Genomic DNA, 144,179 nt, shown 5'->3' with positions numbered 1-144,179 from the left:
TGTTCTCCAAGGATTTTTTTCTTCCATTTGTATTTTCCTCTTCAACAGAAAGAGGTATCACCTAACGCCTGACATGACGTTTTGGGGGACCAGCAGCAGGAAAGAGAAGAGGTCGTGTCTGGATGTGACCTGCAGCAGTGGCTGAGATATAGACCAGATCTGCCATTGTGTAGTTAGAGAGGGGTGCAGTGTCCTTCTGTCAGCCCCGCGTGACTTCTGGGTAGAGAGAAGCAGTTTTGTCTTTTTTTCCAAGAGGGTAATGAAATCTGTCCTCGTGTCAACTCAGATATTAAAGTTCCTCTTCAAACATTTAAGAGTGGCGTCAGACTTGTCTTGATCTCCTCGTCACAGTGGTCAGAAAAAATAAACACACAGAGTTGTCCCTAAAGGACACTGGAAAACACCAGAGGACCGGGTGCCCCTGTGGCCTCGAGATTAGGACAATGAACCGTGACATCCCTGCTTTACATTGAGCTGGGAAACTTGTTTTATGTCATTCCCCATCTTTCTCTCCCGCATTTCCTCTCTTGACTGTCATAATAAAGGCATAAAATGCCCAGAAAATATTCATAAATATAAACAGTGGAAGCGAATAACCGGTTATGATGGGGACAGCTTTTGCTCACAGTATTGAATCAGCTCATTTGACTGCGTAGGCTATATAGATGTAGGGGAATAGTATTTTAACTATTATGAACTGGGGTTCCTGAGATTGATTTTGAAATGAGATTTCAATTTTGAAAGTAGGTCTATACGATTCCCACCCCTCCTTTCAGGCCTCCTTTCAGAGCCGCTCCTCCAAAACCCAAGAAAGCACACTGTGAACTACACCGACTGCCCCGTAGCTCAGCAGGGAGATGTGTGTTAGCTGTTAGTGCTATGCTGCAAGTCTACTAAATGCATGAATAAACAACTCTGTTAAATGAGACATACGAACATACCTCAGTCCAAAAAGGCTATGCGGCCCAGCAGTAACTCCTTACTGCTGAAGGTGTGTGCTGTTGGCTAACTGGGTTAGCCGCTGAACAAGGCTGCTGCTGCCGCTGCTGCTCACTCACTCTAGGGCTCAGGGATGCTGTGCTTAGTGCATCTGAGTTAGCTAGCTGCTGTACTACAGGCTCAGAGGCTGAAATCATTGTCATCACTTACTGTCTCCAACTAGCATTACCTGATGTCTCACACAGAAGAAAACACCTCCTGTTAATAATCAATGTAAACAACGAACATGGCTATTGTTAGTCAAACCGCTAACAAGCTAACACACTTGTATTGGGAAATTTGGGCAGCACTTTCTCTGCCATTACCGTGCCACTAACTTGCTAATAGCTTTAGCAATATATCTGCCGTGCTTTGTTGAAGGCCACAGACCTGTTACAGCCATAGATACTGGATATTTTTCGTTTATTTGTCAAAGCATTTGATTTACTGATTGCTGTTGGAATGTTAAGAGATCTTCTAGCCTTAAAAATATGCAGTGTTGTTGCCACTAACTAACTAAACAGACTGGAAATCTCCCGACATCTTGTTAAAAATATTCAGTGGTTTCACACTTACTAATGTTGAAACGCAGCCTCTCGGTGCTTGGCAGCCATCTCGCCCGGCTGTCACAAACCACCGCTATCCCCTCTCCTCAAATATGTGTTATCTGAACTTGACATGACACGCGTTGTAAAACTGTTGATTTGACTCATATGATACATATTTAATGTACAATGCCAACATTTAGGCAAATGCTGACACGGGTAAAATCCCCCAAAACCATTGATCTACAAAATGGTCAGATGAAACACTGAGAGTTAGCACAAATATTAGCAGCTCTGGAATATTATCGGATGTTTTGAAAGCATGTGACCCTACAACCTTTTTTCCATTATCAGAAATAACGACAGAAACATGTCACATTCAGTATTTCTCTTTGACAGAAATGCGATGGGGTAATTATTCCCGGAGGAGCTCCCTGGGCGGCTGCGTTCCTGTTGCCTCTGTCCACACAGAGCTGCAGGCTACACTCCGAGTCAGGGAGCTTTAAATCACCAGGGATTTTCTAAGCTGAGCTGTGCTGTGTCCTCCTTCAGAGCAGACCGTGTACATTTGGACGAGGATGAATCAGACTATTATTAATTATCCAGCACACAGGTCAGCGGCGCCATAAATAACCATGGACTGACAGACAGATTTTAACCAGAAAAACAGGCAGGGTTTTCTGGGGTTGGAATGTACGTGGTGAACTTTAAGAAATTTGGATTATAAGCATATTACTACAGTGAAAGGCTGTCTTTTTGATGATTCCTGCTTAGACTCTAATCAGTGAAAGATGTCAAGAAAGAGAAGAGACACATGACAAAATAAATGTTTTACCCTGGATATGAACCGTTTAATTCTTTTCACTCTAGTCGGTTGACTAAATTGCATGTTTTCTGCCAGGATGAAGAAATCTTACAGCACAGAATGAAGACATTGTTTTCAAAAGATGTTTCCTCCTGGCTGTGTTAAAATATAAGTCTGTAAAGGGTCATCAGGGTACAGCTCTCTTAGAATATAGTTCAAACATCAACATCAAACCACAGCATTTATAGGTTATTATATATTAATGAAGGACTTGCTTGTTTTGAATATTTAGCTGGAATGTGTGGCAGCCAGTGTGATCATGATTTTAAAGGTATGCATTAGAAAATAACTGCTGAAATGCGGCCATGAAATTTGAACACTAACAACGTCTCAGTGTTGTTGCTCCAAACCACCCCTGGGCCTGCTCTGGTTTTGTTTTTCCCACCCACCAAGGCAAACAGAAGGCGTGTGGGACATCAAAGAGCCAACATGCCCTCAGGGCACCCAGGGGCCAACGCATATCTGAGTTCAGGCAACATTTCACCTATACAAATCACCTCCTGATAACATCCATCTCAGCTCTCTCCATCCGAGCTGTCACTCGTTTTCTAAAAGAAGTAGTGAGGACTGTGAGGTCAATATGTCCGTAAAACAGTACAGGTATCAGCTCTGAGTGTCTGCACAGTAAGACGCGAATACACCCAGATATGCGTTTGTTGACTTAGTTAAAGCCATGATTTGTATGCCTGCTTCTGGTCAGCACAAGTCAAATATGAGGTCAGTATATTTTGAATCCTTAACCTCCATCTCAATAGCCCCTGAGCTATGACAGGGCTTTCCGCTGCACATTCAGCGCAGAGTCAAATAAACAAATAATTCCATCCTTTTTGCCTCAAGGTGCTCATCGCTTCACATATTTAGTGACAGACTATTACAATTTTAATAAGCATGAGAGGAGAAAGCCTGTTGGCCTCCCCGTGTCAAAACATTTATACAGCATGCAAAAAGGCCTGTGGTTTCCCCGGCGGTCGGGGGAGAAAGAGTTGACTTTTATTTTAGTCTTCAGCCACACTGCCTCAGTCCTTCCAGAGCAGGACAGTGGGAGCATTTAGCGGAAGAGCCGCACAGCTCGGCCGTCCGTCTGGTTGTATGTGTGTGTGTGGCGGGATGATTCATACTCAGGAGGAGAGAGGCTGAAACACCTGCACAATGTCATCCTTGTGCCATCTTGCCGACTGATCGTTGAATTCACCGTGCAGGTCAAAGTTTGCAAAACAGGTCTGAGTTCAGGCGGCGCACACCAGCGTAGTGGCTTCACTAGTTCCTCCAGAGTCTTTCAGTAAAATAGTTAGAAAACACGAGTTGTAAGACAGGATAAGTCATCAGAAGTGGAGTTGGACTCTTATGTCTACTGTTGGTGTCTTACAGCACACAAAAAACAGTCAAGAACAATTAAAGCATAATATTATAAAAAATGAATACATGTTGCAAATTATCCTTGGTGTCGCTATGGTGTTCAGCACACATTTTAATCCAATCTGAAAAATAAGCATTTGATGAGGCTTAGAATACACATATAAAGATTAATCACTATAATGATTAATATGGCTGTGAGGGTCGAACTTTAAAGGTCCCATTAAGTTTTCACACGAGTTTTTTCAAAACAATTGATGGCATCTTGTGACAAACTGGTTAGAAAACAGGTGCAGTCCCAGATGAACATTACCATTCATTTGGAGTTGTGTTTTTTGGCCACCTGGTGATGTGAGCTCTATTTTAGCTCTATTTTTGGTCTCTACCACCTCCTGAGGGAAATATCTGGCTCCTTAGCTGCTCCAGTAGATGCACAGGCTAGTCTCTACTTGGGTCTGTCTACTGTTTGGCGCTGAGCGGGTAGTGTACAGTGGGTTTTTAGAGCTTTTTGATAATAGTTTCCTGCTGCGAACATAAACAATGCTATGAGAGCTAACTCACACAGTAATGTTAGGGATTGGATAGCTAAACAATGAGCTGAAACTCACTGTAATGCTCTGTAAAGCAGAGAGGAGCTGCAGATTCATAGCATAAAATATTCTGAGCAGTTTTTGCGGTCATGTCAAATTGTATTGTGAGGAGATGGTCAATGATGTTCACTTCACCTGTCAGTGGTTTTAATGTTGTGGCTGATCGGTGTAAGTAAAATGATTTAACTATTATAAGCAAAATGAAGCACTCATTAGGAAAATAGCCCTTTTCAGAGTTTTATATCATTGTATAATCTGTTGTTGGATTATTGCTATTGCAATACATTAATATGTAAGCAGCAATCTATTTATTTATTTTATTTTATTTGCACACACACTCCCTTACAGAAAAAAAACCTATTAAAATGAATATAACCTAATTTGGGAATATATATATATATATGTATATATATATATGTAGAGAGAGAGGTAGTAATTATTACAGCTTGATACTTGTACTTTGATCTGTCTGTTCGATCTTTTTCTTTTTCTTTTTTTGATCCATTGTTGTTTAATTTCTGTGAAATTCTGTTCTGGGAACAAGTTTGTTATCCTTCTGGCTGATTTTGAATGGATGGTGTGTTTTGCAGTGCAGTTTACAGCCACGTTAAACACAGTAAAAACAGACGCCTGCTTGAAAGAGAGAGCGACAGTTTTCTCGATGATTTTCTGATTACTCCCTCCGTTTGTTCCCACAACTAGAGGTGAGAATAATTAGCGTGTGATAGGAAATGTTAGATTGTTTGAGGCAGCCTGAACCACAAATGAGCTCAAATGATGTCCACATTTCTGTGAAGTCAAACAATCAGAACTTGGATGACTATTTTTCTGTTTATTTGCAGTGTGAGATGAGCTGAAAATGTTTAGAACAGACTACCTCAAATGCCTTTTGTTGCACAATTGATTGGCAGCTGTTTAAAGCATGCAAACTGCAACCAAATGAGATTATTGGGTTTCATCTGAGTGTGAAGTCTACTTCACAGCAATCCCTTTTGTAGAATGGATTGCTCTAATTATGGAATCTTGTTTAAACACTTATCAATCACTGTGCTGACAGCTTGTCCATGTGATCGGGACCAGTTCGAGTCGAGCTGGCAACGTAACGGCTTAAATGAGTACAAGATTCTGGAGTTGTTTTCATTCTGTGTGGCAGAGCTATAAATTTTATTCATGGATCGCCATTCCTCAAAATCTAATAAAACATTCTCAGAAGATGCCTTTTTTAATAGCCGTAACAGGGTGTACCAAGGCAACGCACAAACTTTGAAGTCTCAGAACCCACTGTGAAAACAAAGCTGTGCATTTTTGGCTTAATGATACAATAACTGTGTGTCACTCTGAATAATTTACAGCCTGTTTTGTTTCCACAGTTTTTCTCTATTATTCATATTTTCTTTTGCATGAAGTTTGGTTTTATCCATTCTGGATGTCAGCAGATTGGCTGGTCAGACAAAAATTTGTGAGGAAACGATGATGAGCAGACAAGAAACACAGTAGCTCAGCTCTGGTGGCTATCACCCCCACTGACAGGCTGTGTTTACCCAGTTAGTCAGAGGAAAGCCTCAGCATTATCTGAAAATTAGACCACTTACAACAGCATATGGAAGAAGAGAAGGAAAATGGAAAGCAGACAAAAAACAGGAACAACTGTTAAGAATCTGTTGTCGTCTTTTGGTTTAAGCTGTTGGTCATTTGTACGCCAGGACACATTAGAGCTGGCACCAGCTGTAAGGAGCATGTAAGATGATTAGCCTGAGCAGGTGAACCAGAACGGATAAAACCCAAGACGTCGTCTTTGTTGCACGGGAATGGGTCGAACATTGACAACAAATGGGATTTTTGGAACTGTTAAATGTCTACAAAGGCAAAAAATGTTTAAAAGATGTCTGAAACGTGATGCCCATCAAAGAGCAGGCACCACAGTTTCACTCAGCCGTGATTTTGACTTCTAAGGATGGTGGTTTATTGTCACTCGTCGTGTCTTTTGTTCATTCTGTAAATTATTCACAGATTCTGTTTTTAGTCTTTTTCAGCCCAGAAGAAGATGTCACACGCAAAGAATTTGTGTGAGAACAGCAGGGTTATCAAAATCAAAGCCACAGAAAAGCTGCATGTTCACCATGTGCCGGCGGCCATTTTGGGTGAAACTCAGGCGGGGGCAGGCTTGGATAACAATTCAGTCCGGGAATCTAACGTCAGTTCAGGCCAATCACATTTATAGCAAACCACTTATACCATAAGTGCTTATTAGTGATGTTTACTGTTTATGCCAGTGACATATCTTTCCCTAGTTAAAAACAGCCGAGTGTCTTCAGTTTCAAGGGTTCCATAATTAAGACAACAAGAATAAATATTCTGTGTTTATTTTGTATCTGGCATTTTCTCAGAACCCTGATTGGATTTATGTTTATCACCATGATGGGAAGATGCGGTCTACCGTTCTGGGGGACTTTAGCTGCCCTGTGTCATTTTCAATATCACGCTCCTGCAGAAGAGGCGGCAGCAATTTCAGGACCGTGGGACCGTTTTGGGACCGTAGTCTTTCACAATTGGACCCAGGACAGTATTTGATCCAAATGCAACTTTCTGTCCAAGTACTTAAACTTTTAAAGGTTAACAATACAATGTAGAAATGATGGGAGACCCCGGTTACAAGTTACAGTTAATTTGGGGTAAACAGTCAACATTGTGAACTAAAAAATAATGAGTATGAAACAAGCATTTACACGGAGGACAGTAGGCTACTGTTGATTTAATGTAGCTGAGAGACACAAATCAAACACATACATGCTTTTATCATCTTTTGAAGTTTAATCATTTCATTCAAATCTCGCTGAATGCTATGTTGGTCATCCATTCAGGTAGGTGGTGCAGCTGCAAAAAAACATCAAGGTTCCCACAACTGCAGTCCTGAAACTGTAGCCTGCAGGCACATGCTGCTACTTGTTCTCACTTTGATTTAAGCATTTCATTTACAATTTAAAAACTGGTAATTCTCCCAGCTCTCCTGATGACCAGTCCAGACCTGAACTAAAGAGTGGTGAAGGGGTGAAATATTTTTGTAGATCAGCCTGGAAGTTAGCATCGCCCTGGTTCCCTCAGCAAAAACCTTATGGGATTTTTAAATTGGATTTTGGATTATTGTCGAAAATAATCTCTGTGGCAAGTTTATGATGCTTCAGCAGGATAATCTTCACAGATGAACACCACTCTTGTGATTTACAAAGCAGAAATTAAATTGCTAAAAGTAAAAAGCTAATGTTAGGCTATAAACAGACTATATTGTGGTCACATGACTTAAATGTCACCACCACTAAGCGTCTATACACGTTTTCTGTAAATTTATCAATCTACAAATTTAAGTAAAGTTAGACTTACAGCTGCAACAAAAGTTGGCCTGTACAGACGGATCAGTGAGTAGATGAGTCTTCACGCTCGACAACCTTTGTATTCTCATTTAACCACTGCTGTTTTTCAGACATGTAAACGCTTTATGATTCATGTGTGGGACATATGGTGATGTATTTTAGGTTAATATCTTCAGCCTGTGGTAACCAGAGACCTTATTTCAGGCATTTAACTGAAAACCCATTCAAAATCCAACTGACTTTGAGACAAGGGAACCTGGAGAGCAAAAATGCTGATTTCTGGGTTTTAGGACTCATTACTACATCAATCTATTGAGTTTCATTTGTACACTTTTTATTAACACTGTATGTGCTAATGTTTGAAGTATACTTTTAATAAGAAGTTAAAATACTTCACTGCTTGGTATGAACAAGAACTAATGAAAGAGGAGTTCCCATCAACAGTCAAACCACAACTTGGAAATGCTAACAGTTTTAAATTTTGAAAAATAAAAGATTCAGCAGAATGAAAAATATGTCTTTCTTCTCTGAGATGGTCCTGGAGCTTCTTTCCATTGTCCACAATATGAATAAATGTTTTCCAGCTGCAAGTAGCCTCTCCATTGTTGTTTTGCATTGCGTTATGAAACAAAAATAAGTGATTTCAGTTTGCTTACTGGCATCCTTGAGGGGACTTATTTTGCTTTTGTTGCCGTTACTTTTTATTCAGTTTTAAACGTCACTATTTCATGCTTTATTTCATCATTTTACGACATTTTTTACTGTCTTGCTCTGTTGAAGCATTTTGTAAGTCTTTAAAAACAGCTTTGCAGTCTTTGCAATAAAATCACACAACTCAGATGGATGGCAGCAGTCTTGTTAGCATACTCTTTTGTGTGCGTGAGTCACAGTGTATCTGTTTTCCAACAATGTGTGTTACAGATTTGTGTCTCCGAATAAGTCATCTTCAAAGCACGCAATGAGAAGCAGTCGAGTTCTTTGCTTTGCCCACTTTCACAGAACATCAAATCAAAGGGCTCAATTACTGCAGATAATCTGTTTCCTGTAAAGTCCTGCTCAAGAACGGGGATGAATAACACTTGAGGGGGGCATGTCTTGTTGAGAGCTTACAAACAACTCTTGAATGGGACGAGATCATCCCATGCAGCTCTCACACTTTGCTCCAATGGGATCTATTGTGAAAATACTTCTTTATGCTCTGCCTACCGACAGCAGGGGACGTTTGGCTGCAGCAGGAGCACTGAGGCAGACAGGGGTGGCTACAAATGTACTCCACAGTAGCTGAGAGCCCAGATTGAGTCTAAGCTGATAAGACCGTCTTGGGGCTAACGACAGGCCACAGCAGGTACCTGACCCATCCATTTCCCTGCAATAAAGTCTTACTCACAGCCCGGTCCCCCGAGGCTTCAAAGAAAGAGTCAGCTTAAGCCAGGGCAACCCTGCTGAGGGTCACAGCCACAGAAGAGAAGCAAAGCTACAAACCATGGAAGATGTCTGCCTGCCCGGCTCTGGTCATCTATCTATCTTTCTGTAAATGACACCTGTGACACATGCAGCTCTGTGAGTCTCGTGGCTCTGATGGCCAAGGTACAGAGGAGACTTGAGGTTCTCCAGGGGTCAAGGAGGGAGGTCAGGAGGCTGTATTGATGTAGCTGCCCCCTGACCTCATGTCTCTGGAGGAGGGCGGGGTGCCATTCAGCTCCTGGCAGCATGTGTCCACAGCCTGACCTGAAACCAAAGTCCTGCAGTGGCCAAAGGTCTTCATCAAGGAGCCCACATTCACGTTCCTCTCACCGCGACTCACTCAGGACATGACATACAGCTCTCGTTTAGCACCTTTCTCCTCTGGAACAAAGTAGAGACTTTTTACAGAGAAAAGAGGGCAGCTGAAAGACAACAAAAATGTCAGGCTATTGACTTTGACGAACAAAAGAGGAAATACCAGAGTTGGATGAAGAAGCTCCATTCTTTTAGGATATTAGCTGATTGCCACAGCAGTCCGGATAAGTCAGCCTTGAATTTTCTCTAAAACTTTGCATGGTGAATCATTTTGCTCTGTGTAAAGTCAACAGTCAGGACTGACATGAGAAAAAACAGACACCGTTTTTTACTCTGTAACATTCACTGTCCCCTTGGACAAAAGATATCAGATTGCAAAAGATATATGAATAATAATTTCCTTAAAAACAGACAGATTAGTAGGAAAATGTTTTCCAAGAAACGTTTTTGTGTCTTGAAACATTTAGATGTGTCTGACAGTACACATTAAAGGAGCTTTATGTAACAATCTGTAGCATCTACACGTGATGATCACTTTTTTATTGGCCATATGTGAGAAGACTGTAACGTGACGTGAAAAATGTAAAGAACAACACAAACCTAACTAAAATACCTTAGATTTCAATTAAATCTGGTGGAGACTTCAGCTAGCTTTAACTTAAGCACCACTGTGCCTTTACACAGCTTCACAGAGCTGCTAGCGTGCATGTTCGATGATTTCTTAACATTGCAAGCCGGAGGGCACTTCTCGATTTCCCCTGAGCCTCTGCAGATACTTGCAGATGTATCCCATAATTGGGACGGTGTATATTTTGATGACGGTCCAGACAGATTCTATTATTACAGTAACTCCTGAGGAAGTACATCCGTGACAGAGGTATGCCATACTCCAGTCTCTAGTTTCAGCTCGGAATGCAGCCAGCTTTTCAATCTACACAAAAAACTATTTCTCCATCAACGCTGCGGCAACATGGCAATAACATGATGAAATTATAATGCAGTATTGCTCTGAAACATAAACACACGCCACTATAGCACACGGTGTTCACAGGCAGATGATGCCAGTCAGACTGGAGTCCTCTCACAGATGCTCTGACGCACGCACAGACCAGCCTTCTACCTGAATGTGATTTATGACGCATCATTTGCAGCGTACAATTAGGACCCGTAAATTTGCTTCTAAACACTGAGTGCTTGTGTTTCTGTGCTGTTTAGCAGAGCACCGAGCCTCGGGCAGCGGATCTCAACGCAGCTCCCCCACAGAGACACTGGATAGCACACAACATTTTCACCACAACAGCACGGCGACCTCCTGCCTCACCTATCAGGAGGATCAAGTCACAACAGCTCCGAGGCAGAGTCACACTTGAAGACTGAGAGAAAGTCCACCATGGTGGGCAGGGTCAGCCAAGCAGGCAAGCAAGCGGAACTCGCACATTTTGGATTTTGCAATCATGTGAAACCACTTACTCATACGTAACCAAGTTTGGTTTTATGATTTGAGTTTATATGTTGATGTTCTTCATATTCCTGCACAAGGGACCCGTAAAGATCTTTGTAAAAACTCCCACAGTTTATATAAGCTGAATTCTAGTGGTCTCTCCTGACCAACAATGCCTCCTCCTCAGTTTTCCCAGACTCTCAGTACACCTTATACAACGTTAGAGAGAGAGACAGAGGGAGAAATGAAATGGGAGGAAGAAGACAAAGAGAAAGGGATAGATGCAATCCAGTACAGATAGCTTAGCTGAGCCGTAAGCTTAGAAACACAGACACACAGGCCAAGCTGGATCGGGTAGATTTTGACTTGCCAGTTTGGCGAGCTCACAGCTTTGGACTGTGTTCAGCAGAAAAAAAAATACACACACACACACACATATATAGGCACACAATAAAAGAGCAAAAGAAGATTAGAGAGCATTGAAATGTTTTAGCTTGCTGTCTGATGCAGTTTAACACCTGCTGGATTCAGTCCTGTGGCAGATGCTTACAGTTTCAGAGCATCCTGTGAAGGATCGCCGGCGTGTGACCCTTCCTTATGATCAGAGCCAAACAAATCATCCGTGAATGTCAGTCCTGGGTGTTCTGGCTTACGAGGATCAACAGTTCTGTGTTAATAAGTCGTATAACAGATGGAAAGGCTTTAACGCAAACGTGAAAGCAAATTAGCAAGTTTCAAAGCCGCACGCGCGGATGATTTCACCGTACAAACATCGTATCTGTCTTAGAAGAAGAAACTATCATCAGGTGAGACGCCGCAGACTGGCCGATAGAAACTATGAACTCTCCGCACGTTGAAAGTTTTCTGCAGGTGGTGCTCTTTTCAGGTGTGGTTATTACTGCTCGTGCTAACTACACATTTCCTCTCATATTCATTACAAAGAAACCACTGTTGCAGCTGTTACTGGAAAAGTAAAAATCACTTCCTCTGAACCACAGGACTTTTCCCAGGGAAGGCATGTTTCACAGCAAATGCAGAAGGTTTCGTGTACAGGATATAGGCTGAACCACTTATTTTCAGCTGGAAAAACTAAAAATACAATAAAGTAGAGCATCAGTTTGCATCATGTGTTACAGAGGAATGTCTCAAGGGGCAGGGGCCATCAGTATCTGCCAGTAGGGCAGATGGTCCTTCACCCCGTAATCCCACCACAACAGGGAGCGGCGTGGACAGCTCAGGCAGCTCAGAAACTCCCTGCAGGGATGGACTCCAATCAAGTCTCTTTGTTCCCCCGGTGAGCGCTACATCTCAGGTCCTTATCTATACTCCGGTTCTGGGGTTTGAGGAGAAACTAAATACCTTGTGGCTGCTTTCTCCTCACGGCCATTGTTATTGGACGACTGGAGTGGGAGCATGCAGATTTATTAGGCTGCACACAGAGCTCTGATTTTATTAAAGAAGAGCTGAGTCATAAGGCAGCAAACATATTTCAATAGTCACAGGCACAGGAAGACAAACACTGAGGACATTTCACATTTATCTTTATTTATTTATTGTCTTTATCATCATACTTATCATGATTGTTATTTTGGTTCTTATCCATGTTGCTGTGGCTGTGTCCGCCGCATGAATCTAATTTATTGAGCGCTCTTTAAAGGTCATGTTGGTAGCATTATTATCTCCACAAATCATTTCTTGAAAATAATCTGCAGAGCTTGTGGAAAGGTGCAGAATAAAAGTATCTTTTCTCCTTAAAAACATTATTATGATTGTGTATTAATAATTTTACAATGTTTGTCGGGTCCAAAATAACTGTTTTGTTTATCTCTGTGTAAGAATGCTGACAGTTGGTTCCAGCCTCTGTCCGAATTACATGGTATCTGTGTTTCATCGACGATCAGCAGTCCTGGTAGTTGGTAGTTTGTGGGAAAGAAACAAAAAAATGGCCAAGCTCTATAGTATGCGCCCAGCATACTGTACTCTGAGGAACAGTTCACACAAGTATTCAGTCATAATCTAGTCACCCACATGCTGATGGAAAGTTGGCAGCAAAACAATGTTGCAGCATACTCCTAAACAACTGGAGTAGATGAGGGACTTTTAAAATGTACAAAACAACCAAAGACAGACCAGAGAATAGCTCCATGCAGCTTTTCCAGCGTCATCCAAGTCTCCCCAAACCCTGAGATTCCAATTTGATTTTAAAAGACCATATTTACATTCTTGTTTAAGTAGAAATCATCAGTGTAGCTGCTAAACTGAAAGTGTTGGCGTGGACTCTGTCTCAAGTGTGTGCACGAGCTCGAACAGGGGAAATCAGTTCGGGACTCGAGGCCTCCGGAGACTTGGATTACAAGCTGTATGGAGCCACTTTATGTTTTTTGGGTGGTTTTTCACATTTTAAAAACAAATCCCCAGTAGATCACGACTGAATTTTCATTCTTCCATTCTTTCCTCAGGTTGTAAGACTCAGTTCCTCAGCATCCTCAGCAGCTATCCGACACAGATAAGTTGAAATCTGACCCGAAAACAGGCATTAACAATAAATATAATATTTATACAGAAATAGCCGATCTCCTCGCCGATGGTCTTGTCTGCTTATGTAAGTCGCAGAGAGGCATCAGTATTAAATTGAGACTGTTTCATAACCAGTTTAAAGTTCCTTGCGGTTTAAGATTGTTGAATAAAAGATCACATTTTGTAAAACACACTCAGCATTCAAGCGAGGGATGGATAATAGACAATAAATCTGTGGAAATAGAAGTGTAATTCATCGTAGGTTCACCTCAATCAGAGGTCACACAGAGAGAGAATAATATTTGCTGGATGTAAAACTTATCGTGCGACTGAAATCTGACAAAAGTTATTAAACAAGTCTCTGCCGGGTTTTATCTATCTGTCCCACACAACCACGCTGTTATTTCACCTTCCTCAGGTGTTGCACTGCAATTTGCAATGAAAATATTTAAATCATTACACTACGGGGAAGTGTGTGATTACAGAGAAACATGACCTCTGAGTCTGAGAGGTGATAATAAAGTGTTGGTGTGTTTGTTTCTGTCGCTATGGGGATAAAAGACGAGTCTTATCAGCTGCATATGTGGCACACAACAAGCCTCAGCTTCTAATTACCACTTCTGCCTTTTGGAAGCAGTGAGAGGAATTTGATTTGACAGCATGAATCATGATAATATTTGTTCTTGTGCTGATTACTGCGTGCTATCCTGTAATGATCGTCAGAATGTCAAACCTCTAAATCAGCTGTGAAAGAAACTTTGTAAAAACATCCTCATCAATATCATTTCCATGGACACTTGTTTTAGAAAGACGTCTCTCCGTGCCCTATTATGACAGACCGGACCAAACGCGGGGAAAATAACCTTACACACTGCCATATCCCATTTGTTAATGATTCCTCAGATGAATCTGTTTACATCTATTGGATACCTCAGCATGTGAGAGAGGAGAGGCCACCAAGAGAACAATGGAGAGAGTAAATATTTGATCCGTCTTTCTTCTGCGCTGTCTAGCTGTCATTACAAATAGAGGGTGAGATGCAAAAGATTGCAGGGTTCGAGAGTGTAATGACTCAAAAACAGCGTGTGTGAGGAATAAAATATGGTTTTAATGGAAGTATAAATGTTTAGGGTGGTATAGGAAACATCAAAGCCCCGACCGAAACTCTGTGTATCGCTGCCGCCGCTATCAGAGACGGCTAATAATGTTTATCCCAGCCGATGAGCAAATTTTCATTGTTGCATTTTTCAAGCAAACAAACACATCTTTTTCAATGCTCGTCTGTCAGCAAGGAGAGTCTCAACATCCACTTCTCATTATTCACGCCAGTTTCCATTCAAGGGAGCACGATTAAAGAGTCCGACATGGCAGCTGACCCCAGAGAAACACGTTAACTGAAAGCTCCAATCAGCAGCAACAGTTTGAGGCCCTGACTCACCAAAGGTCAGCACCAGAACTGAGAGAACCAGAACCAGAGAGAGGCATGGCTGCAAATCACAGATCAAAAACAAAAGCCTCTCTGTGCTACTTGTGCATCTAGGTAAATCCAGATCTTCGGATCTTGTGATTTTATTGTTCAATAATCACTTCAATTAAGCTGGTTGCTCATGTGCCTCTGAGTTGGAAACATTTGCTGGATTTGGTTATAAAACCTTTTCAGAATCATTTTGTCTCCCTCCATTCAAAACTGTGTTAAGTAATAGTTACTATACTGTGATGTTTGAGCTCCAGGGAGCAGAGTGACGGCTGAGCACAGTCTGACAGTAGAAAACAGTTTTCACATTCGTTGCCTGAAGGAGGGAAAGTTTCTCTGTCCACACCTGAAACACGCCTGTAAAATACCAGCAGGATTTTGTGACATCACAACTAGTGTGGGAGCTAATCGTGGTCCAATGTGCCTGCCTGACACTGCATGTACCAATACTGGGGAGTAATACAAATCTGTATACACAGTAAAAAGCCGATGTTTCCACCCGTGCCTGTTTGTTTATTCGTTGGTTGGTTTGTCAGCAGGATTACACAAAATCTACTAAACAGATTTGCCCGACACTTGGATGGAGGATGGCTCCTGGCCCAGAATTAACTTTTGGTGTGGATCTGGATAAGAGGATGGATCCAGGATTTTTTTCTCTCTTTCGTTAATATTGTGATTTAAGGTCTTTTACAACATTGTGGTACATTTCTCAGGGAATAACACACGGATCTAGGTATAAAAAATCAGGTGTACTAAGGTGGCTGGTATATATGAGTGAGTATAACTTGATGCAGATCCAAACTTTTAATGTTTTTATCTGATATTGGATTAGGCTTGATTGAATTAAAGGGGACTGTTGGGCCTTGGTGGAAGTATGCACTCTACTGAGAGCTATTTTAGTTTAGTTAAGTAAATTTGGTTGGCTCATACTTGTGACAAATATACGTACACGATGAAGGCAGGATACTTTACCGTTAAAAATAAACTTTATTGTCCAAAATTACATCAGTGCTCCGAACCAGTAAACTTCTCTGGGAATGAAATCATTTTAAGTTACCTCGAGCGTCTTTCTCTGCAATATGTTTTATGCTAATATCAACATATCTGTGATAGGCCGATATCAGCCGATAACATGACCTGTCCGGCTCTACTTTTAACCTCCAGTTAGTATTCACAGTATTGTGAGGTGTAGATTTATTTACTTTATGGTTACATACAGGAAACAACTTCAGAAAAAGAGCCACGCAGCTACACAACATTCTGGGTCAACTGACATGAGCTTCATCTGAATCTGATTCAGCTCAGATGACAATGATCATGATCAGTGCAGCAAGCACTCGGCTGAACTTACTCTGATAATCAATAGCTGGACAGGTTTTACCCAAAATGGGCTACACTGAGCCGAAATTAGTTTAAAGTTGGAATTGAGCAGTTGGAATCAGCTGACCAGCATCAGTACAGCAGGTCCTCTCACATTAATGACTCTGATCAGAGAGTTACTCTGAAGACAGCACCGAGCCAAAGCTCTTAACAACATACGAATGACTGTGAATCATCTATCACACAGACCGAACACAGCAGCTGGCTGTAAAACTGCAGCTGAAATAAACCTTTCAGTGTTTCATCTCATCTTAAATAGAACACTGTGTTGGTCTGATCTGAGGCCTAATTGCTCTTGTACTGTAACGTTTATCTCCTCTATTTTATTCTATTCTTATTTTTATTTTACACACTTTTAATTATTTATTTTCTTTATGTTTCTCTCGTCATGTGAAAAAATAATAGATCTATGAATCAATCGTAAAAAATAAGTACTAGCAGATGCCCCACAAAAAAACAAAAAGCAAACAGACAGTTGAAATAGCATCTTGGGCTCATTTGTTTGTTGGTGGCATTGACGTAAGGATAGCAAAGTGACAATAAAAAGTGAGTATATACAGAGTAGATCTGGAGCCAGTCCCTCCATGTATCTATATATTCTGTTCAAGCAACAAATACAATATTGTCTGATATTGGTGATCATCAAACCGCTATATGTTCCCAGTTTATACGAAGATAACTGTCTAATTTGCATAAATAGTTGATTCAGAATTGCTGCTATCAAGGCTTTACACCGCAACCAAGGAAGACCAGATCGGCATTTTTTCCTACAATCTCAAACCAGATTAGAGAACGCTCCACTTATAAAAAAAAGCGGCTTTAGAGTTATGTGGAGTATTTCCATGTCTGAAGCAGGCCTGTAATTGGTGATGAAAGGGGGCTGTTTTTCTTCCACAGTACTTTCTGTTTGTGCTCCACAACTCCACGGTTGATTTAGTTATAAAGTAAGATTAAATTGTGCTGCAGCGAGGAGCAGTCGGGCATCACGACAACACACTGTATTTATGATGTGCAAATACGCTGTCAGGTGGTCAAAGGGGATGTACAGACAGACAGATGTGTGATGTCTAGATTATTCAAATAAATGCAGCTGATAGAAGTGGCTTACCGTTCTACACTCTGTCCTAGGCTGACACCCTCTCCCTCCACACTACAGCCAGATGTGCTTCAAGCATGCTCTTTGCATGTGCATGTGTTGCTCTGTAGCTTCTGGCATCTACTGAGGTTTCATGTTCCCAGAAGTGTGGATTATTTCCATGAATATGTAGAGAGCCAAGTGACCACAAGGGTGCTCAGATTGCTGTCAGCAATAACAACTCAATTTGTTTCTTGTTTTAATATTACAGGGTAAAAGTGGCACGAAAGAAATAAGCTGTATTATAAATTACGGCTGTTGTCTGAATATATGTACTCGCTGACAGATCATTTCTGCCACATGAGTTTTTAATGAGCAGATTCCAGCTCGTAATCAAGAGCTTAACATACGGCATCATGCGGCACAGTTCAAAGTGCTAAATTCTGTATAGGATTTTTTAAAATGTATTTTTTCTCATATTTTTACTGCCCCCGGCATATAAAATGTAATTTATTGTAAGCAGCCATTATTTCAAACAAAGATCTTACCTCCAGGGCCGCATCAGGTTCACACTGATGACCCCTGGCTTCACATTTTTTGGCAGACCAGCAGCAGGTAAGCTGATACCTGTTGAGCTGCTTGAGAGAAGCATGAGCCATTTTACAAAGCCTAGATATTGGTTATGCAAAGCCAACTCTGCTTCTCTCATCCCTCTGCTCCGAGGCTTCAGCCTGGACAGCATCTCTGCTAGCTGAGCAAGCTAATTACGTTGTCTATGGGTTAAAATGCTAATTAAATTGAACACGAGTTAAACTGAAATTAAAGTTCAGGTAAAGCGCATGTTGTATCTTAAACAGGAAGGTGCAATATGTACATATTAATCACTTTGTATTGCCAATGTGTGAATGAATTTTAATGTTCAAAAACATTAGCTTAGAAATGTTAGCTTAGCATCCGCTAACATCAATCTCATATTGTGATGGGTGGTGGTTGTTTGTTGATGTTAGTGGACTCTAAGCTAACATTTCTAAGCTAATGTTTTTGAACATTAAAATTCATTTTCATTTTTTTAGCCAACGATAAATGATGTAACGGTACAAAACAAAGGTGTATAACTAATGACTGCTATTTACTAGCTAAAGGTGAAGCCTAGCAGGAGCACCAACTAGCTATCTGTAACCTGAGCAGAGCTACAGTTAGCAAGATAGCTGTAACTTTGCTCTGCAGCATGGATCTTGTGTTGGCTGCTTTGTAACGTTAGCTGTTAAAGTAATTTACAAACAACAGGCTGGTTAGTATCGTGGAGCCAATGGTCCAAATAAAATATAGGACGATTACAATTATTAACGCTATTCTAATTAGTATTTTAATCTTAAAAATAACACTTGTAACTGCATAAAATGTTATAGGCTAAAGTGATAGAACATATTATATTAGGAGTCTTAAAGTCAGTGTTCCATTATATTTGATCCATTATCATGAGATTTTCAAGTCACTCTCTTTGAGGCATTTAGTAACCACCTGTTTTATGTCTGCTTACTAATGTCTCACAGTCAAGACACTGACACTAATTTTGTTATTATTTATACTGTTGTCCTTTTAAAGAACATCTGAATGGAGCTCGTTCATTCTGTTCACTTAATTCATTTCATTTAATTTTAGAGGGCACTGACCAAAAACACCTGTCATTGTGCAAGGCTTTCATCTAATTCAAGAGCAGAGGACAAAAAAAGATGTTCATGGGGAAATCATTTAGATTTTTTTAAAAGTAATGTGTCCCACTGTTGGCAGGCAGCAGACAGCCAGGCAGAGTGCAGCCAAGGGGATTAGAGCCTCTGTCAGCAAGAGAAAGGGCAGAGGGGCGCACAGGAAATGATCATGGCCCCATGGAGGCAAGTCAGAGGCCAGCGCTGCCAGTCCAGCTGCTGGAACCCAGTACTGAGGGAGACAAGGAAAATGCAAGGTCAGTAGAGCATTTAGACAGAGAGAGGGGCTGAGCACGAACAGGCCACAAGAGAAACACTCTTGAGAGGCCACGTGGAGAGGAGAGAAGTTCAGAAAGTCCTGAACCACACAATGACCTCGAGACTAATGTTAAGATTGTATACTTAAAGCTCTTAAGTAACCTTCCCTCTTGGCTGTACAGGGTTAGGGGAGGGGAGATGGACAATAGGTGCTCATAAATCAAATGCGCTGCTCAGACACATTGCTCAGGCATGTGGAGAAGGAGGAAGTACGCTAGTTTGATTCTCTGGCACGTCTCTCCATGTAGAACCAAGGTGTTTTCTGACTCACTGAGCTTTTATTAGCAGCAGCCGCAGCTCTGAAGGAGGTAATTGATTCTGGCAGGAGAGCTATGGCTCGCAGTTAGACCAGCGTCTGAATGTAAACAAGCGGTGCCCGGCTAATGTGGAATTTCTTTATTACCTGATACGTAGGACGCCATTAGAAGGATCAGTACCACTGCAATAACAGAATCATCCGTCGTTTTGCCCATTTATCTTTCCACGTCAGATGTGAAGAGAGGCAGAACTGAAAAACAGCCGCCAGCAAACTGACTATCATCTATCAAAACAAAAGCAGCAAGCAAACAAACAAAGATGCAGTCTGAGACTCCAGAAGAGCAGACATGAAATAGATCCTGCCAGCCGGGGCGAGCTGTGACTGAAGCGGAGAGCTAGACGGGGTCTTTCATGTGGGGACCATCTCCTGTGCCCCTCTCAGCTTCAAGGCCAAAACATCTCATTCCTCCGACTGGTGGCGACACAGATAGATGATTCCTTCCGCTACACCCTCTAACCAACAAGGCTCGGGACCGAAAGTGTCATCAAAAATAATTAGTTTCTCTTGTCCTGGCGCTCCCACAAAATACCTCAGTAACTCTGGTCTTGTTTGGCAGAGAAAAGAGCGAATCTGAGAGCAATTGAAGCCTTGACATTTTCAAGAATTACAGCCCAGAGAAGATTTCTGACCTCCTTCTCGGAATCTATTTACCTTCAGCAGAAATCACTGACTTGAGGATAATGAAGGATGATTCCCTCAGAAGCGCAGATGTTTGATTCTAATTTTGAAAAATAGTAACAAATGCAGTGTGACAGGGCTGAAGGGAGGAGAGTTCAGACAGATTTTACCGAGACTTTACTGACTCCGTGTTGAGATTGTGAAAGACGACATGGTGGAGAGCTGAGAGTATGCATGAATGGAGAGCAGGATTCCTAGCCCCTCTCATGCAGGCCAAATGATCTCCAGTCCTCCGTTCGTCCTCTGTTAATCAGCCTCTATTAAAGCTGTGTGAGGGGCATCTGCGCTCTGACCTCCACCCCAATAGAAACCAGCCGAATCAAAGTGTGTACATGTGTGTGTGTGCGTGACAGAGTGAACGCAGAGTGCTCACACAAAATACAAACTTTTAACAATTCCCGTTCTTTAAAACACCTCATATGCTAACATACTCCCAGGATGCTGCCAGGGTTAAGACTACGTCACGGGGTCTGGCTAAGTCGTTCTGATAGACCAAAGCGGATTGGTGAAATACTGCGAGGATGACTGATTCAAATATTCATTCCATGGTCCTCATCAAAGCCTCCTCAAGTACCCCAGCCAAAATAGAGCCGGACACACAGCTGGACCTTGTTGAGGGGCTGGGTTGATTTTATCTGTGCTAAACATGATCTAATTTAAAGCTAATATGGCCCTTGTGTGGTCGACGTGCAGCACAACTTCAGACAATCAAACTGATAAGAAGAAGTGACCTCAGTTGAAAAAGAAAACATTGTGGGGGCCCCTAAAAGGCTCCTGAGGGCAAGAATTCCCCTTTCGATTATCTCTGATAGCCTGGCACTACCTGGCCCCTGCTCTCCAGATCTGTATGTATCTGTTTGCTTCTTTGAGTCCGGACTCTCTAACAAGGATAACCAAATTCAGTAAAGATTGTATGCAAATATAGACGGTCTCCCAGTGAGCACTCAGCTCAAAGTGGCAACTCCAAGCCAGAGACAGATGATTGGTGGGACGCCCCTGGCCTTGTGTCCACCTGTCACAGCCAGTGATTGTTGAGCAGCAGTAATTGTTCCACGTTGGCATGAAAGCCCACAGGAAATCCCTCCAACAAAACGCCCGTCAGGCTGGAATGTTGGCACCGCGCTGGTACTCGGATCTCTCGGCCCGGGGCAGCATCGGCCCAGCTCGAGGGGCACGTGACGCAGCGAGGAATGCTGGAGGCTGGAGTCGGAGGGGGGTAGATGGAGGGCCGGTGGGTGGAGGACAGTGGTGGGGAACCGCCGAGGTTAGTGAAGGATTTGGGAGCGAGGGAGGTGTGGTGGAGGGGGTTGGGGGCCAGCAGCCGAGGCTGTAGTGCTAATCCCCAGTTGGCAGGCTGAGGAGAAGTGTGAGGGCCTCTGAGCTGAAGAGGCCGTCCGTCACTGTGAAGTGCTCTGTCAGAGGTACTAAGAGTGAGGGCTGTTCTGCCTTCACTCTGGGTAGAAGTACACCACAATTGAGAGGTTAGAATAAATCTCATTTCACTTCAGATTAGTGCAACAGAAAGGAAAAGTACAAAGGATCTACTCTAAATCCAAAGGAAGAAAATGCTCAGTATGTTTTTATGTGATGTGAAAAGCTTTGAAGAAACAGTTTTCTTTTTTCATACCCAAAAATGAAAATTCAGTCATTGTCTATTCAGCCTCATGCAGTCAGGTGAAGTTTCACAGTCCATAAAACGTTTCTGGAGCCTCACAGGAAAACATGGTTGCAGCTTCCTCCTAAACAACTGGAACAGATGGGGACTGTTAAAAAACAAAACAAAAAAACATAAAAATGACTCCATGCAGCCCATCTGGGATGATCCAAGTCTCCAGAAGCTCTGAGATCCCAAATAGATTTGAAAATATGTCATTTACACCCACGTGCCCCCACTACATGTTAACGCTGTTAGCTTAGCAGCTACAGAGAGGGGTTTGACTTAAAAAAGTTTGTAAATAAATAGAATAATATTTACTTAAGTTGTTTAGGAGAATGCTGCAACGCTGATTTGCTGTGAAGCTCCAGAAATGTTTTGTGGACCAGAAAACCTCAAGCAACTTTCCGTCAGCATGAGGGAGAGTGAAGGAGGACTGAATTTTCATTTTAAGGTGAACTCCTCCTTTAAGCGTAGAGTGTTAGACTAGTCTGTTTTTAATGGTTTGAATGTGTGCGCTCCAGTTGTCAGAAGCTGCCAGATTTCATACTTCTATGACAGGCAACTGGTGAACTTTCGCTTTAAAGGGGAGAATTAGCAGTGTGTTTTAGTGTGATATGACACGCTTAAAGCTCGTATCGTTTCAAAAAGCTTTAAACTTTATTTTTCACGCTAACTACTGAATTCATTGCACTTCTCCCTCTCTGTGGCACTCTCCATGAGAAGAGCTTTCTGCCGTGTCAACTGTCTGCATCTTCCTACTCATGGAGAGTTATTTACGTATATTCTTATGACATTTCAGAAGTGTACTTAGCTGATACTGTTAAATAAAAAAAGACAGTTATATTGCTCCATAGTTGCAGAAATAATTTATATTTTCTTTTCCAATGTTTTTTCTCACGACATTAAGCTGTCATCAAAGATGTTTTGTGTCTGCCATTGGCATCTCTGATCGCTGCTCCTGCACAAGTGCAGCTGTGAATTGCGGTGCTCTGTGTGGAACGATGATTGTGATGCAATTTCTTCGGGGAACAGATTCGTGTAGGAATGCACTACAGCCTCCCAGGCAATAGTCTGGTTCCACTGTGGAGGAGTGACTCAGAGAGGGAGAGAGAATGGAGGGGAGGAGAATGGAAAACCAGAGGAAACGATCTGTCATACATCGTGATCCCAATTTGCCAAACTGTAATAATAAACACAGCACACAACAAAACTGTACGTCGTTTATGACATACACACACCCCGACTGAGAGACTGCGACGGCCCTGATCAGACATCTCTGGACCAGCAGATGGTTATTGTACCGTCTTTGTTTGTTCCTGAGACTTTGGCGCCGACGGAGAGAAAAGGCTTCCTTAATCATTTACCCGCCGAAGGATAAACATTAAATTTGACTCCAATGCTGCGCGGCTCTGATTGGCCGGTTGCGGAAACTCAATTCTACTCGATGTTATTGTCATTCTGCTGTGAACGGTGCGGGGGTCACTCTGGTCTCTGAGCAACAGCAGCGAGACACACGAAAGAAAGACAGAACAATTAGAGACACGACAATGGAGTGTTTTACAGTAACACGCAGCTTTGGTGATTATACTATAAAACAAACATAGCTAAGATTACATCTTACCCACATGCGTGTTTGTTGACGTGTATTCAGTACAGCGCGGTGTACTTTGCACCAAAACTATACAAAGTGTAGTCTGAAAATAAGCTGCATGAGTTCTTTTGTTGCTTAACAGGAAAGCTCGGGTCACTCACACACACTCATGAATGCACACACACACGCACGCACACACACTAAGCTTCATAATACAAATGTGAACCCGACAAACAAGGCCGCTCCTGTCAGTCTACAGCTGCGCCCCGCCACAAAGTCACACAAGGCCCTGAAAGGACAAATGTTTGTTTCCCCGCGCAGAATTAATGAGGGCATCAGTTCCTGCCACCTCCGCTCTCCTGCGCCGACAGACTGCGCCCAGCTCCCGCTCTGCCTGGGCTTGAAAGCGAGAAGTAAATATTAGGACTTGACTATTTAGAAAGACTTGGAAATGTGCAGCCCGCAGCAGGGCCACGAGAGGGGCAGCAGGAGAAATGAGGAGCGAGCGGCTCCACTGGCAGAACATCTGAAATGTGCTCCCCAGCAGGATGTGACAGAGATGTGCGCTAATTGCTTTAACCCTTCACACCTACTTGCTCCTTGTAATGGCCCTCCAGCTATTCCTCTTCAAATAAAGATCCATCTCCCCTCACCAGGTACATACATACTGCATTTGTTTCGTTTTAATGAGGGTGGCAACTCTGAGAACAGAACAGTAATGAGGATTGGGCAGCAGCCAGCTCACACGTTTAGTCTTAAAATAATCTGCACTGTGTTTTTTTTTATTACCTCCTACGAGGAGGTTATGTTTCCCATGTCCATTTGTTGGTTGGTTGGTTTGTCAGCAGGATTACACAAAAACTACTTAACAGATTTCCACGAAACTTGGATGGAGGATGAATCGTGGCCCACAATAGACCCCGTTAACTTTTGGTGCTGATCCAGGAATTTTTTCTTACTTTCTTTAACATTGCAAGAGAAAAGGACGTTTTTATAACATTATTGGTAATTTCTCAGAGAATAATGAATGGTTCCTGATGAAAAAAAGCAAACATATTTAGGAGCTGGTATCTATGAAAGAATATAAAAAGGTACTTTTGGGCCTTGGCGGAGGTATGCGCTCTATTAAGAGCATAGTTATGTCTATTTAGTCCTGTTAGACTCCAACAGTTGCGTATGTGAAGGATAGCCTGCATGTAAACTTACTGTCTGATCTGAGCGAACTGAACAGGCACGCAGCAATATCTTCTCATGGTGTTACAGGGGCCGGCCGTGTTTGCTAGCTGCTTGTCTGCAGATAACAGCATTCACATGTCTGAGCCAACTTCAACGCGTGACTCAAAATCCTGCGTGTACCTCTGATCCATTCACCTCCCCAGTTCATAAACCAAGAAAATGTGTATAATAAACAATAAACTGAAATCCATGTCATTTTCCTACGTGACGCCTTGTTGTAATTTAGCAGCATCTTGGACTTTCCTTTCATGTAAAGGCTTGTTGCCCCTTTGCGTGCACACACTGTTGTGCATTGATCTGGACTTTAGTTCCGCTTTTAATTATGGCATTTGGCAGCATGTTCCGACTCACACAGATGACATATGTGTGTCTAATGTGGCCAGGAAGCAGTTGTCCGTGACGAACGACAAATGTGGTTTGTGTGACTGGATTCCCAGCGCATCTCAAAAGTGTTCACACCTGTATGTTAAGCTGTGCGGTTGTCATTGGAGCGCCATAGACAGATTTTCATGCCAGATCTGAACGGGCCCACCCAAACAGTTGTTTACGTACACATTTTAAGAAGAGCGTTCCAAAGAGTATTTTCCAAAACAAGATTAAAGACCTTTCTTTTTTTATCAAAAAGAGACAACAACTTGAATTGCATTGTGAAACCCGTGTTGAGAAGCAGGGTGTATCTGGGAAAGGAGGAGTCAAGACTAAGTGTAATAACACTGACTGTTCCCCTCTTGGCTACATCAGCGTGTGGATTTCACAGCCAAGCCGAGGCCTGAGTCATTCCAGCTCTAATGGAGGCTAGTAAATCAGGCTGGCGTCAGGCTGCAGGTATAACACAGTCAACCTGTGGCCTGTGGCTGAGGTGTGTGGTTCAGAGACAGCACAGTGGACGGGTGTCTGCACCATCGTCACACCTCAGAGCTTCACCTGAAGCCAAAGGAGAAGTCCAATGTTTCAATTTCTGTGAAAAAGAAGTGCACAGAAAGTAGTTATTGCTAGAGTTATGAAAAAAAGAAAATAGAAATAGATTTGATTTTCTTCACATCATTTTTCAATGAAGTTTTTGTTTGCAACGTTGGTGATTGATAATTCTTGTTCATTATATATTACATTTTTGGCATAATTTCTGATCTCATTATCAACATTTCATTATATTCTTGTTCATGTTTTTGCCCCACTGGACTTAACCTGGTGATACAACATAACAACAGATTCACAAGATACATTAACTTGCTGTTTATATGCTGTTACAACTTTACCAAATTAAGTCAACACAAAAACATTTTAAGAGGTGTTGTAAAAAGTACCCAAGAGTCATACCTAAGTAAAAAGTAAAGATATTATTTTATTACTTAGCACAAAAAATTATGTTACTTTTTCAAAAGCCAAAATCACCTATACAAATAGTACTTTCTGTAAAAGTCTTTAAGTACATGATATTTAATGTACTTAAATATCCAAAGTAATTTTCTGGCAATAAATATACTTAAGTATCAAAGCACAAGTAAAAGTAAATCATACATATATTTACATGTCTGTATATAATGCGTACTATGGGTTGACCAATTATTATCCTAGTCAGCTTTGTTCCAATTAGTTGAATCTTTTTTTTAATCCAATAGCTGATAAAGTAAATTAATTTAAAACTGTGCTATTTTTGCTCCGATGCAGCGTGTAATCTGCTAGTAACTAAGTTATTGAATAAATGTAGCGAGTAAAGTGGAGTGGAAGTGTAAAGTAGGCGAAAATGGAAATACTCAAGTAAAGTACAAATACCTCAAAATTGGACTCAGGTATAGTACTTAAATAAATGTTAGTTGCATTTCATCACTTATTTGAAGTAAACTATGCAAGTGTAAAATACAAATGCACAACAACTATTAGTTACATTTATCAGTTTCCTAGATTTTTTAATAGTAAGATGAACGTGTCAGATTTAAAAATAAATTCTTTACAAAGACCCAAGTTATAATAAACTGGATTTATAATTTAAAGGCTCTATGCGCACTATAGTGCACTATGTAGTTTTGGGGAAGAAGAGAAAAATCTTCACTTGTTAATTTTTACGACTAAATTAACTGAATAAACAAACACAATTCCCTACTATTTTACTTTAAACTACATAGTGCACCATTAATTTAAAATACAATAATATCACCTTGTCATTTGTAGGCATCTCTGATTTTAAACAGTTTATCGCTGTTTTTCTTCCTTTCGAGGATTTTTTTTCTAGGGTGGGAAACAATGAATTCTTTTTCTACAACATCATTTTTAACAACAAAGTAGAGGCTGCGCAACATCAGCACAAAAGATCAGCCAACATCTGTCTTTGTTGATATTGCCTTTCAAAGCTGGTGGAGACCGAAATATTTCAGCACCTGTTTCACTTTCAGTAGCAGGTTATTGATGATTGATGGTGGCACATAGTTTCCAGTTGGGTATTCTTAAGTTGAAAAAAAATATTACTCTTTTCCTGCAGGGTGTGTCACCAATCAGACAATTCACAAATCAAATCTGTGCTGCAATAAGCTCTAATCACACATAATGGCTTTGCTGGCTGCCCGTCCCACTGCCAAATAAATGGTATTACCTCATTCAGGCTTAGAAATGTGGAAGCAATTAAAGAGAGGGGGGGTAATCTGGCTACCATTCAGAATGACCCTGATGTTACAAATGGAGGAGAGATTGAAACAAATATGCGTGTGTGTAAAAGTTGGTTCCCGCCACACATCTATCGCTTTTCCACCCTGTAAAAAATGATTCTTTTGAAAGAAAGCGCAAGTTGAAAGATTTGCGAGGGCAAAGACTGATTTACTGGGATGCGCTCGAGTTGCAGCAAGAGAAGAAATGTCTGAATTTTATGCCTCATTCATTCATTTGGACAACTTGAGAGAGCGGCGGCATTTATCCAGATCAGCGGGGAATTGAGCCGTGCACTGAGCTCATGTGGTCTATCTGCTTCAAGCCAAGGCTGCATGTGTGTTTGAGCCACTCAACAACTGTGGAGTGGAGGAGCAATTTTAGCCCTGAACTTGTCCTCGTACTTGTGTTCAACCTGAGTTGTCTGTAGCCTTCTGTATTAAGTGACGCGAAATGAAAACCTCAAGGAAGAACGAGAGTGGAATATTTTTTTTTAGACATAAACAGCACCCACATCTGTTCTCAATATATCAATATATTATGATAAACAAAGTCCTTTTCCAACAGTATCCGTTTGTGCATTTATTTTATAAAACTGGACCCTGAAACAAAGGACAGTACACACTGTGCTTTAAATAAAGATCCACAAATCAATACGGAGTTATTTCGAAATGTTTCCAGATTTTAAACTTTAAAAGAAATCAGTTTCTCAGGTCATAAAAATAATGAAACTACTATAAATGAATTAACAGTAAACATGTGTGACACATAAAAAAAAGATACTATAAATCTTGCAGACACATAAAACAAACAAAAAATGTAACTGACCTCACTGTTTCCTTTGCATCAATTGACATGTGGAAAAGTAATAATACTCATACTAATAATACCAGGTCTTGCATAACCTCTTTGTTCTCATATTTTCTATAATATCCCGCCTTTTTCATATCTGCCATTAACCAGCTTCCTTTGATATGTTTGCATGACATCAGTCATCTTGGCAGCACATGACAGCTGACTGTTAGATTAAAATATTACAGAGGAAGAAACACTTCGTGCAGGGTGATGAAATGCAAAGGCAATTGGCCTGACGCCTCGACTGATCTGTGGCCGGTATGGGGGGCCGGGCCGCTCCGTTTATCAGATCATCATTGCTGATAGTAACGTTGCTGGCGGGGTGAATGTTTTTCCTCTCACTCTGGCCTTAAACAGCGGCAGGTTTCATGTCAGAAAACAATCAATGCGGCATATTCTCCACATACGGCTGACTTCACAGGAGACACATTCACTGAAAACCCTCTAAAACTGAAGTCATCTTTACATTTGTGACCCTGAGCTCTCTCCTTGAATTATACACTGAGGTTTACATAGTTTAACTCAGCCAGACACTGGGTAAACACGGCGGCGTTTCACTGATCTTCATGTGAATAAAGCTGTGCTGCTACCCTCTTTAACCCCTCTCACTAATGTTAGTTAGCGAGCTGTTTTTCTCTCTGGGTTTGTTGACTCCTCGACTGAGGGCGCAGCCTGCTATGTCGGCCCCCTGGCCAGATTTACTGTGATTACACGGACCAGTGTTTACTTTTCCCAGCGTACTTAGCTCGCTGTTTCTTTTATTCTTATTAATTCAGTCTCGCTCTTTCTCTCTCCACGGCTCTTTTCATCTTTCCTTTCTCTGATAGTTCAGACTGAGGGTCTGCCATCCAGATAGGCACTGATCCACTGTGTGTTGAGATTATGGAAGTATAAATTTAACTGTTTAAAGTGAAGTTTAGTCTGAAGATGAACACATTTGTTTTTATTACAAACAACGTGGCATGTGTTTTTATGGAGGGTGTGCAAATCAAAACTGAAAATAAGTTATTTTGATTTAGATATTTTCAAACACCTCAGAAATAATATGATAGAGATGTTTTTAAATGTAAATAGGTCCACTGAAAGGATCGTTCAAAAGCTTAACTTTAAAACATGATTTTCAGCAATGTGCCTATATATGGCAAAGCTTTTCAGCCGTTCACTGACCTTCATTATGCACAAACTATCTTGAGAAACTCACTGCGACTCATAACAGAAAGAAATTAACTATGAACTGCATCTCAGCTCTGCTGGGTGTAAAAATGAAAAAGTGTTGCTGTTTAAACTGTAATATTGCAATCCCGTTGACATAGCATTCATGTTTATTATTCTTTTTTATCTCTGCTTTCGGATGGCTTAGTGTAACTCAAATTAAAAAAAAGCTTACAGTAGATAGAAGTGTTTTGCCAGTTGTTTGTAGTTATACAGGATTTGTTTTTAGTATTGTGTTCCTCCTTATATCATGTTGAAGAGTGGTAGAATGATTTAAAATGGAGGTAAGGTTTGGTTTGGTTTTTTTATGTTCAATTCTTTGTAAAGAACTTACACGTCACACATGCGTCCAAATGTTCAAAAAACAAAAACAATAAGAAAACCAAAACAAAAGACACATGTACCACATGCAGAGACCAAAAAGTAAAAAAAAAAAAGATAAAAAAAACAAAGCTGTAAATAACATAAAACACATACAAGATGTTATGCATAAAATTGAAGAATGGCACAGGAAAAAAAGCATTAAAAGTTCATAAAAAGTGTCTCCACAGTGAAATGTTAAAGGCACAATGTGTAATTTCTGCCACTATGGGGTGTCTCGATCTAAACAAAACAAAAGTTATGTTTTGATGACATCACGGAGCAGCGTGGGATCATGGGAGTTGTTGTCTTCATTGTTAAACAACCACCATTGCTCATAAAAATAAAAATAAATCTATCTACATGACACAGGCAGTTATATTCATGGACAACACATTCTCATTTCCAGCTCATCATCATGCTCTACCTACCTCTCCAGAGTCAGTTTTAGACGTGAAGGGCTCTGCGGGCAAGTTAGCAGTACTACCTAACTACCTGGTTAGGTTTAGGCACCAAATCTACTTGGTCAGGTTTATGAAAAGGGTTGGGTTAGAATAACTACGTTCAGGTAAGTCATGTAACTCACATTACAACGAAAGTGAAGTAAGTACATCACTTATGTAACATAAGTTATGTAATTGACGTACTGTATGTTGATTTACTTACGTAACATAACTTAACTAAGGGAAAGTGTATGACCCATCTAACCAGCCCCCAAGAGACCTCTCTGGCTCCTTGTACTACTGCACTAGAGGCACTTTGAGAAGTGACACTAGAGGGGTAACAACACCGTCAAACTTAGAAGTGTACGGCCACTGACCAGGCTGCTGTATTTGACACGTTTTGAGTGAGAATGGACTGTCATGGACAAGGTAATATATTATAGTCAGGTTATGTTTAGTCATGTATGCTGACTTCCTTTGTCACTCTGACGTATCATCTGATGTTTCCATGAATCATGTTTTCATGATGAAACGAAGGAGGGAACTTACGGTTTTCTCTGGGTTTGAACATTGTTGGAAACATTTGGGATAATTTATGTACACAACTCAACAAATAATACAACAAATGTCAAGTCATTTTAGGCATTTTAATGTGGAAATGTTACATAATATAGCTTTAAATCTTTATTGTAAATTGATGGCCAACTTCAGACAAATGAGTTTCCGACTAAACACCATAAACTCCTGGTTCAGTCACTGCCTGCTCCTCAGCCATCCATGGTTTGTCTTTACCTTGAAAGGTGCATGCTTTGAATGATCTGCTATCTCCCGGCAACATGCCTGAGGACACACACACACACACATACACACACACACACACACACACACACACACACCAAAACAAAAAAATGGCCTTTAACAGCACATAATGCGGGGATCCTATTTAAAGGCTGGAGGGTCGGGGTGGGGGTGGGGTCCACAAAAGTCCATTTACAGTACGGGTCAGTACATCTGAAAGCCTTTACCACTCCAGCCAGATTCTTTGTCTCTCTCATTCACAGCTAGTTATCTGGACCGCAGGCAGCACAAAGGCAATTGGTATTATATTGTCCGGGCTGACATTAACCCCTGATATTTTCACTGCTCTCCATTAAAGTCCTCTTTTCCTTCTCTATTACCAGGCAATTCCCACAGAGCGAGGGGTCACGCCAACCGTGCAGAGATACTCAGATACTTTAGGACAAAGACAGGGAGAAAGAAAAGAAACAGAAACCGCAGCGGCGATTAGTTCCGTTTTTTTGTCGTCTTTACTTTTGTTTTGTTTTCCTTTCCAACACAAAGGTCTTTAACGGCCCGGATGAGGGCTGCTCTTAAGCCGTTTGTACCTGATCCCCGCCAAAATGGCAGCCCATTCAAGTCCCATTTTCCACACAGTCACTCTTCCGCAACACTACAGCTTCGTGTTGACAGATAGAAAAATGGAAGAATGTGGAGCAAATTAATGTTAACAACAGGTTCGTATTATTAGCACGCTGGGGTCGTCCATGAAATGTTGTTTTATTGTGTGGACTATGGCCAAGACAGAGATTTCAGGAGGGTGAGATAGAGGTCAGCTGAATAGTTGCACGTCTTTATGATAACAATGGTTGCTCAGAGGGTCAGCATTTCCAGACTGACTTCAGGCTCTATCTAATCTTCAGAGGCCTGATGAAATTACTCCGTGCTTTTGGAGTTTGACAATGAATTTATCAACCGGATTTCAACATTTACACAAGCACAATTTCGTGAATTTAGCGAATTCCTAGACAGACGTACATTGACAGAAGATGAAAAAGGTAGATAAGTAATTTTGTGAGACGGATCACGGGTCCGAGCACGTTCTTTAAAGGGTCAGGAGTTCAGCTGGTGTCTTCATTGTCTGCACTCTTTCAAAAGTATTGACATTTAAAATACACTATTCCAAAAAACTTGTTTTGTGGTATATTTATCAAATGTGTTGAGAGTAACATCTGAGCATCCTGCATACAAACTTTTTTACGCTAACATTTGCACTGTTTCATCGTCTGATCGTCCTGACTCTGGCTGAGCTACCTGTATCAGGACAGTGTGGAAGCCCTCAATCTGCAGATGAGGCTTCACATTTCAGTAGCAGTGAACCCAATGACAGACAGCAGTGGGTGTACTCTCACACACACACACACACGCACACACACACACACACACACAACCTATTCTCTCCAACTACCAGGCTGAGGAATGCCAGTGACTGAAGAGTCCTTGAGGCTGTCGACGGACAGGCCTGTGTGCAGACAGAGCAGACCCCCGCTCACCTGCACTCAGCAGATCCTCCCTGCCCCCAAACCAAAAACCACAGTGCACTGTGTCAGTCCTGTGTCTGCTTTAAGACTTCTTATAGTTCATTGTTCAGTCACTCCCTTCAGTCTTACTGTTGTACTTAATCAACTCTTCTTTACCTATATTTGTATCCAAAGATGAAATGAAATGGACTGTGAAACAAGTCCAGCATCACTAAATTGGCCTCTAAAATCTAAACGACTGGTGATAATAATCCGCTCAGCCTTGTTTTGCACAGTACGTGGAGTTGTTTTGGCACTTTGTGTGTGCATCCACAGGCTGGGGTCAAGAAGTGTTACGGCTCCAGTGAGTGTGCAGCCTGCACAGGCTGGTGCTGCGATGGATCATGTGAGCTCACAGCATGGGTCCTACATCCTCCACAGCTATTTCTGTCAGTGTAAAATCATGAGAACCACTTTAACCAACACTAGGCTGGCCAGAGGGTAATATCTCGGCTCGACACAGAGCCAAGTATGTTCCCTCCGACAGCCCAACAGTCTGGCTACAAGTTCAAAATAAATTAAATTTCTTCTTTTTGTTATTTGATGTTTGTACGGCGGGGGTCTGGCTCGCACACAAATGACTGTTTGAGTGTTAAAGCCGTGATAGGAGTGACAAAAATCCCTTTGTGATGGCCTTTGTGAGGGGGTGGAATGTCTAAACAAACACTTTCCCAGGGTTTGGGTGATTCAGAGAGTGATCCCAACAGGCTGTCAGGTTGAACCCTGCAACTCATTACTGAGTGTGCTGAGCTGATTTACAATCACACATTGCTATAAGTTGTGGTTAACTGTTATTTTATAACACTTGGATTTGCAGTGAATTACAGTAAATGTTGCTTTGCTTAAAAATAATTAGGCTGGGAGGTTATGGGCTAGTCTATGCCAACACGCTGTAAGAGCTACACAGTATATTATTAAAGGTGCAGGTCACAGAAAAAGAGAAAAATGTCCATGTGAAGATCATTTAATTATTTTATAAATACTTCTTTCTTTATTTCAGTATACAAAATAACAGTATGTACATCCACACAAAAGTGGTTTACAAAATCCATGAGTTCAGCTCATACGCTCATGAAAAATAGAATATATTTTGAACTGCATGTCAGACATAAAGGAGATAATGCACCATTTTACAAAGTCCTCAATGCTCTTCTTCTCTCAATCCACAGGGATGCGGGCCATGTGAAGATCCACGCAGGACACATGAGCGAGAGTCCAAAATGTCAACCATAAAAAAAGTTCCATGATTGAAAAGTACTTGAAATTCCCTTTGTGTTCCCTTTTTCCTCCATTGTCCATCGCTGCAGAGGAAAAAAGTTTAATAGTACCGAAAAAAGTACAGCATGGATCCATCAGAACCCTTCGATTTCGGTGGAATGAAGCCAAACATAAGTCTCAGTCTAGTGAGGGGGAAAACAATCCCTCTCCTCCAGCATTAAATCCAATATTATTTCTTTTTACTAGAGATATAATAAAATAGACTTTCAACATCCCTGTGAGAGGAATTTATAATCATTAACAAGAAAAAGGAAATACCCAGGAGGACGGCGGTCTTCACGTAAACCGGCGCTGTCGCCACACTCTCCACATCCAGGTTTGTGAAGCGAAAAAAGCTCAGAAGCCCAACTGTCAGCTCGGAGATTCGATACAAAAATGATACTGACACAAGAATAGACCATTTCTCCTTGAGATACACATGCTAAAGCTTAAGACAAAAGTAAGCCTTCTTGGTATGGTAGTGCTTTGGTTAATCTGTAGCCTCCGGGACTGCTGGCGAGGCCGGCGTCGACTCATTTGCAGACGTATTTCTCCACGATCCGCTCACACTTCTTGCAGGTTACGTAGCAGCACCAGTGGTACTTGCAGTGGCAGCGCTCCACCAGCTTCTCCATGTAAGGGTTGTAGCCACGGCCGCAGCACATCAGGTCACAGTTGTCGCTGCCCAGGGAGGTTTTATTGCACTGCCTGAAAGTAGACAAAAAAAGACATTAAGTTAGATATTTTGTTTTGTGTTGCTTTGTTGTGCTTCAACAAGACAGAGCAAACTGGGGCAAATTTTGGACTGAACAACCAACACTGAACGCAGTTTGGTTTCCTGTCTAAAGATTTACAGCTTCATTCTAAAACATTTTTGCCTGTGAAGAGCCCGTAATAGTCCTTTAAAAGCGCCTGACCGGCCGTTGTGCCTTAACCTTTTGTGCGATCCTCCTTCCAAACATTTTTTTCTTTCATTTTCTTTTTGTTTCCTCGTCTTTGGCCAGCGGACGCTCAGCCTCTCATTTCAGAAGCCCGAGGCATCCTGAATGAGCAGAGAATAGCCCTGCCATAAATCACACTGAATACACAGGGCTGCCCTCCCTCTCTTTAGCTTGCCCTTTCCACATAATTGCATTGTTTTATGATGGCAGAGTGTTAATGACCAGCATGGCGTGGGGAGACGCTGAGCTGATGGCTGCCGCGGGAGTGAAGGAGGAGGAGGGACAAGAGTCATTGAGAATGTAAGACAGGTTTATTAGATCGGTGGGAGCTGGGAAACAGCAGAAAACCCCCCACACAATTACGTTTTGTCAGGACCAAGATCTCATTATATCATTGCTGTGCTGGAAGTGGAGCGGGAGGACAGCTCTATACATTCTGTAGTTCCCATCTAGGAACAGTAATGTAATTTAAGACTAAAGCACGAGCTTCATTAGCATGCCTTGACACTTTTTTTTGCGTCAGTGATCACACTTAATCCATTAGGAACAGCTGCTCAAATGTACTTTCTCTGTCCCAGATTATCTCGTTAGCCACAAAACCTGACTCTAGAAAGAGTATCCACTGCTCTCAGCTCTTGTGAATGGGTCACAGCTAACAATGTAGGCAGGAGCGAGGTCAGTTCAAGTGTAAAACTTAAAAAAAAAAAAAAAACTCTCCTCGAGTGGACACCGGTGAGAGAGAACTCAGAGCAAAGCAGATAATACTGAGACCATGTGATCCAGGTTTGAAATTTCCTCTGCACATTTGGAAATAATCGATACCCACGCATGTGCTCTCACAGATACTCACACACAAACATCAGCGTCACACATTCATGTCATGATGGTAGCAAAGCGGCCGCCTCATGATTTGGTTAAAAGGCACTAATGATGCAGACTGTGTGCGGCTGCAGCTGCATTATCAGCCTGCAGACGTGGGACACGCTGGGCACAGTGAGTGTCCTTGACATGAAGCATGTCTCCTGGTTATCTGCAGAGTGGCCTGCTGCTAAGGAACACATGATATGACAGTCATATGATGGATGATATTTATAACATATAACTAGATCACGCGCCATTTAGTTAAACTTTTTATTCTCATTGGCTTACACAACTGAAGCATGCTAAAGTACACGTGGATGCATAAATCATTGCATTTATTCTTATAAAGTGAGGTACGTCTGGTTAAACAAGCTGAACACGGTCAGTCAGTGGGGTAATGTTGGGGAAATGATATGAGATCAAGTTTTTATACGTATGAACAGAGAAACTTTCACCATGCTATTCATTTTTGCTTTGGACAGTAGTCAGGCTGCTCGCTGTAGCCATGTTGCAAACACGACACCAACAATAATACCACAGGGAAACGCTAGGTCAATGGATCTTTCTTTTCTGATTAAATTTCTTCCCCATAACTACATAGTGATCCTTTAAGCAACCACACTAGTCAAAATTTGCCTCCAGTGCCACAAAATTCAAAACTAAAGCCTGAGATATGATCTGTTTTTCTCTGCAAACATATTTTTGGGAAATTCAATAAGCTTGTAAGATTTCTCTGATATTCTCTGATATTAGCTTATTAATGTTCACAGTGGAATTTTTTTCTGTTTTTAACATTTAAAGGGATGTTAAACAACCTTTTTTGATGTTTTGCATTTTAAATCAACTAAATCAACTGTCCTGACAGTGTTCACAGCAAATTAAGTGTTGCCACCTCTAACAGAAAAAACTCTTCAGGGGGAGATTCTTTAAGAGCCGAGACACACCAAACCGACATCAGGGAACTGCTGACGACGAAGGCCGACTGTTGCTTCAACTCATGTCGCCTGTTTCCCGCCCAAAAAGCTGCACTTGAACACACCTCAAAGACTACAGCCGACGGACAAACAGCTTGCACGTTCTGCGTCTGTGTGAAAGGAAGTAACTCTACACACCGCCAGGTATGTTGACTGTATTGGTCATTCAAAAAGGGAAACAGGACGACTTTGTTATGATAAAGCAGGTTTTTAGACACTGCGCTCGCTAGAAAGTCACAAATGACACTGACAAAGGGGCAGCGGCGAAAAATAAGGAAATCACGGATATGACAGCGACAGGCGATCTTTTTCTTTTTCTCTTCTCTACAGTGAACAGCCAATCAGAGTAATTTCAAAACCACAAAACACACACATGCAAAATAAGCCAAAAAGCTGCTGAACAGGGCCGACTAGTGCCAACAGACACACTGCAACAACTACACCAAACATACACTCAGCGACAGGCCTAACACTGGCCGACTGTCGGCCTGGTGTTTCAGGGCCCTAACATACAAAATATAATCGTTAGTCATTAATGGGTTCATTGGCCAGATCTCAGCCTGAGTTAGACCCCCTTAGACTAATGGGCTCCTAGCTTCCCGCGAACCAGCAGCACTTCACACTGTCCCAACTCAAACACTGGAGCTGAACAGTGTAAATAAACCTTTATCTTTGGGGGACCAGTAACTATTTCCCCATTTGTGTGGCCCTTTCCAATCGATATCAGCTCGAGTGCACTCAGTCCTAAGAATAACTGCATTAGTCATTGTTTCAGATAGCAGGACAACGACTCCAGTCACTGCAGCCTTTTCAGTGACACATGCTCAGACAGGCCGTAGACGGAGCACTCTCAGGGGCCGCTGGTTATCAGCCTGCCTGCAAACTCAACGGTGCCACTGAGGCAGGAAGGCACTTCACTAGAGTCAACATCCTGAATGAGCAGACATTCAGAATTGGTTGTTTCCTATGTGTCAGCTGCTTGGCTGTCACTGACATGAGTCATGCTAATAAATCTAACCACCGAGAGCTGTCATTACCACCAAGTACCCCCCCCCCTTTCTCATGCACACTCACAGTCGAACACTCAATGTGACATGGCAGTCTCACCTGTCCTGTGTGCCAACGGAGCCCTGTTTGTCGATCCTGGAGCAGAAGTCCGGGGAGCTCTGCAGGTAGACCAGCTCGTTCTCCCTCACCGGCCTGATGTCGATGTCTTTGGGTACCAGCTGCTTGCGTGTCCCCACGAGCCGGTGAACAACTTTGGTGGCAGACAGGTACTTGGTCTTCAGGTCCATGGCGATCTCTCTCAGGTCCTGCAGGCCTCTCCAGCAGGTCCTTATGGAGCAGGAGCCGGACACACCGTGACATTTACACTTCATCACCAGCGCATCTCTCAATGCCTGGCCATAGGGACAGAGGACATGGAGGTCAGATAGTGCTCACTCTGTGTGGGACTGAGAGAAATTTACAGTTGAAACTGTAGTGTGCAGTTTATAAAAGTAAAGGGTAAAAACAGTCCATATTGCTTACTTGTCTCCCGACTTCAGCGTTGTGTAGGTGCATCAGTTTGTTAGCATGAGAGCCTGCGCGCTTCATCTTCATGGGAGCGTCAGAGAACTTAGAGCCCATGATCAAGCCGTAGTGCAGGTTGTCAGCGCAGCCGCCCCAGCGATAGCCAGGCTCTAGGATCTGAGCGGGAATAGGACCGCATGAGCACAGTCGCAAATCTCCAGTAGTGCACGCCCGTGCTATGGTGTGGCTGATGGTCGCTGCCGACAGGGCGTAGACAAATGCAGCCTCTCTTGTTCCTGTTAAAAAAAGATAAGAAACCCAAATGATGTAGGTAAAAAAGGAAGACGTCAGAGTCATTCAATAATCATTTTCTCTCCAGTTCAGTGCTGACACTCAAAAGCACAGTTTGTCATTTCTGGCACTAGGGGTCTCTCGCTTAAAACATAACAAAAAAATGTAGCGTGGGATCATGGGAGTTGTTGTCCTTATTGTTGAACAACCACCATTGCTGATGATGAAATCTACCTATGTAAATCAGGCAGAAATGTTTATGGACGAGTTTTATTCAGTTTACGTTTAATCACGTTCACCAACTTCCTTCCTCACTTTCTGACGTATCATCAGAAGTTATAGCGACAGACGATCACCTCTCTGGGTTTGAACATTGTCTTAAACATTTAGGATAATGTAAGTACATAACTCAACAAAAAACATAACTAAGGTCTCGTCATTTTTACACATTTTAATGCAGAAATGTTACATATTATATCTTTAGGCATATATTCTATACAGTCATGATGTTTCTTCATTAACTGAGTGATCTTTTGGTCGATTTCTCACTTTGTCTGACCGGCAGTCTAAAACTTGAGTTTGCACGAAGAAGGAACAATTATCCGATTATTAAACTAGTTGGATTATTTTTCTGTTTATTGATCTATTAACTGCTATTACGCTCTAGCAGCTATCAGTAGCAAAACAACTGTAGATTTAGAAACTTAAAATAAACTATATTTACTTGATATAGGGAGCTGCCAGTACAGTTTGTGGATATTTTCTTTGATTTTGTTTCCTTATCTACCCACCCCCATGCCGAGGGAAGTCAGGTGAAGTTTCGTGTAAAAGCACACTCTGTCTGCTGCGGTGTAGAAGCTCGACCGCATGTCGAGGGTGTAAATAATGTCATTTTGAATCAATTTGGGATCTCGGGGCTTCTGGAGATTTGGATGACGCTGGGCGAGCTGTATGGCGCCATGTCACGCATTTTTTAAGTTCTTTCTTTAAGTTGCAAAAAAAACTTCCAATCTACTTCAGTTGTTTAGGAGGATGCTGTAACACTGTTTCGCCTGGAAGCTCCAGAAATGTTTTGTGGACTACGAAACTTCACCTGACTTTCCATCAACACGGGGTTGAGTAGATAATGACTGAAATTTCGTTTTTGGGTGAACTGTTCTTTTAGGTTTTATGATATTAGTCTGTTTTTGATGGGTTGAATGTGTGCACACAGAAGCTGGAAGATTTCATACTTTTAAGACAGGCAACTGAGCCACCACCATTTGTCATATTAAAGTGTTAGTGAGAAGTGTGTAGTGGTCAGCTTGAATTGGTGTTGGTCAGAATGGGTTCCAAGACTTTTTACAACAAATCAAAACATGTACAGAAAGTAGAAACACTTCTCTGTGATCTGTTTCTCTATCTCCCTCTCAGCTTTCTTCTGGTTAGTGGAAAAAAACAACTTAAGTAATGGAGGGCACAAAATGAACCAATCAAACACAGCCTGTCACTGCTCATGACGCAATGCAGAGTGAGCTCTGATGTGATTGGTGCTGATGTGCATAACCGGAAAGCACATATGTTGAAGGGCTGAGGAGCAATTTGAAGTAAGAGAAGAAATCATGTATGACTGTGTGCTGCCTAGATCAAAGCCATCCCTGGACAGAGATGAGCCATTTCCTGTTCGGTGCAGACTGTTCATTTGGTAAATGGCAGCCATGTCCTTTCTGAGGAGTGCTGCACCGCTCCCCCACCCACAACCCCGCAACTGTCTCTGGCTCGCTCGAGGTCCTTCTGGCAATGCAAACAGCAGAGTCAGACTGCAGCGCAAACAGGCGTGCCGTCAGATAATGCTGTGGATTTTGGAAATAACAAGCCAATTATTTTATCCTACAGAAAGTACACATGTGGTGGTGTGTGTGTATTCTCAAGTAACAGCTTCAGCAGTGTGTAACCTCCTCAGCAATGACTAATGGAATCATTTTGCTGGCAGCATAACAGGGGAAAGATGAGGCAGCCCGTCATCTTAAAACTAGGAATCACTTATGGAAAGGATGTAATTCTGTATTAAAGTTCTCAAGATGGCTGTCATGTTAATACATACAGTACAGAATAATCGATTGTGGTGTCTGAGCACAACCACTATTAGAGGTCTGAGGATCATTTCACCAGTTATTGTAAACTAAACTGCAATCCATGCAGCTCTTAATGACCTTGGTTTTAGATATTCAGTGAATGTCAAGCACGACTATAAATGTCAGATTCTGGCGGCTAAAAAAAAACGTTGTCCTCGCTGTCATTCCAAACTGTGTGTAATCATACCTCGGTCGAGGTCTGGTCGATACTTCGGGGAATCAGCAGGGATTTCGATTGAGGAGCAGTTCCAACGCATATCAGCAAAGGTCTTCTGGCACGTTTTCTTGACTTCGCGGGCAGCTTGGATGATGGTCTGCATGAGCTCCAGGTTGCTGCGACACAGCTGAGCTTGCGAGGACACCATGCCAGGCAGCAGCTTACAGTGTTGGGTCTGGTTGATGTGTAAAGACGCAGGAGTGTGTGACAGTGCTCTGCAGGGACGGAGGTTGTGATAAACACAGACAAGAGGTATTTGTCAGGATGCATTCAACCATACATTTTCTCTTAATTTGCGGTGGTGATGACAACAATGGGGCGATTGCCTAAGCACGTTTTTGTTTTATGTGTTGTGAAATTATCACGTTCATGAGAATAACAAAGCATGCTGGGAGTTTTAGTTGCAGTGGTGTGTTAGCAATTTGAGGTCCACATCAGCTTTGAACAAACAATTGAAAATCCAAACAGATAATGCTTCAATCAGGGAAATATTTTGGCACGCTGCGCAGAATAGAACAACTTATCACACGAAATTCCCAAAGAAGACTCAGCTGCGGATCCATAAAATATAAGTGACACGTTCTTGGCACTTGATTTCCTTTTGTTAAGCAGAGAGGAGGCATCAACATCAGCCAAAAAATATAAAAACTCCAATAAATTCTGATCCACAGTCAAATAAAAAATCTAAATAGATCCCTTGCCATTTTCCACCACAGGAAGCGTCGTCCTCTGTGGCCTCCGTTTGACATCAATCGCCTGTTTACAGACTATAAAAGGATGCACACATTTGATTTAAACAATTTAAACTTGTTGTGGATTAACTTAATAGAGAAACCACAGGCGAAGCAGGTCAGCTCTGATCTCTGCTCTTTGCGTCTTGCACTCTGCTGCGAGTTCGTGAGAAACCAGGCAGCACCGTGGCCTGTTTTACATTAGGAGGCCGAGGGGCCGCCACTCTGTGCCCAATGATAAGCTGTGACTCCGCTGGGCTCGTGGTAACCCGGCACTCACAGGTGTTTACAGCCGCATCTGTTTTGCATTGCACCGCTGTGCATTATCAAGACTGTAGGAACCCTCGCTTTAGATTTAGCACATGCCATCCAAGCTCTCATTGGCACATCTGCTTAAGTCTTCCTGCTGTGAGCATTACAGCCACTTGTTCTGATAAGAAGCATGGATAGTCTTGTTTAAGTCAATGCAGAAAGCTGTGTTTTCAGCGATCAGACATAATGATCAGGGGTAAAGACTAAGAAAAGAAGGGTTCATTTGCATAAACAGATATCTCTGTTTGGATTTATTTCCCTGAACTGTGTTTTTAGTGAACTATATCAATCAAACTGGTGTTGGTTCATTCATTTTAGGAACGGCTTGTATCTGTTTTTACAAATAAACTCTTCAAATATACAACAGCACACGCAAATTGTGGAAAAAACCTCAAAGCCTTTAAACAAAAGCGTCCAAAAGTTTCAATTGAAACCTAAATAAATTCAAAAAATAGCAAGTTGGGAATTTTACGGACTTTCCAACATTATTGCGAAAATTATTGTTTACTTTTACTTAAAAACAGTCTTGTGCTCAGTCTGAGCAATCAACATTCGTGTCAACATTTATGGCATCGGTTTCCTTCGACGGCACACTATTTTTACCCTGATTGAGGCCTAACTACACACACAGAAAGCAGTGACATCAGCGGCACTGTCTGCGCTGCCACGGCGCCTCGTCACATCTGCCTTATTTTCTATTCCTATCTTCTTATTACACGTCAGGGGTGCGTTTGATCTGAGACCTCTGAACTGAAACACACACATGGCATCTCCCTCTACTGAAGCTACATTGAAGTTAATCAAACAAAGAGGTTTCCGTTCATAACCTGAAGACCTGCCAGCTAATCTACTGTCCCCTTCATCAGACACACATGTACACAACACACAGCCACTTGAGGAATGTTGGGGCCCTTCTCAAAGCTGTCATGGGTCCTACACTCCATAAAACACTGCAACATGCAGCAAAAGAGCCACACAACACTGTGTGGCTTGTTGACGTCACCTGTTTTGACATTGTTTGAATGTAAAGCAGTGCAGTTGACGGTGACAGGACTGAGGAATGGGACGGCGGCTCTCCTGAGAATACTTACAGCCATTTGATGCCAGAGCAGACCTGAGACAGCAGCAGAGCCGTGAGCACACCAAGAGGCAGGGCATGAGAGCTGCTCCTCATGGTTGGACAGTTCACACGGGACACGAATACAAAGAGCAGTCGGGTATCTGGGCTCTGACTCAACAGTCAACTCTCATAGCACGGCTTCCTCCTCTAAACCCTGTAATAAATCATACAAATATTATCAATGACATTTACAGAGTCTTGTGTAAGTAGACGAGTACAGTGAAAGTCTTTGTGTGAGCTCTGCAACACCATTTAAATCTATGAAACAGATCAAATCAAATGACAGAAATATGGGATTTATTATTTTAGAAGATCTCAAAAATTCTGCATATGTTGAATAAAGACTAACTACATGATAAAAACAATGGAAATGAGCAGAATTGTGCTGTATATGTATACAGCGCACTAACACTGTAGGCGTTAAAACACACTGTAAAGAACATCCATGGTAGTACAGTTACAAATAAACACAAGAAACAAGACACAGAACTGCAGTGAAACTTTTAAGACACAGGTGCCCAAACTTTTTCCCTTAGAGAGCCTAAACATGAACTTAATGGTGGGCTATGGGTCAAAAGCACACACCTATTACATTGTACTGTTAACATGCAAAATGGTGCCAGGATCCAAGTTCCCTAAACTTCCTGCTCAGATTATGAAAAAGAATGAATGATTAAGGACCCTGGTTAAAAGAGCAGTCGCCGTCACAAAACATAAAAAAACATAAACAGTGTTGGAATTTTAAAAAATTGTTTTTCCTTTTTTTCCCCGACTAGATACATCTAGCAGACCAGAATTTAACCGCGGGCCCCATTTTGAGCGTCCCCGCTTTAAGACAAAGAACTATCCTACATTTTCATACAGCTGTGTTTGTGGTACAGATTGTGTCTCAACAGGCAAAAAATGCCGACTTTATTTAGTGAATTTTAACTTTAAATATACAACAAGAGAGTCACAAGACACCATAGCTCGTTGTAATACTGGTGTATTTACTATCTCACATTTTTAAATGGATGGGCTACTTAGGGTTTTACAACAACATGAACTTTTACTAAACTTTGACACACAAGCATGTTCCCCTGCATGTTTGAGCCTACTGCAGTTATTCAGCTCGGTGTCAACTCTGTTCCACTTTGTAAAAATGTGAAGAATTTAAAAAAAAAAAAAGAAGAGGGGCAGCAGCTCAGATCAGCGCACTAATCTTTAATCAGCGCATCAGAAGCTGTGTGTGATAGCTGTGGGCTGCTGATAACAGCTGTCTTTGAAGGGGGCTCAGTGAAACAGCAGGTAACTGATAATGGGCCTGCTTACAGAGGCAGTTCCTGCTCGGCGCTGATTGGCGGAGACGGAACGGTGTATTAATTATTTAAATGAGCTCAACTGAAACTATTGTGTGGTGATCTACTTTTTCAAAGCGCAAGGACAGGCTGAAATTATAAAAAATAACTATTATTTATACACTATCGATGAAAAAGAAGTTATTTCCTGAACATTCTCGCTCTTTGTTTGTCTGTTTTCAGAAGCCTAAAGAGGATTTACTGTTTAAATTTACATTCGGCCACAGTGAGCTAAATGGCAGCTCCTGTTTCCAACCAGAAGATAAAGGCTGATAGCCTCACACACACACACACACACACACACACACACACACACCGCGATGTGTGCCTCTCCTCAAGCCAAGATAAGCCGGGCAGGCACACCGAGCCAACTATTAATCATATTTCCTAACTATCAGGGCGGATCTAATTAGAGGAGATTAACTAACAAGGTCGGACAAGGTTATTTATATAGTCTAATAATGTTGTTTTCCATTCAGCTCGCAGAGTTCCCAAATCACTCCACAGATACAAATCTTGAGAAAACTGTTCTTGTTCTTGTGTATTAAATCAAAAAAAGGCTACAACTATCAATCTAAGCAGAGTTCCTCATATTTCAAACTAATCTTTGTTCCAACTTTCTTCCCAGACTTTCTCTCAGCTGATAGCTCCTCTACAGCCGACAAACTCACACAGCAGACACACAAAGCAGTCAGCTTTCTCCTCACTCAATGATCCCAAACTTTAACCCTGTCTCATGCGCGCACAGACTCCTCTAACAGCAGCACACAGGGGTGGACAGAAGCCGGACTCACCTTTACGCACAGCTCTCACTGTTCAGCAAAAACGACGCGACGGAGAAGGAACAAAAAAATCAAATCTCAGCAGGGTCGGAGTATCCTTTCTGGAGTCTTCTCTGCGTCGGAATCAGCCAGACGCATGAGTAAAATCCAGCATGGGGTGGTGGAGTAGCTCCGGACAGGTACGCATGGTGTGCACGAGAGAGAGCGGTGAGTGTGTGAGCGTGTGTGTGTGTGTGTGTGAGGACAGAGACAGAGACAGACAGAGAGAGTGAGGCTGAGTGGGGGCAGACTCAGCTCTAAAGTACCCCTGCTTCTTTGATCTCACTGCTGATGTCAGACCAGAATTAGCATAAGAAAAGCGCGCTGGACCAGAGCACAGCTGCTCGGACACTCTCCTGCGAGGCACTGATAGAGAGACAGAGACAGGGAGGGAGGGAGAGAGAGAGGGAGCGAGAGAGGGAGAGAGAGAGGGAGGATACCCAGCTATAGTCCTGTAATATTCCCACAGGGAGGTGAAGTGAGTTACAGTGTGTCTGTGATCATGAATGCTCCACAGTGACCTTATTTTTTTTATAGCTGCTCTGGTATCAAACCCCCATGAAATGCTATTAAAATTCCTCCAGTCCTCAATGGACACTGTGTAGTGTGACCTTATCATTATGCTTCACAGGAGCCAGTAGATCCATGTGACCAGCCGCTCACTCTACAGGATGTGACACCGACATAAAATATTAGATTAAATGTTGGATTAAGATGCTTAAAAAAAAATAAGACATTACAAGTGTTCACGTGGAATTTGTTTTATTATTATTATTATTGAATTTTATTTAAAGGTATGAAGTTTTGGGGAAGATGCGTAAGTGGATTGTGTGCGTAAGCACAGGAAATAATCAAATTCTTTGTTTACATGACTGAATAAACAAACTGACCCTAAAGGACAAATTCATACTCTTTACCTTGTTTATATGTGGCGGACCCTGCCACCTTTCTAGCTTCAAACAGTGTTCTGGGACCTTATTTTCCTCTGAGAACAGCTTGTTTATTCAGTTATGGAAAAAAATACATATTTCTGAGTTTGTATTATTGCCTCATTAATATTGTAATTATTAAAATTCTAAGTGTGAATTTCTTCCCTGAAACTACATAATGCCCCTTTAATAGGGATACTGCAGGTTAAATGCAGTATGAAACTGATGCGCTGCACAGACAGTTATAGCTATTGTTTATTTTGAACTGCAGCGTAAGTTAAATATACAGCTTTCAGTCAACTGTATCCACAGCACACAGACCACAACACATCAATCCATATATAACCTAAGTACAATGAGCTAAACATGGGTACAGCTCTGGGCGCTTAACCTCTGTTGTGAAGGATTATAGATCTGGAATTAGTCTGATTTCAGTTGAGTTGACAGCCCTTTATGGAGTTACCCTGTTACTGACCTGTCTCTGGATATATCTGTACACTGGGGTTAAACTGTTGATATATTTGAAAATGTATCTGAGAAAACAAAAGAGTAAAGCTCTCAAAGCTTAGTAGATTGTTGAGTATCTGACACTGATGCCACCGCACAGGCTTTCTGTCCAGTGGCTGATTATTGATTAAGATGAAATGTGTCTGACAGTGGACGGTGATGCTCGAGCCCATACTGTCATACAATATGAAAAATTAGAAAAAGACGAGGTTTGTGAAACAATTAAGGTTGATCTCCACTGTTATTTTAAATCTTCTTTACATGTTCATCAAATTTAAGTTGTGGATCTAAGATTATTCCGAAAAACCTGAAATCATGGACCTCCTCTAGTTCTTCATTCTATAGCTGGATTTTAACATTTTCATGTGAGCCCGTAGAAACTGTTATTTTTTTATTATTATTTCAACACAAGATGATGATGTTGCAGCCACTGATGGACATCATCCACGTCTGATAGTTCTACTGAAAAGAAAATGTCACTCAGTCATCTAAAGAGTCTTTTGACACGGTGCACTGAAGAAGCAGCACCAAAATAATAGAGTAGTATTTTAGTTTTAGCATTACAGTAATGGTTGTAATTAAGTAACACTGAAAATGCTGTTAAAACAAAAGGGCTTCAACAATAATAAGTTATGTAAGTATATTTCATTCTTAAAAATATAAAAAGATACATGGATACAATAAGTGTCAAAAGTGTTCCAAGCACTGACATTAAACAAAATATGTTCAGCATCTGTTGATTTTAACGTGCAGCCCCAAGGAGAAATATTGAATAATTGAATCATTCTGCTACAATTACTGAAAGCCTCCATGTCTCATGTTTTTCATCTGAATCCATTTAGAAACAATGTTTTACATTCAGACGTTTCTTTTGCACTCAGACCAACAAAAAGACAACTAAAATTCAACAGGGACCCGGCTGTGGGAGAACTGCCCGGCACGCTCTCTAGTGTGAAAGCAAGTGACCTCCGTGATAAATGTTTCTAAAAGTAATGTTTAAGGGAAATCTCACAGTCACAGACGCCCTGTCTGTCCCTGCACTGAAATATAATGAGTTTTTGGACAAAAAGTGAATATGACATTGGAGTGATTTTAATTTGAAATACAAATGATGCTCTGAATACACCATGACACCTGAAACCTATTTTATAATGGTTACAATACATAGTAATACAATGTGACATGATATTGTGGTATTCACATGCTATCCAACACACAGGTACGCCCTTTAACATTTCTTAAATAAAACCTTCCTAAAGTTACATAGCGTTCTCCTGCACGGGCTGATTTCCTTAAATATTAACCACACTGTAAGTGATACGCTGTGGAGCCAGCTGTGGGAAAGTAATGTATAGTTTCTCTGAGAATCTGCTGCACCTCCGAAGCTCACACAAAGGCAATAGTGAGCTGTTGTCCAGACCTTGACCTTGCAACTGGTATAGCTAACATGGCTGGCCTATAGTGCTCCACCGGGACCGGCAGATCAGGTGTTGTCATGCTGTCTCTGGAGCAGACACATTTACAGACCACAACAAGCCCTCGTCCTCTGGGAACACCTGGATCTTATGTCTAAATCTGTTTGCCAAAAAGGGTCCACAGCAACCTTTTTACCACAGTATGTATCTCATTTACAGTGGGGCTGTGATCATGGTTCCAGAGAGGCTCCACGTGTTTTACATGGCAGTCAACTGTGAATGGGCACAGGTCGGAGCGTGTGTGGGAGTCGTGGAGCTTCCAGCAGGACCGGGCCCGTCTACAGAGACACTTTTTACACTCGGGCTCTCCATTCCTGAGCTAGGATCAACACGCAGCCCCTTGATCTTCATATCTCACCTGCCAAGCAACACAGATGGGAAAGACACCTTCACAGGGAGGCAGAGGGGGATCAGTGAGCCACTGGAGTTCATGATAATGAAATAAGTCATGTCACATAACAGCGGACTCAGACATGAGGTATGATAAATATTCCACGTCTGCGATCAGAGCCAGCTTTACGGAGATAGTGTTACGGTTACATTGTCCTTTTAACTGTTAAAATAATCAACCTTTGACATGGTGGGATTACCAGCAAACACACCATCATGTAATCCAGATGCGGTTTGAGTCGGAGCTGGAAGTTTATTTTCAAAGGAGTTACAATCGGTAATTTAGATAGATCCCTTTAGATGATGTGATATCAGAATCCCAATGAATTATGTCAAAAAACCCAAAATGTAAAAGTGCATAAATAGAAGCTGTAATTTATTTACCTTTGGTGGAAAAACTGCACGTGCAAACTGTGTATCACAAATCATGTGTTGCAAAAATATTGTCACAGTTAAAAAGACAAATATGCAATTTCTAAACCGACGGAACGGAGTGAGCCTAGCTGTGGGTGAGTACAGTGTTAACGTTTGTGAGGACTGAGTCCTCGGGCTCACAGCACTGAACCATTGTCCTTCAAATCTCAAGAGGATTGAGCCAATATTACAAATCTGGAGAATCACCGGGGGGGAAGTAAGGACACTCAACTTTCACCCAGGAGGATCAGAGCCTGAATGGGTGCAGAGTTACTATTATGCCCCTGGAAAATACTCCCATGCTCCCCTCAGGATACGAATAAAACCAAACTGGGCTCCAGTGAGCAGTGCAAATGTATCAGTAACCTAGCTGGCAAAACAAAATGTTTAATGTTGATTTGATTTTTTTTTCTTTCCTCATCTTGTAAGAAATGTAAAAAGAAAATTATAATAATAATAAAAAAACATCAACCTTGAACATTTCTTTTGCCAGCTAGGTTACAGATACATTTGCACTGCTCACTGGAGCCCAGTTTGGTTTTATTCGTATCCTTTACAAAAAGAGGAAGTTTATTGAAGTGTGATTTTAGTGTGCTTATTTTAAAGTTTACGTTTTATGTTCTTATCAAATACATACTTTTATATATTTTTATTCATTTATTATTATGTATAGTTGACTTATAATGTGAGCTTTTGTGTGTACTACATGGTAGTGTGTATACAGTAACTTCAAGTCTACTTAAAGTGCAGTTAAAGGTATATTTCAAGTATACATTTGACCTAAATAGAAAACTAGCAATATACTTTAAAGTACAAAGATAATACATAAATATTCAACTACAAGTATGATGTTAGTACATGTAAGTACACACTTGCAGTATAAAACTATTAAATGGTGTCAATTCAAACTTGTTGTGTGCTCTTACACAAACAGAATACTTAAAGTATACTTTTATAAGTCGACTAGGAGTATATAACCATTATCTATAAGGTCATTATAGTATAGTTCACAGTATTGTTGCAGTACAAAATAAAACTTAGATGTAAACTAGTTGTGTACTGAAAGTTCACTACTCTCACACCTAAAGAATACTTAAAGCATACGTTCATAAACTAGAAAGTCAACTAGAAGTACATAACATGTCAACTAAAAGTATCTATAAGTTTACATTTGTATACTTTCATAAACTAAACAGTGGGCTAGAAGTAATGTATATAACCAGTAACTACAAGGTCACTTATAGTATAGATCATGCTATTGTTGCAATATAAATAAAACATAAATGTAAACCAACTGTGTCCTCAAAGTTCACTATTCTCATACTTAAAGTATACTTAGAAGGAGACTAGTCCAAAGCAGTATTAAAGTTATACACTAAAAACTATACTGCTACTACATTGATATTGGTGTACTTATTACATAAAGTATACTTGGGAAATATACTTAAACTTAAAATGAACCTGAAGTAAACTTCTTTTTTGTGAGGGATAAAAGGGAGCGGAAAGAAGCATGAAGAAAATGTTCTCAGCATAATTCAGTTTTATTGCCAAACCCTCATTACACAATTGGAAAAAAGATTTACATAAGCACGCTATTATGTTTTTAATTTTTAAATCTCGTCTCATTATTTTGATAAAAGGACTGACTTATGCAAACCTCAAAGATAAACGAATAAAGGTTCAGCTCTCTGATGAGGTTCGTTCTTTTCCTCTAAACTAAACCTGTGTGACCATAAATAATTTCCCAATCAAAATTAAAAGCAGGAGTTTGATTAACAGCCATTATAAATACAATAAAGCAAGAACTTGAAAGGGAATTTTCAAATGGAAACAATCAGTGAACCGTGTCCGTAACGGTTAGTTTTCATTTTAACCTCTTATCTCCAACCAAACACTGAAGGATGCAGGGCTCTGCTGCCAGCTGATTATTGATAAATAACAAGAACATTATGTGTCACCAGCAGGAGTTCTGAAGGGTAAAACTGTCGGATCAGAGCCACAGAGGGACGGTGTCAGCTCTGGATCGGCCATGTGAAAATCACATCAGTCTCTGGTGTCCCTCCTGTGAAAGCTGCCGTAGCTCACAGCGGGGATCACCACAGAAACAACAAACTCCGTCCAATCTGTCTGACTGGACCCACATCTCTTGTGTACCATTTGTTTATGACCTCTGTGTCTATTGTGCTTTGAGGACTGAGCTCTTTCAAGTGACAGATGGGTGGCACCTTTGAACACGTCATGTGGTCCTCCGGGACACCGTACACCTACACCATGAGCTGTGTGTTCATGAAGCTGGGGCGTTTACCGGCACTGGAGGATGATTCCTGAAAAAAAACAAAGATACCATGATCGTCCTGGTTTGAGCTGGGTTAGGGTTAAAAAAGTTGCCTGTATTATGGGTTCAGCAGCCAAAAGAGGTGTGGGTTCCTGTGGGACAACTACTCAAGCACAATATAATCCAGTCATATCACCAGAGCATCGTAAATGAGTCCACTCAATGCAACCAAACACACTTTAAAGGGAAAATCCACCCTTAAGCAGATGTTTTAATATGTTTTTCTAATCCAGTGATGAAGTCGTTTTAACACAAACCATATCGCCTGATATTAAGTGATGATTTCATCAGGTGACATGATTTTGATTTGTTTCTTTGACACAGAATTAATGACTGAATCAAGGGAGAAGTGGAAACCTCGACTTCTTCTCGTCCAGGTGAGTTATATTTGAATGTCAAGCAGCACTCACTGCTGTAAATTAAAAGATATGTCTATAATCCACCGAAATGTCTTGGGATTTATTTCAGTATTTACTGTCTACGGAGCAGCTGCAGGATTTGTCTCATGACATCATCACTGCGGTCCATCTGGTCCGAGTCATGAATTAAAACTGAGCTATACATCACTTGAAAATTAATGCATGTAAATTGTATTTTTGGCTTTATCCTCCCTATAAAAAGAGACATTTATTCCAGCGTCAAAGCCTGGCAGCAGTGTCTCACACAGGTCCTTTATCACACTGGATGAAGCCATATCACTGCGTCTGAAGAGGTGTCGCTGAAAAGGAGCACAAGGTGTTGAGGCCGGAGGGGGCTGAGGTGAACCATGTGGGTGGGGTGATGACTTCAGCAGAGTCTGGGCGCCCCTTTCATTTACAGACGTCTCTCCGCTCGCACCTCCTGGTAAACATAAAGCCGAAGAACGATTGAGGAATCAGGAGGACAGGCACCAGCCCGGCTGAGGGCCTCTAAACAGCACAATAGATAAATTGTTAGGATCCATCTGGTTCTTATGAATTTAGCCTTTTAGGTTGTGGTTGGCGGAGGCGTGAGAGCACCAGAGCATCTTTATAAATGATCAAAGCTAACTTCCTTAAGGATTACTAAAGCATTTGACATTCCAAGCAGCGTGACCATTGTGCTGTGCAAATGTGTCAGGATCAAACAAAATAAGAATTTGCACAAGTCAGAGGAGGGTGCTGAGAACTATTTTGACAGGAGTAATTTCAGACAATCAAGTAAAACTCAAGGGCAGTCATTAAAGAAATTGCATTAAGTACCTCATGATTGGATTATCTCCTACACATAGGGAATCACAGAGTAACTCATGATGCGGTACGATTCAGGATACAGCCGGTCTGCAATAATTGATCAATTGCAAAACAATCATGATAGCTGTCAAACTGAACAATACAAAATACCTATATAAAAAAAAGGCAAAGTGCAGGAATTATGGATGTATTTACTGCATTGTGGTGTCTATGTCTTGTCCACATCCTTGTGAGTCATCATTCTAATATGAAATAGTCATAATAAGGCTGAACTGCCAGAAAGCAGAACAGTTCTGGAGTTCAAATGTTTGAAGGAAGATACAACCCTGGCTCACTATATTCTTTTCAACCCGTGTAAATTAAGTTTACAGAAGTTTACACCACAAGGAGTCACAGAGCAGTGACAGTAATCTGTTTAGAGCGCTACATGTTTTAATAAATTCACCAGTCCTTAACAACAACTTTAAATCCTGTAGCTTTACAGTGGCAGGTAAGAATGAAGTGTTCTTTAAGAGTACAATCAACAAGTTGTCATCTAAATAATTAAAACCAAAAGTTTTGCTGGTAGTACAGGGAGGATCTGAATTCGGGCCTGTGCTGCCAATTTTCCCTGAAAACGGAACCTTGAAATAAAATCCACTTAAGCCCCCTGTCTTCCCCTCCAGAGTGTAGTTAAATCCTGGCTGTGTATGGACATGATTACAGAGTGCCATGGGTCTTACATCAGTGCAGAACCTTGACTTCCAGCAGGAAACCTGGTGCACGGGTCAATTATAGCAATACCTTGTTTTGCTTAAAGATGGAGGATGTGTTCTTCATGCTCAAACACACAGACGGCACCTGAGATTTAAACTGGAACAACGTCCACTTCTACTTCCCAAAGTGTAAATAAATAAAAGGCAGCTTGTAGGAGGTATATCGCTCTTGGCAGAAAGTGAGGCTATGGGGTTATGGGGCGATGCTGGCGTGCTCCTGTGCTGCACATGGCTGCAGTGAGGCCCACGAACACCGCTGCCGGCGGGCCACAGTGGAGACAGATCCGTTTGCTCAGCAGCTGAGCGGGGACACGGAGATGCTCCTTTCACACTGAGCTGAGCACTGACAATCAGGGCTTTGTCAGCGAGGCATCTGCTGTTACAGCTCACAGGAAGAATACATGTCTCTTTTAAAAAGTGCACTCAGTGGGGTTATCAGTGTTGAAGATAAGCTGGCGTCATGTCAACAAACACAAAATGTATGTATGTGGTAGGGTTTTAACAGTGGCATACAGTCTTTGATTCATGGAACCTGTAGGATATTAAATATATTTTATATTACAGAAGCATGTCAACCTTTCCAAGAAAGAAATTTAAATAGGCCTTGTTCAAATTGGGATCTGGAAAGAGATTGAAGTGATAATTTAGGTTTTAAAACATGATAACAGATTATAATCCCTCGCTTTTCTAACTGTCAGTTCAGTAGCTGTGTGTTATTGAAATTCCTTCCATAAAGGCTTAGAAACCAGACTGGAATTCATAGCAAATAATTGACAAGAAAGGACACGCAGACACTCTCCTCAGCAGACCCACTGAATACATTCGTTCTCTGAAATTACATATTAACCAAACCACAATGGTAACAATGGAGCCCGAAAGCGATGATTTGCATTACTACCAAATACCAGCCAACCCTGTCTGTCTCACATACCCAGCATTGCAGACACCTTACGTTTGAGGACAAAACATAATTGTAAAATAAATATTTACCAGGTATCTGGAGATAATGTAGTGATTATATGACCTTAACAACCCTCCATATAAAACCACATCCGTGTTGATCAGTTAGTGAATCATAAAAGACATTTTTTAAACAATACATCATGACCTAGAGGGTGAACTACCAATCATTAACACTGGCAGCCTGTATTCTGAATTCACTTACCATAGAGGACTGCACCATTAAAATGCAACATATGACAGCTTATATATAAACCTTTCCACCTTTACTGTGTAAAAAAAAATATCAACTAGTTCTTCTTGCTGGTTTATTTTCTTCATCTACCAAAATAATATACTAGGATTGTAAAAACTAATAGTTTGACTACCAAATAGGTAGTTGTAGTTAGGAACCATCTGGACAGAAGGATGGAGTCATTGTAAACAATTTGGTAGAAACGGATTACAGCTAAACAATTATGCAGTTAGATTAAAAATCATAGTAACTATAATCGACCCAGGTTAAATTTGAAAAAATGTGTAATTAGGTTATAGTTACATTATCAAGGATTATTGATTTTATTTTTCAATGTCTTTAAAATATCGCAATTTTGGCAAGCCTTTCTCTCATGATAACTAACGCTCTGTTAACTCATGAAACGTGTTACTTCAGTGCTCTGATTTGCTTTTGCTGGAGCAAAGTCTTAAATGTTGCCTTATCTGTCTCGCAAGCTAACTTTTTTTTGTCTACGTCCACTTTTTAATTTAAGTTGCAGTATTTTCAGTGTTTGCTCATGAAGTAATCCATATGTATTCAAATTTGATTCGATTTTTTCTGTTTATGTTACCAATTACAACAATTGCCATGTTATCTGTATCCTATAAATACCATCCATCCAGGTGACATGATTAAACATTCAGAAAAACACAGTGCTACAACTAAGGGTATATTCATCTATTTAGAGTGACACTTCTTCAGATAAACTACAGCCTCACTGCACCATCTTGTGTCCACTTAGGGACATGACTCCAGACGAAACGACACATAAACCTACTGCACATCTGCCTTGGGGGGGAAAAAGAAACATTAAAGCCAAACCTGATTTTTGGAACATTTTATTACTTTTTTTGACAAATATATATGAAGGATTTCCTATTAAGGAAACATTCTTTCAAAGATACGTTTACAGCAAATTCATTCCTGCAAAGAGACAGGAAACATGGGGAAATCATCAGAAGACGTGATGGAACTAACCACTTCTATTTGTGCCCAGGAAAGGTAAGGGTGCAATTTAATAATTATAAATGATTCATGACAGCTGTACAGAAGTCAGTCAACGCCAATGGGACATTTTTCAACATCTGTATTATCATGATACATGGGGTGAATTATTAGTTCTGCATCAAGGCACACACGCATTGATAACCGTCAGTGGAGCGTTGTTTTTTTTTTTGCCAAGACATTGGTCCCATTGGGTAGTACAACTGTACAAACTACAGAATAAAAAACAAAACAAAACATAACATAACATAACATAGGGCTTGGTTTGCAGGATAACAACAAAAGGAAATCTCAAAGAATTTAGATCAATAATGTACACAGAAATTGTCCAGAACATGGGACCTCTATTAGGGTTGAGACACATTAGTTCTTAAGTATGGTGGCGGTGACATCTCGAATGCATTGCTCACATTTGCTAGCCGTGACGGAAGACCTGCAACTCTTACAGAGGATGTAGCTCAGTGAGGGATCGCTTTTCCTGCAGCATGAACTCCTGTAAGCTTCTTTTTCCCTGCCTGAAGTTGCTCTCCCTCCTTGAAAACGGCAAGATGACCTGGAGTCTGAGGAGAGTTTCAATGTTACTAAAACTTCTTATCTGAGACGTCTTGAGTGTATCAAGCACAGTAGTTGGGAGATAGCCTGCCAGGGGATCCAACCATTTCTCCTTCCACGACTTCATCTCAGTGTGAAGGGAGGCCTGATCTGGCAAGTCCTCCTTGTACAGTCTGAACACAAGACCACTAAGAATGCTGGTTTCTACTTTGGACATTGCGTAAGGCACAATCTCCAGACACCTCAAGGTATCCAATACCTTTTCTGTGAAGAGGTCTTCAATTTCTGCCATCGAGTGCTCTACAACTTTCATGCTTACTGACTCTTTGTAGAAATCACTCAACGGCTCCAGAAGCACTGAATGCAACATTGTTACATGGAGTTTAGAAGCAAGTGCAACAGCTTCCTCAAACCAGGCCTTGTGATGGGTGTCAACATCGCTCTCCAGTTTACTGAGGGATGCTTTGAGATCAGGCAAATTATTCACAGCAAGTAACATATCTAAGGGTTTACCCTGAAGAGCCTGACTAAGCTTTTGGGTTACACTCAAGATGTTCTTCTGCACCACAGTTGACAGGATGAACTCAAAGTTTCTGATTGCATCGAAGAACTGTGATGCCTGCTGCTGGTCTGAAGTACTTCCCTCCCCCTTCAGCTCATTCAAACATAGCATGACAGCTTCTAAGATCTCTACCATCACCTCGTGCATGTCATGACTCTTCTCCCAGTTTTTGATGAGTCTGTCCCTCAGCTCATTGCCCTTTACTTCATCGTGCTGAAACACATGAATGATCATGTCTTCCAGTTTGTTCTGCCGTTCTGCATCCTCTGTGAGCCAATGTAGTATTTTACTTATGAGAACTGCTCCATCCCCTGCTTCTTCAGCAGGAGAGGATCTAGCCAGCCATACATTAAGAGACAAAGTAGAGCTGACACTTCTTACAGCCTGGGGGTATTTCTTAGCTATAGCTGAACTGACAGCCCTCATCTGAGCTCTTACTTTACCAACACTCAACAAGGCCTGTCCTCTACAGTACTCCATGTTGAGCCCCCACTTCTCAGACAGGGCAGTCTCAATAGCATCTGCAAGGACAGCTGAGTCTTCGACAAAAGGGATGAAAGCCAATGTTTCCTCACACTGGATGTCCTCTTTGTTTAGATACCTGATGCACAATGGCACGTAGAGCTCGCCGTCAATTTCAACAGCTTGCTCAGTTATAATTGTGAAGAACTGAGAGTCCCAGAGTTCCTTGAGCATCTCTTCACGAAGCTGTGGCTCATAGAAAGACACTGCTTTTCTTGGTCCTGGAGCGACCTCCTGCGTCACGTCACCATCAGCGGGCTTCTCTGCTACACTGGAGGCATGTGATTCTGGTGCTGCAGTGCCTCCTAATTTGAAGAATAAAAATAAATGTTAATGCCACACATACACTACCCAGATTTCTGGTTATTATCTTCTTATCATAATTAGAATAAAAGACAGTGATATTTTAATCACGTTTCCTTGATTGCACTCACCACTGTCCAACTTTTGTCTTTGTAAGGTTCCCATCACCTAAAGAAAATGTGACAGTGATTAGAATGGCTGTAAAAATACTGTCATTTTGTTTTTCTTATACAACATAATGATTAAACACAGAACTACTTAAAAATATTTTAGGATACCTGGGAAAGGCATTGACTGCTCTCTGGATCAATCTCCATACACTTCTCAATGACGTCTGGCAGTCTCTGAAGTGTTGTGCAGTGAGAGAGGAGCATCACACGATCCATTCTGCTGCCTTTGCATACAGTGTTTTTCAACAGATCCCTCATGGAATTGAGAGTGGTCTTCATCAAGTCGCACTCCATACTGACACTCGGCAGGACAGCTACTAGCCTCAGCAGTAAGGTAGCAGTTGGGTGGGTCTTTGACTCAGGATGGACTAATGTTTCAGCGATGGATGTTGGAGGAGCAACATCCTGGTACTTCTCTCTCCAGACAGAGGCCCAGGCGTTGATTTCCTGCTCGGCTGCTTCAGGCTCAGGAAGATCTGCAAGGTAGAGGCCGAATGGCTTGTCTGTGAACTCAGACAGAATGGGATTGCAGGAGGGCAGCAACGACAGAACTGAAAGGGCCTTCAAGTGGCTGTCTGAGAAGCTGTACTTCATTTCATCAATGAGACTTCTGAGGAGAGGAACACTCAGATTTTCTCTGTAATAGATCTCCGGAGATTCATAGTTGTTGGCTTCCTCCGAGAAGCACACTTGCTCAGGAGCTACCCTGGTTGCTAGCTGGAAGGCCTGCTCAAACCAAGAGGAGTGAACAGTGCTCACATTTTCTAACATCTTGTTAAGAGTCTCTATGATTGCGGGGATTTTTTCCACTTCACAGAGAATATCAGCAGGGTTTCCACAGCGGAAGACAGTGCTACAGTTACGAAGAGGAGCACAGGCATTCTTCAGAATCACAAGGGTGACAATGAAATCCATATTTCTCAAAGCTGTTGAGAGAACTTGTGCATGCATTGACTTGGAACCTATGGCACTGGAGCTGACAGCATCTAGGCAGCTGAGGATGCCCTCTAGCGTGTCAACGAGTATGTCGAAGAAGTCCTCTCTCTTTTTCCACTTCGAGCAACATGTTTCTGGCATTTCCTCCAGGGCCTCTCTTGGCATATTCAAAAGTCCATCAACAGCCTGCGCAAGCTGTCCCTCCAGACAAGGAGATTCATCAAAGAACAGCAACAGATCTTCTGTGATATCCAGCATCTTGGTTACTGAAGGGCAAGGCACACTTCCTGCCAGCCAATGGGCAAGGCCGCAAGACTCACTGGGTGTTACAACAGAGAGTGGATAGCTCTTGAGGAAATCCAGAGACATTTTCTTCAGGCTTTGGTAACCTGAGCCCAAGTGCATGAATGCTTGTCCACGACACTGAGACATTGGTAAGCCCCAGTCTTCAGTGAGAATCTTTGCGAGGTTATTTGCTTGTGTATCAACATGACAGTTCCCTCCAAAAGGCAGGAAACCCATGAGCTCGACCTTTGGAGCAGATTCTCCAACATACCTGACAAAAACAGGTAGGTGTGTCTTGTCAGCAATTTTCACAGGTTTGTCTGTGATGAGTGAGAAGAATGGTGATTCCTGTATTTCCTTGAGTATGACATCTCTGATTCCATTTATGAGGAGGTGCACCGTTTCATCATCACCTATACAAGGTGTGCATTTGCTCTGACTTCCAAACCAGTGGCACATGCTGAGCTCCTGGAGGAAATGCTCGCTCTCCTCTTCTGGGAGGTCAGAGAGACTACTATTCCTTTTCCCTAGTAGTGCAGCCAGTCTGAATACAGTCGCCAAGCTTTGACGATTATCTCCTGTGTGACCGTTCTCATCTGCTGGTTTAACATCTTGGTCATCAATCTTGCCGGGAGATTGCTGAATGTTAGGCTGTTCAGCTTCTTCTTTGATGCAATCGACTAAATATGCCAGGGAGAAAAAACAGACAACATCAAAGAGGTTATCACATTCAAAGTATGGCAAAAAAAAACAATAACAAACTTTCAATAACTTGGTGCTGACGGTAATTATGTACTCTAATGTACTAATTCTTAGGTGTCGTTAATAAATGTAATTATAAAACACTTAACAACCATACCTTCCATATTGTTTTCAGAATTCCTGGTAAAGCTTTTGGCTTCCTTGTCCTGTGAACATACCACGTAAAAAAAAATTAGTTAGACACTCAATAAGAATAAACTAGAAATGTAACCGTCATTGCATAAGTTCACCCAAAAAAGAAGGTGGAAGGTTGGGTGAAGTTTCGTAGCCTACAAAACATTTCTGGAGCTTCACAGCAACACAGCTATGTTTTTAGTTTAGCAGCTACAGTGAAGATTTCAGCTTAAAAAGAAGGCGTAAATAACATCTTCCCAAAGCAATTTGGAAACACAGGGCTGTATAGAACCATTGTATGTTGTTTTTTTTACATTTTAAATCAAGTCCCCAGCATCTTCAGTTATGGAGGAGAATGCTGACTGTTTTGCTGTGAAGCTCCAGAAATGTTTTGCGGATTACGAAACTGAGTAGATAGCAACTGAATTTTCATTTTTGGGTTACTTGTTCCTTTAAAGAATACAAACACGTACCAGACAGATACCCTCCAGGGCTTGTGGAGTGACCTTCAAACACTGCGTCACCATGTGGTCCAGGTCTCTGCTGAAGTCCGTGCCCACTTGCAGCATAGCCAAGCATGGGGACCTGTCTTTGGGATTTGTATTTCTCAGGTACTCTTGGAACTTCTTGTGGCGCATCACAACACCACAGTCCTCCAGTGCTGTGCTGGGTAGCACGGACATAATTCTCAGCAGCACGTTGATGTTCCCAAAGTACTGCATGAGTGGCAGACGCAGTGTGTGAAATATTGAGCCTGGTATGGTCACGGATGCAACTTTGGTCTTCCATGTTACTCTCCAACAGCACAGCTCTGTGAAGAAGTTGTCAGAATCAGGAAGATCACTGCTGTAGAGAGGTGGCTTGGACTTCAGGCTCTCAAACATGTAACTCACTGTGACTGAGCATGGAACTAGCGAGAGGAAGTTGAGAGCTTCTTTGTGGTCCTCTGAAAAATGATCCTTCACGGCATTGATAAGGTTATCTACCAGGGGCACACTTAAGCCATCTTTGTAAAAACCAACTGGCTTTATCATGCCGTCTCTTGGCAGTGAGTTTTCAGGCACTTCAATCTGCACTCTTAGACTCTGTGCAATTGCACAGGCCTCGTCGAACCAGTTCTGGTGAAACACCTTCATATTTGTTTTTACTCGGTTCAGAGTGGCTACAATACCAGCGATTTGGCAAAGTTGGGATGCAGCACTGAAGTGGTCTTTCTGAAGCCCTGCACTCAGCTCTCTGGTAAAGGACGCTGCATTCTTCAAGACGACCATAGCAATGATGAAATCAAATTCCATCACTTTGCAGAGGAGTGCCCCAGCTTGGTCAGACACAAAGGCTTTCCATCTCTGTGGGTTGTTTTTTATTTTCTCCAGACATTCAACAAGGGTCTCGAGCATCTGCACAAACACCTCGTAAGAGTCGTGCTTCTCTTGCCAAATGGCACAGTACTTCCCCTGATACTCTTGGACCTTTTCATAGCTCTCTCTCAGACCAAAGGCTATTACATGGTCTAGCTGTTTTTGTAGAGCAGTGCTGCTGCCAAAGAACATCAAAACCTCTTCAAATGTATCCAGGGCTCTCTTAACAGCAGGCACTGGGATGGATTTTGACCACCATGTGTTGAAGGAGTAGGAGGAGCAGTGTGTGCTTATAGCAAGAGGATACTTCTCCTGGACCTTGCAGGCAAAAGCTTTCAGCTTGTACGAAACATCACCAGAGCCTAGGTATGCTTGACCTCTGCAGTTATTAAAATCAAGACGCCACTCAACTGTTACTATTTCCTGCAGGCGCTGTACCATGGCGTCGCAATCAAGATCTGCCTCAAGGAATCCCATCAACTCCAGTCGCATGACATCAAAACTGTCCACAAACCGAAGGAAAAGTGGAAGACAGTCTTTCTCCCCAAACTTCACAACACGGTCTATGAACAAGGAAAAGAACGAAGTCCCCACTTCCATGAGGATTCCCTCCCTGACTGCATTCTCACACACAGTGAGAACTTCTTTCATTTCAGACTTGGTCACGTACTCGACCTCTCCATCCTGAGCAGATGCATCACTATGTTGCCTGCTTTTACTGCTGTATGCAGCCGTCACTGCGGCCTGCAGAGCAGATTTAAGAGCTTCTCTATCAGTCTCTGCACACTTCATCTCCACAAGCCTTTCAGCATCCATCTCTAGGTTAAGGAGTTGTATTTCTTCTTCAGTGTCCTTTTCAGCATGGTTCCCATGGGTCCTCACTGAAATGAGAGGTGAAAGTAATCTTGTCAATTGTTAGAAAATGAGCAAATAAATAAGTGTGCATATTTAAAATTGCAGTTTTACAAAAAATATTCCTAATTATTGCCACTAAAGTCCAATAGTCACTTAATTTCAAAAACTTTTTTTTTTTAATGTGGCCATCATTGTGTATGCTGCCCATCCTCATGTCTACAGCTCTTTTAAGAGAGTAACATTCTCATTGTATATTTTAACTTTATGAGACAGTCTAGCCATGTAGTTCAAAGTTGCAGCATGCTGAAATGGTAAATATTTTGTAAGTCATCTCACCTTGGGGGGGCTTCTCTTTTGGGTCATCATCCTGTAACACACACAAGGTATAGTTTTGTTAGTTTTGAATAGTTGTTTCGTCACTAGAGGACAATGCAATTTTTTTTTGCAGTACTCTGCTTATCTACTCACAACTTGCAGCAACTTCACGATGTCTGGATGCTTCTGGACATACGAGTCCACCATTTGTTCAACATTGAAGTGCACATCTTGGTTCACGTAGACATATGCCATCCTGCATTGTCTTTGGTCCTCTGGTGTGCCTGTCAGGTATGCATGGCACCGCTCTAGTACCATATGGTATTGGCCATACACGTCTGCCTCTGCATTTACACATGGGACAGTGCCCAACACCCTCAGCAAGCTCTGGACGTTCGGGTAAAACCCAATATCAGGGATCTTCAGTGTAGCGAACACGGTGGTTGGTAGGATCCTGCGCTTGCTTGCATGCCTCCACTTTACTTCCCAAGAACCAAGCTCTTCGTAGAATGTGTCAGGCCTTGCAAGGTTGTTCAAGTTGGCGTCTGCTACTTTGTCCCTGCGAATGCTGAAATTGTGGTCAGCCATGTAAGATGGCACTAGTGAGAGCCATCGGAGAATCCTCACCATCTCTGTGCTGAATACTCTCTTCACCTCTGCAACAAGATACTGCAAGATAGGCCGGCTTAGAGTTTCTCTGTAAAAGTCATCTAGTGGTGTTTCAGTTGTGTCTCCTTGGTCCACCTCTGGTTTAGTGACCTCCACTCCCAGCTTCTTTGCTCTGCCGACTGCATCGGAGATCCATTTCCTGTGGAATATTGCGAGCTCCTGTTGGTATTTGCTCACCAGTTTTAAGGCATTGGAGATTGTGTACTGCAAGGTACTGCTGATGCTAATTATTCCCCTGAGACTCGAGTTGAGTATGCTCACACAACAGAGGGTGTTCTTCAGAACAACAAGTGTGATGATGAAATTGAAATTCTTCAAAACTGGCTTGAGCTTGGCCATCTGCTCAGCAGTATCTTCATCTACCTTTGATATCATCTCATTGATGCAGTTCAGGAATGGCTCCAGAATATCCAGCATGGTCTGGAAGGCATCAGTGCCATATTCCCAATTCTCACTGACAGCTGCCTTGATCCTTTCCGCTTCGCCTTTTACATGGCCGTATGTCAGCTGGATCTTTCCCTCCAATCTTCTGAACAGCTCTGGTGCTCTCCTGAGTAATGAGGCCACCTCCTCTACAGTGTTTGCAACACTTTGAATAGAGGGCACAGGCATGCAGCGAATAATCCATATGTTGAAGGCATATGGGTCACTTGGTGACAGAACCACTTGAGGAAACTCTTGCAGAATCCTGCAGGTAAGGTCTCGCATTTTCTGACACATACTGCCTGTAACAAGATAAGTCAGTCCTCTGCAGTGCTCCATCCTCAGCCCCCACCTATTTCGCAACTCTGAGACAAGCATGTAAAACAGATTTTCTGCATCCATGTCGCATGGTAAGAACCCAATGAGGTGCTTTTGTGGGAACCCATCGACTGTGACGGACCTGATGAAAACTGGGATCTGCTGCTTTCCCTCGATATTCGTCACATCCTGAAGCAAAATGGAGAAGAATCGTGCCAGTCTGAGGCTGTTTTGGATCTCCTCCCGCATGAGGTCTTCGCTGAACTGGAGGATCTCCTTCTTGTCAATTTTCTCCACACAGATACGATTGAGAGCCTGCTGGCCTCTTGCACCTCCAATCGGCTCATCAGTGTTGATGTTTGCACCATTGATGCTGAATCCAGTCAGTGCAAGGATTTCCTTGAAGTAAACTTTCAAAGTCTCTTTTGCTTTGTAGTTGGCTATATCCTCTTGGGTTTGGTTCTCATGATGCAGTTCAGACGTTGCACTGTTCTCTCCAGATAGTTCTCTGATGTCTTCAGGGAATTCTGCTGTTGTTGTGTTTTCTGATGGGAGAGGGAAAAAAACGGATTTAAAGGTTGAGATGATTCAACCAGAGATTATTTACAACAGGGGCTAAGACATTTTAATTAAAACTCAGGGGGCTTAAACAAGGGGATGTTTAAAGATTGAATTGAAGCAATTACTGTACCTTTTGTTTTCTTCACAGAAGTGGGCTCCTCTTCCGACTAGGTAGATGAAAAGGATGGTTACAGATTTGTATTCAGTCTTTTAATGTCTGATGGAAAAGCTGAGTAATTTTTAACATTGAATGAAACACTTACAGGATCCCTTGCACGTTTCCTGGTGCAGCCTGATTGATTATTCACAGGCATTGTACAGTCAAATATTGTTGGAACAGCATCTTCCCTTAAGACACAAGTGGAGGCGCTCTGAAAAACAGAAAGCAGTCGGTCACAATTGTATACTTATCCTCAATGTTCTACGTGTAATAGGGGATTTCCCACCAGCAAGTTCAGATCATATGATACTGAAAACTATAAAATAAAACAGAAACACATTTTTTTTCCATGAACAAAAAATGGTCAAACTAACCAGTGTGTTTTAGATGTGTATTAAAAAGCTGGTTGGTGCCATTTTTTAAACCCGGCCTACATAATGAGATGAGGCTGCAAAGACGACCAAAGTTTCTTAATACCGTGAGTTACATGCCTATCTGATGCTGTAACTTTGAAAGTCCAGTCTTTGCTGACACTGTACCAGAGTGTAGTTGAGGTTTTATTGGATCGCATTACATTGATTCATGGATTGCACTGATGTGTGTCTAATAATAATGGGCAACAGAATTGCTTCTTACCTGATGAGAGATCATAGAAGGCTCAAAGTGCTTTGCACAAAGTCTGTACTGCGTATGCAACTGCTCTGGAGGCGCTGATGCCAAATCTGGACGACAACAGTTGATGAGCCATTGTTTGCAGCTGAAAAATACAGAAGCAGAAAGGCACACATGGTTGGGGTTACAACCACAGACTTACTGAATAAAATGCCATTAGCCGAAATGCTCCTGCACATTAATCTTCTATTTTCAAGATTCAAGCCCCCCGCAAGTCAAGAATGTGTTTTTCCTCTTCCTCCTACTGTTGAATGTTTGAGCCTCGCTGTGCAGAATGATGTATGTGCACAGTTTGACACTAGAAGGCTGTTTTCACATTCACTGCAGGTGTAAATTTTCTCAGAGATCACTGAAAATCTGATTTCGAGAGGCGGGCCTACAAGCATGATTTGTGACACGACAAATGTTTTGGAAGCCAATCCTGGTCCAATATTTAGCAAACGCAAGTGAAACTTGAAACATCCACTTCACACACACTTAGAAGGGACATCACAGTGAAGTAGGAGACATCTTGTGTCCACCAGTTAAACTTGTAATATGAAAAATATTTGCATATTTATATATAGTGAGTTTTAGTGAGGGAGAAAGAGTAGGTGCCATTTTATTCATTTTACTGTGGAAATAATACTTTTTTCTGCAAAAACCAAGTCAGACACACACTGGAGATTTATTATGTATGCCTTCATACATGAGTGGAGGCGATTTTAAATAATAAATGGACAAACAGACATTAGCTCTCAAAGGCTGGTGAAACAGTTGGCTTTAATTTAAACACTATTCACTGTGATGCACCAGCTGAACATGTGTACGCCCTGTGACTCTTTGTATTACTGCCACCATAGTCAATTAGGTCCACATGCCACAACAGACCTATCCTACAGGCGGCTGTGGGGCCGATTGCAGCCCTTTTACAGCCTCATTCTGAACCTTTCATCATTTCATTAGTGGGCTGATTAGCCCATTTATTAGTCATGTCTGTCTCTAAGCACAAAATCCTTTTATTACATTGAAATGTTTGAACCCAGGCTGTTTAAAGGGGCTCCATGCAACAGTTTGTAACAAGTTACATGTCTTAATCGCATTTTTATTGTCCATATGTGAGCAGATTGTAAAGTGACTTGAAAAGTGAGACCTTGCTCGTCTCTCTCTGTTACCTACACAAGGCTGCGGATGATGTGTTCAAGTTGTTGTATTTCTCTGTGAAGGACTCGGGTCGGATTTTCTGCGACAGTCCAACATCCAAACACAACTCTGTTTGTGAGGGATGTTTCTGATGCTTATTGCACATACATGGTGCCTTTATGCGACTACAAGAGCTCACGCCTGCAACAATTACATGGATTTACATGGACACACCCACAGAGCCTGATTGCTGACTAGAGCCTTATTTATCAGTTTCACTATACTTTTGCATTAATTCTCTCCCAATACTTCTTTCTGTCAGCTGATTTTATTGATGCAATGCAAGCACACAGAGCAAAAGAGCAAAAGGACAGGATGAAAAAAAACACAAAGTCATTGCAGGGCTGGACATGGCTGCCTGTTAAATTTAGGATTGATGTTATTATCTTTGTACACCTTTTAAAGCATAACTTTACAGAACCAGTGACTCCCTAAGCTCACCTAACCTACCCTCTCTAGACGTACCTAGGTCAAGGCTGGTGATCAAGGGTGACCAGGCTTTTGCCATCAGAGCTCAAAGGCTCTAGATTTCCCGGCCCAACAAGATTAGGCTGGCAAACACACTCCCTGTTTTTTAGTCATTGCTTAAACATATATTTCTGAAGGAAAGCCTTTTTAATGGCTGATCTGTAAATTCTACGCAAATGTGTTTTACTTTTTATTTATTCTTATCTATAACTATGGTGATCAATGTGCTTAATTTTATTTTATATGAAGCACTCGGCAACCTTGTTTAGATAAGGGCTATATAAATAAAGTTATTATTTTATTATTAAATATTTCCAGATTTTCCTGACTTGCAGGCTACATTTCCTGTCCAAAGATATTGTGATCCAGGCATTTTAACTGTGTTTGTCATTTAATTATAAATTCATTCTACTGGATTGTTTATAAGCAAGATAACAGTAATATTTGCGCTAACACTACAGGAGCACACTGTGATCAAGTAGTGTCAGAGGAGGTAACAGCAGGAGGAAGGGAGGCGCTAGACTGCTGTTTATTCACAGGGACATCACCTGCTCTAACTACGTACATGCAAGTTTCCATTTATATTGTTCACAGTGAACTGTACTGCAGACTGACTGTAATTTAAGCAGTTTGGTGAACAATGGGTACAATAACGCCGAGCAGCATTATCAATAGGTGGCATGTTCATTTTGCTAAGCTAACGTCAGTCCCTCCACTAACGTTACCACACCATCGAGACGGTAGGTGTCGTGTACCGATGGCGATTTAAATTACAGCACAAAAAGTTTTTAACTATCGTTTCCCTCCGTTTGTGGAATGACTGAACACATAAGATAAACGGATAGAGCCAATGTTACATGTTAGTGTCCGTCTCCGAGCCTGAATGAGAGGACGGAGTGTATTTCACACGGACTTTTCTTTCAAGAGTAACGTTAGTCTGCGCCATTTTCGACAGAGTTGTGTCACTGTTAGCCAACATGATGTTAAGCTAACGCCAGTGCTAACAGTGGATAGCTAACACATTCATTTTGCATGCTAAGTGGCTCATTCTTTACTCACACCCCAATGAAATAAGAACAACTCTTACCGCACCGGATCCAGAGGAAAGCTGAAAAGTGGAGTGGAGTTTTCGGATTCCCCTTGCTTGTAATCACAGTTCGCTGCGGCGCAGCAGTCAGTCATTTTGGACTGCAATGTAGCTAGCTAGCACGCTAGCTAGCTTAGCTGGCGGTTGCAAGCTGGCAAGCCTACTGTGAGAAAACCTGCAGGAGAGTCTACAGATTCATGCCTGGGGCACAACCTGCAACCAACACAGTTGAGTTTCAATGTTATTTTCGCTTAATGTCTCTTCGGCCAACTAAAAAACCTACTCATTACATGCTTTCAAAAGTTGATGTTGCGTGATGAGCCAAGAGTCACCGAAAGCGTGTTATCCCATCAACCAGGAACTGGACTGTGCAGTACAAAATGTTCTCCAGCAGAGGGCAGGATGGCACCGCCGGGCCTGAACAAAGAGTTTCATTGTCAAGATAGTTCACATCATATCCACCGAGCAAAGCAGGCGAGTGCGCCACAATTCCTGGTGCTTGTATGCCGACTGTTTTTTGTTCCGGTATGACAAGATGAGGCCTCCTTTAATGTCATGCATGTTAATGTACACATCAGCTTATCTGCCATCACTAATACATTAATTGGCTGTAGCCATGTTTAATTTTGGCTGTTTAAGAAACACCATAACATTGTCTGGACAGACATGGTGTTTTCTTTACAATACTATGCATGGCAGGTGTCTTTTAATTAAGAGTCTTGATCAGTATTCATCGCTAATACCATATCCAACATCACACAGAAGCCGCACAGGACAAGGCTTTGACACTTCCTTTGATATGTTTAACTGCAGTGTTGCTCTTGTTTTGACTCGATACTCTCTGATCTGGATCTGAGGCTTCCTCTTCACACTTTGTTAGATCAGATTTGGTTGGTGTTGTCCTAACTGTTGCCCTCGTGTTTATATAACCCCTGGATACACAAAGCTATTGGATTATCTCTCACCTTGCACTACTGTATCTTTTTGTTATCTGTAATTTTTACGTTTTTGTGCAATCCGTTAAATTATATATGTGCTACCATGTGCCTTTGCAGAAAAGAACAATGAGTACTGTTCAAAACATACAGTGAGTAGTGTGTAGTCAAAAATGCCTTTTTCTAATTACAATTTTCAGATATAAAAGTTTTTAGGGGAGAAATGTCTTATATAAACATGTGCTACATAAGTAAGTTTACCCTCTTACAATGACAAATGGAGAACATACAGAAAATGGCCTAAAGCGTTCTTGTTCGAGCCGTGGAACTGGAACACATAAATGATGAATAGCAATCATCTGTGTTATTGATCACAGCTGTGCTTTTCCTGTTATGATCATTAAAAATGTCTGCAATGGAAATTCAAGCAACAATAAATCAGTTCGATAATTTGAAAGCTTTATTATATGAAAAGAAATCTAAGGAACCCAAATTATAGAAAATGGTTTGTAAAAGCTATTAGTCTGTGGAGGGAATGGAAGATAAACAACAGATGATCACGGCTCCCTTCTCGCACATAGAGGGTGAAAGCAATTCACAAAATCTTTCAATTGGAGATTGACAGACTAAAGAAAAGGGATGACAACCTGAAACCATTCAACTGCAAAAATGTAACTTTGATCTTGGAGTCTGTAAAAGTCATTTTAATATTGTCCACCGCAGCAAACAATGTAGGTAGGTCAGATTATTTTTAGACTTAATATAATATCACATTTCACAGATACCAAACACTTTACTGGAAGTTTGCGTCTCTGAGAAAACAGTGACTCAGCTTTTTAGTCACAAACATTAACTCCATTCACAGACATAATACCTAACATGCAAGATGGATAGTCATCTACATGCTATCAGGGATGTAGCTAACTGTGGGCCTTATTCACACTGCTTTGTCCTGATCTCTCATTCACCTTGTACCTGAAAACAACTCAAATAGAACTCAGTATTTCATTGTCAGGACACATCTCTAAGCCCAGATAGTGCTTATTGAGCGTCATATCCACCTTGCACCAGTCATTGTTCTAAATCTCACTTGGAAGAAAGAAATTATGTTTCAATCCAGACAGAAATAAATACAAAATTCTAAATTTCATTTCATTCCAGTCGGACTAAAAAAAAGTTCAATCTCTATATCGGACAGAGAAATTATAGGCCAGATAATGGGAAATGTATATTATCAGTTATCAGTTAATGATCAAATTATAGCTAATAAACAAAAGATTTAATTGTCTTAACAATGAAATAGTCTTATCATGTTGAAGCTATGGTATATTAAAAACCAGCCATGTTTTGTTCAATACATCTTAGCCTTAATTTTAACATACAATAATGTGAAATTATTATTAGATTTTGAGTTTTGAGCGCTAAGACAGAATGATGACCACAAAGAGTATTGAAAACAAGACGCTACCCTTTTATTTGAACTTATTCAGGAAGGAATCAAAGCTTAATCCCCCTTCTCCAATTTTTAAACGTCAGCACAACAGTGGGTGACAGTAAAAGGTAGCTCACATTACTAACTCACTCTCATAAAACAAAACAATTTGCAACTTCTTTCAACAATGTAGATAATGAATGGACTTAGACAGGAGGCATCAGGACTTATTTCCAACCTGGGAAGTTTACAGCAGTCAATACTTTGCCCAAAACACAACATGAAGACACCATAAAGAACAAACAGCAAAAACAAAATTAATTTCTGGCATTTATTACTCAATTAATGTTACTTTGCAGTACGGTTTATGCTTCATTTACATTCTACATTTAAAAAAAAGTAAACATAAAAGAAGCTACTTCCATATGAAGGCTATATAGTAAAAAAAACAAAAAGGAGGATGTTTATCTCATCAAAATAACTCAGTCTGCATGACTCATTTACAAAGCTGTGGATCATCTGTCTGGAAGCTTAGCTACTGTCTCATAACTGACTATGACGCCTCCTCTCTGTCAGGGTACTTCTTCATGTAGACCTCCACTACTGCATCCAGATCATACCCAACATCATAGTTAACGTTCAAAAGAGCGAGACTTTTTGATTTGAATCCGTCAGGCGTGTTCTCCATGTACATCTGGAAGCGCTTGTACGCCACATCAGAGCTGTCCTCCAGAGCCAAGGTGGGCAGGATGCCGATCAGTCTCAGAACCGCAAGCATGTTTGGGAAGAACTTCACGTCGGGCAGCTGCAGGGTTTCTTGGAGATTGGAGGGAAATGTTTCACCTTTGCCCTTTTTGCTATATTTAACCCACCAACAGTGCAGCTCGGCAGACAGGGTTCCTGCATTAGGGATGTCGTTCTTATACACTTGGATGCTCTCTTCCTCGGGTTCAGTAGACTTGTGCTGCTCTATGACAGCAGGGATCAGTGACAGGCATCTCAGAGCCTTCAGGTGGTCCTCGCAGAAGAGTTCATTCAGTTCTTTGATGACATGGTTCACCACGGGAACAGACAGGTGCTCCTTGTAGTAGCTCTCTGGCCGAATGGCTCCAGGTTCCGGCTGATGCTTTCTCAAGAATGATCGGGGAACTGTCACTGGGATCTCCATCGCAGCGGCTAGGTTAGCGGCCTCATCGTTCCAGAACTCGTGATACACGTCGATGTTGTCCGACACTTCCTTCAGGGAGTGCAACACGGCTTGTAAACTGGTTGCAGCAAAGTAGGCATCAGCTGCTTTCCCTTGCACATTCTTTCCAAATGCTCGTGTCAGTGTCGTTGCGTTTTTCAGCACAACCAGCGCCATGACAAACTCAAAATCAGCCAGTGCTTTAGAAATCTCTAAGGCGTTGTGTGTGACTTGATCATTCCACCTCATGTCCTCGTTGTCATGCACACTGTCCACACAGAGTAGCAATGCCTCTAGGATTTCCAATGCCACCTCGAACGCATCATGCCGTCCGATCCAGCTGGTTTGACAGATCGTTTTCAGTTCCTCTGCTTTCTCCTCTTTGTCTGCGTAGAAAATGGAAATGGCATGCTCCAACTCCAACTGCAGTACAGAGGACTGACTGAAGAACGACTCAATCTTCTTCAAGGTTGACATGACAAGCTGAACCCCTGACAAAGCCATGCCGTTTGCCAGTGACACGTTCAATGTATAAGTAGATCTTAATGTAAGCACTGCCATGGGGTACTTCTCCATCAGTTTGGCAGCAAATGTTTTTATTTTACTAAGATGTATCCCAGAGCAGGAATGGGCTTGACCTCTACACTGTTCCATATCCAAGCCCCATTTGTCAGTCAGCTCAGACAGCAGTTTCTCTGCTGAGGCGTCTCCGTCTCCTTCGAAGGACAACAATCCAAAAAACCTCTCCTGCTGGCAGTTAGCCGGGTCCACATAACGGAGAAAGACGGGGAGGTACCATTCTCCTGAGATCTGCACCAAATCATCAGTAAGTAATGAGAAAAAGCCATTTTGTTTGACTTCCTCCACCAGCTTACTGTGGATGCATTGTTCAAACACCTCAATCATCTGACTGAGCTGAGCTGAGGAGCAGCACTCCTTATTCTCATCGTACTTCATCTTCAGGACTTCATCTCCACTATTCATGCGGTATTCTAACAATGCCTGAAAGTTGCTGGACCCAAGGCCATCCTGTTTATTCTCACCGGGCCCTGTCGGGGGAATGTTTTGCTCTCCCAACAGCGTGAGGACCTCAAATAATGACTTGAGATACTCTTTGTTCCCTTCTTCCTCTGAGGGTGCCTGGACATCTTCCGTAGCTGGCTCTGCTTGAGTCTTTTTGACTTCTAAAAGGGAAATAGTTGCAAGATAAAAAACACATTTTGGTGGGAGATTCATTGACACGTAATGAATTTGTGTGTGTTAATATACTTACTTTTTCTGCCCTTACTCTCTGGTTTATCATCTTTGGTCTACAAAAATAAATAGTTGAAATAAAAAAAGTGATTACATAAAAACAACAACAATCAAATTGTTCAAGTTATTTTCCCATTATTATTTTTTCATTTAAAACAATTAAGGTCATTTTTTACCCACCGTCTCTTTACCACGCTTCACCTGCCCATTCTGAGGTTGGCTGGGCTCATCAAAGATAGTTGGTACGGCATCATCCTTCAACACTGTGCTCTGAGCGTCCTGAAACAAAGTCGAGGCAAAACAGTTCAGCACATATTCAGACTGAATCAAAAACTACAAATGTTGAATATGTTGAGTATTAAAACCTACATATTCGCTCTGCATTACACTATAAACTGGCTTGAATTCAGTGTGTTGTACATTTTACCTAAAGATTGTCAGTTACATTAAAAGTACTGTAAACTCTGGGTCACGCTGTCTTCTGCAATTTCAAAAAAAACACGTGCAGCTTGAAAACAGAACTTACACGCTGAATTGAAGATGTTTCGAAATGTTTCCCACACAGCCTGTAGTATTTGTACAACTGGTCTGGTGATTTGTCTGCGAGATCCTGCCTCGGGCATTTCTCAACCCACTTCTTAGACCTGAGAGGAGACGTTGAAATCGAAATGAAAAACAAGTTTAAAAGTCAATAGAAAATTTGGCCTCGAGGTTCACTTACAGTTCAGTGCTATGTTAATGGAACAACCTGTCCATAACATGCTGCACAAACTTCCAATCTGAAATTATTGTAACAATGACTCTAATGAATCATTGGTACAATATAAAGAATCTAACGGTGAGCAATAAATCAAAGCAAAACAGTAAATGTAGAAAACAATCCTATGAGTTATTGACTGACAGGTAAGGATATCATCAGTTATAAACCACTCCTCTAGCAGACACTTGCACAAGTTTTATCTTTAATGCAGCACATCAGTTCCAACATGTTAGAAATAAAGTGACTCTTTTGTTTGAATTAAAAATGCATGTTTCCCAAAATACAATGAATAGTCCAAGTATAAATACAGGTGTTTATAGCAGCATAGCCAATGAACAAAATTCATTTTGATAAAGGGTCCGTGCTTGTTATTTAATATCTTTTACACAAAAAGCATTTTGACTTGTCAGAAAACACACAGGTGAAATGAATTTGGTTAATGACGGCTGAGGTCCATCAAGTGTCCAGTGAACATCTACTGCAGTCGTTCTTGTGTTTTGAATTACACCTGTGCTTTTCCTCTTGTGCCATGCCGAAATGTCTATTATGAAAAAGGTCTATTCAAGATGATAGATTTATCTTTTCATGCCAGAAACACATCTCTAAAAGGTTTCAGGATGGGCCAGGTGTGTAGAGATCACGTTTAGCAGAAAGCAAAGGCGCGTCACATGTCAGACTTTTGAATTTAGTTCATTTGTTGGGTTAAGAGTCATTTATATTTCCCCACAGTGTTAATAAAGGACGTGCTACTGGGCGGAACACAGACATTTTATGTTGCAGAAGCAAAAGTTCGACCATTCAACCAAGTTATCAATGCACGCCTTGTCCTATAAATAAGAAACAATCTGTTCTGTGTAGCCGGGAGCTTCCTGTCTGCTTTAGCATCAGTGTTAGCATCACTGTTAGCACTAGTTACCTTTCTGGGTCAAGTGGAAACCTGAAGAGTGGCTGTGGCTCGGATTTGCCACTTGTACAGTTCGGCACGGCGCAGCGATTCTGCATTATAAGTTTGTCACATAAGCAAACTCTGCTGTGAAATCCTTTCGAGGATGGACAACTGTGTTGCTAACGCTAGTTAGCAGTCAAGCCAACTTGGATAACATGATAACTTCCGATTTTTGCTTTCAAAATAAAATATATTTCGTGTAAGTAACTACCTGACAGCAATTACAAAACCCACGTGCTTTTTTGTTCAAAATACCCCAGTTTATTAATCACAGTCATAAGCCCACAAAAGTGTCCTTATGTACATGCCATGTTGTTATATTGTCAAATGTCATAAACATATGCAATAACGTGACCCACATAACAATCAACTACACAGTCATTCTCAGTACACTTGTTCCTATAAGTCCAAGATAAAACATTTTTTTTATGTTTATTTTATTTTGAAGGCTTGCTTGTTGGTAAGATTGTGTTGAGCTTGATGAATTTAACATCGTGCATGACATGCATCATCAACAGGCATCAAACCGCGCGCTTCGCCTCTTTCCCATAATCCTCTGCGCACTGTTCAAAGACCATAGGTTGAAAACATGCCAGGGCATGTTAAAACTTATTCAAACCAAATTGCTGTGCGTATTGTGAAGTCCCCTTCATAAAAAATGACACACAAAGGCGTTAATTATCACACGTATTGTCATCATTATCATCATCATTGAAACGCATGCATTTGGATTTTATCTTCCAGATTTAGTTATCACTGAGGAGATGATGACTGACCGATAGAGCACAGGTGTGCAATAATAATTTGTACAGTCACAGCTGCTTTTTATCAACCTCATATAAATATGTAATATTTCCTGACAGTAACAGTAACCTCAGAAGTAACCACTGTTTTGTTTGGTTTGTTTTTCACAGTGTCTGTCAGGGCTGTGGTGGGCGTGTGGCTCTGTGATGGACCGGTAGAAGAGGAATCCTATTTGGGTTCAAACATTCAAACAGAAGTGGTGACACGAGTTTGAGCGCAGAATGCAGCTGGTCGCCTTCAATTCTCGCTCTTAGTTTTGAGACACCCTATTGGTTGATTTCTTTTCTCGCGAGAGTAGCAGGACCAATTGCAGCGCAGCAGCGCAGCAGCGCCAAGTCAAATCGGTTGGTTTTTCCGCAGAGAGGAGGAGACGTGTTGTGCTTCAGACTTGTTGCTGGGTCATTCTCCTCGTTTTGAGCAACACATTACAGCAGCAGGGTAAGTTATCGTTCATTTTTGACTTTATTTAAATATAGGTCAGCGCACTTTAACGGAAATAACGCCCATTATATACAGCTTACGTGTAACGGCCCGCTAAAGTAACGTTCATTCGTTTTTACCCCCCATGTCAGCTAACGTTCGTTCCGCCAGACCATTGAATTTAAGACAGCGCGTGTTCATATGAGTGTCTCCTTGCTTTTCAACAACATTACGTGTCCAACTGCTTTAATATTTTTAAATTTAGTACGAAAGACGATTGACATAAGTTATTCACTGCAGTCATTTGTTCGCCTTCCAGAAACCAGAGTTGACATCGCTGAGGCTTCAGAATGGACGTCGCAGTTTCAAGACGGCACCACAACAAAGTACGTTAACATTATCAAATGAACTACTTGTCCTGTTGTGTTGACTTGTAACTAAGTTTTATTCAGAGCTTATTATCCCAAATTCAGCCCACCTAATGGTCATTTTGTTGTGATTGTACTAGGGAAACAAGGAAAATGCTCAGCCAGTGCATGGGAGCAAGTCCTTTATCAAAAGTGGTAAAACAACCACTGTTCCCTTCCAACTGAAAGGCAACGAAAAAGAAGAAACCATGGCAAAAAATGGTCCCCTTAAAGCCAAGGCCAAACCGGCAGAAGCACGGTCAACATCTGGTGAGGCTCTGAAAAAGGTCAAGACTGTGCAGAGAGATGGGAAAGGAGCTGTTTCTACAGATGTCCAACAACGACAAACGCACAGCCGGGCCTTCCTCACAGAAAAGGCTGTGAAAGACAAGAAAATAGTTGCAGAAGCTCCAAAGCCACCAGCTGCGGTGACATCGTTGAAATCTGCCCCCGGCATGTACAAAGGCAAGATTGTCCAGTCAAAGATTGGATCCATTTGGAAGTCGAGTGCCAGTCTGGATGGGGCGGATCCCAAACCATCAGCTCCCAAAACAGAGAGCCAAAGGGTTGGGCATGTGACAAAAATTAGGTCAAAATCTGTAGCAGACCTTCCTGGCCATGGCACACTAAAACCCACACAGACGAGGCCCAAGTCAGTGTTGGATAGACCTGCTCAGATGTCCAAGCCCGCTGTCACTAGCCGTCCTCCTGCTGGATTTTACTCTGCTCGCCCTCCTGCCAGAACCGTCCCTGCAACACTCACCAGTACCAGCACCAGAAACACCAATGTGGCTTTCACCAAGAGAGGTGGGACTCAGCACTCAAAGCCAAAGATCCCAGTGACGGACAAGAAGGTCAGCAAACCTCCTGTTACAAGCACCCTCAGCAAACCTCCTGTCACAAGCACCCTCAGCCAATACAGATTCACCATGGAGAGTGCCGAGGAAAGAAGGTAAAAAAAATTTTAATACATACACGCTTGATGTTTGCCTGGGTGTTACTGTGCTTCAGAAATGTTCAAATATGTTTTGTGCTCCCCCTGCAGAGCAAAACTGGCTGGCTGGCTAGCTTCCAAGGGCAAAACTTTAAAGAGACCAGCTCCGACCGCAGCAGCACCCCCAAAAACCAAAGTCTGTGCAAAACCTAAAGCTGACCTCAAACCACAGTGTCAGCCAGCTGCACAGTGCAACCCTGTACCTGAACCCGAACCCAGTGTGGAAGCACACAAGCCTGACTCTGCTGCTGCTGCTCTCTGTGCAGATACACAGGGAGCAGAGCTGACGACACACAGCCAGACTCCAGCGATCATAAACACTACCCTGGACCTGCTTGAGAACTCTGATGCAGATCTGCCTGTTATCCCACAGGAAGGAGTGGAAGATGTAAGGAAACAGGCTTCTGTGGCTTTTTTAAAATAAATATTACCTTCGCAGTGATAGATCATGTTCTCTTCTTTGTTTTCATTTCGACAGATTGTTGTGAATCTGTGTGATGCTTTGGAAGCCATGGCAACTCCCTCAAGCTGTTACGACGGTACGTTCACTTTTGTCTGTCCACTATGATTTTGTTTGGAGTAGAGTGGTGCATTTTGTTGAATTCAGTGCAGTTAGGTTGTTCTTAAAAAATAAGGCTGCAACCAGCAAATGTTTGACATTCCTGCCGGAAATATGCTGAAAATTAGAAGGTTTAATCAGTTAATACGGTAGCTGACAACTAATTTTCTTTTGATCGACTAATCAACTAAATGTTACAGTTCTACTCAGGTCACTGGCATTTCTAGTCTAAGGATGATGGTAATAATTCTAACTGCCTTTGTTGTTGTACTGAATGGAGACACTTCTGTTCACACCAGCACTCTTGTAATTTTTGTTTCCATTAGAGCTTTCACAGGTGACAGATGTGTGCAATGATGTTGAAGTGATGGACGGCAAGCCAAAGGATGAATGTGAAAAAGAGGAGCTGAAGAATATAATGTCTGAGGATGTCAGCAAGCAACCAAAGGCTGAGCAAGTGAAGGATGAAGTAGAAGAAAATGATGATCAGGGAGTGGAGACGGATGATGAGGAAGTAGAAAGTGATGATGAGTGTGTGATGGAGACCACACCAGAGATGGAGGATGCTTCAGTAGTAAAGTACAGTGTGAAGACTACGCCATACCTGCAAAGGTGAGTCCATCAACTGTTATATGCAGTACTATTTATTTTTTTCCCCTTTCAGTAAATGGTTTCATTATTAAATGATTTCTTGATTAAATCACGAATTGAATAGTTATTTTCACGTGTAACATGATTTTTACTTTCAAATGTCCCTTGTTCAGTGTCAAGAAGACAATCGAAGATGATGTCAGCAGGAGTGCATCCAGGAGAAAGAGCAACATCAAAGATCTGAAGTTTCTGACACCAGTGCGCCGTTCCTGCCGCATCGAGCGCAAATCCTCCCGTCTGCCCACGATGCTCCTCGACCACGATCCCTGCGTGTCATCTCTGGCTGAGCTGGTGAAGCTGGATGACAGTCCCAACGCCTACATCTGTAGAAAAAATCCTGCTCTTATGGAAGATCTGCCAGACCAGCCCAGACTGTGAGGAGCTGTGTCCGCTGTTAAAAAAAAAAAAAGTTGGGCCGGATATAATGGACACTTTATAGTACTTTTAAATGGTTTTACTAATTTGAATGTATCAGAGCAAAGACTTTACTGTTCTATCATTTTTTGCGGGAGAGATTCAATTTTTGTTTGCGTATTCTTTTCTGTTCTGAATGTATATACTTTCCTCTAACACTCATTTTAATATTAAGTTGACATGTATTGCCAAATGCACTACAATAAAAAAATACTGCCATATCTTAAAATGCTTTCATACTAAATTTGATAAAACAAAGTCTTGACTCCATTTTTACCTACAGCTGAGAGCCTGACCAATATGCAATCCCCAGGGCTGATATTGGGGCATTAAATGATTCTGCTATGGATATATTGGCTGATATACATGCTTATTTATTTATTTTTTATTTGGCAGTGATCCCTCAATTGTGATAAACACTTGTGACAAACATTTAACAGGTAGGATATTTTAAAGATGAACAACCTTTGTCTAAAATGATATGAGTGCACTGAAACTAAACTTCAGTACTTTTAAATCACCCCAAGGATGTTTTTCTGTGAAAACAAAGTTTTCATATTGGTCAACATACAGGCAGATATCGGTCAGGCTCTAATACCACCTACATACTGTCCATGTGACAACACTGGTCACACATCACATGAATAATCGAAGTACATTTTAGGAATACAGTGACTGAATTTGAGTAACAAGTGTGGTGACCATGATACAAATAAATCATCAGATGACATAAAAAACACTGGGATCTACTTTACCTTCATTATGAAGGTTCTTGGTCCAGTTTTTAATATATATTTAGTTTTTTATATATACAATTTTTAGCAGATGATTTCCTTAATGTGAGTTGAACTGCCTTGTGTAGATCAACTTTATGTATGCCCCACATCAAATGTCTCAGTATATTTTATGTATTTTGTGAGGAAAGAAAGACAGAACACCATTTGTTCACATTTAACCCCACTTTAATTAACCACATTGTAAAAATCCAAAGCGCTCTCAAATGAACACTGCTTTCTTGTGACCGCTTCATGGAAAATTCAACTTCCTGATATCAGACTGGACGTTTTGACACCAGCTCCCTCTGATCCCAGATGAGACGTTTCATTATAACAAAATAAACAAAATGAAAATCATCCACAAAAAAGAAAAAGAAAAAAAAAAATCTCTTCGATGCAATTTTCTTCCCCTAAACAAAAGTATAAAAAGTACTCTTTTTTTCCCCCCACTCATCTGCAGACCACAGGGGAAGGTGTTCAGTGCTGTGCGCTAAAAGGCTGTTTTCCACTGCTGCCTGAAGGTTTTATGTCCTTGAAAGACCCCGGTTGTCCAGATCTTTGACCTAAAAGAAAAATGGAACACAAGACTTAGTTCATCAAGTCAAATTGACAGACTATTCTATCACCACACCAGTCTGATTTCAAATGTATGCCATACGTTTCTGAAGATCTCAAGTTCACCAGTAAACCACTTTGGGTTATAAACAATCCTCAGACTGATATGACTTCTCAAAGAACAGGGTAAAGAGAGTAAGTTAGCCATTTACCTTGTATATCCTAACCAGCCAGTGCTCTGTTGTGTAGGCCTCCTCCAACACATCCAGTTCGAAGTCTTTGTTCCCAATCTCAGCATTCCTCACTCGGTCATAACCAGGTGGGCGCTCTGCAAAGGACATTATAAAATCATCAGAAATACAGTACAAAAGGCTGAAGTTGAAGTAAACACATTATACATGAGGATACAGATCACACTAAGCTGTAGAGTCACTTACTGGCCTCTGTGTAGACCTGGCCGAAGCGGTAGTAGCACATCTTGTACATGAGGCAGTTGAGCAGGACAGGTGAGCCCTCACGGTCCACTCTGAACTCTCCAGTGGGGGTGTAGTAGTCGTGCTCCTTGATGTGCTTGCCTGTGTCCGTGCTTCCCCCAATACGGACCATCCACAGGAACTTATTGATGTCTGTAATGAGGACAAAGATAAATAAATTAGAGAGGTGGTCCCTTGTCTATTAAATTTCTAAACTCTGTGGGAATTTGTCTATAGTCGAGCTGACTCCCTCTACTGATACTTGGGACGTACCATCTGAAGAATAGCCCGTCAGGCCTCCAAAGATGACCAGGACATAACTGACATCCAGCTCCCTCATGATCTCATAGGCTCGTTCTTCTGTGGATGCCATGGCCTACAGAACAAACAACAGCCCAGTCATCACAGCAGCACTTTAGCAACATGATCACCCTGGCCCAAAGGTCCCCACCTCACCTGTCCAACTCTGGAGATGTGTGTGTTGTTCCACGTGTTGTTGTCCACTAAAATGGTTCGATTCGCCATGGCAGTTATCTGATAGCCGTAATCCCACCACGACATGACTTTGGCATCCTGGAAACACAAAATAAATCTCAGTTAGCTGAATGGAAGCAACAGTCTGTCTTCAGAGCATTCAGAACCATATTTAACAACTTGTGAGAACTACTTTACTCTTTCTGCATTTCTTTGGGTTTGACTGACCTCAGGAGTGTTGTGGCGCAGCCAGTAGTAGGCCTCTCTGAAGTCGTCGAAGATGATGCGGCTGCCGTCACCTCCACGGGCCGATAAGACAATCGAGGGAGAGGAGTAGGCTTCGCTGGTCACCCAGGTAGAGTGGAAGGTGTATGTAATGAGGAAGAAGGCCATGACCAGAATCATCCCACTGGCAACCTGGTAGGAATATACAACACGGATGTCATCAAGTTGCCTCTTTGGTAATTCATTTAAAACAGTTAATCAAACCATCTTAGACATTTAGTGGGCTAAAGTCTCTTTGGTGGAACAACTCAGAAACATACAAGAGGTGACAGGAGCCAAACTAGACGCTGCTTTTTAAAGGGGGCCACGAGCAGAATGTGGGAGCCACTGTAACAATTTTTGTTAATTTTGTTACTTTTTTTTAATGTAAAATCTTTATCTGAAATTGTGTTGCAGTAAAAAGGAAAATATCTTCCTCTGAAATACAATGAAGTAGAAGTAAAAAGTAGCATGAAATTGAAATACTAAAGTAAAGTACTTAAGGGATTTTCTACCAGTGTAGACAGCATTAGAACAGAGGAGGCACTAAATTTATTTGTTATGTCTGAAACCATATGTAAATACTAGATAATGTACATCATGCCTCCTGCTGCAAGATCCAATGATGTTTCATGTCGAACCATGCACATAAAGTGTCGACAGACTAGATGACAGCTTTAACAGCTATAACAACACTGACGCACTGAACCAGTCTCTCAGACCTCCTACCTCATTTTTGATGGGGTAGGTGGAGTCCTGCTGCTTCTTGCTCTTCTTGTCTGGCCGGCTGACGTCCAAATTCTTCATGTAAGTGGTGAGCACCTGGGACACGCCAATGCCTGACAGGATGCACATGACTGGAGCCAGAACCAACATCAGACGCACCTGAGGAGGCAACAAACGAGCAGTACATTAACCCATGTGATGTAAAAAGTAGGTACAAATTCACTTTCCAAATATAAATTCATGTTTTTCCATTTACTTCTGTTATGTTTAATGCTGTGTCTTAATAATGTGTCTTCTTCTGGTGACACTGTTGAAATGTGACAAACCCCAAAAGCAAACAGATCAACTGCTTTCCTCAGAGACCTTTGAGACGTACATGTAGCTCTATACAGGACGTACCATGACAGCTGAGAAGTACATGCTGGTGACTCCATACATGATGATGAAGATCCTGGCGTCCGACAGGTTGTTGAAGCAGTAGTAAAGACCAACTGTGAGGAGAGGAAAGGTAACTCAGCCAAAATCTCAACAAGGATACACTGAGCTGTGTGCTTCATTTGTATAAAAAATAGCATGATCACAGTATAAACCTCTTGTTACTGCGAGTGTGCACTTGCCTGGGAACATGAAGACCAGCAGCTGAAGATCAAAGTAGTATGAGGACCAGGTTGTGGGCTGATGCTCAGAGACAGAGGCGATGATGGGAATGTTGTTCTTGGCATAGGAGGGGTCGAGCAGGGAGTAGAAACGACCAGTCCATGGAGAGATTTTACCTGAGGGAAATATACTTTTGGTAAGTGACGAGCAAGAGAACTTCAAATCAGTTTCTCACAAAAGGAAAGAAGAAGATGGGGAAGTAGTAGAAATATTTTTCCATCCACTACGTTGCCCGTTGCCAATATATCTACTACATCTTACCAGTCAGCATGAGAACGGTGCCAACAGACAGCAGGATGAAGCCCACCAGGGAGATGACACTCTTGAACAGCACCTCAAACTGCTGGGCATTGAGCTTGCTGCGCAGGTAGTCCACAAAGGCATGAATCTGGCACAAGCCGAACACACCAAATGCTGCCATGTGCTCTGATGACTGCACCGGCTAAGATACGAGAGAAGAGAGAGACAGGGAGGTGAACTTTGTGTAGCAGAGCGGAGTTTAACACAAGACACCGACTGGTGTATCTCCTTTGGCCATGATGATATTTTGACTATTTTGATTATTTTCAATTTCAGTTATTCTGCTGCAAGATTGATGGAATAATCGCTTAGTCTATAAATCATTAAAATTTAATTGAAATTTTCATCACATTTCCCAGAGCCCTAACTTCAAATTTCTTCATTTGTCCAACCAACAGTGCAAAACCCAAAGGCCGACATTAATGACAAAGAAAAGCATCAAATCCTCACATTTAAGAACCTGGAACCAGCATCATTTTGGCTTGAAAAATGACAAACCATTAATCGATTATCGAATAGCTGGCGTTTCATTTTCTTTAGACTGACTAATCAATTATTCGACTAATTGTTGCACCTCTAATTTTGATCTTAACAATTTTTTTTCTAGGAATGCACAGATTTATCAGCCATTAATTTGTAAGGCTATGTAGCTACTACTAAAACCTCTTCTTATTGAGTAGGTAGTTGTACAGTGGACTTTTGAAGCAGTTACTTTTTTTTCATGTGAAAGAAGGTTATATCAATGGTTGTTTCTTAAATTTGTATGATTGAAATATCACCAAAAAGCGTTGGCCAAGTTTTTATTTTAAAACACAGAATTTCAAAATTAATGCATCATTAGTTTTTCCTTTTAAAAAAAAATAACAGTGCTTTTTCACCTTACCTGGAAACCAACAAAAGAGATCTGCATGGAGAGGATGGTGCCCAGGCAGTACACTGTGCAGTAAGCCACGTAGATGCGGTGAGAGAATCGTCCTGTGAGCATCAGGACCAGGACGTGGAGGGGGATAAGGTTGATCAGGAACACGTAGCCACCCCAGGAGGAAACCTAGATACACACAAACACCTCATCAGGACCTCCGTAAACTCAGAAGTAATTCAGTAGAACATGTACTCTTTTAAATCTCCTTACCATGTAGAAGTAGGCCAGTGCACATATGGATGACCAGTACACGGAGCCTGTTTTGACAGCCTTAATCCACATGTAATAGGTCAGCAGCATGCAGAAGATGGCAATACCTGAGTAAGACAAGGACATTTCATTAACAATCATTTAGTGATATTTTCTTTGAATAACATCATTATGCAGATCAGGGCTATACCTTCGTTATCATAGGAGCCGGCGACAGAACGAGAGATGTAACCAGGCACCACTGCAATCATGGCAGCAGCCAGGAGCCCAGCACCTGCATCCTACACAGACAAACATTATTTAGTTGCAATGGGGTATGTTAAACTTGTGCACGACATTCTTATTCAGTCAACGACTAAAGTCAGTTGTGCAATCTATTTTTCGGTGGCACTGAAGGGAACATTATTGAGTCTGAAAGTAGCCCTGATGATGTCATCAGGGTCATCTCAGACATTGCTTGAGACACAACAAATATTTAACAGAAGCCTGATAAAAAGACGTGGGCATGTCAGGGTCTCCACCAGTGTAATGCAAGCCCCGCATCCCACCCGGCCTACGTTGACCCTCCTGGCAGGCCATTTTTTAAATGTTGTTTAATAATGTGATGATGGAACAAAAAAGGTGGAACTCAATTGTGAGGGAGTGCAGCACCCGGACAATCTACAGCGAGCACATGCTAGAATTATCATGCAATTCATCTTCTGAAAGGCAAACAAAGCAGCGTGTTTGAATTTGATGACTGAATAATTACCTTTACAATGAATGTGAAGTGTAATATGAACTTTCTTTGCCGTTGCTTGTATACTTAATGGAGCCGCAAACGTCGGCAATAACAAACGAGACCAGCTGACCAGCACACACTTGAACAACTTAAATCCACTATGAGGTGAAGAAAATAACTTTGTGTTCAGATATTTATATACCCGTTCAGCGATGGCTTCCCCCGGAGCTAACAGTGTAGCTGTGAGGCTGCTCTACACTGCTGGAGCCTTGATGTTAATAACAACACAGCTGAGCACCCAACGTCCCCCTCAGTTTGTTATTGTCAAACAGGCATTTAGCTGTTTAATTAAGCAGTTAAGTTGCTTATTGTATTTCAGTGGACCGAGGACACCAGTGAATGGTTTGGCAAGCAGTCAACTGAAGACTAAAACAGTACTAAGACAGTATCGAATCGTGAGATAATCTTATTATCTGAGGCCTAATTTTGAGGATGTTTTTTAAACTACAGTTATGGGGGGCAATGCAATTGGAAACATATGTAATAAACATGTCATGGTTGGAAAGCTCACCAGCTCAACATTTAAAGCCTGCACTGGGCCCCCATCAAAAAGACACTTGACTGCCAGCCCTCGCCAGGCCAACACATCGGCCCCCCGTCACAAGTTACTGGCCACTGGGCCCAACAATTTTTCTAGCGGGAAACCCTCCACGTACACGGCATTGGGCCTAACTAGAGACACTATTGAGTAACGTAATTAGAAGTGTAGGATCCAGTGTTTTTGGATCTTAACCCACACAAGGAACAGCAAGTTGTTCTGATTTACTCTATTTAATCTGACTGTTATAAGTCCTTTATATTAATTAAAGTGCAAAGCTAAGTGAGTGCCCCTTTGAAAAAATACAGGTTTGCATTTTATTAAGAGTTTATAACCTTACATAGAATTTGTTTTATATCATATTATGCGTTTTACCTTCAGCTCCTTAGTGAAGTGGTAGGTCACTATGGCTGTAAAGGAGGAGAACAACGGAGCCAGGAAGACACAGACATTACGGATGTCAATGGTGATGTGGAAAAAGTGTAGGACGTGGTACAGGACGGCAGAGGTGATCATCAGTCCTGTTGAGAGAGAACAGAGGGCGACGAGACAAGAGGTGCATTAGTGCCGATAAAGGCAGACTGTAAACATGAAGCACACTGCCATCTCTCTTCTGAACCTCACACAACACTGTATAAAGTTTATATCCTCACACTCATCTACTTGTACAGCTCTCTAATATTTTTTCTCTAATTCCTACCTGGATAAATGGTGCCACCAATGATCCTCCCGAGAGGATACCATGCCCTGTCATCAAACCAGTTGTGAAACTTATAAAATCCTTCTTCTGCCAGGAAGCGGGTCGTACGGTAGTTGAAGTACCTGAAGGTGAGATGAAGGTGAAGGTGAGGCATTGCTTTAGGGAGGGAAGTCTTTTAACAATGCTTGAGAATAACCATGACAGAAGAAGCACTTACGGATCGAACTCGTGGATGACACTTTCAAACCTCAAGACGGAAAAGAGTCTGGTGGAGAAGGCTGAAGAGGGAGGAAAAGGACATGGATCAATGCGTTCAGTGTGTATTTAGTATTTGATTGATTGATGAAGTAGTGGACTCACAGAGGACAGCAGCCATGGACAGGATGAGCAGCTTCAGCAGTGTGTCCTGTTTCTCATAGGACAAACGCAGGAAGCCCAGCTTGGTCATTTTGGCGAGTTTAGGGACAGCTCACCGTACTACCTGATGAGAGGAAGACAAGGACTGTGAGGAACAAACAGGAGGAGACAAGCTCTACACTGCCTAATATAAGTTTCAGTTTTAGAAAAAATAATTCAAAATAATTCTAAGATAATACTTTAGTCAATGTCGCGTTTTAAGCACGCCAGACACTCGGGGGGGGGGGGGGAGGAAATCACAGTCTCCCAACTGTTAAGAGTCAACTTCCATGTCCAGCCCAACCAGATAAGGCCACGCACTATGATGTGGCGTCAGGAACCAGGAAGCACCCACAGTGGAAAACTTCTGCAAGGATTCATGCTCGTCTTCTTCAGATTTTGCATGTTTGTACTAAGCGAAAACACATTCCTCCAAGAGCTCTAATTAATGCTAACTTTGAAGGCACTGAGCCCTGCAAGTACTGACAGTAAACCAACCTTTCCAACATCACAGGGCAAGGAAATGAACAGCAGCTAATATTTGTTAACTAGATATAAACACGCATCTAGTGCACGTTTACACTGAATGCAAGTATTGTGATAGACTAGACAGCATCTTTTAGCTAGTCAGCATCAGGCCGGCTACTGTTGATGCTGCTTCCATAGGTTAAAAGTGTGTAAGTAGCTAGCTAGCGAGGCTAACTAGCTAGCTGCTGTAAAATGAACACCCTGACCCCGCGCTTCTTTTCTGATTTATTTTGAAAACATCAATGACTCCTTCACGACTGACAGCAGGACAACAGCCTCAAATAAAAAATATCGCTCCTAAATAAGCTCAAAGCTTTAATATTTGATGTTCAGAAAGACTCACCCGCTCTGCTCCTGTTACTCATACACTATTCACACACAACCTTCACCGTGACTTAGACCCGCCCAAAACCACGCCAGGGAGAGCGTTTATTGGTTGAACGTCAGTCAATAGTAATCTCACATGAATCTGATTGGTTCTTTGGCTGTCAATCAAATTTGGTTCCTTACCTTGCCGCTGTAGTGTAGTGACGTGTCCTTAGTGAAGGAAGGCAGCATGTCGGCCCCTACTGGTGTAAAACTAGTATACACTCGTGTTAAAACTTATATAGTTTAAGTGGTGCAATCAACTATGAGACGTTAACATTTACAGTAGGTTTAATAGTATAAAACAAACATTTTATAATCTAGAGGACAGTATACAGGTCTGTATAGGGATAGAAAGTGTGTAGTCTTAGCTTTTTCCTTTATTATTCTGTCTTCTGTTTGGAAATGGAAGAAAATACACCTACATGTGTTGCTCAAAGTAAAGTCTGAGTTGAGAGAAAATAGTAACACATCTGTAGCATCATTATAGTTATTAATTTGCAAAAAGAAGCAATGTGCTGTCCTTGGGTTCAGATCAGATCCAGATCCAGATCCATCTTCTCAAGTGATCATAATAAAATTCACCATAAGTTAATTTCTCACTGATTTACTGCTTCTATACATACAGTCCTTACTACGCAGTGTGGATTGCACACCCAAGGTATCTGCTTATTTTAACCCATCTCTATTATTATATTGGATGGCACACATTTATTAAAATCAGGGACATGCCACACTTTCCTCTGCAGCTAAAACATGGTGGTTTAATAGCTTTACAATGTGAGGTCTCAGACCAACTCTGTCTTGATCCACTATTGAGTTTCAAAAGTCCTGTATAGTCCTCAGACATTCATCACAACAACAAAACCCTGAACACAGTGATCAAAATAATGAATACTGACCAATTTTATTGAAATTAGACGTATTACTTTTACAAAACCTCACTCACATATATCAGTCTGCACAAACACTAAGCTCTTCTTACAATAATTGCACACGGTTTCAAAATCATGACCCCTCCTCATGGTCATGAGCTCTAATGTGTGAGAGAAAAGGTTGGTGACTGGGGTCGCTGCATGGTGGTGGGTTCCTGGTTGAACATTCAGGATGTATTAACAGTTTATATACAGCACAAAAACCAAACAGCCGATGATCTGTTTTTGCGTCTGCTCTCCGGGGGAACATAGGGCAACTGTGTCAAGGATGATCAATCATTCATTAAAACTTCTATGTAACTCTTTCCTTTATTACAGAGCTTAGTATTGCAGTGGTTTATGTGAAACAAACAAAACATAGATGCAGCAGTTTGGCAGTGTCATCTCACCTATCACCTACTAAATTCACACAGACTGAAAATGCTTAGGCAGCTTTTCCTTTGCTGGTGTCACCTCATGTTTGCAACACGTACATCTCATTAGACAGTGGAGTGAGATATTAATGTGGATGAGACACCAAGCAAAGTTTTAGCCCACACAAAACAAGAGTGACTTTGTTATTTGGTTTCCACGACTAAGGTGACCAATCTTTTTTTTAGCAGCTCTTGAACTGTAAATTCTACTATCAACAAAGCTTTTATAGGATTAAAAAAGCCTCCCTTTGAACTATGCAAGGTTACTCCTGGGAACGGCTATGACGCTTTCATATCCATGTGCAAGAAAGCATTCAATCTGTGAGGAAGGAATGTGACTTGCAACTTCAAGAAAACATGTAGTGTAGGTAAAACAAAACTGTGCTTTCCTTTTCCTGAATGCAAACAAGCCCCTTCAAAGTTAAAAATCCTTCTCTAGTCACAAGTTTGCTTAAACATATCAAAACTACATGATTTCTTGTGCTGTAATTTATTAAAGGAGAGTCACTCAAATGGCACATTATACAAAAAAAAAAAAAAAAAAACAAACAATGAAAGAAAATTCACAAAAGAAAACAATTCAAGAGCCGAGTATATAATGTGTTTGAGTGTGAGGCACAGGGCAGTCGATTTGTGTGTCACACTAAAATGTGTCTGGTGGGTGCTGCAAATAAAGAACTAAAGGGCCAGAGATTAGATAAAAACATGTAAACCCTTCGTCCTAAACCGCACATCATCTTCATTAAGGGAAATCACACCGAGTGACTGCTTTTTTATCTCCTTCACATGGCTCCATCACTGGGTGGGCAGAGGTCTCTGGCGGGTGGGAGAGGTGTGGGGGGAGGACAGCCTCTCTGAGGAGACGGACGACGTCAAGGAGGACTGCAGGTGGACCGTCTTGTGGAAAAGCTTGTTGCTGATCAGCACAACCAGGGAGAAGAGACGCAGCTGGAAGTGGCTGAAAGAGTGGAAAACAGAAATGTGATGATCGGCGACTCGTGCATTCAAAGGAACTGTTTTGCAAGAAAAATATTTGTCTTTATTTCACACTCACTACAGCTTTGTTGGCGTCTTGGCCTCATTAGCGCTGATGATGAATAGAGGGAAGAGGATGGAGAACAAGCAGCCACTGGGTAGAAAAGAAGAACAAAAAAAGTTACATACAGTAAATGCAGCAAAGGATAACAGTCCACAGAGAATGTGAGGTCTGTTTTACCATTACACCATCCTGCTCTTTTAAAAATCCTGTGTCTTGTAGTATTTTGTAAATATTCTACATTTTACTTCTAAGTCAGACTTCTAAGCCCTACTTACCAGAGAATGAAACATATTTTAATCCATTTCATGACTTTTTTCAGACAGAAAAGCCTTTTTGACTTGAGACAGGTTGTGACTCTAGAGAAGGTTGAGGATTCTCTTTTGTTTTGTTTGTTTTATAGATTCTCATAGGTTTGAGGTCATAAATTGATTTTTTGTTAACATTTGAGCTTATTATTTGTTATATACGCTGTTCCCAATGATCAAGAATGAAGTTCCACTTATGTAAAAGTCCCTCTATTTCACTATTTGGCTTTCTAACTGAGGACACAGACACAAAATGCATACACCAAACTAGAATTAGAAGAATGTGTTTACATGCCTGGCCGATAAAGCTGATGCTGAGAGAACATAGAGAAGCTACAAAGTCTTAAACATGAATGCTTCACACACATTCAACCCAGCAGCAAAAGAGATTTCTGCAATCAGCAGTTTCAAAGTGGGCACCCAAGATTAGTGTCACAAATTCAGTATCTGACCTAAATAGGTTCACAATGTCCCCTTCTGTTCCTGAGTTATGGTGTTGAATAATGGCAAAACATTATGATGTCACAGTGAAGCTGACCTTTGACCTTTTTGATATAAACTGTCATCACTTGTGAATTTTAGTGTATGATTTTTTGGGTTATGGGGTGTTTTGTCAGGTCACAGTAACCCTTAACCACTAAAATCTAATCAGGTCATCGTTGAGTCAATGTTGATATTTGTACCAAATTTGACGAAATTCCCTAAAGGTGTTTCTGAGATATTACATCCACTAGAATGAGACCTACGGACGGGCCATCTGAAGACATAATGCCTCCAGGCATGACTAACGCTGATATGTAAGAATAAAAATGCAATTTCTTCATTTGTTAAAGATGCTTAGCAAAATTTTCATAAATCATTTATCCCTATAAATTATGTCATAACACATAACATTATTTTGGAGTTAACTAGAGCTGATAATGTACGATGTGTCACAAAGTAACCATTTCTGTGAAAATAATGTGTAAAAACCATCAGTCTAATCAAGAATGAGAAGTGTGACCTGATGATGTAAGAGGAGGGCAGGGCGGTCAGCAGAGCCATGGGCAAACCGAAACCGAAGTAATAGGGCCAGTTTCTCTCAATATTGGACAGCCGTTGGTGCATCTCGATACCTTAACAAACATAAACAACCACAGCTTTGAGTTCTCCATTCAATCCACATCATTCATTTTGGGTGTACAATGTAATGTGAGTAACTCACCATGGTTGAACCAGCGATACTCAAAGCAGTACAAGGAGTAGAGCAGAGACATGTGAAGGAGGCTAACCATCTGTCCAATGGCATCGATGGGGAAGAGGCTAACAATCATACCCTAGAAAATAGACAAGACAATTAGATTCAGATTCATTTGGAGGGAGACATGTGCAATTTCATCATTTGCTTTAGCTTAGACAGTTTTAGAAATATTACACTATTTGGTTGAAATGAATGCAGATCAATTAGTGGTGCAAAAAATCATCGTAACAAGTACCAACAGACCTCTTTAAAAGTTTCTGGAACAAAGAAACTTTTAAAGAGATCTTTGAACTTTCTCTGAATTGACTCGAGATTCTAGGAATGAAGCAGCCATTCTGAATGACCAAACTCTTTGTGCAAAGTGCAATATGGCGTCATTGCGCATGGTTCATGAATGGCAAGACTTTGTGACTAGCGATAAAATTTGCTCATTTGGTGAATCTGGGCCTACAGTGACAGATCACAGCAGCAGCTGTTCACCTCAAACCACTGTGTGACGACTGAAGACAACCACATAGAAGAGTTCTGGGTATAAGCACTATAGTGTTGTTTTCTAGTCCTGATACAGAGAAACACAGACAGGAACATTATTTTTAAATGAAGAAAACCAACAGTACCAGTCTGTAAGAATGTACCTGAATGAGGAAGAGTGCCTGGAGGAGAAGGTTAAAGAGCATGTCTGCGATGATCTTACTGACGCTGGGGAACGGCTGTGCTTTACATCCAGACACTTCAAATGCTAGGTCAGCTATATCCTGTAACAGAGAACAACAACAATAATAACTCATGTCTGTATCTGTGTCAGTGTAGTCAGTGCAACAAAGCAACAGCAGGAATTGGGTACACAATTTTATTTTGCTTTGTGATGCCAAGATTGTATGACTATTGTTTTGTGTAATGAAATTTCTTTAAGGACAATATTTTAATAGGTATTTCGTACTATTAGGAACAGATGCTCTTACATAACAGCACTGACAAAAGTCCTAATTGGTTTCCAACAATCTGCTTCAGGCAACAAGTTAGAATTTCATGCTAATTCCAACACTGTGCCTGCAGATGCTTCGTAACAAAAGCCCTCACAAATTCAACTTGAAGATCAATGCATAATATTTACACTATAAAACGGAATTAAAGACATTTTACAACTTCTTGAAAAGTACACTATGCAACTTTTTTACAGGCCTGTATACAAAAAAGGGACAGAGCTAACAATAGCTTTAGATGTAAGCCTACTTTAAGCCATATGTTTAAACTTGTATTTGTTTACATTAGAGCTGAACAGGCTTGTGTTACAACTGAGTTACAATGGGGTGAGAAAAAAACAGCATTGCCCAGAAATCCCAAAAATGCAAAAAACATGCAAAAATATGCATATTGCAAAAATATAGGACTATATACCAACACTGTACTAAAAAGGTTTAACACACGACAAACGTTAATATGGGTCATAATATGCAGCTTTAACAGTCGACCTATATGGGTGTTTTCCGGATGAGGACGGGCTAAAAAAAGTTTAATAGTGCACCATTAAGGACCTGCAGACACTCTGATAAAAGATGATCTATACCGGCAGGATATTTACCCGTTTGATGATAAATGATCAGTTTGCAACATTACACAGAAAGGATGTACTTGAAATACAATGTATTGGAGATGCAGAACTGGCTTTTTGTCATTTTTGGACACCAGCTGTATTGTACTGCAACTCTATAACAACAATTCCACTGACAGTAAAACACAATACATTAATGCAGCCAGTTACAGCACGTCACAAAAGCCATTTAAGAACCTGAATAGACTGCAACTGTGATTGTGATGTCTGACTGTGTGATGGGATAACTGCATAGATTTTAAAACAGCCACCTGTTCTGTCATCACATCATTGCAGCCTAGCAGAGCAGGGTCTTACCTGGAACCAGATGGCATTGACTATCTTGCTGAGGACGAACAGAGGGAGAACCCAGAGAGCACTGAAGACGGAGGTCAGGATGAACTCCAACCAGGACCACACACTGCCATGGAGGGAGGGGTCACCTGCAGCAATAAAAGCACTTTGAGAGACTGCTCCCTGTCACAAGCCAGAGAACCTGCCACGCATTCACTAACAGTCACATAGACATACATACCGATGATTTTTGCTGTGAGAGTCTGCAGCAGTGGGATAAACACCCGGTAGAAGAGAAACAGACTGAGCTGGAGAGAGAAAAATGAAATGTTACAGTTACTTTTCAACCGGTGCCTCCACACACAACAGGGTTTTCAAAAATGTATATTTGGCTTTGATGGATTTATGGACATTTAAAGGATAAATCAACCTTAAAAATACAAAATAAGGAAATGAAAATAAAAATAAAAAAACTATGAAACCACTGGTGGCTTTGCATTTATATAATCTCAAGATGTTTTGGGAACTGCAAAAAACTCCCACAGGATTAGGGACAGAGGTCATTAAGGCCACACAACATGGGAACAGCAGAGTTGATTATTTATTTAGCTGACAACTACAAGGGGTTATTCCTAAAATTGTATTGAAACTAAAAGAGAAGTTTGGGACAACTCATGGCTAAACTCATCTAAATGCAGTATTATCATAGAAACTGCAAACTTCTAGTGGTAAAATCTTCAGTGATGTGTAAGTGATGAGGCTGTACTGTATCAATCAAATATCTTACCCAGAACACCCCTCCATTCCAGGCACAGCACTGAAAAATCCTGCTGGCTACTTTGGGTTCACTGAAAGAGAAAATGATGACAGCATCCATCACTGTAATAAAAGGGCAGACCAGTTACACTTTAATTTTACTTTTCTTACTTAACCAGAGTCAAACGCAGGAATGTTTTAAGCATGTCTCTATTTGTAGAGCAAAAGAATTTGGAACAGTGTATCTTAGTCAAACAAACAGACAAAAATGTCAGGTAACTTTAAATGAGGAGATAATAGAGGTGTATAGATCCAGAACTGCTTCAAATAAACAACTTATGTAATGTGTTATTTTCATTATCAACAGTGGTCTGAAAATACAGAACAGTGTCTAACCACTTCTTGTTTACCTCAGCAAAGAGCCAAAAGTAATGCTCAGGGGATTTTGTTGACCCAAGTTCAAGCAATTACTTTTAAGCTGTGTATAATCCTGCTCTTTTGCTAGGATTAGCAGAAAAATACCCTAACCATTTCTTATCTTAAGGTAAATATATCCATTTGTTTGGTGGAGCTTGTTGTAAATGCACAGCATGGGAGATGCACAGAAAGTGGTACAAAGAGGATCGTCTCAGGGGGAGTTACATTCCCAGCTTTTTCAGAATAGTTGCTAATACATCAGGCATATAAAAATATCATCCATGAGCATATGCGACTCTGGCTAAGGAAGAAAATCAGGAGCATTGCAACCCAAATATGCAGCTTTAGTTCTGGCCTACTTGTCCGGTTTGCGCTCCTCACTCTGTGCCCGTCTCTGTGCCAGGGCCCCGCTGGCCCTTCTCCTCCGCTGCTCTTCCCTTTTCTGCTGGATGCGGGCATCCAGCTTGGAGATTGTTCCAATCCCCAATATGGAGTCCTTGATCCCCTAGAGAACACAGACCAAGAGAGAATACAATGACAGTGTTTCTTTCAAACTTGTAAAAATGAGCTCTGTAATGGAGCTCTGAAATGTCTCAATAAGTGCCTGTTGAACACACAAATTTAAAGCTGGATCCATCCAATGCCAATTTTCTTCTTGTCACACTGAAATACCCTCTGAACCAGCATGTAGACCACACAGCGGCTTTGTGTTATATTCATGATAAAAATAACATCTAACTGAAGGTCTTTCCTTCATCCAACCTTCTGAAATGTAACATTAAAAACACCCATATCAATTATTTATGGGAGAAGCCTCCATCATATCAGAGGTGGATAATGGAGGCTGGATAATGACAGGCTATTATGCAGAAATCCAATTTTTAATCAAGCTGACTGGCCTTATATTGATCAATAGCTGTTGTACGCTGTTAGATGGATGGTGTGGAGTCCAGATGTGTTCAATACAAAATAAATAAGTAGTTGTGAAATAAATAATCATACGAACACATTGTGTAAAATATATAAACAAAACAATAAATTGTGAAACAGACATTTTTATTTCAAAAAGCCAGTTTTGAAATTTGTGTTTTTATTTTATCATGACATTTCCCAATTAAACTTTAATTTCCTGACACTTTTTATATAATAATGTCTCTATTTATGTACACTTGCTAACAGATGTTGCCAGCTAACTCATTTTAGCTCAAGCAACATCAACACAAAAGTTATTCTGAATCAAACAACTAGAGGCTGCTGTAAATAAACACTGTCCTTAAACACAGAAACTAACATCTCTTTTTATTTACTTGTCATTATTCCAAAGATCAACATTATCTTTGGACTCTCTTGGAGTACAGCCAGCCTACATTCAAGCTGATAAAGTTCAAGGTAATAAACAGAAAGTGAAGTTCAACCATCCTCAACAAATGTACACAAAACCTGTGCATGTACAGAGGATCTGTCCGTTAACATTTGCCCTTCATACACCAAACATATATCAGAGAATGTGATGTTCACTTCTTGTTGAGAATTTCTCATGATACAAATATATTTCATTACAGACTTCATTAAAAGTTGCATTTACTTCAGGGTACTTGTATATGATAGATTTATAACATGCAAGTGTTGCTTTTATTGTGTTCATCCCAGCTAGTTCTGAACATACGCCACCTGTTTTCTTGACTGTATGGGAATTAAATGTGTCAAATTTTTTTAGCATCTCCCTATATTTAGATTTGTTAGGATACATACCACTGTGTCATAATCACAGTCTTTAAGCTGCCTAGCTAAACAACAAATACACCTACTAAACTCGCTGCCTACTTCAGGTACACCTGTACAATCTCATGTAATCCAATTCAATACAACAGCTCTGCCGAGTTCTACCTTAACAAAGCATGTAAACTTTTAGTTTTTGTTGACAATGTCAGAAATTTGATAATTCTACTTTATTTTTATTATTGAGGTCATAGTGGGTGGTGGTGTTGTACTGGACTGCTTTATATTGAAAGGTTTTATTTTATTATATTTTGCCCACCGCATCTACATAAATGCGGGTGGCAAAATATAACACCATACATGACACAATATTACACCTTATAAAATAGGTGTACCTGAAAAAGTGGCCAGCAAGCATATGTCTCTGCTGTTTCAAAATAAAGGTGAACGGGTCCATTAGCTTGAAAGCATATATCGGTTTCACTCTCAAGGAACTACACCCTTGGGCCTTGTGGTATAGCTTATGTTTGAGTACAGTTTGTATGTACTGACCGTCGCAACATTGCGGAGGAAGGCCCTGACGCTGTCTGTCATCTCTGGACCAGCTGCAGATCCATCAACTGCAGAAGGAGGGGGGGGTGGTGACCTGGTGGTCAGCTCTCATGGCAGGGAGGTGCTCACCAAGTAACCTGCAACAACCCAAAACAAGTCAGGACAAGAGCCAGAGAGTGAAACTCTTTCCAGAAATGCACAATAACCTACAAAATGCAGAATGAGCATCATATCAGTATTAGATTACTTTTATTTTTTTTTATTTCAAAGAACAATAACAGTCATCACATGCGTGACAAAAACACATCTGGCCTTAGGACAGTAATATCAAACATCTGTTTTACATCTTTTTCTGTACTGGGTATATTAGGTAGCCATTTTGTGCTGATTCACATATGATATGATTTTTTTTCAAAACTCCCAATCCAATTACCACATCAACCCCATTTCATAAAAAAAAGTTATGCTATTTGTGTTGTCCTCCTTTAACATGTTTCTGATCTGAACAAATCTTCCCTTTGTCCTGGGCACGATACTCTCAAAACTATATGCAGCCCATTACATTTCAAAAAAGTAAAATGCAAAATAGATCACATGTAGAAAAACAGGATACAAACTAGTTACAAACTTCATTGATAGTGTAGAAAATGGGGGTTCAATAGGATCCGATGTCAATAGCCTATTAACCCAACTGAAATTAGGAAAACATAACTAATGCTAATGTTTGTTTAATAAATGCTGCTATTGTCTGACTTGTTTACAATAGCTAAACCCATGAACTTGTCAGCATGGTAACGTTAGCTGCACACATCAAATGTCTTATTCTCAAACGGACCGAGTCTCTGTCAATTATTCAACTTCTGTAACAAGGTGAAAGAGACACCTTAATTTATTCCGCCAGTGTCTTTTGGTGATACTGTTTTTGTAAGTTAACGTTAGCGAGCTGACTCAGTGTTAGCTCAAATATGTGATAGCGTACAGTCAGTGTTAGCTGGCTCTCCCTCTGGCCTGCCGAAAAGTCTTAACAATTTCATACCTGAAGACCCCTCACTATGTAGCTTGTCAATTCAACATGCTGCCTCTGGTCTCAGAATCTTTGACTTTCGTTGTTTTCTTTAGTGCTCTGCTAGCTTGTTTCTCTGTGTTGCTAGCTAGCTAGAACTGTTAACGCTGAACAACTAATTTAACTGTTGTGTTTCCCGTCAAGACAACACCTCAACAAGCGTGTAAAGTCAGAGACAGAGCACTCAGTTAACCGAGGTGTCGTCCTTACCTCATGCGACAGGCTCAGGGTTATATTAACTTGGTCAGTTCTTTCTTTTGCCCCTTTAATGTGACAACAACACCAAACAGACAGCACCAGCAGCCAGGGCCGTGGAAAACATATTGCGCAAGCTCCGACTGCGAAAGCATCATGGGAAGTGTAGTCCGCCTTATTGGGAGCTGAGGGGAAACGAGGGAAATGTCTCATGTAGGGACACTACCACAAAACTGTTTTATGTTTAATTTGACTGAAATGGCGTATTAAAGACATTAATGTATTTGAGTATGATTATATTATATTACTTAATATAAATTCAGTTAAGAATATATTATTTCCTCATCAGTGGCATTTGTGATACTTTGTTATGCACTTCCATAATATTTGTGGTCACTGGTGGGTCAATTTAAAAATGCATACTAAATTTAGGCCCTTAGGCTATATTTAGATTTAGATTTAGCAAAGTAAAAATATATGATTAGGCTACTGTACATTGTTTTTCAAAGTAAAATCAACTAGATGTTTTAACAAATCAATATTACAATCAAGCAAATCATTATATTGGATGTGGTCATTTCTTCATCCTCACCTATACAGTGTTCAGCAAAGCCGTGGACACACCCAGCTAATGAGGTGATTTCCATGGCTGTGCTCTGCTGCTGCACAGGGTCACTCCCAAGAGGCGGTGCGTTGTTCACTCCGGCATCATGAGTTCATCTGTGCTGCTGTCAACTTCACCACACTTCTGCCTATGTCACTGACGGGGATCTCACATGCTATCGATGGTTGTCTTGAGGATAAGAAATGCGCACAAAAGGAAATATGCACTTATCTGCCTGTGCATTGTTGGCTTTATTATGTACAGATATCTCCGGTAAGTTCAGTTCTCTGTGTTATTGTTCAATATGTTTCACTTAGAGATACTGTTAATGATCAAAGCATATATACTATCATAGACACACTGTGAAGTCAATCTCTATAGAAATGTAATACTGATGCCATGATATTAGGTAGGCTATAGCTACTCACAGTAAAGTATCACTATAGCTATAGAATTAATTTATTTCTTCAAAACTCAGAATTTTAATATTTACAATATTAATGAGGTAATAATACAAACTCAGAATTTTTTTTTTCCATAAGTGAATAAACAAGCTGTTCTCAGAGGAAAATACGGTCCTCAGAACACTGTTTGAAGCAATAAAAGTGGCAGGGTCCGCCATATATAAACAAGGTAAAACAGTATGAAACTGTGTTGTCCTTTAAGGTCATTTTGTTTATTCAGTTTATACAGTCATTAAAACAAAGAGAGTTTGTTTATTTAGTTTGTTCAGACATGAAAAATCAGTCAATGAAGATCTTTCTCTTCTCATTTAAATTCCTTTGGCAAAACTACATACTGCATCTTTAACTACAGCAAAAAGCAATAGAAATATACCAGTATATGGAGGAAAATATAGATCTGATGAAGTCTTACCGCATTCAAATATGCTCCTGCTCCTTTGTTGCTGTGTTTGCCAAAACAAGACGTCTGCAAATTCCTGTCAAGCATGTCATGTGCTCCATTCAAGCACAATAGCCTATGTGCTACATTTTGTGAGTGTGACACAAACTCCTCTTCCAGCATGCCGGTGATGGGATGGAGACTGAGCAGGAAGGTGGGCCTGAGTGCCAACTCGTCCCAGTTCACGCTGGAGGGTCAGCCCTTCCACATCCTCGGGGGATCCATCCACTATTTCCGTGTGCCGAGGGCCTACTGGAGGGACCGCCTGTTGAAAATGAAGGCCTGTGGCATCAACACCCTCACTACGTAGGAAAACTACTATGGATGTGTTTTATTTCTCGACACTGGGTTGAATGTTAACTAGTACTTCCTGGATTGTTGCAGGTCTGTGCCGTGGAGTCTGCACCAGCCTGAGACAGGAGTGTTCAACTTCCACACACAGCTGGATTTAGAGTAAGTAGTGGTAAGCATATAACATGCAACTTAAAATGTCCACCTCTCTTGCTGCTGTAAGGCGTGTTGGGAATACTCTCCTCTTCTTCTCATCATCTAAGCCCCAGTGCTCAGGGGAGAAGCTTTAGAGACAGAGAGTTCCCACCTGACAACAGCGGCATCTCCCCAACAACAGCAACTTAGCGAGCAATTAAGCACACAGCGGTGATAAGTGAAGAGGGATGTGACGCCTCAGCCTGCTGCTGTTGTTGTCAAGCACATTTCACACTCCTCAAACAACGAGACACGGGGTCTCACTGGGGGTCTTAACTTGCTGTTTGTGCAGATAGAAAATGCTTATTGGTTGTCTTTATTTCCATCTGGGTTTCAGAGCCTACATCAATCTTGCTGCTGAGTTGGGGTTGTGGGTGATTTTACGTCCAGGGCCGTACATTTCCTCTGAGTTGGACCTAGGAGGACTACCAAGGTAGTGCTAGTATTCTTTGCATATGACTAATTAAGGTGAATGTGTACATTTATTGCATTTGCTTTGCATTTATGAATGGAAGTTGTAGATTTAAACCCAAAGTTCAACAAGCTCCGACTAGTTTATATCCATGAATCAATAAATTTAGTTCAGCCTGGGTGAAAAAGTCACATCATGCTCCAAGAGAAGACTTCCCCAGTGTGTGAAGCTTTGTCCTCTATGTTGGACTGTGCCTCCGTTGTTCTTGCAGCTCTGTGGCTTTAGTCATAACTAAGCATCTTGTTTTCTGTCTCTTTGCAGCTGGCTCCTCCGCGACGGCAGCATGAGACTAAGGACGACTTACCCAGGCTTCACTCAGGCTGTCAATACTTTTTTTGACAAACTTATACCAAAAGTGGTTCCACTGCAGGTCGCTCTTTGTCACTGAAAACAAATTTGTTATAGCTCCAGTATACATGTATTTAACTTGTCATCCTTAAAATGAATCGTTTGCTTGTGTTTTGTTTTATTTAGTTCAAGAAAGGAGGTCCTATTATTGCAGTGCAGCTGGAAAACGAGTATGGATCCTTTGCGAAAGATGAAAGTTACATGCTTTTCATTAAAGAGGTGATATGACAGGCTTGTTTTTAAATGCCACCTTAGTCCTACATTAAAACACACGTGCAAAAAGAGATATTGATATGACAGAATCAATCTGATGATGTTCATGGCCTCTGTTGTGACATTCTGTCTTATTTTGAAAGGGTTTACAGTCCAGAGGGATCAGCGAGCTCTTGCTCACATCAGACAACCACAACACATTAAAGTCAGGGGGTGTGGATGGAGGTACAGTATATTATTACACACACACACACACACACACACACACACACACACACACACACACACACACACACACACACACAGCTTACTTTACCTTGTGATCTCCTGTCTTGTAGTCATCAGATCACTGAAGCTGCAGAAGCTAAATCAGAAAGACATCCAGGATCTGATCTCTATCCAGGTGTGTATCTCACCTTTCCAACATAAGTCTGTCACTGAAGGTGTGTGTGATAGTGGGTCTTTTCTGTCCTGTTTGTCAGCCCAACAGCCCCACCATGGTGATGGACTACTGGACTGGCTGGTATGATGTGTGGGGTGAACTCCACCATGTGCTCCCCCCAGAGGGTAAGGAAGGTCCTCCTTGCTATTGATGGCTTTATGGACAAAAACACACCTTTCTATTTGTGCTTAACTTTTTATTCTTAATTGGTCGAAATCAGTTTAAATGTGCACCCTGGTAGCTGAGTGCTAAAGCACATACCATATAACTGCAATGTGTTCAATGTCAGCCAGGAAATTAGACACAAATTAGACAAAACATGTCGCAATATGAAACATAAGCATTTCTTGTCTCATTTCATCGTACGACAGCGGTGCTATATAGCACCTCAACCACCCCAAAGAACTGTGAAAGAACCGCTGATCAACCATCATCATGACTTTTCAATTTCTTCACGCAAAGGTTGTAATGTATCCCCACATGTCTTACTATTGAACAGGTGGCCAGGCACATGTCACTTTTATTCTTAACCAAAAACAGTTTTATATTAACGGGGTTCCCTGGAGTAACTTTGCCTTGGTCTAAATGCATTTTAGGGCTTTTTGACACTGTTTAAAGCAATTTATGACTGCACTGGTATCAGCCTTCAAAATCACATGTTGGTAAAGCTGAGTTATAAATTGACTCATCTCTTAACTGCTGTAAGCAAATTCTTTCTCTCTCACTCCGCAGTTTGTTTTTATATGTATTTGCCTAAGACTATTTTTGCATAAAGGACGTCAGCTACGTGCCAACAATGTAAATATGAAAGTCAAGGCCAACCTTCTTTTCAATGAGGCACTGTATCCCCTGATGAAGAGGGTTTCCATTAAAAACTATGATTTCCTTGTTGCAGTGACCTTTGTGTTTTTAAGTAATCTGTTTGTGTACATTGAACATGTTGACCTTCTTGTCAGATATGGTGTCCACCGTGAGAGAAATTCTGAGGCGAGGCATGTCTGTCAACCTCTACATGTTCCACGGAGGCTCCACTTTTGGCTTCATGAGCGGAGCAGTCGTTGATCCCTCCTACAAAGCGTTGGTCCCCAGCTATGGTTGGTTCCTCTGTCTCATGTGTTCAATCCCAAACAAACCAGCCCTGTCTTTGATGCAAATTTACAAAACAAAATCAAAATTATGAGGCCATGTGCCATGTCACAGCTGAATAATATGTTCCATGTACCATAACACCCAGCAGGTGGCAGCACATGATTGTTAATCTACGTTACAATACCATGTTTTTTAGATTATGATGCCCCCTTGTCTGAAGCAGGGGAGTACACTCCAAAGTACCATCTCCTTAGGGACTTACTTTCTCGATACAACAGTAAGTTACACTCAGAATAAATGAGAATGAATACATACTGTGACCGACCTCTTTGCCTGATCTTGTTTTTGACCTGTCTGTGCAGGAGGAGACAGTTTCCCTGACATGCCAACCCTGCATTACAGGGAGGCTTATGAACCAGCGATCATGTACCAGCACCTGTCCTTATGGGATGCTTTGAGCTTCACTGAGGGAGTATGTTTTATGTAAGATTATTTGTTGCTTTTATGTTTAATGAAAAAAATGCTTTTCAGACAAGGAGGTAAATTTTCTTTTCCTTTATTTCAATTTCCTGCAGCCATTTAAGTCACCCACGCCAGTAAACATGGAGAACCTACCTGTGAACAACGGGAACGGACAGTCCTATGGATACACACTGTATGAGACCACCATCACCAGTGGAGGATTATTGAAGTCTGGAGATAATGTCAGAGACCGTGCCCTTGTGAGTCCTCATTGTACATGATGGCATGATCTCACATTCTCTTTAACATGTTTGTAGCTGCTGAAACTTAAAGGTCCAGTGTGTAGATATTAGTGGCATCAAAACACAACGATTCTTAGTTTCAGGTGGTTATACACTAACAAATACATAATCATGAATACTAAAGGAGACCTATTATGCTCATTTTCAGGTGCATCATTTTTTTTTACATTACTATTAGTATAGGTTTACATGCTTTAAAGCTCAAAAAACACATCAGTTTTCTTATACTGTTCATTGCTGCAGCAACAGCAACAGTATTCCCCCTCCATCTGAAACGCTCTGTTTTAGCTCCTGTCTCTTTAAGGGCCCCCTCATGAATACCCAGTCTGCTCTGATTGGTCTACTCACATGCACACCTGAGCCAGCACCTCTGACAAGAGCAGCTGCTCTAAATTAATTAGCCAAACTAGTCGCTAGGCATAAATTATGCAAATGTGTGACATGGTGCTGATGTCACAAAGTCACAGAATTAAAGGTGAGGCTACTGACAAGGTGTTTTCTGTGGGAGAGAGGAGTTTTAACTTTCAGCACCTTTTACATGCTCAAGAACATATGGAAAAAAAAAAAAGCATAATATGTCTCCTTTAAATTCCCTTTATCTCAATACATCCCCCTGAATCTCACACATTGGACCTTTAAAGGAATAGTTTGGCAATTTGGTAAATATACTTATATACTATGGAAGTTGATCAAAAACAAGATACAACTAAACACAAAACATGAAGCTAGAGCCAGCAGCTTAGCTTAGGATACATACCAGAAGCAGGAAACAGCTAGCTTAACTCTGTCCAAAAGTAAAAAATGTGTCAGCACCTATTAAGCTCCCTAATTATTTTACATCTCGGCGCTGCAGGCGGGTCGTGTTTCTGTCAGACAGAATCAAGCTATTTTTTTCGTTTTGTTTCCAGTATTTATGCTAAGCTAACTTTCTCCTGACTTTAGCTTTAAATGTAACTGATAGATATGAGAGTGGTATCATTAACTTTTGTAATTCTCAGCAATTTAACTAACAAGTGTATTTCCTTAAAGGTCCTATTTGTAAGAAAAGTTTAATTTTGAGCCTCATTCCCAACTCATCAAATACTGACACACTGGGATTGTCAGTCGGGTCGGCCACCATCCCCATGTGTCAGTATTTGTTGGAAATGAAACACAAAAATCAACTTTTCTTACAAATAGGACCTTTAAATATTCAACTGCTCCATTAATATCAGTCATTCAGTGCTATGAGTGGGCACCCCATGGTGTTGGTAGGCCCACAGTACACATTTCGGGACATACAGCACGTGAAAGTTGTTAAAAGGTGATGACTGAGGTGATAGTTGGCAAACTATCTTGGGATATTTCATTCAAATGAAGCAGAGTTTATGTATTATGTACTCTATTATCATTTATTTGACAGTGATATTTTTCTCCCCAGGTGTATGTAGACAGGAGCTACATTGGCCTTTTCAAGCGTCAAAACCAGGAGTTGGCGGTTCCTGATGGTAAGGTATGAGATCAAGTTGGACAATGAAGACAAATGTCCAATAAACGTCATTCAAAGTTATCAGATGTGATGGATGCTGGAGTGTTAGCTTTTTGGCAGTTATAACTTGCAAAAGACATAAAAGTGATCAATCCCCGCAGGGACAGCGTACCTTAAGTTTACTGGTGGAAAACTGTGGACGAGTTCACCAGGGAAGGGACCTTGACAAACAACATAAAGGTGATAGACAGACAATATGCAGTTCATTACTGTGCCTGCTATTAAATCACTCAAGCATTCAGTTGGTAGTGTACAAGCCAATTTTCATTTGTATTCTCACAGGCCTGGTGGGAGACGTTTTATTAAACAATATCCCCTTGCGGGATTTTACAATATACAGCCTGGATATGAAACGCAGCTTTATTGATAGGTTCGTACGCTTTATTGAATTTAAGCATATCACTTTCATTTTGCTGTGAAAAAGGAAAGTGTGTTTGAAGAGGATGCTTTATTTCAGTCTTTATCAGGCACCTTGGAAAACTCTCCCCGAAAATCCAAGCTTCCCTGGATTTTTCATGGGGAGGCTGTTTGCATACGGGTATCCTAGTGACACATTTCTGAAGCTGCCAGTAAGTGAAATGATACATATGCTATGTACAGTTTGTAAATTGGCATGTGTGTTTGTCTGAGAAATAGGCCATTTTATTTTGGTCCACAGGGCTGGGAGAAAGGTGTTGTGTTTATTAATGGACTGAATCTGGGCCGCTACTGGTCAATTGGCCCCCAGCAGAGTCTCTACATCCCTGGTCCCTTTCTCAACAGTGGAATCAACCAGGTACAGCTGTGCACAAACCAGCATCTGTCAGAGGGATAGTTAGACATTTTGGGATATACACTTGCTTTCTTGGTGAGAGTTAGATGAGAAGATTGATAGTGCGCTCATGTGTGTACGCTAAGCTAACATCAGCTTAGCCTTGCATAAAGACTGGAAACAGGGAATGCTAAACTAAGCTAACAGGCTACTGGTTTTAGCTTAACTTTTAGTGTACAGACATGAGAGTGGTATCGATCTTCTCCACTCACTCAGTAAGAAAACAAGTAAGTGCATTTCCCAAAACTATTCCTTTAAAATGTTGTTATTATGGACTTAAAAGACTGGTTTTAAACATAAAGTCGTGATTCTCTAACTCTGTCTTCTTTTTTCCTCACTTCTTTCTCTTTAAATGAATAAGGTCATTGTGTTTGAGGAGCAGGAGGGTGACTACAAGGTCCAATTTGAGGATACACCTGATCTTGGCATGGCAGTGGACATCCAGTGACTCATCACCCAGTCATCACTGTCACCATGGGCATTGTTTTCTGTAAAAAGGGTCTTACAAGTGGTTGTTACATTAGTTTGAACCTTCAAATTCAGGGATATCAATGTTGTTATTATCATGTCATTTCCATTGTCTGATGTAATACCTTAAAATCTACATACACATAGACACAAACCAATATCAATAGCAGAGAGAGGCGTGTTTGTATGGGAACAGTTTATAGCTATTTACATACAGTACCTTTAGTTACAGTGACTCTTTACACATCGAGCAGAAATACCAAGTATATCCTCTTACCCATGGATTTCCAGTTAAATAGTTACAATTTCTGTCTGGGGATGGCAGTTATATTTGATGTGGTTTTTTAAATGGACACTTCTTAGCCTGTAAAATAAACAACAAAATAAATAAAACAAGCTTATGAGACGATCTGAGCTGAGGCAGGAGTGATTCAAATGAAACATAAGCAGCATTGTAGCAGCATCAGACCCTTCTCTTAAAGGTCTCAGATGCCTGTAACATTAATAACTGACCAAACTTTTAACAGTCACTGAGTCTGAGAGCATTAGCATTTTAAGCAGTGCCACTGCAAGTCGATGGGGTATGAAATCATCACTTGCAAGCCATTCATCCATGGTGGGAATAATTAGATTGTGTAATACAGCTATTTGAAAGGATGCACATCCACTTTTTAGAGTAATGGCCTCGTATCCCATTGACTCTCACAAGCACAGCTCCCGACCAACAAGTGAATGGTACCTGTTACTGTGAAACAATAAATAATTCTGCTGAGAAACCTTCAGTTTACTCTTAATTAGCTTATGAAGAAGCCTGTTAAAGTCAGGCGCCTATAGGAATACTGAATCTTCTCTTAAATATGAGTACGCTTCAGTTTAGTTACAGCATACCAGGAGCGTGTGGTGAGTGACTGTAAGAGAGGATGTTGCTGTTACACTGTAATAATTCATTGCTCCGTGTTTTTGAGTGCATGAGTGCCTGTGTGTTCGTCATGTGCAGCGTGACAGCTGAGCATGTGTGAATGTGTGTTGAGGAGTAACAGGACTCCTAATTAGTGCTGGGGTTCAGGGTGCTATCTAAATAGCTCACTGTTGTACAGTACAAGTGTGGGGGGGGGGGCTCAGATCCCCTCAATGCAGTCTGTCAGTCAGTGCTGACTCACTCTGAACAAGGACCCCTTTTATTCCTCTGTGCAGCCCTGTGCCCGACAGCCAGCTCGCTTCAGAACAAAAGGGTCCAATTTAATGCTAATTGGATGGTTGGCTGCTGTTGTCTGCGCTCAGAGGGCTCTTTATTGCTTGCCGTGCCATCTCTTCCTGCAGTTTAAATCGCGTAACATCCTTTGTCCCAGCTCTCCGAGGAGACCTCAGTGGGCAAGCTCCTTTTGGCAACTCCTACCAGCATCTCGCATCAGCCAGTGCTCCGAGCAGAACAGGCCAGCTTGTTTTTGTGCAGTTGTGCTTTGATACTCTGTGGTCGCTTCACGCACATGGCTTTGTGCTGTCTCCTCGGGTGGACAGGTGTGCCTCCATTTCTAAGCCGTGGTGAAGTACAGCTACTGTGCAGTGGTAGTATTTTTGACCCTGACTACTGCTTTAAGGCGCTGTGAGGTTGTTTTGAATCCAGAAAGAATCCCGTGGAGAAATGCCTCCCCTGAAACGACAACAATTTCATACTTAATAAGGACACACAAGGATGTACTGTTTGCAGTACTTTTATCAACAAGACTAAAGCCACGTTTCCACCAAGCAGTCCAGTTCATTTGAGTTAAGTTGAGGATGTACCAGTAGAACCACTCAGTTCCGTCCTGTTTTGTCGTTACCCTACGCTAAATTCCTAAAGTCAGCATGCTAGTATTTTCACAATGAAAATGCTAATGCTAAGCATGTATAATGTTTACTATTAATAAATTAACATGCTACATTCGCTAATAAGCATTGATGGAAGCGCTAGAGAAGAGGATCACCAAATTCACAACAAACAGCTAATCCTGAGTGGGATGTGAAAGTCAGCATCATGACAAGCCATCTGATAGTTGTTAAGAAATTTAGCTAAAAATCAAAAGGCTGGATGCCGAGAGGAAAAATCAGGGCATCACCAATAGGTCATTAGGATTTATTCTCTGGTGACCATGAACGCCTGTACTAAATTTTCGGGTCATTCAGCCGATCCATCATTAAAATTCAGGGATCACTGAAGTCATTAGAGCCCTTTTACACAGAAATCACACAATATTGCCGCTATGAAGACCCCTCTTCTCACCGCCTGTTTTTTACACTGCACGGAACAGGTTATCTAATATGTTGGTCTTGCAACATGGAAACAGCATGCCATTATCCCAGCGTTTGAGCTTCCCACCCTGAGTGTGATGCCATGTTAATACTGTCTATAATTCCGCCCCAGTGTGTGATCATCGAAAGCATGATGGCTACGGCAAGCACGAGAGGCATGACATATAACACAACATTGTCATCGCCTAGTGTGATGTTTAACATACATTTCTAAACATCGCAATAATGTGGTGATAACAAATCATCTCTTATCCTCTTATATAGCATTTGATTCCATCTCCATGCCTTATATACAGTGCAAGAGCCCGCCTTGTGACTTATGATTTACCCTCTGTGCACAACAGATGAATGTTTCACTCCATCGAATATCTGCCAAAATATTTCAGTAAAAAGAAAAATCATTTTGGTGCTGAATAAAAGGTCAGGGGGTTACCAAGTCCTCCGGGGACCATGAATGTTTTCTCAAAAGTTCATCATAATCCATCCAAGTAGTTGTTGAGATATTTCAGTCTGGACCACTGCCAGCCTGACCACTAGTGTGGCTTAAAATACTTTAAACTAAAATACTAAAATACCGTGACAAAATCTGCAGGAGACAATCCTTTAAACATGTTAGCAAAAGTCTATTTCAAGTAAGGTCCATATCTCACGCTCCACATATCAGCTGAAATGCTCCCCTTTGGTCTGTCTCCCAAATAATCACTGTGTGGAGATGCAATGGTAATTTGCATTTCTAAATCTGGTCTATTACCTGTGTCAGATGAAGTATGTCATATCTCCACATTAGAGTCTGTAAATCCTTTCTTGCCCTCATTCACCAGCACAGGCTTCTCTGTCCGTGTGTGCCATACTAATACCTGCGGGTGAGAAGAAAGAGATGGAGATGAGCGGAAATACAGTCATATGATGAAACACTCAAACAGACATTTTGGCTCTTAGTGCTGTGCAGTAGTAGCATACTACATCATACTTGCTACACAATGTCTACAGGCAGAATGTAGCATATTTTAAATGATCTGTGAGCACATTGAATTGGCTGTAAGCTGACAGTTTACTGACTTGATGAACAAACTGTTATGACAGCCGAGGATCTCAAGTGTAACACTTGCAGCGTTTACAGAAGCAGCTTGGTTTATTTCCAATTCAGGTTACACAACATTTCAAACATGTAGAGAGCCTCCTCTTCTTACCTTAGTGCAGTTAGCAGCTTTAGGCTCCAAGTCGCTGAGAGTGACCAGCTCCTTTAATAAGCTGCTCTCCTGATAACCTCCCTTCACGCCACGTAACTTGAAATAAGCCTGAGGTTTCAACAGAATGAGGCGCAGATTTACTGCAAACCCAGCCATGTCAATGGCAAAGGGGCGGTGTGGGTCGAATACAGTCTTCCAGCCGTACACCTTCCCCAAGGTGTTTACTTTAGGGGACTCGTACCGTAGGCCGCCCACAAAGGCCACAGGCCACACTGACACCTTTCTGGTGGAACGCATCTGGAACGTGAAAACAGAGACAGAGATACAAGACACACATGAGTCATTTTGAACTCCATAAAAAAATGTAGATTTAGCTTAAGACACATAAGTAAGAAGTCTGTGAGAAGACATTGCACTCTTAAAGGAAAAGTTCACCCAAAAAAGAAAATTCAGTCATTATCTAGCCCTGTGCTAATGAAAAGTCGTGGGAGGTTTTCCTAGTCCACATAACATTTTTGGAGCTTCACAGAAAACAGCGTTCTCTTAAACAACTTAAGTAGATGGGGACTGGTTTTAAAACATTAAAAAAAAAACATAATCCAAGTCTCCAGAAGCCATGGGATCCCAAATTGATGTGAAAAGACATTAACATCCTTTAAAAGCCTAAATGTTCACTGTAGCAGCGAAGCTTAAAGCGTTAGCCCGCTGGGACATGAGCTTGATCACACGTTAAGGGTGGAAATAACATCTTTTCAAATAAATTTGTGAGCTTTGAGAGACTTGGATTATGCTGCATGAGCTGTATGAAGCCATTTTATGTATTTTTCCAGTTGTCTTTTTACATTACAGTCCCCATCTACTTCAGCTGTTTAGGAGAATGTTGCAATGCTGTTTTGCTGTGAAGCTCCAGAAATTATTTATGGACTACGAAACTTCAGCTGATCCTCCTTCTTCCTTAAGTTGATAATGACAACATTTTTAAAATAATCATTTTTTGGTGAACTGTTCCTTTAAAGAGTAATTCAGCTATATTTAGTTTAATTTTACTTTGCATAATTACCTCTTCAAACAGCTCCAGACTGTACGTGTTGTCATCATCTGCAAAGTAGACGACCCCAGACTGGCTGCTGTTGGCGCTGAAGGTCTCCCGGAGCCACCGCAGAGCCAAATTCCTCTGTATGGTACCCCGAGGTATCCGGGGGTCCCTAGTGTCCCCGCGTACCTTATAGTTCCTAGGTGTCTCCACGTTGAGGTGGGTGTAGTTGAGTCCGGTCTCCTGGAGGAGACGGCTGACCAGAGTGGTCCTCCTCTGGGAGTCCTCCACCAGGATCCAGTGCAGGTTGGGGACGTGCAGCAAGGTGTTGGCCAGACGTGTCAGCTCTGCCTTCTGCACCGGCCGGCTGTAGGTGGGAGTGATGACGTGGATGGTGGGCAGGATGTCAGACCAGGGCGGAGGGCGGCTGTAGACATACTCAGTGCGCACCACCTCCACGATGTCCCGGTTCTGAAGTGAGCAGGACTCCTTGAAAGCAAAAGTATTCCTGGAGTTGGAGCGACCATCACGTCTGTCATCTAGTCAGGAGGGAAAATGATTACAATGAGCCTCTGTGTGCTCTCAAGTATTGATGGGACCTTGTACTACATAAGTAAACAGACACAATCTTCTGTGCGTTACACCCTTGTTTAAACACACAGACGCATGCTGTAAGTAACACAAACACCTTTGCTATATGCTGCTATGACGAACATGAAAAAGCAAAAGGTTCACTATCTCTGAACACCACTGCAGAGTCTTGAATAATTTTACCTGTACCCTTTCGAGTAGCGAGCAGAGGAGTGATGGTGCTCTGGTGCCAAACAGTGATGAGCAGTGTCCAAGGCAACACGATCAACACAATGGCGACGATGTCTCGTCTCTTCGGCATCTCCAGGGTCAGACCTGAGTCATGTCACTGCCTGCATGACATAACACATGACATGAGATGGTTCACAATCACAGTGACCAGAGAGCTGTGAAATGAGGTGTCGCAGCTTTTGTCAAGGCCAGCTATGGCTCTCACTGAAGAGAACGAAAGAGAAAATGTCTTTGAGAAATATTGTTTTAAATGTAGTTGCAGTTACATCTTTGTAATTATTTTGATACAAATCCTATCATTTCCAATTTCTGTTACAGTTCTGTTACAGTTCTTAAACAAAGATTTTTAACATTTAAACATATTTCTTCTGGATTTATTCAATTCCAAGACATTTTATTTATTATTTATATATTAAATTGACTATTTTTTCTACTGAACTACACCCGCCAACTGTTTGACTGCACTGGGGAAAGTGTGCATCTACTCATGGACAAGAGGCTCATGCTTGTGACAGCGCAGGATGTGAATATTGATGGTGTTCTCCTCAGCTGAGCTGTAACGTTAGCTAGCTCAGTTAGCTACTGTAGCCTCTTGTCCATGAGTAGATGCAAGCTTCCTCCTGAGCGATGACACATAAGGAAAATAGTTCCTAAATGAAACTGCTCACAACTGATTTTTGGAAAGAGACTACTGTTGAGTTTCAAGTGTATTTTTAAAAACATTTTTTTTAGCTTTGAGCACCTCAAGCTCAGGGCCATCTAGTTCCATTATGTTCAAGGGAAGGCAGACCTCCAAAACTCGCAACCCACACCAAAACAATCTAGATGGATGAAAAGCACTACAGGCAAGAGGAAAATGTATTTTTGATTCTGCTGTATAATTACATTTACAATTGTTCTGTTGTCTTTGCTGTCATAAAGACAGAAATAGTAAATGTCTTTCACAAGACTCTATTTAGAATTATTGTTTCTAAAGGAAACATTCACTGCTTTTAGAGTTATATTTAGTGTGCTGTCTTTAGCCCGTGAATAGACGAGCTGCTTGACTGAGTTTTCCAATCTGATGGCCCATCACGAGATGAGAATTGCATTTGGAAGTCCATAGACGGTGGCTCTCTATTGAACGTCAACATGCTGTAGCTGCGAGGCACAAACTACAAGGAAGGAGGCATTGTGTTAAGAAGCAGTCTGAGCCTGCTGGAACTGCTGCACAACAGAAAATGGGTCAGAAAAACGCTCCGAGCTCTCTTTTTGTCTCACTTGAAAGCATTCTGGTGTACTACAGAGAACTTCAGAGATAAAGATTTGAAGAGGGCTACAGTGTGGCTGAAAGGGTCAAGCCCTTTCCTGCCTGTAAACAGCTGACATGGACAAAGACATTATGGATTCAGTCTTTTTAGTTAAACCCTGATACATATTAGAAGGTCTGAAAGGTCTTTATAGTTACAAAACTGTACATTCTCAAACAGAATTTTATCTTAGTGGCAGAGATAGCCAGGCCTTTATTTCTAATTCCTCCAGTTCTCCAGTTAACGCAAACTCAAAATCTCCTCCATGTTGACTTGTTGTCTTGATAAGCAAGTCACCCCAAATGATGTTAGCCTATCATCGATCAGGAGTATGACAAAGATGAAATGGCTGAATTTCATTAAAGTCTGAAAACATTTGATTAAAAACAGAGAGCAGCAGAGAGGTGGGTACAACATGACTGCTGTTGTCCTGATGGTATTAGTGCTGTGGATATGTACATTATACATGTGTTGTGCATGAACGATAAAACGCTACAGAAGTGCGTTCATGTTTTTGGTGAATGTGGAACTGAACGCATCTGTTCGCAACTAATGAACATGAGCGGTGCCAACGCCTGAGAGACGCTCACACACTGTGCTTTACAGCACCCGGCGTGGCCAGTGCAACTAGCAATTCAGACGCAGCTACCGGTACTACTGAAACCAGTTATATGAATGACAGAGTTTTATAAACAAGATTCAAACAGAAAAATTGTGCCCACTGAGTGAACTGTCACTTTAACATTCATGCTGGCCACTTCCGCAGGCATTATCTGAGATGACAAAGGCAGCTGCGTCTCAGGTGGTAGACAGCGTGGCCCATTAATTTATGAGTTGGCTCCATCCATCCCAGACTCCTCCTAATCATATGTACAAGTGTTCTTAAGCAGGACAGCGAACCTAAAAATCCTCCTGATAGTTCAGCCACTACTTTGCATGTTAGCTCACTGCCCCCAGTGTGTGTGTACGTGTGTGTTTCTGCATGAATGAGAGGCAACTTGTAAAGCACTTTGGATAAAAGCACTATAAGAAAAATGCAAACCATATTATCTTACCTATGTTTATAGCCAACACTCATGGTCACTTCAATAGCTGATACTGTAGGATCTGTATAAAGAGCCCTGGAGAAAAGGAGGCTGTGTGTATCAGTGGTTCAGTCCAGTTGATTATTCCTGCAGAGAGTAAAAATACATAGGATTAGAATCTGTTTGATAGGAGTGCAGATATGTAACATTTGATTGAGGTTTCTTGGAAAACTGTGTGGACACTAATGATTAAATGGTTGGATCTCTGTAGACATGCAGGAATACGTGGGGGAAATGTTTTATGTATGCATAACGTGTGCGCATAAACAAGTGTTTCATCGGCATTGTTTGTGTGCTTTTGGAGTGACTCATTACTCCAAAGGTCATCTGTTATTCAGGCAATTTACAGCCAGGCAGTTTCCCCAGGTTCGGCTTATATTTGTCGGAGTCATACAAGCTTAAGCCAGGATGAAGGTGTGTGTTGTTGTGTTCATGTTCACGCTCAGCTCTCTGATTATCCATTTGGTCATCTATTTCCTGCAGTCCAGAAGCCCTGCAGCCTTCGATGTACACCGACTATATCTGTGATCTCAATAACAATACAGGCTTCGACCACTCTGTGTGCTTTTGTTTCTGTTCTCTTCAGGAGACAAATCATCTGCTGGTTAATCACTAGTCTTTAGACATAATTAATCCTTGATTAAAAGGGATCAACCCCAGTCTGAGATCAAACACTGTGCTCGCTAATTAACACATGAGGACAGGTTTAATAGGGTGATGTTTGAACAGCATGTCATTGACACAGACAAGGTTATTATTTATGCATGTCATGTTGAAAAGCAATGACCCGCTCTTCACCTCTTCACAATTTTGCATCCCCATTTAAGGTGAATTGTTTCATGACTGACAGGAATCAGCAGAATCAGAAGGGAGACGAAAAAAGTGAAAACAGTTATAGTCATGCTCTCTCTCATATACACAGACTGAAACATTATGAATGTTATTTTTAGTATTTTGCCAAAACTGTACAGACTTTTCTCTGCATCTGCATCACAATACACATAGTGATAAACAATCATGCTGATTTTTTGAGATTACCTACATCCTGGGAATGTAAATGCACAGTAAAAGGGGGAGCTACAGGCAAAATACCATCAAATTTAGAGGCATTGCCTGGAGTTTATATGTGCAGCTGCCATCTACATTTGGCTCCACTTGCACAATCTGTTCAAGAGTCATAGCACTTTATGGCAAATAGGAAAATAGGAGCATTTCTATTTTTGCATTCATATTAACCAAATTTTGTCAGAAATGCAAACGTGTGTGCCTTAATGGATAGATAGTGTTGGACCAAAGAATCCAGTGAAAGCAAAATGCGTCTACACCCCACAGTGTAGGAGTTATGAGTAAGTTTGTGAGTTATCCTGTTAGTTAACAAACACAAAAAGACAAAAGGGAATGGAAACAAGACTTTGTTGTTTCCAGCGGAGGCAATTAATGATGAGAGTAAAACCACAAACTAGGCTATCTTACTGACAGATACTCTGCACCGAAAAGCAATTACCCCTGTCAATCAAATTCAGTGAGCTTTCTGTCCTGAAGGTGCATGATCTCAGTCAGCATGCCGATTGGATTAGAGATTTTTTACTGTGGGACACATCCTGCACTGTAACCAGCAGCAGCTGTCTGGATATGGTCAATGACATGACTTAGTGACTTGTTTTGCTTGACACAACTTTATAACTGGGTGAAAAGTCCCAAAACTGTGTACATGCCACTGCAAATGATACAATGACTGCAAACAGGCTGTCTGATGGTTTAGATTACTATTGTAGATACTACTATGGTGCCTGTTTATGCTGTTAATTACACTGTCCATTGGCAAATCTGTGTTTCATCACCTTGTAATCAGCCATCCATTGTCCACATTCAAACATTTGAAGAATATGATTGCTTGAAACCAGTTGTTCTCAAACGTTTTCATGTCAAAGACCCCCAAACTGTCACATATTAGACCATGGACCTCCATCTGATAAGAATTTTGCTTTGAATGTTGTGTTACAGAAAGTGTATGAAACCCATGAACAACATCCTCATACACTATGTCATAGTGTATTTATGGAGGAGTTGTAATGAAAATAAATAAGGGGGAGTCCCGGGAGCCACTGCTTCCAACAATTTAGGGAATTTCTGCACAGTAAAAAAAAAATGACAGTAAACAGATGAGCTCCAAGATGAAGCTACACAAGCTAACTTGAGTTTTTTATATTCTGAGGAGGCAGCGCAGACTTAACACATTCAGAATCTGATTGTTATGGCCCAATCCCCTTTTGGATTCTATGACTGAACTGGCTGACTCCCTCTGTAGTATAAACAGCTGGGGTTTTTTTTGTTCATACAGTGAGTGCTACGTGTGTTTTATAAGCCTAACATTCAACCCGATACAAGACCCCTGTAATGTATCGATGCAGTGCTAAATACAGTATGGATGATGGTTCAAGTGTCAGTACTCTCATGACACAGTAATAGGTGAAGAGGAAAATAAGTGGGGTCACACCGTCACATAACATGGAAATACAGCAGCTCCAGTTATGCTTCCTGAGCTGACCTTTTTTTTTTTTTAGAGCTTTCTGATCAAATCCCATCAACTGGGAAGTGGGACGTGAGGAGTCAGTCACAGTAATGATGTCACTGTAAATGGAGTGCAACATTCCTGTTTTTTGTATTTATTTGAATGGCCAGGAAAACATGTAGTTAATTGTTACGAACAACAATTTAGAACAATGTGAGAATGTTTTGTACAACAGCAAACACATTATAGGTCAAAGCCGCCACATCAAGTATAGTCAAAAGCAACCAGATGAAGAAGGAGAGAAATACCCCAGACTCCCTCATAAAATAATTCAATTTTGTGAGTTGCTGAGTTAGAAGAAACTTTCTAAGCTTTGTGGAACAGTCTATGAAAAATTCTTAATAATTTAGACCTTCTTGGCAATTCAGCATATGTGATACATAAAGGTCTTTCTTTCTTTGTGCAAAAAACATTGTGTCCCTTTGTCCCAGTGATATATGTGTTCATTCGCATATAGAGCAGGAAGTGAGATGCAATCACAAGTGGTAACACGAGGTGCATGTCGAAAACGCCTGATGCCAGGTATGAACTTCCAGCAGTCACCTTGTGATCGGATCACCAAAGATCCATCTTAATGCCAGGTATAAACGTTTCACAGAGAAGACGAGCACATATATAACGCGGATCTGCCTGTTAGTCACTGATAACAGAGACTCCAGTCTGCAGTATCGTTCATATACTTGATTGATGAAACACAGAATTGTAGAGAAACTTTAGGCTTCATGATCAAAGAAAGTTTTTATATCCTGTGGACACTTCTGTTCATATTCTCACTCTCCCTCTTACTCTCTCTCTCTTTCTCTCTCTGCTGCAACTTCATTATCAATTGATGGTTTTTATAACGCGTTGTTTTAGGGGGTGCTGCCGCCCCCTCAGCAGCCCTAGTTCCCCAACCAAGAAAGCACAAATATAGAGCACTCTGTTCGAATCAATATTTGCTTCAAAAATAGCTGACTGCAACAGCATGATTTTCACGGTACAATAACATCTCAGAAAATAAATCATATAACAGCTATAACAGTATACTGTATGATATTATTGTGATTATTATTATTGTAATTATTTTAATGATCAATTATAATGAACACCAACGTACTTTAGGTCAAAGCAGCCGCAGCAACTACAGTCAACAACAGCGCCTGTGTCCATGCACATCGCTGCACACAGGGGGCCTTCCCACTTGTTAATGACCTCTGTGGGGGGGGTAGATGAGTCAGCGTACAAAAACTGGAACTCCAGCATACAAATGTAATGCCAACATGGTTTTTATCCTGTAAGACTGGTGCAAAACGAATGGTAGATAATGGGATATAATTATCTATAAAATATAGATATAATTAATAATTAGTTTTGCACAATTTTATGTGTATTAATGGTATATTTGATCATGAATTAATTCATTTTGGATGTGCACCTACATCACGAAGCATTGTTTTCCTCTGCCGTGGTAACTTGGCTTTAAACGTAGCGATTTTACTTTGTGTGAGCACCGAACCATCAAGCCAATTTAAGTGTTTCCTTCCTACCTTTACGCCAAGAAGGAGGAATAATTCCCTTAAATGACACAAACCTCCACACATTTACCTGCCATTAAATATTTACCTGGGACTGAAATTTCAACTTGTATCTGTACAGTGCTATGACTGTGTTCTGCTGCTGAAGCTGCTCTCTTCAGTACAAAGGGGTATTTCTTAATGACCAAACAGCCATCAACAACCAGTTGCCACAGGTACCCATATGGACCCTGTCAGTGACTTTGCAGTGCTGGAAACAGACTCAGCACTGCATCACAAACCTAATGATTCCAATCCAGCGCTCACTAATGACAGACCTTGACTTGATCAAAGAGCCAGGAGTGGAAGGAGGACGAGTGGAAGATGGTGCCAGCCTCACTCAGCACTTAAAAAGATCGAAAGCTTCTCACTGTGTGTTTAATATGTATGGCACGGCTCGTGAAAACTATAAATAGGTCTCTCTTGATATCAAACATCTCAGAGACGTGTCTTTTAAATCCTATCTCAGCTGGGAAATCCATACTAATGTTGTCTGTGCTAATGGCAGTCAAATGTCAGGGGCTGCTGTGGACTATGAGGCAGACACGAGCTGAAGGCACGTCCTTGATTAACAAGCATTGTAACAAGCTTGGAAAACAAAAGCCTATAATATGATATCTTATATTATATCATGTTATATTATATAAAGATAGATATATAGTTCAATGATGCAGACCCACAACACTAATGACCACACTGTGCGTTCAACCTCCAACCTATTAGCCCTGGCCTTGGCCCTGCAAACTGTATCCAGGGCTCATTATGGCAGCGCAGTTTCATGCACATCCTGCTGTCCTCCTCCAGGCAGGTGGACAGGTGGACAGTCACAAGCAATAAAAGATGACTCCTTTTGCAGTGAGTTTAATAACATTGTCAGTGATGGAAGTATCATTTTTGTTTGCAAATAAATTCACCACAGAGAGATTATCAAGAACTTTTGGGAACTGCATGTTTATTTCATTAAATCCTCATTACTGCCATCTGAACGCAGCCAACTGTTATTAATCCCTTCAATCCTAATGGTGACCCGTACATGTGTCTATACGGGATAGACAGCTGCAGGTAATCTGATATATCTGCAGTTTCTGGTGTTTGATGCTCTGATGTTTGCACAGTCCCTTTCAACTGGTTCGAGGTGTAAAACTTGAGCGCGGTGCCTCGGCGTACGGTTCGTTTGGAATTCTAATATTAAGCTGCTGTGGGATTTCAGGGATGAGCCTCTGAGATAGTTTTTCACATCAGTACCTTTCGTCTCAGCTGCTTTCATTCAGGTGCTGCTCAAGTTTTGTATTTTGCTGAGTAAATTATAAGTTAATGTTTCTTTTCCTCAGTAGACCATTGTTGAGCAGTGATATAATTAAGCACTGACTCTAAATTGAATGAACAATGCACTGTTAATTCAATAATAAAATAAAAATAATACAGTGTAAGGGATGTTTACTTACATAAATAAGTTATGATCCACTTTCGTCACACAGTCTAATCCTGTTGTGCTGTGTTAATGATGGAGGTCCTCTGTTGCCGGGCCTTGATGTGTCAGCTGCGATGAACAGAGGGATCCATCAAGTTCTCTTCCTGGCGTAGGAGAGTTAGTTTGGCGCACATATGAGTGGCAGAGTTGGGGTGACAACTAGCGGATTTCGTTCACAGCATCCGGCGGGTGCTATCCAATCCTCGGGTAGGGTCGCGTCCTCAGTGCCAGCCCCTGTAGAGACAGAGGAGGTCATCCCTCTGGAAGAATGCTGCTTCTCATGGCAAAAACAAAGGCTGGGATTGTCAAAGCTGATGGCAAGGGGACGGGGCGGAGGGGCAGCCATGGCCGGAGGACTCGGGACAATAGAATAAATCACATGAAAAATGTCACAGCCCCACAAATGGAATTCTTACTTGGGGATGAAGCAGGATTTGAAAAATTGAGAGAGCCATGCATAACGTGGGGGTTGTTTATCTGAGGCATAAACAGCACGAGTCATATGGTCCACTAGTCAGACAGTAAGAGCATTTCTATTCATTTCTGCTTTCATTTCCTGACAGGCATATGAAAGGAGTACATTCTGAATAGGCTCCTATGCTTGAAAAGTCTAATAATGGGAGAGGGTAAAAATATGCTGCTAGTCTAAAGAACTCCACAGATGGAGAGGAGGCAGCAGTGTGAAAGGCTCTGCAGCTCATATCAGTAATTAAGGAGGATGGTTAGATTTTGGCATGTGACAAAAGTACAGTGGCTGTAAATGATGCTGCTCATAGCAGGTGGTTTATGTGAGTGACAATGACCTTTGAAGCTCGTGGAGGATTCGGTCAGATTAAATCACACCTACTGCATTACATGCAGAGAAATGTCATTTGTTCACCATCATGAAGGCACTGTGAGGGCAGAATAGATGTTTCCCATATCAGACACGACTTATCATTGCAGGAAAATCTCGTGTAATGCTGCATTCACCCCATATTCAAAGAGTATGTTTGTATGTACCTGTTGCTATCCATGCTATCGCTATCCACGATAATGATGCTGATCTTGCCAGAACGGCACTCTGGTGGCGATGGTCATAGATTACGTCTGACCATCGACCACGCCCCCATTCTCTGTCTGAGAAAGAACGTTGACTGTTAAACAAGGATGCAACGCTGGCTGGATTGGGGATTTAAGGGAAAAATTCAGTGCAGTCAGTTAGCTTAGCTTAGCACAAAGACAGGAAACACCAGGAAACAACTAGCGACAAAAAACTGCCTAATATTAATAAGCGACCCGTCTGAGGGCTTTCACTGTTCCCAGTCTTTGTGCTAACTCACCTGGCTGCTGGCCAGCCTACAACTCCATATTCAGCTCGTCTGCCACCAAGTTAGCATCAAATCATCATCAATCATTTTTGCTCTACAAATGAAGCTTTCCTTTTGTTAGAATCTTGACAGATGGTGTTGCTTTTTGTTTATATCCACACCACAAATGTCCACGACTGGTCTGCCCCACAATATGTCTGCATTCTTCAAGTAATCAACGATATCATTAATTGTGTCATTTGTAAAATATGGCCGGAATACAGAGAGAGAGCTCGAAAAATATAGGGGGCAGCACCAGAGTAACCAACAACTGCTACTCTCTGCTCGCTAAACCTTGGCTGTTGCTAGCTATTGTTAGCTAATAAGCTCAATTAGCTGTGAAGCTAGTGACCCTACTAGCTGACTGGAGTCCACCTGAACCGAGCCCTCCGATCACACGGGGAGTCACAGCGGGCGAGAGAAGACAGAGCAGGGCGGGAACATGGAGCCACGAAGCGACAGAGGACAGAAAGAGATTCAAGCAGCAGCAGTGGACGAAAACAGCATCTGGAGCTGAATTATTTCCCCATCTTATTCTGTCAGTTGAGGATTTATTTGAGCCAAAGCAGAAATGATTGCTGACAGTTTAGGTGAGTGTTTTTTTTGTTTTGAATTGAGTGTGTTTTACAATGAGTTAACAAGGGAATTAAGCTCGTCTTAGTTTGGAGAGAAAAACTTGAATTCAGTAGGTGTACGGTTGTATTTCTGTAAGGAAAGTAAGGAAAGGGACAATAGGTTGTAAAATTATTTCCTTTTTTGACATTTTGTAGCTTGTAAAACTTTGTATATCTTTCAGCAGAAACAACAGGGTGTTATCACCTCTAGGTATTACCAGACAGGACAGGCCGGTGCTAGCTGGTTAGCATGCTAACTCCCGTTGACACCTCTGCAACACAGTACATGGACGTCTTTGACATAATGTGAACACTGTTGTTTCTCTACACTCTGTTGATAATGTTAGTTCATTTTTTGAACGCTTTCAACTAAAAATTCCGGTCATTAATGTGTCGAATTAGCTTGTTTCTCAAATTGCCAAATCACAAACTGCCTCTTCTGTTTACTTCTCTGTTCCTGCCTCCTCCCAGACCTCAAGTTCCCTTTTTGTTTTCATTCTGTACAAGCACCATCATTATCCCAGTATCAAACAAATTCAAACCTCATCGTCACTATTTCTTACACATTTAAAAGACTATTTCGATGCACCTGATCGCCTGTTTGGGTTTTCACTGTCTGAGTCAGCCTCATTTTCCCCAAGAAAGATGTTGTTTATTCATGCACGTGTTCTCAGGGAGCACAATAAGACGGTGCTTATAAACAGCCTTTTATGACCAACAGTATTAGCGACATTATGATCTGCGGTGCTGTTTGAAATAATGTGTGCACGTAAACAGATTCATTGTAGAAGAATAACTGCTCTCAGCTCAACACCTCCTCTCCGACTGCCGTCTTTGTATCCAGCAGAAACCCAACACCTGCGACCGACCTGACAGGACTTATTTCTGAACAACTTACCGTTATGCTGCCTTGTCCTCGCATGACCCTCCAGAGAAAAAAAACGTAACGTTATCAAGTGACAGCTCTCCTTGTGCTCTCACTTTTCTGTTATTGTATCACTTCTATCATTCCATCAATATTCTGTCTGCATCTGTTTATACACTGAGGCTCAGAGTAACGCCATTCAGTGTTTGACAGATGGGTGATTAATGAGACGATGATGCAGTTTCAAAGGTGTTGCAAAGAGAAGGAAGTGTAGGTGTGCTATTAAAATGCAAATCATTAAAATTTGCATTCAATTAATACCTTCTTCAGCTGGCAGTGGCAATATTGATGTGTTCGTGATGAAAACACTGTGAAGCATAGCTCCTGTGTTTTCCAGAACGGTCGCTTCTTTGAAAATCAGCCTGGTGATAATTAGTGGCTTTTCACTGTGGCAGCTCTATCTCTGCAAGTGTCATTTCTCTCACTTGCTTTGTATTCTGGAGATACTCATCTTGGTTTACACAGAACGTGATACAACATGGTACAATGAGTGTTGCTTTTGGAGCTTGTCTCAGTGTTATTCGGGAGGTTGGAGGGGCATCAAGAAGACAACTCAGATCATACGAGCTTCATTAGTTTTGACTGTCTTGGTCACATTCAGAAGCCTCAACATTATTCATCATCAGCTGATAGATCAGCACTTCCAAGGTTGATAGAAATGTGAAATGTCATTAGTTTTGTAGGAATTTGGTCCTAAATCAAAGCACTGGACAAATAAAATTTCGACCAGATGGTGGCACTACTGATGAGGATCGGAGGATTATCAAAGTGATTATAATTCATACTGATGGGATGTGACTGTGTGTATGAACCGTCATAGTAAACCAGCCAACTGTCAAGTAATTTCCCTCAAAACAAAATATCAAACTGATGCTGGGGCTAGAGGGAAAGTCAGGAGATCACCAAAGTAAATAGGCTTCCTTCTCTGGGGTCCATCAATGTCTGTGTGTTGGCATGTTGCGATTTCATCAATAATTATTGAAATAACTTGTCTCTCAATCATTAAATGCTCACAAAGGAGGAGTAATCCATATTCAGAAGCCTTCTTCACATACTATAACATATTATGACTGTAACTAATGTTGTCAAACGGTTGCGGTGTGGTTAGGTTTAGGCATCACCACTACTCACTTAGGTTTAGGAAAAGATCATACTTTGGGTTAAAATAAGTCCATTCAGTCACGTAGCTTACGTCACATCGTAATGTAAGTGACATAAGTACGTTGCTTATAAAACGTAAGCAATGCCAACTATGTATATTACCGTACTTATGTAACATTACTAAATAACAAATCCCTCTTGACTCTTGGTCACAAACAGGATGTAAACCCCGGTGTCTGGGGTGGAAATCTAGTGTATGACCCATCCAACCAAACCAACCACCTCCTGACTTGGACTGTTCTGACTCTTTATACGACTGCATTGGAGGTGCACTTTAAGAAGTGACAGTAGAGGGGTAACTATAGCATCAAACTTAGAAGTGTATAGGACCACTGACCAGACTGCTGTACTTGTGGGCAGCGACACTTGGAAGACCACATACAGAACTCGACGTGGGTGATATGGCTGGAAAGTCTGTCACGATAATTATAGATTTTTAATGACCTGTCCTATTTTTTTTTATAATTTTTAAAGACCAGGAGAAAAAAGGTTGAGTTTAACCTCTTTATTGTGAATTTAACCTCTTTATCAAGGCACACAGGTTGTAATTATGTTAACACAACAATGATAAACACACAAATAAATAAAAAAGCTGTCATACCGGCAAGCTGACCTGCTCTTTTTTATTTATCTCTCTTATTTAATTTCCTCGTGTCACTTGTAGCACTCTTCATTATCAAGGGACATGATAGGCTGTTTGTAAGCCAGGGTGTATATGCTTTGTGCTTTAAAGTTGGTTTGCATTTAATGTAAACATTTGAAACTATTGAACATTTTATCAAACTATTGTCTTATTGCTACTGACGACATGTCTGTCGCCGATACATATTGTTAATGTTTTATCGCCCAGGCCTATGCAGAACTGCAGTCATGTCAATAGTGTCCATTTGAATTGAATAACCACAAACTAACTAAACTAAACTAACTGAAAAAAAATGTCTAGTTTTACTGCTGTTCTGTGTGTAGTTTATCTAAGTGTAGTTGCTGCACCTAACTGTCTCAGACGGAGGATGTGCTCATGCATACACTACTCACATCTGGTAGTGACAGTCCAACCCTTTTCCGTTAATGTAGAGAAGCAACAAAGAAGCCAGAGCACTGACTGAGAGTTGATGGCAACAAGGATACCAATATTACACTGGTATCATGATGTTGGTGTTGGTGGACATTAAAGTCAAACATGATAATATTTAACTGAACTGAAGCTGATCTGGTGCAGCAGCATTATGCAGATCTCAGTCTGACTTTGACGATGAATGCACCTTATAGACTTGTGTTATAGGCGCCTCTACTCTGCCTACCCCTCACACACACACACACACACACACACACACACACACACACACACACACTTGCTGCATCAGATTAACTTGTATTCCCAGCATGTCCTCATTTGTCAAGAGGATGCTAGAATCTATTTTAATTCATTAGCAGTCATTATGTACTCAGCAGTGGCATATAAATATAAAATTACTGAGGCTAAACTCATATAAGGAGATGTGATGTTTGGTTTGGTTGTCACCAAGTTCACACCATCATTGCTTATGTATGAAATGTGGGTATCAGCACAGTTAAACTGCGATAATATCTAAGAAGGAGATTTTAAAGTCTTCTGTAGAAAGAGTTATTAAAAACTAACAACTAAAAGAAAAAATTGTAAAAGAATTTGACGTGTGGGCGTTTGCAATTACTGCTTTCTACTGTGAAGACGTTTACAAGTACAGACAGTGTGAAGTCTAACATTTCAGTGAAAGTGTTAATGAGTGCTGGATAGCACTGTGCCAACAATGTGTTTCACAGCTCTGACAGGGAAAATGTTCCTGCTTACAGCACAGTTTGAATCTGCAATTAGGATCTGCGTGTGTGTATATTGGCTCGATTTTAAAAACAACAACTCTGGAATATTTTTATTCTCATAATTAAAGCGAGTATTGGAAGCAACAAAAGTGCCTTGTTTTGTACCAGTTAAATTAGCATCGGAGAGATCAACATAAAGATATATTTAAATTCTGACTTTAAAGCGATTGGAAAAAAACAAAACAATCTCATACGGCAACAGCCACATGTACAATCAGCATCCGTAATCAGACACACACACTAAAAATAGTGCAGTAACTTTGAAGGAGACCAGTCATTATCAGAATGTCTCATTTAGATGAAGAAACACACACTGCTGCTCTTTCTCTTTCTGTGGCCTCCCAAACTGGGGCCCGTGGGTCATAAGCTTCAGTGTGATCTACCAGATGATTCCAGCAATAATAAAAGAAAAAAAGGAAATAATATTAAATAATATTTATGCTGTTTTCATTTTTGGAAAGGTAAAATACTCTTTAAATATGTGGGGTCACTAATTGTTATTATACCTGGAGCAGGAAGTCAGTCAATCCAGAGAACTTAGTATCCTAGTTACATTTTTCATCCCTACAATACAATAGGGTCTTGTTTTTGGCCCGCTGCCCACCATCAATCTTCAGTTTTTACACCTTCCAAGCAGAAAGTTAGGGCACCCAAGGTATAAAGGATATTACTACATGGACTCAGGAACACTGAGGTTAAACCGCTGTCAGTAAACAGAGTTTGTCACTGCCTCTACAAATGAGAGTTAGGATTCTACAAACCGTATAACAACAACATCCAGAATCACAGCTGACTTCTGTGGGCCTGAGCTCATCTGAGATGGACACACAGAAAGTGTGAAAGTCTGCTGTGGTCTGACGAATCCACATTTGTCTTTGGCAATTTGGAAGAACCATCCAGACTGTTACCAGCACAAAGTTTAAAAGCCAGCATCTCTGATGGTATGGGGGGTCTGTTAGTGCCCATGGCATGAGTAACACATTGGGCGAAGGCACCACCAATGCTGAAAGTTACATACGGGTTTTGGAGCATCATATGTTGCCATCTAGACATCCGTCTTTTTCATGGACGTCCCTGCTTATTCCAGCAGGACAATGCCAAGCTGCATTATGCACATTACAACAGCATGGATTCATAGTAAGAGAGTGCGGGTACTAGACTGGCCTGCCTGCAGTCCAGATCGGTCTCCTATTGAAAATGTGTCACATATTATGAAGTGCAAAATACAACAACAGAGAGCCCAGAATGTTAAGCAACTGAAGTCGTATAGCAGCATTTCAAAACTTCAACAATCAGTGTCCGGGGTTGTTTGTCAGCTCAGTTACTTAACAGTTTATATGCGGAAATGCCACATTGCATTACTTTTACTGTCATTCATATTATTGAATACCAGTCGCAAAATAACATAGATATTCAAATGTGACTTGTGGTGACAGATAAGTATCTGGTAAATATTAACTTTTTTTCCTGTAATGTGGGGACATATTGCAACACATACAGGAAGGTTTTTCATGTTACACCTCAGATTTGAGGTGAAGAGAGAGAACATGACAGAACGTGTCTGTATTGGTAGGAAGATGGAAGTGTGCAGTAACAGTTTTATAAAATATTTTCTCTCTCATCCGTGGAATACAATCTTAATAAGATATAATATCATCCAGTGATGACCTGGGAACGCCTTGGGATCCTCCCGGAGGAGCTGGAGGAAGTGTCCGGGGAGAGGGAAGTCTGGGTATCCCTGCTCAGGCAGCTGCCCCCGCGACCCGGCCCCGGATAAGCGGTAGATAATGGATGGATGGATGGATGGATGGATCATCCAGTGATTTATACAGTAATTTGGATGACATGTGCATTTAGATTGTGGTCTGGCTTTCAAATTTCTCCTCAGCTAATAGACAGAATCTGAACAGCCTTGTTGTGCTGGCCAGTAAAATCAAATTGACTTTTATAATAGCAGGTGAGGAGTAAAACGATGTGTCACACTGAGCTGCACTGATTCTTTTCATGCACATGACTCCCATCTTACACTAATAAAAGCCATTTTTTTGTCGAAGCCTTTTTATGGTTAAACTTACAGTTTGTTGTTGTTTGTTTCATATTTTTTCATATTGTGCTTTAAAGTGAGAATCATACTATAACAGTTACATCTCCAAACATTGTCTAACGCTGCTGAACTGGAGACTAACTCAATAAATGTAAAAGATTTGAACCTGATGTCAAACTTACATCACTTATTTCTGTTCAGAAACAGAAAGTGGACCAAATCACCATGAGTACTGTCTGCACACATTATCATCACCTGCTCTGGTTATGTGCACACTATAATCTAATTACTGCATGTACTTTGAGTTTGAGAATAATTTAATCAAGCTGTTCCCTCAGTTAATATTCCCCCTTTTCTAGCTATTTTGCATACTGCATTTGTTGATTGAGTAAATAATCATGTGCTTGTTTCACTTGAGGCAATCACCAATCATCAACATTCATGTCTTATCTCACCATCAATTCACTAAATATGACCATAATCAAAGTAATAATTATGTGAAGATACTTATAGGGCCATGTCGTAATTGCTGCATTCTTGTAATAGAATTCAAATCAGCTGCCGGGGGCAAACGACAATCAGTCGCATCAAAAATCACAGTGTGTGCACAAGTGTAATATTCTGCTGGGCATGTAATTAGCGTAATCCAATTATTCTCATGATCAAAGTGAGAAACAACAATTCTGTGTCACGGTTATTGGAGCAGCTTCTCATTTTGCCTTCAAGTGACATCAGAATATTCTTGTTTTTACTTTTGAAAGAAACTTGGTAGTATTCATAAACAGGAGGTAGATTCAGCTGGTGAAGTGAGACTATATGGGAAATGTATATATTCATGAGTGTACGAAATCCTTGTTATATTTAAATAAATACGTTTTCAGTCACATTTCACTGATTGGAAGTATTGTACACTCCCACACAAGTAAATACACATTCAAAAATATCTCATACAGCAACAGCCACATATACAATCAGCTTCCACAATCAGCAATAATTCGAATGCATGGCACTGACTCAATTATCATACACACAGGCAGAGCAGCTCCCTTTATATACATCCATATTCTACTGCACAGCTCCAATCCTGATTTCTCATACAGAACACACACACATTAACATGTTTACTTGTTTCTCAGTTCCCGAGGGAGAGAAACTTTAAAAGTAGTGCACTAAGTTTTAAGCAGTCCAGTCATTATCAGGATGCCTCATTTGTTTGAAGAAACACACACTGCTGCTCTTTCTCTGTCTGTCCTCCACAGTCAGAGCTTAAATGAGGAGCTGGGAAGGGAGTTATTTTAGTCAAAGTCACTGATTAGTCTGTAGCTTTGTTTTTGCCCTAGACTGAGTAATGGAACGCTATACATAATTCTTTGGAGTGCACCAGGTGTTTGTCCATGCCTCTGAAACCGATTGACCCACCAGGAGCCCTCACACAACGGCAACAATACCAACTTTGGATGCTACAGTGTCACATGGCTCTGGACTGCTTATCATAAAGTAATACAAGTTTGGATGATGACAGTTAATGTGATTTAGCTCTTACAATTATGGGCTGTTTGTATTTATACCGTCGCTAGAGCAAAAACAAAACCTTTTTTTTCTCCAGGGGGGCAGCTCAGCCGAACAGGTCAGATGGGTTGTTGCTCGGGCAACTATAGCCCGGCCTTGTGCACGTCCTTGAACTTCACCAACTGATTCACCACTCCCTGTAGGCAATCGAGAAGTATAAACAGACTCTACAATGTCATTTGTACAAATTAGACTGAAATATTGCATTTCACTCATTAGGCTGATAAAAAAGTGTGTATCGTTACATTGAGATCTCACAGCCTCAGTGCCTGTCTGCTAATGTTCCCAGGATTCTTCCCGGCGTCACTGCTTTCAAGTTTTATATACGAGCCTGTTTTTTGTCTGCACCTGCTGTGTGCTCTCTGGGTAATGAAGTTGCTCCGGCCTCAAAGTGTTTAAAGAACTTACTCCTCACTCAACTTGTCTGCAGTAGACACAACATTATCTCACATTCAGGCAGAGGTCCAAAGTCAGTCTCACCTCACGGAGAGTGTGACCCTCATTAAGAATCTGCAGTAGGACAAACTTTATTTCCTTGATATTTGCTAAGGTTGAGTCACAGCTAGGCTGAACACATTCTCCATGATGCAGCACAAATTCGAGAGTAATATTAGAGAAATTAATAGGACATTTGCTAACATATGAGTGCATTCATGTTCACTGATTTACACAATTTCCTGGCTGCTGCTGATGCTACAACTGTAGGCCTACAGATTTAGCTAAACTTATACTTAAAGTTTCTGCTCTGATGTCATTAACACTCAACAGGACAGGAAACCAGTAATCATAGAGCAAATAATAGTCATGGATGAAAATCTCATAATCATATGGTACAATCAACACAGTAGACTGATATTATGTTGCACACATCAGTCATGCTTGCAAGGTTCTGTGAGTGAAATAGCATGACACATATTATAAATAAAATGTATGAAAAATACCAGATAATTTAATTAAATCCACAGCCTTTTAATCTGCTGCAAAAGTGCTTTTCCTGACACCACATACGAGACCGTGTTCAGACTGACTTCAGCCCTGCTCCAAAAACGCACCCCTCTCATTCATTTGAATGAGACTCGTCTGGTGACACAGCCGGGGTGCCAATGCAGAAGGCATTTGGCAAAAACATGCAGGATTGTCTGGTAAGCCTCACTAAACTTTTGCCGGACTGCAGTGCAACATCATCCAGCACACCGCTGCCATGGCTCATGGTAAGTGGAGTTTCCTGCCTGTTTCCTGACTTTGTCTGATAAGCCTACAGACTTGTGGATCTGTTACTCATACTGGACTCCCTGAATTGGATCGTTTTCAATTTGAGCGCCTGCCATGAGTGTTAATACTAGCATTTGCATGCTAACATGCTCACAATGACTATAGGGAGGCGAGGTCGCGGCCCCTCCAGTGGACCACCATGGAACCTTATTTCAGAGAAAATATGTATGGTAGTAAATGGCAAGACACTAATTTTTACCAATTTTTTAAAATTTTTGAATTGTGCCATGAATTACACGTCATGTTTGCCAATTTAAAAGATATTTTTTCTGTCTCAGTATGTGTCATAAAACTAATCAAGTATAAGACTGTGAAAGTACGTAAAGACTACACACCCAACTGTCGTGTCAGTAGCTTTGTCTTATTTAACACTCTGAAAAAAAAACTAACATAACTTAAACCGTGACTAAAGCACGACGATGTAGTTCACCAAGCGGTTTAACACAAAACTAAAAGCTATTTTACTCTCTTTACAACAAAATGTGACTTTCTTGACTTGCAAAATGATCTCACATTGCCCACTGTTCAATTTTGCCTCTTTGAGCTAACATGCTGATGTTTAGCTGGCTATGTTTACCATGTTCACCATCTTAGTTCACTGTGTTAGCAAGCATTAGCCTAGCACAGCTGATGAGAAAGTCATAAGTTTAGCATGTATTGGGTCCTTAACCAAAGTACTGGACAAATTAAAATACGATGATGGTATTGTCATGGTATGGGTTTTGTGGGTTGATGATTTCCTGTTTAATTTTGTAGTTGTATCCTGTGTGTTGTGTTACATCTGTTGTTGGTACATTCTACTTCATGGTGTTCTGTTCCCCTCCTGTGGTCCTGTGCTCCTCCCCAGTTTGATTGCCCCCCCTCCTGTCTCACATCAGTCTTGTTAGCGCTGCCCTGTTCCCAGTGTCTCTCCGCCTGCACCTCATCCCCTCGTTAGTTTAGTTTGCATTTAGGCCTGTGTTGTTCCCTCACTCTGTCAGATGTCTGTTTTGCTTCACCACGTCTGTTCCTTGTCTCCAGTGTTCCTTGTGTTCCTGCCAGTGTTCCCTGTGCTTCTTTAGTGTTGTACCTTATTTTGTTTTTGTATTTCTCTTTGTTTTTTTTGTGGATTTGCCCCTGCCTGTTTTTGTGTTGCATGTTTATGGACTTACTTTGAGTGTTTTGATTTGAGTCCTCTTTTGTTTAAACCTGACAGGTATGAGGAAGATGTGAACGTCTGTCCCAAATTTCAACTCACTGTTAACAGGAATCTTTTAAGTACAGCTTCCTCCTGGTGTAATATTTGGAGAAGTTTGCCTGACAACACAACACAACATTACAGTACCTCTACAACCACTTGGTAGCAAAATCCTTGCTTTTCTGTGGGCTGAATAATTACAGTAAACATACAATCTATTACTTATTATACAGAGAATCTTCCCACAGTTATCATTAATGACTTAATGTTTCTGTTCTCGTCTACACATCCCTTATTGTACATCTGGCATGACAGATTACAGTTCAGTGGAACTTCACAGGAGTCAGCATCCTGCTCCGTAGGATGATAGTGCTGGTTTTGCGAGGACCTGCTCTGTGTATTGATCTGCTCATGCAGCATTCCCTCCGCTTGAAGTGAGAATTTGCCTCTGATCTGAACCAGCTTTCAAGTGGGCAAAAACAACCTCAAACAATCTGACTCCGAGGCACTTTTTTTGTAATGTACATCAAGGGCACAGCGGAGTACGCAGATAAAAAAAAAGAAATGGCAAGCCTGCAGAGCTAGTTCAAAGCATAATGAATATCTTTTCTGAGCTGCTCTTAATTCTGCTGAGATGCAATCGATTTAGATTACACAGGAACTGATGCAGAAACAAAATAGTTGGGGAGGATTTCAAATGCTCCAGGAAACAGCCCTCTGATGAATTCTGAGGAGATCTTAATTCTAGATCAAACTATTTCAACAAGAACTATTTGTGAGCAATTTGTAAATGAACAGCAAACGAGAGGCAAGCGTGAATGTTAATCCTTTAGACTTCTTTTTAAATCTTTGTAGAGATGCTATGGCAATGATCTGCCGCTTGTCCATGACTGACTAACACTGCATTGATAGCAGCATAGGTTTTCTCATTGAGATTCAGCATAAAAAGACTCTCAGGAATTCTCTTACTTTCTAAATTGCTTGTAGTTTTCGTGAAGTGTGGAAAACATCCGCACAGTATGCCACATGTGCAATGAACACATTCAGAGGATAGTTTGAGTGTTTTCGTTCTCCATAATCAACTCATGTGTGCCTGTTAGGGCTTAAAACACTATTGCCATGTTTTTGCGATATATCTTGATACGCTACATATATCTTTGTATTTTGGAATCTGAGTGACAAAATCAAAGTTGTTAGTCTGTTTCAGAAGGGTCTAATTATTGGCCTGCATCAAAAAACAACAGTAGAACTCACGGCTATGTTTAATAGTGAAAGTAAGAGCATTTCCACTCACACAGTGAGGAGCGAACTCAAGGGACTCAAGGGGCTAAACAGCTGTGTAGCCTTGAGAAAATCACATATTGGTGAGGATAATTGGAAAAAAAAAATACTTCAGTTTGCTAGGGAGCATAAAGATTGGAGCAATGGAAAAAGGTCATGTGGTCTGATGAGTCCAGGTTTACCCTGTTCCAGAGTGATGGGCGCATCAGGGTAAGAAGAGAGGCGGATGAAGTGAAGTATCATGCCTAGTCACTACCGTACAAGCCTGTGCGGGCAGTATTATGATCTGGGGTTGATTCAGTTGGTCAGATCTAGCTTCAGTAACGTTATGTGCCCAAAAAATGAATGACCAGGTTTTTCCATCACTGGATTTTTTTCTTCCCTGATGGCACGGCATATTCTAAGATGACAGTGCCACGATTCATCGGGTTCAAATTGTGAAAGAGTGGTTCAGGAAGCATGAGACATCCATACCTTTATGCCATTGAGAATTTTTGGGATGTGCTGGAGAAGATTTTACGTAGCGGCCTGACTCTCCCATCATCAGTACAAGATCTTGGTGAAAAATTAATGCAGCTCTAGACATAAATAAATGTGGTGACACTGCATAAGCTGATCAAAATGATGCCACGGTGTTTGCATGCTGTAATCAAAGCTAAAGACGGTCCAATGCAATATTAGAGTGTGTGACTTTTTTTTGGCCAGGCAGTGAAGGTTGACAATGAAAGCAGCTTATTACAACCCATATTTATCTTTTCTTTGTTAGGTGATGACCTCTAGTGGTTAAGTAGTATAAAGAGCTGTCATCAACCTGTTCAGTGGTTAAGGTAAGGTGTTGGGAATGCAGCCTTTAAAACCAGGAAAAGACAACACTTACATCATATCGTGATATAACGATATCCAAAATCTAGAGTTAAACCACAGAATTAGCCTGTGCTGATAATTCAGACTAACAAGGCTCTACACTCAATTCAACTTTGCAAACCAAAGAAGCAGTTAAACAGACATTCATGCTTTAGGTAGGTCCGAATTAACTTTTAAGATGCATAAGTCATAAATAAAAATGCAAAGTGTGTATAACACTCTGGCTATATTTTTGTACAGCTGGTATTTTAGTAGTATTCTTGGTGCCAGCTGATTTACAATTTCATTTGTTGTTTGATTGACTTTTACAGTCCACCTGAGTGGAAATCTGTGTTAAAGTACAGCAAACGTACATACACCACACATGGCACAACACACCATTTAAAATATAAAAATATACAACAAACAGTCGTGCAAATATGCAGGTAGATGCAAAATAACAAGAAGTGTTAGATAATCTGTAGTTCACTTCAGACAGTTTGGCAGCAAGTTGCTATAAAGACGCCTTGAAGATCATCCAGAGTCTATTTAAAAGATCCACATTTTAGTATTGACAGAGCAGAGCCAGGGATGACAGGCTTCATCTCAGTAAACTACAGCTGACAGTGACTACAGAAAACACAGATCATGCAAAGGTATCGATCTTTTCTACCAGATATTCGTTGTTACTACAATGTTAGCATTTCACCAGTTAGACAAGATTTCATACTGTGAACCAAGAAATAAATAAAGAATCTTAACAGAAAAGGAAAATGTGTTAATGACTTTCATCAACATGAAAGTTCTCTGTAATTCAGCCTGACAGATGGCAGAGGGTTTGACAAACTCATCTCTGCTGTAGCTTATCTTATCCAGCATGCACTGTGATAGTAGACCCCCCCCCCAAAAAAACCATCCATAAACAGTCAGAAAGCATGTCCTGTCCGTCCATACTGCTGCATATTTCAAAAGACTGACAGATCAAAGGAGAGAAAAGGTTCAGACCGTAAGTGTAGACGGGAGCAGCTCAGCATCCACTTCTCAGCATGTCGCCTTCTCCTCCGCTGCCTCTGTCTCCGAGCTCAAATGATCTCATCAAGACAGATTTGAAACACTCTTTGCTGCCGTTAACGTCCCACTGGTGTCACTGCCATTCATACATGAATGCTGCATCCCTGAATGAATGAATAGGGCTTACAGGTGTACATGTCGGGACTGCACTCCGGAGCTCACGCTGTGCTCCAGTGCTCACAGACTGAGATGTGGGAGAAGAGAGGGCAGCTTATTTGGCACTCAACCCTCCCTCCCTCTATTCTACTCTCCTCCCGTCGCTCTTCCTCTCTCGTCTTATCCCACTTTACCTTCTCGCTGTCCCTGTTTAGCTCCCACCCTTTCCCTCTTGCACCAAATGAATACCCTCAGCCTCATCTTTCTTGCTCTTAGTAATAATGCCAGTAATTGACTGATTCCAGCAGGAGTGTGAGAGAAGGAGAGAGAAAGAGAGGCAGACGCAGCTTGAAGCAAGACATCTGTGAGTGTATTTAAATGGGACTGAGGGAGTCTCTGATTTGAGGGCAGGACCAACCCCCATCCTCTGTGAAACAAGCAGCTATTGGCATGTACCAGAGAGGGATCTACAGCCTGCACGAGTACAAGAAGATGAGAAGGAAAGATATGGACAGGCAGCATTATTTCATCAGCTGCGTGCTGTTGGTGTGAGTAAAAGAAAGATGGCCAGATTGTGACAAGAGATTGAACTTCTCACAGCCTGCATGTAGCATGCACAGTGAATAGCCACTGATTTAAACAAGTGCAAAAAGCACCTCCAAAACGTGGAGTGCAATTAATTTTTTTGACATTGAAAGATCACCCTTGAGGGACCATTAAGTGCTACTTTTCCTCTTTTTGAAAGGCGTGACATTTAGAAGAAATGCTACGCTACCATGGGTAATCCACCAAAGTTGAGCCTAACCTTTACTAAATAATGGTTTGTGGCTATGCATCATGTGACACCTCTGTAATTGGAAAACAATATTAAAAGCCAAGTGCCTTACTGTAACAGTTGTGAAGCCACAGCAGTGTGCACAGTGGACTCTATAATGTACTGCACTGGTAACTGAAGAAAACAACGTTGTTTTAAGTGAGATGTGCATCTCAGCTGAGAATAGATGCAGAGAAACCATCCGCCTGAAGACATCAATCAAATTCCGAAGTCTTTCCGCTCCAGTACTGACAACGCTATTCTACTGCACTTCATAAAAGATGTATACACCACTGGTTACAAGTATTTTAAACAGTCCCTTAAGAGCTTAAGTGATGTCTTAAGCACTGTGTCCATTATAATAGCACACAATATTGCTAATGAAAAGGTTGATATGTCATGACATGCCATCATTTAGCATTCGGTTAATGTAGGCAGAGTTTTCATTTGTTATTTCCTCAAAATGCAGGCCTCGCTCGAGTCAGTCTGTAACAACAAGTATTATCCCTCCGAGCTTCATCAAAATGAGACCCAAGGGTGCAGCAGCTGTGGCCTTTCAAAGTTTGAGGTTTGACCTTTAAATGTTGTCCCCAATCACAGCAATTTGTAAGTAAAGCAGGATGTGAGCAGTCTGGGTTATTTTCCTGAAAGTGTTGCAAACTTTAGTGGAGACTTTATGTTTATCCTCTTTATGGAGCTGTACAGTAAAGTGCCTTGATTGCATCAAGTCCCGTCTCAAACTCTGAACAGCATTGATTTATTTATGATCTGTGCATCAGTGATGTTCCCAAATCACCTCAGTAAAAATGGTTAAAGCAATTTTTTAATGAGTGTTGATTTTGCTGCATGTCAGAAATAAGAAACGTTGTCTATTGCAGTTTAAAAGTAACCAGCATTTCTCACAGTAATGAACCATTGACAGAATCAGCATTTACAAAACATTTACGAAAACTATCGCCATCAATAATTTCTATCTAACACTCATATTACACTCTGGTTTCCACGTTTAATACATTAAAAGTAACGAAATACAATCACTGCTGAGGTACAGCAACATCATGTGGACAAACCACACTCAAAACTGCATTACACTGTGGAACCGGTGGTAATAATAATGCCAGTTTGTTAAGTTTAGTTATGTTTTTGATCTATAAATAACATTTGCCAATGATTATTTCAGACAACAGTGCCTAGTTGCCTGTCGTAGCAATGTTATTATTTTTATGTTTTTAAATACATTTCTTGGGAAGGGAGGGACGTGTCCCCCTCCAATATATATTCAAATTACAGCCCTGTCGTACACCAATATGGCGTGTGATGCCTTTACTTGATTAAGTGAACTTGCTCTTTTTGATGTGAATGCTGGCAGTGATGATTGGATGCTTTACAATTGTGAACTATTTTCTGTTTCTGTATGTCTCCACAGTTTGCCTTGCAAGAGGAACAAGTAGGTCAAAGCGCCTGGGGACCCTGTAAGCATTCTGACAGACTTCCAGATCTCCTGGAAGTTGGCCTCCAGAGGGGTGAAGGCAATATTTAGGGCAGAGCCCTGCACAGTAATCTCCTTCCTGCAGCTAGTGCATCACAGATTTGGAGACATGAAAAAAAAAATTTAAATAGAGAGATAAATGCTGTATGTTAATGTGATAGAGCTAGGGGAGCCTGATGAAGGACGTGTATACATGTACAGATGGATCTGTGACTCCGGCACTCAGCTGCGGTACTGGTTTGAGAGATGAATGTGCTTTCAATATGCATTGTTTGACTTATAAGTTATTTAAAGTACAGTAGAGTTATTGCATTGCTAAAGCAAGTCCCACATGGGAAAGCATCATCTAGCTTTGTCACTGCCGCTGTTACCAGACAACAGCTCTCACAAACTGTAGCAATGGTGGTAAAAAGGGGCAGAGAGGGGGAGAACAAGGCAAAGGAAGTTGCAAAAAAAAAAAAAAGAGTCTCAGGCAAGCTGAATGGCAGGGCATTTAGTCTCTGGGTGTCTCAATGGGCAGCCTACAATGTGTGTTAATTCATCCTTCACAAAGAGCCTTGAAGCGAGGCTTTCCCAAACCGGCAAACAAATCACTTCCCTCGCTCAATTGGTATTCTGAGACTGATTCTCCACTTTTTGTGTTGTGAAATGAACAGTGGAATAACAAACAGATCCGAGTCATAGGTGTGGCTCACTTACCAGAGTTGACTTTGACTGGAACTCTTAATGAACTCTTATCCCTCCTTGTTCTTGGCCCACTACATTTTGTTTTCACCTACATATAATATGAAACATGGATAGGGAAATACAGTCAACAGAGCACACTCCCATAACTGTTGTGGCCCAACTGACCTTTATGGAAAATTTGTGCTTGACTTGCCTTAACTAAGGACTTGATTTAACTTGGCAAAAAAAAAAAAAGGCGCTCTATGTAACAATTTGTAAGAATAAACACGTATTAATCACATTTTTATTGGCCATATGAGCCGATTGTAACGTGACATGAAAAATGAGAGCTTTCCCGTCTCTCTCAGTTGACTGTGCACACGAGGTAACCACTTTCTGTGCAGTGTATATGCATGGTTCCCTGTGCTTAAGCACAATGGCCGCAGGTTTACTGTGTGTTTGATTATACACCTTAATTTAGGAATATGCTGTGAGCAAAAAAACAAAAGTCTGCCACAGTCTAGTTTTAAAACTAGATTTAATATTGATATTAAACCACTATTATTCACCTTACTGTGTTTTATCCTTTACATATTACACCAGTTATTTTAAAGTTCCATCTTGAACGACTACTAGTTTGTTTAGCTTGCTCAGCAGCTGCACCTGCAAGCTCAGTGGGGGCAGATGAGGCTGAGCTAATTGAATTTGAACGTCCAAAGATGCTATTAATTGGATCAGTAGTGCATACAGAAACAATGAGTGTATTCAAGTGTGCATGAGCATCCAGGTTTTTAGTTTTATTTAGTTTTTGATCATATTCCAGGTTTGATGTTTACATGGAAATTCTGGTCCTGCATCCCTGTACACATGAGCATAGCAGTATCCGGTTTGTGTGACCGTCTGCCTGCAGGTGTGTCTTGATTTTGAACCATCTCAGCCAATCTGTTCTGGACTTACAAAAACGTTGCGACACCAGGATAAGGTGTTTCCATGCCACACTATCTTGGTTTCCAAGTAGCCTATCCAGGTCTCTCAAAACCAGGCTAAGGTCCTGTGCAGGTTTTCTGAAACCAGGATATGGCATTTACAAGCACAACAGATAACTAAAATACTCCAAAAAACAGATGATACCATCTATTTTGCAAACACCTGGAGCCCCACTAGAGTTAGATGTTGAGCACTGTTGGAAATAACACCTCTGTAAGTGTCTCTGTGTTCAAACAAACAGGATGTCAAGTGGTTGTTTTGTCTAAAGCCATTTCTTGGCACTCTTAGTGCTTCTCTGAAGAGAAAATGATGCTTCACTTTAAAGAAGAGCTTTTAAGAAGAGCTTTGAAAAAGTGATGAAAACTAAATTGGATGGGTAACCTAGTTTTCATCACTTTGTACAAAAGGGACAGATGCAAAAAAAAAGAGAAAAGAAAAGGAAACTGGGCAATTTAAACAATAGGGATTATCTGTTAGAGTTTCCTCTTATGTTCACTGCAGTTAAACTACAATCAAGCTGACTTTCAGATGTTCCTTTACTTTTATGTTTTGAGCCCGGCTTGGCCCAAGGTTATTTTATATCATAGGATGAATTATTAATGAACCAAATGGCCTTGCTTCATTATTCAATAACAAACAGTGCAAGGCAACTGTCTTGTCCATGTTCGTGTGTCATGGTTTTGGGGTCCTGTATGAATCCTGTAAGAGCCCTCACTGGGGACAATGAATATTTAACTGGAAAAAAAGGGGAAAAAAAGAAAAAAGAAATGATTGCAAAAGATGAGTGCATTTAATTTGCTCTGTAAAGTCCATTTTTGAATTTGTGTGGTTGGTGTCTTTGCCCTCTCCCAGTTATTTTTGCTTTTATTTATCTAATAGCCAATCAGTAAAATATTATAGTTTATTAACATTGTCAAGGCTCTAGTAGTCAAAGAAAACCTACTGTATAAGTCATAAAGGACAGCTCTACATGTTGATTAAGACTTACAAATAAGATTTCTAGACAAGCTGGAAAATCACATATTCTTGTATATGACAAAAACAAGTGTGTCCACTTTGTCATCTAATGGCTTCATGTAAATCATACACCAACATGCATCTACAGCCATGTCAGTGGCTCTGTGAGGCTGTACCTAAAATGCTATTGTCAGCATGCTAACATGCTCACAATGACAATAACATACTGATTTTGAGCAGGTATCATTTTTAGCATGTTTACTATCTAGAGTCAGTGTATTAGCTAATTAGCACTAAACACTGATGGGATTGTCATTTGTTTTGTAGCTATTTGGTAATGAACCAAAGTATTGGATACACTAAAAGATATACTATGTAAGGTTTCTGCCTTAAAATGTCTAAAAACTACTAGAGCTTTGCTATATATTTTGTTGAGTTGTGTATTGACATTATCCCAAATGTTTCCAACAATGTTCAGACCAAGAGAAATCCACAAGTTTACTTACACAAGGTAAGTTTACTTACACAAGGTAAAGTTGTGTTTCATTTGGTTGTCTGTCGCTAATGAGTGAGGAAGGAAGTCGGCAAAAGAGACTAAACTTAACGTGAATAAAACTAAAACCTTACCTCATTTGTAAACTTGAACCAGAGTCACTTCAGATAGATTTTTTATCAGCAATGGTGGTTGTCTGATCAAGGTCAAGGTCAAGGTAAACTTTATCATCCCACAAGTGGGAAATTCATGTGGTCACCATTGCACATTCCATTGCTATATATTGTATAGCATTAAAAAGAAAGGAAAAACGTAAATACAAAGCATTAAGAGAAACAAAACAAAACAGTAGGAACATTGGGGAAACATGACAAGCATGTATGAATAAATAAAAATAGTTGAATGCTTATATGGAATAGTAGTAGTTTAAAGTGCTTAGGAGTTTTTTAATCTATTGTTGTGTAGTCTAATTGCTGTGGGCACAAAATACTTGTTGTACCTTGTGGTCCTAATTTTTCTTTGCAGGATTCTGCCACTTGACCTGTTACTTCTTAAAAATGTCAGGTGAAGAGGGTGGGTTGAGTCATTTAGGATTTGATCTGTCTTTTTTAAACTGAGGTCATTGTACAATTGAGCTACACGTACCTTATCAACTCCAATGATCCTACTGGCTATTCTGACTATTCGTTGTAGTTTCTTTTGATCCTGAATATACATGTTTCCAAAGGAACAAATAAGGCCAAAGGATAAGACACTCTGCAAGAGAGTTTTGTAAAACATCTGAAGAATGCAGCTATCTATACTAAAATGATTCAGTTTCCTTAGAAAAAACATCCTCTTCTGCAATTTTTTGGTCTTCTTTTGTGAACGTTCATTGAATGTCAATTTGTTGTCAATTTCAACACACAAATACGAGTATGTTGAGACTCGCTCTACCAATTCACCATTAATATTTGAGGGCGGAACTATAATTCCCTTTTTATTAAAATCTATGACCATCTCTTTTGTTTTCTTCGCATTAACCACAAGGGAATTGTCTGTACACCATTTAATAAAACCCTGCATCTCCCTTTCAAAACCCTCTAGGGATGCAGTGTTAGACTTTAAAAAACCCACTAATGCTGTATCATCAGCATATTTAAAATAAGTGTGGTCTGAGGAGGTTGCTTGACAGTTATTGATGTATAAGGTATATAGAATAGGGGACAGAACGCACCCTTGTGGTGCCCCTGTGTTTATGGCTTTTAAGGATGAGACACATGAATTGAATTTGACTTGTTGACAGTGATTAGTCAAAAAGTCATAAATCCACAAAACTAGTCTTGGATTTACCCCGAGGTGCGCCAATTTCTTTACCATCAGGTGGGGTTGGATTGTATTGAAGGCACTGCTGAAGTCTATGAACACAATCTTGACAAGACTCTTTGCCTGTTCAAGGTGCTCATATATGTTGTTTGTCGAAGTCAGCAGTGCATCTTCAACCCCTCTCTCTGCACGATATGCAAATTGGTTTGGGTCTAAAAGTGGTGAGACCTCACATAAAAACTGTTTCAGAATAATTTTTTCAAAACATTTCATTGCTGTAGATGTAAGGGCAACCGGGCGCAGGTCATTAAGTTCCCCAGGTTTATTGTTTTTGGGTACGGGCACGATCAGAGATTTTTTCCACAGACAAGGAACTACGCCAGTGTCTATTGACAGCCTGAACAGCCTTTGAAAGGGCTGCACACACCTTTAATGTCCTGCTGCTAATGCCATCAGGCCCGCTGGCTTTAAGGGGATTTACATGTCTGAAATAAGATTTAACATCGTCTAAAGAAATGTCAATGTCCACACACTTCATACCACTAACTTCTTTATGAACCAAGTCCTGTTCAGCCGTAAAATCATGTATGTCAAATCTACAATAAAAATCATTCAAATCATTGGCCATATCAAGTTCATTATCCACTGCCATGAGATGTGTCTTTGGCTTGTATCCTGTGATTGCCTGAACCCCCTGCCATGCTCTCCTAGCATCATTTCTAGAAAAGCTTTCTAATTTACGTTTATATGCTGCTTTACAGACCAAGATCTTACTTTTTATGTTTTTCTGCACAATCCTTTTCTCTTCTCTATTTCCACCTGATTTGAACAGTTGCTTTTTTTGGTTAAGAAGTTGTTTTAGTTCTGGGGTTACCCAGGGCTTGTTGTTGGAAAACATCTTAACAGTCTTTTTGGGAATGATTGTGTCCTCGCAGAATGTTATGTACCCCGAGATAGCAAGCGCCACGTCATTGATGTTTTCAGTCCCGTCGGTCACTACATTCCAGTCCGTGCGCCCCAGGCAGTCTCACAGTGCTTCTGTTGCGGCAGCAGTCCAGCTCTTAACCTCCACCTTTCTGGCTTTATCACACTGCAGCCGGGATACATGGGCGGGCAACAGTTTAATCATATTGTGATCCGAGTTCCCTAAACTGGGCAGTGCTTTAGAGTAGAAGGCGTCCTGGATATTTCCATAGCATTGGTCGAGGCAGGCTGTGTTGCGAGTGGGACAGGTGACATATTGCTGGTATGTGGGTAAGTGCTCTCTTAGGCTGCATAGATTGAAGTCTCTCCCATCACAAAATGAGTAGAATCTGGAGCCTCTGCCTCTGCCTGAGCTACAAGTTCATGGATCATAGAAGCAGCAGCCTGTGTGTCGGCGGAGGGCGCGATATACACAACAAAAAGTCTGATTTGGTGTATTTCCCTAGGCAGATGATAGGGCCTTAAGCTGAGCGCTAGTAATTCAATGTCCTTCGTGCATACTTGATGCTTCATTGTGATGTGAGCAGGGTAACAGTACTTATTATTAATATATACACACACACCTCCACCCTTGCTTTTTCCGGAGTTTTGGTTGCGGTCCATCCTCACCAGCGTGAAGCCCTGCAGATCAGCTGCAGAATCAGGGTCCGCCCCCGTAAGCCAACTCTCTGTCAGGCAGATAAGGCAAGATTGCCGGTAGTCCGAGAGGTACTGAGTGCAGGCCTGCAACTCATCCACTTTGTTCCGTAGGCTTTGGACATTACTGAGCATGATAGATGGGAGAGATTGTCTATAGGGCTGCCTTTTAATCCGCTCTCGGATTCCTCCTTTCCTTCCGCGTTTCCTTGCTTTAGCGTTGTTGCCTCTGACACATTCGGGTGGTAACAGCGATGTGTCTTTGAAGCAAGGACGGGTTGAGGGGAGTCCGATATTTACTTGGTTCGGCCTCATAGTGCTGGGGGCCAACACGTAATTGGTTTATGGCTTAATTAATCCACGGTGTTACTGCGGTGTATAAAAAACATACATTAAAAACAAAAAAACAATACAGGTAGGGTTAGGGTTATGTGCCGAGACCGTGTCGCCGCTCGTGCATGCGCCACAAAGAGGTGTGTGTTCACACCAGCGAAGTGAATTATTTGCCCTAAACAGCCAGGTTATCTTATGCATTTGTGCATCAGCTGTAAGCTAGCAAGCAACTGCACAGCCCGAGTGTGTGTGTGTTTGAATTGAGGTTAAACTCTCAGTGAACTCAGCACTCACCCACTCAGAGACTCCAGTTCTCTCTCTCTTTTTTACCCCTCTCCTCTCTGTAACATTTTGCTCATGAAATAAAGTACATCTCCCCTCCTGCTCCAGTCAGCAGTCATCATTAAAATTACATAACCGCCTGACAATGGAGGTCACTTCTGTAGGTCGCTACTGCAGTCAGGTTCATAAACAGGAGTGACAATAAATCCACATCTACTTTTATGTTGAAAAGAACTGAGATGTAGATGTGTATCAAATGTCAAGTCAGACTTATGGTGTAGGCAGGCGGGCCCAGTTTTTACTTTTTCTCTCATAATTATTACACCATTCGGCCAATTTGGTGTCATCATTTCCCATTATTTGTCACACCGCGGTGAGGGGTGTCTCGTCTTGGGTTTTTTGTCTTGTGAATTTCATGTTTTATTTTGAAAAGTAACTCTCCTCTCGTTTCAGGTCACTTGCCCTTCCTCTTGTGTCACTGGTCTGACGTCTCCCCTGATCCCTGATTGTTTTCACCTGGTCCCCAATTATCCTCTTGTGCTTAAAGTCTGCGTCTGCCTGTTGTCTTGTGCCAGAGTATCATGTTCGTTCGTGTGTCTCCAGCTCCCATGTTCCATGTCCTCGTCAAGTGTTCTACATCAGAGTCAAAGTTGGTATTCTTGTTTTTCTTTCCTCCTCTTAAGAAGAGTGATTTTGTGTTGTAGTTTTTTCCAAAGCAGTATTAAGCTAGTCTTGATTTATAGCCGTTTGTTTCCCTCTGTTGGAGTGGTTTTTTGTTCAGTTTTTTATTTTTGTTTCCTAGAAATAGAGTAGACTAATTTTTGTAATCTCCGAACCTCCCATATGTGGAGCGCTTTTTGTT

The 144,179-nt window shown here is 41.2% G+C and overlaps 8 protein-coding genes across 8 annotated transcripts; 2 read left to right on the top strand and 6 right to left on the bottom strand.

The window, feature by feature from the left end:
- Nucleotides 1-33,815: 33,815 nt before the first annotated feature.
- Nucleotides 33,816-45,264, bottom strand: wnt11 (wingless-type MMTV integration site family, member 11). The gene is made up of 6 exons (XM_073479807.1): nt 45,196-45,264; nt 43,036-43,218; nt 40,872-41,116; nt 38,298-38,575; nt 37,875-38,167; nt 33,816-34,699 (listed from the first exon to the last, which is right to left on the bottom strand). The coding sequence occupies exons 2-6, from the start codon at nt 43,116-43,118 to the stop codon at nt 34,525-34,527; spliced, it is 1,074 nt and encodes a 357-aa protein (XP_073335908.1). The 5' UTR covers nt 43,119-43,218; nt 45,196-45,264; the 3' UTR covers nt 33,816-34,524.
- Nucleotides 45,265-55,277: 10,013 nt separating this feature from the next.
- On the bottom strand, nt 55,278-68,065 carry LOC141006937 (uncharacterized). The gene is made up of 11 exons (XM_073479245.1): nt 67,734-68,065; nt 64,961-65,081; nt 64,428-64,535; nt 64,295-64,331; nt 62,347-64,148; nt 62,215-62,245; nt 60,139-61,904; nt 59,649-59,697; nt 57,677-59,469; nt 57,530-57,566; nt 55,278-57,400 (listed from the first exon to the last, which is right to left on the bottom strand). The coding sequence occupies exons 1-11, from the start codon at nt 67,826-67,828 to the stop codon at nt 55,902-55,904; spliced, it is 7,338 nt and encodes a 2,445-aa protein (XP_073335346.1). The 5' UTR covers nt 67,829-68,065; the 3' UTR covers nt 55,278-55,901.
- A 2,051-nt stretch (nt 68,066-70,116) lies between these two features.
- Nucleotides 70,117-74,342, bottom strand: thap12a (THAP domain containing 12a). Its single transcript, XM_073479612.1, has 5 exons — nt 74,217-74,342; nt 73,067-73,184; nt 72,721-72,819; nt 72,560-72,596; nt 70,117-72,470 (listed from the first exon to the last, which is right to left on the bottom strand). Exons 1-5 carry the CDS (start codon nt 74,300-74,302, stop codon nt 70,654-70,656), a joined length of 2,157 nt encoding a protein of 718 aa, XP_073335713.1. The 5' UTR covers nt 74,303-74,342; the 3' UTR covers nt 70,117-70,653.
- A 1,056-nt stretch (nt 74,343-75,398) lies between these two features.
- LOC141006842 (uncharacterized) lies at nt 75,399-78,724 on the top strand. The gene is made up of 7 exons (XM_073479106.1): nt 75,399-75,488; nt 75,790-75,856; nt 75,979-76,829; nt 76,923-77,259; nt 77,350-77,410; nt 77,757-78,042; nt 78,195-78,724. The coding sequence occupies exons 2-7, from the start codon at nt 75,821-75,823 to the stop codon at nt 78,457-78,459; spliced, it is 1,836 nt and encodes a 611-aa protein (XP_073335207.1). The 5' UTR covers nt 75,399-75,488; nt 75,790-75,820; the 3' UTR covers nt 78,460-78,724.
- Nucleotides 78,725-79,435: 711 nt separating this feature from the next.
- On the bottom strand, nt 79,436-87,186 carry stt3a (STT3 oligosaccharyltransferase complex catalytic subunit A). The gene is made up of 18 exons (XM_073479105.1): nt 87,139-87,186; nt 86,232-86,352; nt 86,089-86,149; nt 85,872-85,993; nt 85,547-85,692; nt 84,043-84,133; nt 83,853-83,959; nt 83,604-83,768; nt 82,682-82,862; nt 82,381-82,536; nt 82,163-82,254; nt 81,767-81,922; nt 81,002-81,190; nt 80,756-80,872; nt 80,573-80,675; nt 80,264-80,452; nt 80,039-80,154; nt 79,436-79,834 (listed from the first exon to the last, which is right to left on the bottom strand). Exons 2-18 carry the CDS (start codon nt 86,317-86,319, stop codon nt 79,796-79,798), a joined length of 2,118 nt encoding a protein of 705 aa, XP_073335206.1. The 5' UTR covers nt 86,320-86,352; nt 87,139-87,186; the 3' UTR covers nt 79,436-79,795.
- An 863-nt stretch (nt 87,187-88,049) lies between these two features.
- ei24 (EI24 autophagy associated transmembrane protein) lies at nt 88,050-97,810 on the bottom strand. Its single transcript, XM_073479078.1, has 11 exons — nt 97,696-97,810; nt 96,423-96,559; nt 94,511-94,656; nt 93,766-93,826; nt 93,220-93,286; nt 93,003-93,127; nt 91,729-91,848; nt 91,058-91,169; nt 90,857-90,968; nt 89,564-89,638; nt 88,050-89,467 (listed from the first exon to the last, which is right to left on the bottom strand). The coding sequence occupies exons 2-11, from the start codon at nt 96,462-96,464 to the stop codon at nt 89,305-89,307; spliced, it is 1,023 nt and encodes a 340-aa protein (XP_073335179.1). The 5' UTR covers nt 96,465-96,559; nt 97,696-97,810; the 3' UTR covers nt 88,050-89,304.
- Nucleotides 97,811-99,308: 1,498 nt separating this feature from the next.
- LOC141007320 (beta-galactosidase-1-like protein 2) lies at nt 99,309-105,812 on the top strand. The gene is made up of 18 exons (XM_073479670.1): nt 99,309-99,493; nt 99,572-99,640; nt 100,011-100,106; nt 100,407-100,515; nt 100,620-100,712; nt 100,850-100,931; nt 101,045-101,109; nt 101,189-101,273; nt 102,105-102,242; nt 102,434-102,514; nt 102,603-102,709; nt 102,813-102,959; nt 104,422-104,493; nt 104,631-104,709; nt 104,812-104,899; nt 104,987-105,098; nt 105,188-105,304; nt 105,702-105,812. Exons 1-18 carry the CDS (start codon nt 99,309-99,311, stop codon nt 105,786-105,788), a joined length of 1,812 nt encoding a protein of 603 aa, XP_073335771.1. The 3' UTR covers nt 105,789-105,812.
- A 3,055-nt stretch (nt 105,813-108,867) lies between these two features.
- On the bottom strand, nt 108,868-111,212 carry b3gat1b (beta-1,3-glucuronyltransferase 1 (glucuronosyltransferase P) b). Its single transcript, XM_073479871.1, has 4 exons — nt 111,101-111,212; nt 110,348-110,859; nt 109,288-109,584; nt 108,868-108,954 (listed from the first exon to the last, which is right to left on the bottom strand). The coding sequence occupies exons 1-4, from the start codon at nt 111,210-111,212 to the stop codon at nt 108,868-108,870; spliced, it is 1,008 nt and encodes a 335-aa protein (XP_073335972.1).
- Nucleotides 111,213-144,179: the final 32,967 nt, after the last annotated feature.

Source organism: Pagrus major, chromosome 13 (genome assembly GCF_040436345.1).
Source record: "Pagrus major chromosome 13, Pma_NU_1.0".
NCBI classification, from domain to species: domain Eukaryota; kingdom Metazoa; phylum Chordata; class Actinopteri; order Spariformes; family Sparidae; genus Pagrus; species Pagrus major.
The sequence above is the reverse complement of the archived record's forward strand: the minus strand, read 5'-3'. Positions and strand labels throughout refer to the sequence as shown.

Coding starts and splice junctions, on each gene's coding strand:
- b3gat1b (XM_073479871.1), bottom strand. CDS start 111,212: ATGCCGAAGAGACGAGACATCGTCGCCATTGTGTTGATCGTGTTGCCT. Junction 110,860..111,100: donor TCTGCTCGCTACTCGAAAGG/GTACAGGTAAAA, acceptor CCTCCTGACTAG/ATGACAGACGTGATGGTCGC. Junction 109,585..110,347: donor GTCTGGAGCTGTTTGAAGAG/GTAATTATGCAA, acceptor TTCACGTTCCAG/ATGCGTTCCACCAGAAAGGT.
- ei24 (XM_073479078.1), bottom strand. CDS start 96,464: ATGACAGACAGCGTCAGGGCCTTCCTCCGCAATGTTGCGACG. Junction 90,969..91,057: donor GTATCGCTGGTTCAACCATG/GTGAGTTACTCA, acceptor ATGTTTGTTAAG/GTATCGAGATGCACCAACGG. Junction 89,468..89,563: donor AAGACGCCAACAAAGCTGTA/GTGAGTGTGAAA, acceptor CCACTCTTTCAG/CCACTTCCAGCTGCGTCTCT.
- stt3a (XM_073479105.1), bottom strand. CDS start 86,319: ATGACCAAGCTGGGCTTCCTGCGTTTGTCCTATGAGAAACAGGACACA. Junction 86,150..86,231: donor GTCCATGGCTGCTGTCCTCT/GTGAGTCCACTA, acceptor CTCCCTCTTCAG/CCTTCTCCACCAGACTCTTT. Junction 85,994..86,088: donor GTCATCCACGAGTTCGATCC/GTAAGTGCTTCT, acceptor TCTCACCTTCAG/GTACTTCAACTACCGTACGA.
- thap12a (XM_073479612.1), bottom strand. CDS start 74,302: ATGCAGAATCGCTGCGCCGTGCCGAACTGTACAAGTGGCAAATCCGAG. Junction 72,820..73,066: donor AAACATCTTCAATTCAGCGT/GTAAGTTCTGTT, acceptor ACTTTGTTTCAG/GACGCTCAGAGCACAGTGTT. Junction 72,471..72,559: donor AGAGAGTAAGGGCAGAAAAA/GTAAGTATATTA, acceptor TTTCCCTTTTAG/AAGTCAAAAAGACTCAAGCA.
- wnt11 (XM_073479807.1), bottom strand. CDS start 43,118: ATGAGGAGCAGCTCTCATGCCCTGCCTCTTGGTGTGCTCACGGCTCTG. Junction 41,117..43,035: donor TGCTCTGGCATCAAATGGCT/GTAAGTATTCTC, acceptor CCGTCCCTGCAG/AGCACTGTCACACACTCCTG. Junction 38,576..40,871: donor TCGACCAGACCTCGACCGAG/GTATGATTACAC, acceptor TTTTTTTAACAG/GAACAAGAGAGGCTGCATTT.
- LOC141006937 (XM_073479245.1), bottom strand. CDS start 67,828: ATGACTGACTGCTGCGCCGCAGCGAACTGTGATTACAAGCAAGGGGAA. Junction 65,082..67,733: donor TTTCCTCTGGATCCGGTGCG/GTAAGAGTTGTT, acceptor TGTATTTTTCAG/CTGCAAACAATGGCTCATCA. Junction 57,567..57,676: donor GCAGTCAATGCCTTTCCCAG/GTATCCTAAAAT, acceptor CATTTTCTTTAG/GTGATGGGAACCTTACAAAG.
- LOC141006842 (XM_073479106.1), top strand. CDS start 75,821: ATGGACGTCGCAGTTTCAAGACGGCACCACAACAAA. Junction 76,830..76,922: donor GAGAGTGCCGAGGAAAGAAG/GTAAAAAAAATT, acceptor CTCCCCCTGCAG/AGCAAAACTGGCTGGCTGGC. Junction 78,043..78,194: donor ACTACGCCATACCTGCAAAG/GTGAGTCCATCA, acceptor TCCCTTGTTCAG/TGTCAAGAAGACAATCGAAG.
- LOC141007320 (XM_073479670.1), top strand. CDS start 99,309: ATGCCGGTGATGGGATGGAGACTGAGCAGGAAGGTGGGCCTGAGTGCC. Junction 100,107..100,406: donor GACCTAGGAGGACTACCAAG/GTAGTGCTAGTA, acceptor GTCTCTTTGCAG/CTGGCTCCTCCGCGACGGCA. Junction 102,710..102,812: donor CTTTGAGCTTCACTGAGGGA/GTATGTTTTATG, acceptor AATTTCCTGCAG/CCATTTAAGTCACCCACGCC.